We start from the raw sequence: 129,126 nt of genomic DNA, 5'->3' as shown, positions 1-129,126 counted from the left end.
TTAACGACCTATATATAGTTCTGTTAATTCAAAGGAGATAATTTAACGTTAATTGCTTTAAGAGCTGGCGGTTTGTCAAGTGGCTCTCTGTGCTTTGTTGATGGTAAGGTTTTTGCTTCTTGTAAATACATTTGGTGTGGATATTTGGATATCTACGATTTCTAACGCAGTCAATGATTTCTTGGGTGTGCGAGTCATTATATGATATTGGAAATTGGACGGCATTGGTCTTTTTCATGTGGTATGCGTCACAACGTCAACAGGAAGTGAACGAGTCGTCCACTACCAGATATCTACGGTATCTTCATCAAGGGCGAGTGTTGAAATAAAATGAGCGTTAAAGATGCGGCAAGTATTTCGTAAGCGAGTAATTCCAAAAAGCCTCTGTAGATATTTCTTTCATTAAAATTTGCTTCGTATTATATTTAACTGATAAACTTGTTCTGTAAAAGGGTTTAATTCAATTGTGCATTGTTATAGTACGTCTAACTTACTGTTGTAACTACTTAACTTATGATATTCTGAATAAATTAAAATTGGTCGTTTCGTCTCAACTATTTTAATTATAATTAAAATTTTATACCGGGCGGGATAGAAATGGGTTAATATTTTTAACAAATAACTCTAAATTGCGGAGATATATCTTTAAGGGTTATCTCGAGAAATTAATACCACTAGGGACAATTCTTCCGAGGAGAGGTATATTTTGGCTTGCCAACTTGTTTTTTCTTTCTGTAGTGTTGATCATTAGAAGATTCGTACTTTTTATAGAAGAAGTTATATAAGAGCTGACTTGAATTTTAGGCGATTTTCTTACTTGGTAGTCTTATTCGTTTTGAGCATGGGTTTATTTGTTTTAAGCCCTAATTTAGTATCTTTGTTACTAGGGTGGGATGGTCTTGGTTTAATTTCTTATTGTTTAGTAATTTTTTATCCCAATATTAAGGCTTATAACTCTGGTAAAATCACTGTTTTAATGAATCGTATTGGGGATGTGGGTATTTTATTAGGTATTTCTTTTTTGGCTTCAAACGGGAGATGGAATTTTATTTGGTTTCCCCCCAGGGGACCTAGGTGGTAATTTAAATATAGTTGGGGCTTTAATTATTTTAGGAGCGATAACTAGGAGAGCACAGTTACCTTTCTCTTGTTGGCTGCCTGCCGCTATAGCTGCCCCCACCCCTGTTTCTGCTTTAGTGCATTCTTCTACTTTAGTGACTGCAGGTGTATTTTTACTTCTTCGCTCTGAGGGTCTTTTAGGTTTAGAGTTAAGGTTGGTTTTAATAGTGATTTCTTTATTAACCCTTATTATGGGGAGTATAGGTGCTTGTGTAGAAATAGATTTTAGGAAAGTCATTGCTTTGTCTACTTTGAGTCAATTAGGGTTGATAGTGTTTACACTTTCTTTAGGCCTTTGAGAAATAGCCTATTTTCATCTTTTGACTCACGCTATTTTTAAGGCCTTATTATTTTGATGTGCTGGTTTTGTTATTCATAGTATATTTGGCTATCAGGATATCCGTGGTTTGGGGGGGCTAATACAGAGTTCTCCTTTTGTGGGCCTGGGGCTCCTAGTAAGTTTTTTAAGATTGTGTGGGATCCCTTTTTCTTGCGGGTTTTACTCCAAAGATTTAATTATTGAGCTATATCTTATAGAGTCTAAAAATTTCTTTATTGCTTTTGGCTTTTTTTTTGGTGTTTTTATGACGATAATTTATAGATTTCGTCTAGTTTACTATTTATGTATAAGAGACTATCAGGGGGGATGTTTACTAACTTATAAGGAGGATAGTACTATAAATTTTTCTATTGGAGGTATAAGACTTTTAGGGGTAATTTTTGGGGGGATAGTTCAATGGCTTACTTTGGATTATGTTTCTGGTGTTTATTTATCTTTTTGGGGGAAGGTCTTTACTCTTACTTGTGTTCTTTTGGTGCTATTTTTAGTAGTCTTAAATGTATCCTATAGAAGTTTTTTAGTAAAATTTGTTAATGTGGTAATAAATTTTTTATTGGGGATATGATTTTTAAACTGGGTTAGTTCTTACCCTGGAATGCTTTTAGGGGATAAAATTGGCAGGGTGGTGGTTCTAGGGGACTTAGGTTGAAATGAATTAATAGGGGGTGTAGGTGTTTATAAAGTTTTAGGTGAAATAAGAGTAAAAATGCAAAGTTATCAGTATAATTTTTTAGGGTATACTTTTAAATGAGTTCTAGTCGATGGCTAGGAGCGTATGTAACATAATTACTCATAAGTATACAACTAGCTCTATTTCTTCACTAACTAATATTGCGTCATCCGTAGCCTACGTAATATTTGACGTCATATTTGATGTAATATTTGACGTCATCGAATCTCAAATGTCTATTATGCCGTTGTTCAATTAGCTCTACTTCTGATAAACCGACGGCCATTATTTTTGTAAACCAAACCGGTTTGAACAACCAAGGCGTAGTAGGTAAATTCAACTACAATATACTTTCAAGTGCTGTTAATGCAATTAATAAATTAATTAATGATTATAAAGCGATAATTGCTTAATATTTACTTAACTATCTGCGATATCACCAGTAAGCCAGGTTTCAGTTCTGGCTACTATTTTGGTAATTGTTGAAATGCGACGAGTTAATTCTGTAAAGTTATATTTGTGAAGACTACAGGTGTTGGTGAAAAAAACTGAGACATTGTTCGTCAGAACATGAGAGCTAAGCCTTAAAGAGCCATCGGTAATTGAGGCATTTGAATTTTGGGGGACTGAAGGAATGAAGGGTACAGCAAAGGGGTTTAACATACGGGAGACAGTTTGTACGAAACTAATAGGGAAAGTATTGTCAGTAATAGTTACATCATTATAATTAATAAAAACAGCGCTATGAATATCACTGGCAGCCGAATTCTTGGCAATCATTTTGGAACAGTTTACATTTTCACTTGACACAGAAATAGCAGTGCCGGGCCGGGAGTAGTGGCTCACTCCTGTAATCCCAGGCGTCCGGGAGGCAGAGTTTGTGGATGGTCGTGTGAGGACGACTACCAATTCCCCAACGGGTGGTCGGAATACTTCCGCCACGGGTGTCCCCACCCCTGTCCCCACGTATCCCCCCGTTGGCGTGGCCGTTACACATATCTCGACCTGTTTAATCAGATGGTGTTTCGCCGGGCTCGCGGTCTTCTCAGACTCAATCAGCCTTTCTTCCTTGAATAAAAAAAAAATAGCAGTGCCGTGAGAAAGGTGGCTGTTTTGTGGAAACTGTGCGGAAGGTGAAAAATGGTGTGAAATAAGAGATCAGTAAGAAGAGCAGTTTTGTCCAAGAGGGAGAAGATTAGGATAAATATTGTTTCAGTTCGGTGTGGGAGTACGATAGGACTGCGGATGGTATTGAGAAGGTACAGTGGGTTGAAAACGGGTGGATTAATGGCTGCGGTGAGGAGTGTCTAGGAGTAAAATGCGGAGTCTGCGCATCCTTGTGTTGCCTCGAGTGTGTATTTCGAACATCATTATAGGTTGTTGAGTTTCATGCGGTCATAGAGACTACCCTATAGTTGCGGATGCAAAGAGTATTATCTCCATTAAGAATAAGAAGCTGAAGTTCCGCGACTGCAGCTTGGTAAAGAGATTAAGGCCGCTATTATAAAGCCAATCAACAACCACGCCACGACCCGTAGCATCATCAGTAGTTGTAAGATCTTCTGTTACATTAAGAAGAAGGGTATTATATTTCCGCAATTCCTCCTGACGTCTGTCTTCAAATAAATCAACCTTTGCATTCGCCTTTTCCATATACGCAGATTCACGCTTTTGAAGTATAGGATCCAACTTAGCAAACACGTTATTAGCAATAGTAGATGCGTCTACTTTGGCATTATTAACGCTGTTGGAGTAATGGTTCCAGTTTACCAATGACCTCTGAAACATTAGTGGCCGTTTACTAGTCTCTGTAGTAAGTAGCGTCGAACGGTTCTCTAAGTTTGTCTAATGAGTTATTTCGAGCTTGGCAAATTTAGATTCAAGACTTGATACAGTATTGTTAATTAGCATAGTAAGTTTGGATTTAGTGGACTGCATGATACTCTCTGAAGTGTCCAGTCTAGTGGAGACAGCATTATTACTTTGGTGTAGAGTTTTAGTTTCATCTTTCAGGAGTGTTAGCTCAGATTGAAGTTTACAAGTAAAAGGAGTATTGTCATCTATATCTTCGAAGTTAAGATTACCGCAAAGAGGAGTATTTTCGAAGAGCTCCCACACATGACTAATCTCGCAACTGACCCAATCAACCGGGGAATCGAGAATATTGCATCTGGTATTGGCCGTAACTAGGCTTTTGGCGGCCGAATTGCTTCCGTCTTTCGTTATTACAAACGGAGTTCTTTCAAGGCATAAATCTACATGTAGGTTTTCGCTGGGACTGTCCAAAGGGAACTACGATATTCTAAACAGTAAATTAAATGTATTAGACGAAAGTGTCGTCTGCTAGGATGTCGTTTTATTTTTCTTGTCGCGACGGCATAATCGGCATTTGAGATTCGATGACGTCAAATATTACATCAATAATAATTATAATAAATTTCTTTATTAGTAGAAATTATGTTTAATTCAGAGAAAACGGCATGGTATTAGAAGATAAAACTTATTTTATACAAGACGTTTCGAGCCGAGGCTCTTCTTCAGTCGTTTGTTAGTTTTCTCTGAATTAAACATAATTTCTACTAATATTCACCATGGTAAATAATAAGTTTAATAAATTTCTTTATTGCTCTGACATTTTCACATTTCCTTTACTTGAAGATTAGGCACAATTTAATTCAGCAATGAGAAAAATACAACAGTATATACGCATAGCTTGAAATGTGGTGGTTCGATTCAGCACTTATTATTATTATATTTTTTACGAGGTCTTCAGAAATACATCGATCAGCGAGTCTCTCCAAAATAGTAGGGATAGGTTTTCGGATAATGGATCTCGGCGAGAACAAGAGCTTGAAGCTGGTATCGCACTAAGGAAACCCAATTTTTGTTGTTGGATTGTAGTACCAGATCGTCTAATGATTTTAAGGAGTCGTAAGAAATTCGAGGGAGTCTGTTGTCGGGCATTTCGAGGATGTAGCATAGATAGTTAATTACGCGTTTCCAGAGGTTGAGTTTGAGACTAACTATTCCGCATTCAAGACGCATTGTATAACCTGGTACGTAATAAGTTAATAAGGGAGTCCGCCTAATGAAGGCCAGAAGTAGCTTGTCGAGACAATCGGGGATTCCAATAGCCCATACTTCGGAACCATAGAGGAGAACCGGCAGTACCATGGCTGGAAGAAGTGTTTTTCTAGTATTCATTGACGTTATTTAATTCCGGATCATAGTATACTTGTCAGGTTTACCAAGGCATTCATCGCTTTGTTCATCATCTGAGTCGACGTGTATGAGAAAGAACCCGATGAATTGAAATTCACGCCGAGGTAGCAGTAGGTTTTAACAATTTTAACTTTATAACTAATCTCTCTCCAGTAGAAAGACTCATTTCGAGTTTTATTTCCATTGTTTCTAAATACCATGATTTTAGATTTATTGAGGTTGAGCGCGAGTTTCTTAGTGTCAAGGAATGACTGGACTAAATTCGTTTTCTTCTGAAACGAAGCGACGCTATCTCCGAGAATGGCGATATCATCGGCGTATAGTAGTACGTGAAGCGGAACTTCATTTGTTAGATGTATAGCCGGGAGATTTGATTTTTCCAAGGTCGAAGTGAGGCCATTAATGTAGAGGTTAAATAGAATCGAACTTAGACTGTCACCGTGCATGACACCTTTCTTAAAATCGATTGAGTGGTCGTAAGTAACTCCATTTATCCTTACTTTCATTTTAGCGGCGCTATAAATCGACTTCAGAGTATTTATAAATCTAACGGATATCCCCATATCGAGCAAGGTTCCCGAAAGAAGAGAGTGGTTCACGCTGAAGAAGGCTTTAGAGACGTCGATGAACTCTCCGTTAGCCTGAGCCGAAGCTCAGTTTCCAGCCCCTACCTAACCGAAGTCGGAGGTGGAGATAGGACCATTTGATCAGAGCTAACATCTCCCAGTACGCCACCGACCTTATGGGTTAAAAGAGCCGGACCCCGACTCCCCGCTAAAGCCACCAGTTATTGCACACTTTGACCCATTTAGGGCCCGTGTCCCACAATCAGAGGTGGGCAAATATTGGGAACAACTTCTAAAAATGAATGTTCAGAATTTTCTCACTTGGCTGATCAATTGAGCCAGAGCTCACGCCAGATAAATTAACTTTCCTTCTTTTCAACTGAGCAAGCAGTTCACGCTGATCACTGATGGCTCAGTCAGTGATTGCTCGCTGTGCGGTGAGCGCAATCGGCTTATCGACGCGTTAGCCTGCTCAATTTTGAGCGCCGCGTCCTCTAGCACCAGGATAGTCTGTTTCCCGGAATTCGCTCAAAGCACGATGATAAACATTTAAAAAATTAAATTTCGTAGTCGATTTGTTTTATTTAAAAACGCATAAAATAAGCGAATCGACCTGAAAATATTACTTTTCTTTAAATTTTGTCACCGCGCTGTGAGCGGATTCCGGGAAACAAGACCATCCTGTCGCTCAGCGGGATGAGCAATTCCAATGTGAGCAACTACTGCCTCTCTCGGCGCGATGTCGCTCAGCCCGCCGTCAGCGCTTTCTAGTGAACGAACTATTTTGAAACACCGGAGTCTGGAGCGCGACGGGGAAACTTTCGTAAGTTTTATTCTAAATTGGGAGGTTTCATTCTTCAGAACCGCATTTGACACGTAGTCTTCTTAAAAGTCGCTAGATGACTGGGACCTAGCTAATTATTATTATTATAATTTTGTATAAACATATTAACTCCATGAACACGTTAGGTAAGCTTAGATAAATTAATTTACATTTAAATTAATTAGTAAATAAATAGATGTTCTTACTCTAAAAATTATCTTTCAAATCTTTAATTGATGAATGAGAAATGTTGAGAATTCTCTACGAAAATGTTGTTTTCTAACTCGAAAAACACACTCGATAGAAACGTATTTAATAAAATATCAAATTAAAATAAAAACTCAGTCCAAAAACTCAAATTATTCGAGGGCCGTATGTGATATTGGACGAGAGGTGGCAAATAAAGGGGTTTTGAAACAGCGCGAAAAATAGTGGATTTTCCGGACAATTTTCAAAGAATTTTTACGCTCGAGTCTTGAGGTCGAAGTCTATTTCGATGTTCATAAATCGAATAATTATAGTTTATAAGTATAATACCTTTGTTAAATTTGGTAAAAGTTGTTCTTTAATGTTACTGGAGGTATTAGGTGAATTCCTTTCGCTGTTTCGTTGAATTTTATTGGAATAATATTTTATTCCGTTGTGGCCTGAGGATAGGTTTTTTCAATTCATTTATTAATTAATTAGCCGTTACGCAACAACTGCTCTTCACAATCCGTTGCATCAATGTATACTAAGAACCCATATTAGACGATTTGGCGGCGATATAATTTTCGTTTTGATGTAAAAGATACTTTTAATCAATACTTTTCTGTAGTTTAAGATATTGTATACTCCGATTTTCGTTCTTATTGACCGTGTCTTTACTCTTAAATGGAAATGAAAACACAGGAGTCTGGAGCGCGACGGGGAAACTTTCGTGAGTTTTATTCTAAATTGGGAGGTTTCATTCTTCAGAACCGCATTTGACATGTAGTCTTCTTAAACAGGAATTGTGTTTTGAAAGGACTGATCGAAAGAAAAACCCTACACTTAAATATTAATTTTATAAGTTAAAATACAAAATTAAAAGAGTTTAGCTTGAAATAGCGCGAAACTAGACAATGGCCACTGTAGTCTTCCCCCTTAAGTAAGAACAAAAGCAAGCAATCTCGTTCAATTTATGAACAATGTCTGAAAAAAACCAAAAAGGCAAAACGTGTTGGAATATGTCTTAATTAGTTGGGAACAAATAAAAAGATGAGATTAAAATGACAGAAGAGCCACGTGTTCCGTAAGTTGGTTTCTAAAATTCAGAAGATTGTTCTTCAGAACCGCAATCGACCTTGACAAGAGTGTTCGTGTTCATTGAGACACCCTGGTTGTTATCCCCAATTGGCCGATATCCCAACTCTTCTAATTTGACGACTGACGGAACACCCACAAGCTCCAGGAAGTCATAAACGGGCTCTTCTTTGATGGCCCTGATATCGACTGAGAGGTCTTCATTGCCAATGATAACTTCCCTCTTAACGAGTCGGGTCACGGTTGAGTCGGGGACTTCGGGTTGTACGACATGGGCGGAGTCGGGGTTGTCGGTGTAAGATTGAATTTGTTTATTTGTGACGCGTCGAAGTTGCAACAAGCAAGACCTCACTCCCCATTTACTACAAAGGCGCTCAATCAGCCGTGGTCGTGACGAACTTCGGTGTCTCGTATCTCGTTCGTGACTGGTCGAAGAGTGACTTTGGTTTTCGAGAAGACCATGAATTCGAAGGTGAGTTCGAAGGGTTCTTTTCGAGGCAAAGTTCTGTTCGCGAACTGGGAACTTGTGTGACCTTACCCTTTGTGCGTGAGCTCTTTTATGAAAATTCAAATTAGTTTTTCGTGCGGATGCGTAATTACATTGGTCACATTGGAAGGGTTTTTCGCCCGTGTGAGTTCTTTTGTGGGATGTCAATTGGCTTTTTCGTGCAGATGCGTAATTACACTGGTCACATAGAAAGGGTTTTTCGCCCGTGTGAGTTCTTTTGTGGGATGCCAATTGGCTTTTGTGTGCAGATGCGTAATTACATTGGTCACATTTAAAGGGTTTTTCGCCCGTGTGAGTTCTTTTGTGGGATGTCAATTGGCTTTTTCGTGCAGATGCGTAATTACACTGGTCACATAGAAAGGGTTTTTCGCCCGTGTGAGTTCTTTTGTGGGATGTCAATTGGCTTTTTCGTGCAGATGCGTAATTACACTGGTCACATTTAAAGGGTTTTTCGCCCGTGTGAGTTCTTTTGTGGATAATCAAAACGGTTTTTTGTGCAGATGCGTAATTACATTGATCACATTGAAAAGAGTTTTCGCCCGTGTGAGTTCTTTTGTGGGATGTCAATTGGCTTTTTTGTGCAGATGCGTAATTACACTGGTCACATTTAAAGGGTTTTTCGCCCGTGTGAGTTCTTTTGTGGATAATCAAATCGGCTGTTCTGGCAGATGCGTAATTACACTGGTCACATAGAAAGGGTTTTTCGCCCGTGTGAGTTCTTTTGTGGGATGTCAATTGGCTTTTTTGTGCAGATGCGTAATTACACTGGTCACATAGAAAGGGTTTTTCGCCCGTGTGAGTTCTTTTGTGGGATGTCAATTGGCTTTTTCGTGCAGATGCGTAATTACATTGGTCACATTGAAAGGGTTTTTCGCCCGTGTGAGTTCTTTTGTGGGAAGTTAAAAGGGTATTATGTGCAGATGCGTAATTACATTGGTTACATTGAAAGGGTTTTTCCCCCGTGTGAGTTCTTTTGTGGGAAATCAAATGGTTTTTTAGTGCAGATGCGTAATTACATTGGTCACATTGAAAGGGTTTTTCGCCCGTGTGAGTTCTTTTGTGGATAATCAAACTGATCTTTTGTGAAAATGTTTTACTACATTGGTCACATTGAAAGGGTTTCTCGCCTGTGTGAGTTCTTTTGTGGATAATCAAACTGATCTTTTGTGAAAATGTTTTACTACATTGGTCACATTGAAAGGGTTTCTCGCCCGTGTGAGTTCTTTTGTGTATAATCAAATTTATCTTTTGTGAAAATGTTTTACTACATTGGCCACATTGAAAGGGTTTTTCGCCCGTGTGAGTTCTTTTGTGTATAATCAAATTCATCTTTTGTGAAAATGTTTTACTACATTGGTCACATTGAAAGGGTTTTTTCCCCGTGTGAGTTATTTTGTGGGAAATCAAATGGGTTTTTTGTGTAGATGCGTAATTAGATTGGTCACATTGAAAGGGTTTTTCGCTCGTGAGAGTTCTTTTGTGGATAGTCAAATATGCCTTTTGGTTCGTGGGAAAGAGGCACTTGCGTTTCTTCCCTACTCGACTGCTCATTTGGCCAGTTTCAAGCTTTAACTTTTGCGCGAAGTCTCTTTTGGTTGATGAATCTGTCTCGCTGGGAGGATTTGCAGCGTGGCTTTCAAGGCCTGAACAAAATCAAATTCCAAGATGGATTCGGCGACCACCCCTCCTGAAAGTGACGAATGAAATTAAATATTGTTGACTAACATCGGAGGAACCAAGGAAATACCTCGGAAATTTAAGGGCAAATAACGGAAACAAATAGGCTAAATAAAGGAAATAACTAAGCTTTCTCCATAGAGAAAGAGAAACTTGTTAACACTTTTGGTACGCAACGTCTGGTTTGGTCTAAAGTTATTGTACAATATCTAGATAAAAAGTAAGTTTATACGCTGAAAAATTTAAAAACAACACTATCGCTCTTTGGACTACATTTATTCACACGTCGGAAACAAGTTAGCCCGTTAGGATTCACGTTTCATGCGCTACTATAGTGCCTTCCACTCTATGCGAGTTGTTTACTTTATGGCTTTCTCATTCAATTTCAAATTGAGAAAGGCACCAGTCGTTACATTTTTATAACATTAAACGCATTTTAGAATGACTTAATAATTGCCTTGGGGTTAGCATTTTTGCAAAATTAGCTCGCAGTTTATTAAAAAAACAATGAAACTGGACAAGATCACACGGTATAATTTTTTTATTTGGAGACGTTTCGAGCCGTGGCCCTTTATCAATCAAATTGTTTAAGCCTATTAATATAATATAATATTATATAAATTTATTATATTAATAGGCTTAAACAAGTGGATTGATAAAGGGCCACGGCTCGAAACGTCTCCAAATAATAAATTTATACCGTGTGATCTTCTCCAGTTTCATATTTTTTTTAATATACTACACCATGGTAATTAATAAGTTCAATAGCTCGCAGTTGGTGTAATTTTTGGATAATTATCACAGTGTGTTGTATTGGGTGAAGACTCTTTAAACCAGGCCTTGGTTAGGAAATAATATAATACGATTTTAAATCCTTATAACTGTTTATGCGGAGTTTGTAATAATTTCAAACAATAAGTTTCAAATCGGTGGTATTTTGATTTTAATTTTTAACGTTAATTTAATCGTTATCTTAATTTGAGCAATGCAATAGTACCAATTAAAATATTCGTCCTCAGGTACTCGGTTTTACCCAATATTGAGAATCGGACATAATATTCGGAAAACAAGCATTTCGTCGTCGGGTACTCGGTTGTTGATTATTCTGGAATGTTGAAAATACGTTTTTAATGAATATTATTTATGGTTTTATGCCAAAACAACGCAAAGTAAAACTTAACCTCTAAGACTAGTATTAAACTGACTAACTATGTAACACTATAAATGTTTTGTAGTATGTTTACTGTTATTAGACATATTATATTGATAAAAAGTTAAAAACATTAAAAACCCTTAAAAATTAATTAATGTATCAATTTTTTTATTTTTAAGATTTGCGGAAAATTTTCTGGAATTATTTTTCGGAAAATTAACAACACTATTTAATAGCAAGTTTTAACGTTTTCGCCGTAGTTACGGCCATAGATTAATTCCGTTTCATCGGTACTCTACTGCATCGTAATAAATATCTTTCCAACTTTCAGAATTCTGGCACATTGACTGGTGTCAAAAAACTAAACAAGTTATTTCGGGGTGTGAAAATAAGTTACTTTGTATTTTATGGTTCAGTTCCTGTTAATAGTGGTTTAGGTGCACCAGTTTTATCGGAAATGTGTTGAATTTTTAAAGAAACGATTTTCTCGTGACCGAGGTTTAGCTCAATATATTCAAATGATTTGAATCAAATCTAATAATGGTTATATACATCCTCATAATAGAACAAAATTAATTGAAAGTATTACGCCTACCTTTATTAATGTAATATGGAATATTTTATAGTAGTAGAGGTATTTATTTTATGAATTACGACTAACTTTAATAGTGGAGTAACTTGAATATTTTCACAGCCGTCAGGTCACCGAAATTGGTTTTTTCAAAGAAACTTGTGGAATAAAGTAGGACTCGCGACAATCATAACAAAAATAAAGATTTAACTAAACCACATTTTTTAAAAGATGATGCTAGCGCTAACAAACAATCAGAATTAGCGTAAAATAACAAAATAAATCCATACGTAATGTATTTATTTCCAAAAATATTTTAACTATAACATAAGATTTTATATTTGTAGGGTAATAGTTTTAACATGGGCCAAATAATGATAAATCCAGGACATGACTCTATGAGAAAAACCCGTCCAATAGCGCTAACACCCGACCACTATCGCCCCCTATTAGTAAAAGCGCGCGATCGCTCTACCAGTTATTGTTTTATCTGGTATGGTACTATCAACTAATAATTTTGATAACTTATCGTATTATATAAGTTGATTTTATTATAAATTGATCTATACAGATTCAGACTAAGTTACCACATCTTTTCATTTGCGATAAAATGCATCACGACTGGTGGCGTATCGAATCTGTTATCCAACAATTAGTAGCATTTGCGACAGCTTTCTCTTTGAGAATTTCCCGGTAAATATCTTCTCGGGTTCCAGAACACACATGAAAAGAATCAACTTTCTCCAAAAACTGTGATAAGTCTTCGTGACTTATTACTTTAGTGGGAATTAAAGGGATAAGAGGGTGCTCTGTTACTGGCTGGTTCAATACTCGTAAGGAAAAGCTAAATTCCGTCCTGACTAATTCCTATTGATATTAAAGCCCCTCCGGTCTGATAGTTCATCTTGAACATGTTAAGTCCCCCCTCAAAATTTACCACCGGGAAACTTAAAAGATGAAAACAGTTCTTTAAATGATGGTTGCTTCGACGTTAAAACAGTTTCAACGTGCGAAACTATTTCTATTTCATCTGTATTTTGAAGAGAAATTCTCCATAAAACATCTTTTGGTTCATGACTTTTGGATAAAACCGCAGAACTACAATCAACATTTGATGAACTATCTTGGCTGTTATACTCGAGGGGTCGGACACTTGCCATTATTTTGTACGGGATTTCGGGATTTCGTAGAGATTTTGGCGATTTTATCATTACTTTTTGAAGTGATTTTGGAATTTCAATTACATAGAGAGAGTTAAAAGATTTTGCGATTTTAGATAAAGGGTACGGGATTTTGGTAAATGTCCGACCCCTCGGTTATACTCGTCATTACATAAGTATGTTTGCACGTAATCATGTTTATGTAGGTGTTGTAATTCAGGTTGGATATGCGTTTGAGAAGATTTTGTACTATTTACTTTCAGAGGAATCGCTTCCTCACCATGCAACATATTGTCAATTTCCGCCGGTGGGTTATGGAGATACACTTGTTTTTTAGTCAAATCTGGTATTGTTACAGAATTGATATGAACTGATGGTTTTAGAATGGACAATGGTTTTGGTGGTTGATTGATAATTGACACAACTAAAGGAAATTAACATTAAAGACCAGTAACAATTTAAATATCGCTAGAAAAACCAGGGTTCGAATTTATAAAACCCACCCAAAAAAACCCACGGGTTATTTTGGGTTGGACCCACCTTAAAAAACCCACAATAAAGCCCACTTAAAAAAACCCACCTTAAATAGTTTCAAAAATGACGAAAAAAGTTTAAATTTATTGTTTAATAATTAAACTATATTAAACTATATTAAACTATATTAAAGAATTTAAAAAATTAAACTTTAATTCTTTAAATTCTATAATAATACAAAAATATTGCTTTTTTATAAAACGTATTTACACAAAATACATTACCAGTGTTTTGGTAAACACTAATCTAACAGTAGCAAGTTAACAGTGTTAACTAAACAGTAAGTTTTAAACTTCTGCAACTTTCAATAAATATTTAGCAGAACATGGAGCAGACGATACTTTACGTCTACGAAAGATAAGAATAAGAGCGATAAATAAGTAGTGCTAAATTGAAAATAAAAAATAAAAATGAAGTAAATCATCGATTTAGGGTATCATTTTAGGTAAAAAACCCTAAAAAACCCAATAAAACCCAAAAACACCCAATAAAACCCAAAAAAACCGAATAAAACCCAAAAAAGCCCAATGGGCTGGGTGTTTTTAAAAAATTCCAAAACTATCAGCCCACCATTGAATATTTAAAAATTATGAGAAAATGGTTCGACATGCCACCGCAGTACAATAGTAGAGCATTTGTTGCTACACTAGAGACCATTCAAAATTTTGAAGAAGCTGCACTACCTCACTTGCCAAGATCAGGGATACTTCAAAAATTGAAGCCTCTGTTACATCCTAAAATGATAAACTGTCCTGTATTAGTTTGTGATTGTGGAGATCACCAACACACCGAAATATTGGCTAGAAATATTGTAAATCGGTTAGTTCCCCCTCTTTTGGACAATTTGATGCGCAACATCTCCCAAAAATTTTAAAAGGTTAAGCAACTCGAATACAAACCAATTAGTTGGAAAGTCTTGAAACTTTAAATATAATTTATATTAGGTGAAATTTAATATATAACATAAGGAGATTTCGTATTTAACCCAACAAGGAGATTTAATATTTATTTATTTATTTATGACAAAAATAATTGCTCAATAAGACTCAGGTGGGCTTTTGTTTGAGCATCGCTACAGAAAGACGCAAAACAAAAAAATAAATAAAATATATAACACAACTAGGAGATTTAATATATAACATAACTAGGAGATTTAATGTAATATAAAAGTTATTAAATTTTATTTTAAAGTTTAAATTACTTGGTCGAATTAATTCCAAAGTTCCAGCCGCACGACGTCTTATTTGAGGGGTAAAATCTTTGGGTTTCGGAAATGACTTTCCCCTCGCCTCTTTTCAGGGACACAAAGGTATCGGTTGTACTCCGCCAGGATGAAAAATAGTTATCTATAAAATACGTGAATATTAAACTTTGGTTTTCGATAATTTGGTTAATTTAGTTCCTAAATAAAGTAGGATAGAAAGTCTAATAGTGCCTTCAGGTTTTACCTTCCACCATACTTGACATCCTTTTTAAAGAGCTATCGATCACGAGTTTTTTCCACCAATAGAAAAGCACTTTATTCGACATATTTTCCCGGGAAATGTAGTGCATTCCGGGGAATTTTGGGATAAATGGTTTCGGTCCTCATTTTCGACGTCTCGAATCGTCCGTTTCTGTTATAGAAACGCTAGCCTAGTATTTTACTTCGTGCTCGGTTCGTTTGGACCTCGTTTAAAGATTTTAATTAAGTGATTAGTTTAATACAGTGAATAAAAATGCCACGTAAGCAACCTTTGCCGCCGATTGCAGTTTTAAACGCCGCGAGAGTTCAATATACATAGTGTAATTTTGATTTGAGGGATCAATTTGAAAGGAGAGCAAAGGCTTCAGTCAGTAAACAAACCCAAACCGAAATCTTAGGTGTTATGTTTCCATCCTCTGTTGTATTTTAAGCATAGTTTATCTAGTATTTGCTAAAGACTTCCATCCATCAACAACGACTCGCAAATAGCTTTATAGGTTACATCCAGTTCGAAAAAATCATCATCATAATTCTTCAACAATGCTTCAATACTTAACCCTTGGCTAGTCATTTTTTATTAACCAATTAAAATGTTCCTTTCTGGTTATAGAATTGAATTTCAACTAATTAAAAACCACGAAAAAAGTCAAATTTTAATGACATTTAAAATTCTTACCTTTTTAAGTTTTAAATCCGTTTAAATATTCGTTTTCTTGTAATATACTCCGCATGACCAAAATTTGTGGCTAGCAGCAGCCTAGCGCGATATCACGTCATATTAGGCTTACTAAAAGCACTAATTTAAGTTACATGTGTATCTATTTTAAAAAGTCGTATTATTGTTTTCAAAATGTCGTATTTTAGATAAATTATCAAATTATCGCGAGCGAAAGTTTAATATCCGCGTATTTTAAAGCGAACTATTTTTACCGCGGCGGAGTACATCGATACACTTAATGTTCCTGAAAAGTGGCGAGGGGGAAGGCATCACCAAAACCCAGAATTTTTTACCCCTCAAATAAGATGTCGCTGGTTGAGGTTATAGTATTAGACTTTATCTCAATATTTACTTTTGTTACTAGCAGATATAGCTCAGTTACATTTATAAATAGACGCAAGGGCTGAAAAACCACTTCTAGATCCGCCTAGGCCAATGGTAGAAGAAAATTTCAATAGTGGTATTGTTAACGTGGCTCTTTCCCTACATTCCTTGAACAACAGATTGACATAAATTTACATATAAGTAATAATTTGGTATACGTGTTAATTCCGAACCTATTGCTACTAGCAATGCCAAAACATTAGACAACGTTGCCCTGTCTGTTGTAAATAATCAAGAACGATGGAATGGGCTTTCGAAAATGATTCTAAACGAAATGGTAGCTCAACATATTCAATTTTCTCTCCTTTTTGAGTCATTTGGACAATACCAATAAAATTCTGGTGGCCATACACCACTCTCTTTTTCCGGACTAAAAATGAAATTGAAAATTATATTTCAGTGATCTCGCCTTTATAAATTAAAAATGAATAACCCTGAAACATAATTACCAACAGTATGTCTACTCCTTTAAAATAAACTTAATGAATATTACTGATTACCTTTTCTCTAGCTTTCAGATGTAAAACTTCCCACAACCATGAAACTTATTTCTTTATTATTGTCAGCTGACCCACGGCCAACTTCCATCGCGCTTTAGCGGCCCCGTCAATCGCCTCGCATCTAATGTTAGTTTGCGTGTATGAATAATCCCGATAGGGGCGCTAAATACGACCAAAAACCTACTATCACCAAAGGCGGGGAATACAAGCGAAATCGCGGGAAAATGTTTTTTCTTCGGTTTTCCAATTTCCTATTTAGAAAAAAACAAGGTATAGTAAGTTAAACTATCTTTTCGCAATATATTTATGTATAATTCATAATTTAAAAAAAATATTACCTTATAAAAGTAGAAGGAAAGTGAGGTCGACACATCGATCCCAGGATCGAGGATCGAGGATCCAGGATTTTAAGGGTGAAATGGGGGTAAAATCGTCGAAAAGTCAATGTATTTAGGGTATTTCTCGCGACGATTTGAGAAATTCCAATGTTTAAAAAACTAGCGCTTCTCTCGGCGCGATTTCACTCAGCCCGCCGTCAGCGCTTTCTAGTGAACGAATTATCCCGCCGCTAGAGGACGTGGCGCTTCAAATTGAGCAGGCTAGCGCGTCGATCAACCGATTTCGCTCAACACACCGGGAACGATCAGTGACTGAGAGAACTTCACGGCGCTCGGCCTGAGCTGGTTCAGTTTAAGAGAGAGAAAATAGCATCGCCAGTATTGAGCACTAGCTTACTTGATCGCTCAAATTAAAAGGGTCTGAGCGTTCATTTCAGAAATCGCTCACAATTTATGCCCACCTCTGATTAAATTCAATATCAAATAAGAATAAAAACTCTGTCCAAAAACTTTAATTATTCGAGGGCCGAATGTGATATTGGACGAGAGGTGGCAAATAAAGGGGGTTGAAAAAGGAGCGAAAATAATGCATTTTCCGGACAATTTCCAATGAATTTTTACTCTTGAGTCTTGAGGTCGAAGTTTACTTCGATGTTCATAAATCGAGTTAATTATTGTTTATAAGTTTAATACCTTTGTTAAATTTGGTAAAAGTTGTTCTTTAATGTTAGTGGAGTGATTAGGTGGATAAATAATAAATTAATATAATTCCTTTCGCTGTTCCGTTGGATTTTATTGCAATAATATTTTATTCCTTTGTGGCTTGACGATAGGTTTTTTCAAAGCATTTATTAATTAATTAGCCGTTACGCAACAACTGCTGTTAACAATCCTTTGGATCAATGTAAACTAAGAACCCATATTACACAATTTGGTGGCGATATAATTATCGTTTTGATGTAAAAGATACTTTTAATCAATACTTTTCTGTAGTTTAAAATATTTAATTTAATATATTTTCGTTCTTATTGACTGTGTCTTTACTCTTCAGTGGAAATGAAAACAGAGGAGTCTGGAGCGCGACGGGGGAAACTTTTATTCTAAATGGGGAAGTTTCATTCTTCAGAACGGCATTTTACATGTAGTCTTCTTAAACCGGAATTCAGTTCTAAAAGGACTGATCGGAAGAAAAACCCTTTCATTTTGTTCAAAATAAAACTGAATACTTAAGTAAGAAAAAAGCAAACAATCTCGTTCAATTTATGAACAATGTCTGAAAAAATCAAAAAACGCAAAACGTCTTGGAATATGTCCTAATTAGTTAGGGACAAATATAATGACAGAAAAGCCACGTGTTCCGTAAGTTGGCTTCTAAAATTCAGGTGATTGTTCTTCTGAACAGCATTCGACCTTGACAAGAGTGTTGGTGTTCATTGAGTCACCCTGGTTGTTATACCCAATTGGCCGATATCCCAACTCTTCTAATTTGACGACTGACGGAACACCCAACAGCTCCATGATGTCATACAGGGGCTCTTCTTTGATGGCCCTGATATCGACTGAGAGGTTTTCATGGCCAATGATCACTTCCCTCTTAACGGGTTGGGTCGCGGTTGAGTCGGGAACTTCGGGTTGTACGACGTGGGCGGAGTCGGGGTTGTCGGTGTAAGATTCAATTTGTTTATTTGTGACGCGTCATAGTTGCACCAAGCAAGACCTCACTCCCCATTGACGACAAAGGCTCTCAATCAGCCGTGGTCGTGACGACCTTCGGTGTCCCAGATCTCGTTCGTGACTGGTCGAAGAGTCACTTTGGTTTGCGAGATGACCATGAATTCGAAGGTGCGTTCGAAGGGTTCTTTTCGAGGCGATGTTCTGGTCGCGAATTGGGCACTTGTGCGACCTTACCCTTTGAGCGTGACGGGATATTTCGTGGTGAGTTCTTTTGTGGTAACTCAAATAAGTTTTTCGTGAAGATGCGTAATTACATTGGTCACATTGGAAGGGTATTTCGCCGGTGTGAGTTCTTTTATGGGAAATCAAATGGTGTTTTCGCGCAAATGCGAAATTACATTGGTCACATTTAAAGGGTTTTTCGCCCGTGTGAGTTCTTTTGTGGATAATCAAATGGGTTTTTTGTGCAGATGCGTAATTACATTGGTCACATTTAAAAGGTTTTTCGCCAGTGTGAGTTCTTTTGTGGGAAATCAAATGGGTTTTTTGTGCAGATGCGTAATTACATTGGTCACATTTAAAGGGTTTTTCACCCGTGTGAGTTCTTTTATGGAAAATCAAAACGTTTTTTCGCGCAAATGCGAAATTACATTGATCACATTGAAAGGGTTTTTCGCCCGTGTGAGTTCTTTTATGGGAAATCAAATGGTGTTTTCGCGCAAATGCGAAATTACATTGGTCACATTTAAAGGGTTTTTCGCCCGTGTGAGTTCTTTTGTGGATAATCAAATGGGTTTTTTGTGCAGATGCGTAATTACATTGGTCACATTTAAAAGGTTTTTCGCCAGTGTGAGTTCTTTTGTGGGAAATCAAATGGGTTTTTTGTGCAGATGCGTAATTACATTGGTCACATTTAAAGGGTTTTTCACCCGTGTGAGTTCTTTTATGGAAAATCAAAACGTTTTTTCGCGCAAATGCGAAATTACATTGATCACATTGAAAGGGTTTTTCGCCCGTGTGAGTTCTTTTATGGGAAATCAAATGGTGTTTTCGCGCAAATGCGAAATTACATTGGTCACATTTAAAGGGTTTTTCGCCCGTGTGAGTTCTTTTGTGGATAATCAAATGGGTTTTTTGTGCAGATGCGTAATTACATTGGTCACATTTAAAAGGTTTTTCGCCAGTGTGAGTTCTTTTGTGGGAAATCAAATGGGTTTTTTGTGCAGATGCGTAATTACATTGGTCACATTTAAAGGGTTTTTCACCCGTGTGAGTTCTTTTATGGAAAATCAAAACGTTTTTTCGCGCAAATGCGAAATTACATTGATCACATTGAAAGGGTTTTTCGCCCGTGTGAGTTCTTTTATGGGAAATCAAATGGTGTTTTCGCGCAAATGCGTAATTACATTGGTCACATTTAAAGGGTTTTTCGCCCGTGTGAGTTCTTTTATGGGAAATCAAATGGTGTTTTCGCGCAAATGCGAAATTACATTGGTCACATTTAAAGGGTTTTTCGCCCGAGTGAGTTCTTCTGTGGATAATCAAATGGATCTTTTGTGAAAATGCTTTTCTACATTGGTCACATTGAAAGGGTTTTTCACTCGTGTGAGTTCCTTTATGGAAAATCAGAACGTTTTTTCGCGCAGATGCGAAATTACATTGGTCACATTGAAAGGGTTTTTCGCCAGTGTGAGTTCTTTTATGGGAAATCAAATGGTCTTTTCGCGCAAATGAGAAATTACATTGGTCACATTTAAAGGGTTTTTCGCCCGTGTGAGTTCTTTTATGGGAAATCAAATGGTGTTTTCGCGCAAATGCGAAATTACATTGGTCACATTTAAAGGGTTTTTCGCCCGAGTGAGTTCTTCTGTGGATAATCAAATGGATCTTTTGTGAAAATGCTTTTCTACATTGGTCACATTGAAAGGGTTTTTCGCTCGTGTGAGTTCTTTTGTGGACAATCAAATATCCCTTTTGGTTCGTGGAAAAGATGCACTCAGTGCACTTATGTTTCTTCCCTTCTCGGCTGCTCATTTGGCCAGTTTCAAGCTTTAACTTTTTAAGTCTCTTTTGGTTGATGAATCTGTCTCGCTGCTTCGACTGGGAGGATTTTTAGTGTGGCTTTCAAGGCCTAAACAAAATCAAATTCCAAGATGGATTCGGCGGCCACCCCTCCTGAAAGTGACGAGTGAAATTAAATATTTTTGATTAACATCGGAGGAACCAGGGAAATGGCTCGGAAATTTAAGGGCAAATAACGGAAACAATAGAGGTTAAATAAAAGAAAACATAATAACTAAGCTTTCTCCATAGAGTGGAAGGCTATCAGATAAACTTGTTAACACTTTTTGTACGCAACGTCTGGTTTTCAAGGCGCGAAATAAACAAGTTGGTCTAAATTTATAGTACAATATCTGCTTAAAAAATAAGTTTATTAAAATTTATAAACAACACTATATTTAATTACGCCTCGAAAACAATTTGGCCCGTTAGGATTAATGTTTCATGCGCTTCCCATTAAGGGCCTTCCACTCTACGCGAGTTGCTTACTTTATGGCTTGCACCAGTTGTCAGATTTTGATAACATTAAACGCATTTTATATAAGTGCCTTGGGGTCAGCATTTTGGCAAAATTAGCTCGCAGTTTGTGTAATTTTTGGATAATTATCACAGTGCGTAGGATTGGGTGAAGACTCTTTAAACCAGGCCTTCGTTAGGAAATTATTTAAATAAGATTTAAGATGCCTATTAACTGTTTATGCGAAGTTTGTAATAATTTCAAACAATAAAAGTTTAAAATCGGTGGTATTTTCATTTTACTTTTTAACGTTAAATTAATCATCTTAATTTGAGCAATGCAATAGTACCAATTAAAATATTCGTCCTCAGGTACTTGGTTGCACCCAATATTGAGAATATTCGGAAAATAAGCATTTCGTCGGCGGGTACTCGGTTGTAGATTAAGCTGAAATGTAGAAAATACGTTTTTAAGGATAATTATTAGTTGTAATTTTCTTTCCGTAGTTTTATTTAAATTTAAAAGTAGTGTTGTAAGTCGGAAAGTTTTCCAGAAAATGACCGAGGCCTTTATCCGGAAATTTAACCGTATTTTTCCGAAAAAAATAAAAAAAAGTTTTCATTCCGTGATTAGTCTAATATTGTTTGCAAATTTAAAGCGGCATTTTCGCCTAATTTTTTCTAATCTATAAGTAAAACTTAACCTCTAGACTAGCATTAAACTGATTAACTATGTAACACTATAAATGTTTGTTGTATGTTTACTTTTATTAGACATTTTATATCGATAAAAAGTTAAAAACATTAAAAACCCTTAAAAAGTAATTTATGTATCAATTTTTTATTTTTACGATTTGCAGGAAAATTTTCTGGAAATTTTTCTGGTAAATTAACAACACTATTGAAAAGCAAATTATAACGTTTTACGCCGTAGTTACGCCCATAGATTAATTCCGTTTCATCGGTACTCTACTGCAGCGTAAAAAATATCTTTCCAACTTTCATCATTCTGGCACAATGACTGACCAGCGTCAATCTGCCAGAACGAAAATTCTAAAAGTACATTTTTGACTACAGTAGGGAACGCGACGAAAGAATAGGAATGTTGGTCTATACTACAGAAATACGAATTTAACAGTTTTATCCCATTTCTTATCGATTGATATAATTGCGCAAATACGACACGGCAGAACTAGTTGTAATTGACCGTAATAATGCTTCGTTAAAATATCTATCGATTGATATAACATATAGACGTGTACGTCATAAACAACCTTTATTATTAATTTTTAAACATTATCGTATTTCGAGTTTAAGGGCGTTATTTACCGTTCTCTAATGTTTACGTTCCGGCCGAATAGCGCAAATACGACATGGCAGAACTAATTGTAATTAACCTAAATAATGCAACGTTAAATTATCTATTGATTAATATAACATATAGACGTGTACGTCCTAAACAACGTTTATTATTAATTTCTAAACATTACCTTATTTCGACTTTAATGCGTTTTTTCTCGTTCTCTAATGTTAACGTTCCGGTCGAATTGCGGAAATATGACACGGCAAAACTAATTGTAATTAACCGTAATAATACTACGTTAAATTATCTATCGATTGATATAACATATAGACGTGTACGTCCTAAAACACTTTAATTATTAGTTTCTAAACATTACGGTATTTCGAGTTTAAGGGCGTTATTTACCGTTCTCTAATGTTAAGGTTCCGGTCGAATTGCGGAAATATGACACGGCAGAACTAATTGTAATTAACCTTAATAATACTACGTTAAATTATCTATCGATTGATATAACATATAGACGTGTACGTCCTAAACAACTTTTATTATTAATTTCTAAACATTACCGTATTTCGAGTTTAAGGGCGTTATTTACCGTTCTCTAATGTTAAGGTTCCGGTCGAATTTTAGGTCATTTCCCGACGGACATCTGCCAAAAAGATATTGCGGAAATACGTAACGTTGTATCCCAAACATTAAATGATATTATTAATGTAATTGAAACTATATCGGATTCGATTAATGAGTCCACAAATCAGAATTTAATTGTAGAAAGTAACGAAGTCGTTTAGAGTCGACCTAGTACGAATATTCAAAATCCCCTTTTTGACAACGAATTTCTTACTAGGAAAACTGGCCGCGTTAGAAAACCTATAATCGATCCGAATTATAATTATTCTCCCTTGGTTAAATCAAAAAAGTTGTATTGCATTTGCAAGCAACCGAATGATGGGACGCGATATTTTCAATGTTGCCAATGTAAAGACTGGTTTCATTTTAAATGTGTATTTCTTAGCGAAAGTCCAAATCCCCTCTCGCGAGTTAAAAGTGATAAAAATTTAAAATGTCCCTTATGCGTTAAAAACGTCATGCGAAGAGGAATTGAGAACGTCTATCAAAATTGTTGGTTTTCGTCCCTCTTTCAATGCTTAATAGAAACAACAGCTTTTACCAATAGTTCAAGTATTCTAGATGTATTAAATCAATGCGTTGACGTGATTAATTGTAGTTCCGAAAGTCCCGTTTCATCCTCCGAAGTTAAGGTTTTTTTAGATTATATTCAAGTTGTTTCGGAAAACAAATTAATGTCAGGTAGAACAGAAGACCCAGTCGAGTTCTTTAATTTAATTATTTCAAAATTTTGGCCCCTCTTTAGTATCGATAATCTCGAAGCCGTCCACTGTTGTCACGTATGCGACAATAAACAATTTTTATTATTTGAGGCAATTTACAAAATTAATCCTAATTTAAAAACTTTTATTGATTACTCGGATGGTTTGGAAGTAAGAAAAATTCGATCTTGTCCTAATTGTAGACGCGTAACAAGACACCATGTGTCTACCCCTCCTAACAACCCAGTTTTGATATTTAGTGTACAGAGGAGAAACGACAGGGGGGAACATACGAAAGAGGAATGCGAATTACCGGGAATTTTAAAATTCTATGGTTTAAAGTACAATTTAAAAAGTTGTGTAGTTCACGCCGGAGACGATTCTACGAGTAGCCATTATAGAGCGTACGCCAAACTAGATTCTTCAAATTGGGGTTGCTACGATGACACCGTAAAATACACTGTTAATAATCCTCCTATTTCTCGAAATTGGGTTCTTGCATTTTTCGAACGAGAAGTCGTTGCGGAAACAGATTCCGAAATTTCTGCGCACGCGTCTAACAGCGATGATTATACACGGCCGCTTCAAGAGGGGAGAAATAATTTGGGTAGTTTAGCTTCAGATACCGAATGCGTAGTTAATTTGGGTGGTTTAATTTCAAATCCAGAAGGAGTAGTTAGTTTGGGTGCTTTAACTTTGCTTCTAGAAGGGGAAAATAGTTTGTATGATGTAAGTTATGACTCAGAAGGATAAGATAGTTCGTGTGTATTATCTTCTACGCCAATTCCCGATTCTTACAGCTCTTTCACTGCTCCACTTTCACCCAAAACTTGCTCTTTCACTTCTCCACTTTCACCAGAAACTTATAAACTCATCCTGGGGCGCGACGAATATAGTGAAAGCGAATTAAACGAGGTGCGACCAGAAGTTGTGAATTTTCAATTATCCGAGGGGGTGTGGGATAAATTGTCCAATTCGGAGGCTTACAAAACAGAGATAGACGATATTCTCGAGAACTACAGTCCTATTTGTCATTGGTGCGTATTATATAAGCACTACCACAAAAATTCACCCGCGGATTTAAAATTTTCTTGTAACATGTACTGTAGGCTTAAAAAGTGTAGCATGAAATGTAGAATTGAGATTTTTAATGATTTACGGGGTAGCATTTTGCATGAAGGGAAACCTCATCACGAAGCTGGGACAATTGGTTCTCCTCAACTCCGTGGCGAAAGAAGACGGTTAGTTAAAAAATAGTTTTCGACTAATTTAGCTTTAAGACCTAAACAAAAACTGCATGATTTTAATGAAAACTGTACGGATAAAGATTTTGCATTGGGTAATTTAAGGAAAAGCGTAGTTAATCCCAACGTGTTAAAACAGGCAAGGTACGAAGCTTTGTGCGGATTGCGTTTGGACAAAGATGTCATTTCCAGCTTGAGTAAAATGACCGACGATCCTATCCTGAAGCGATACGTTCAGCACATTGCGATCAAGCCTTCTTGATTTAAGGAACACTGTAAAAGGGATATTTTCTTTATCGACGCGACTGGGTCTGTAGCGTATAAATTAGACGGTAAGGCTTTTATGTATTACGCGCTCGTTAAGCGACACCCCATCTTAGGAAAACCAACTTCCACGCCAGTTCCGGTCGCCGAACTCGTGACTAACGACCAACACGAAATCACAATCTCCAACTTTCTCGCTAGTTTTATGAAAGCGCAAAATTGCGCGCCTAATGAAGTTATAACCCCAGCGGTAATTTCGTGCGATAGAAGTCTAGTTTTAATTAATTCTGTACTAAAGGAATTTAACAGGGAAAATCTTAGCGACTATTTGCTCAGGGCTAATAGGATATTAACGGGGGTGGCAACTGGGGAGGATTTGAATAAAACCATAATTCATTGTGGTACGTGTCACACGATGAAGGACGTCAGCGTGAAGGCGACAAAATTTTACAAGGACAAACGTTCCTTCGGACTTTACCTATTTAGTGTGCTACTTAATAGCTCATTTTTAGCTGAATTTAAAGACAGGTTGTATAGTTTAGCTGTTTTATTACTATCAGAAAAACGAAACGCGTTTTACGAAGAACATCTTGCGAAAATGTCGGTTTTAGTGAACGTATTAGGTGACGCGACTGGATCCCAAGTTCCGCGTAATCATCTTTTGATAGCCGATTACGTAGACAGCGATTTAATTGTAGTATCTGAAGAGGTTTTAGCTGAAGCTAGTGACACCGTTAAGCCGCGTTATCCGAAAAACGAAGAGGAGTTTTGGTTGCCGGGAGGAAGAAACAAATTTTTTAAAGTTATATGCGACAAAATTGTAGAAACGGTACGCGCTGACATCCAGAAACACGTGACAGCTAATGACATGGTCGATAATCCTAGTTACGGTATCAGATTTTTCGAATATATGCAAAAAAATTATTTTCCTACTTTTGTTTTATGGACCAGGGTTTTAACGGGGAATTTAAGTAGACACTTTCCGGGAGAGGTTCCGTCGTCATATAATCCTCGAAATGATTTTTTAAAAGGGCAAGTTAATTACATAGACCAAGAAGCAACCACCCAGGGGCACATCGAGGGCTACAACAAAGTTTTAAAAAGTCAGGCACTGTGTTACAATCGGTTACGCGTAGACGCGCTTGTTTCAAAATTAAACGAATTTAATCATAATTTATACTTAGAATATCTTAAACTCTCTAGGAAAGTAATTCCAAATCAAAACAGAAAGAGACCATTCGAACAACTAGAGGAAAAATTTAAGCATACGCCACAGCACGAACGGGGGGAATCAGACATCGTTGTGAAGAATTTAAGGGGATATCAAAGTAAGCCGGTAAAACCATAGGGCGACATTTTGCAAAGGAGTGTGAGAAAGGGTTCTAAAAGAATAAATGATAATAGTTTAACAACTCCTTTAAAAAAATTGGCTAAAATCATTCTAAAGAAAACTGTATTTACGGAGGAACAAATTTCCGAATCCGAAAAGGAAATTTTCACAGAAAATTTTTAATCCGGAAAGGAATTACCCGAAAGGGTAAATGACTTTCCTGATTCAGAAATAACGGAAAAGAAAATTTGCGAATCGGGAGAGGAGATTTCCGAATCCGAAAAAAATTCCTCTACGCTGGTGGTACATGAAAACACGGAACATATGGATTTAGATTCTGACTTAGACAACAACACCGACGACGAAAGAATCAATATTTAAAAACTAATTTTTACACTACCATAGCGAAGTTTATAGACGATTTAAACACACTTTCAGAAAATCAATTAAACTTTTATTTAAAGTATTTTTTAAAGAAGATTAACAAATTGAAGACGAGAGATGTAACGTTTATTCCTGTTATGGTTAAAAAAATCATTTCTTTCTGGCCACAGTGAAATTGATCGAAAAAGATGTATACAAAATTACAGTTTACGACTACTTAATCGACGAAGAAAGAGCTCCTTATAAAGGAAAACATCGAAATGAGGTAGATCAATTGGTTCGTTATTTCACTCGCGTTCAAAAACATTTCAAACTCACGCCAGCCACGTGGATAACGGTGTCGAACATTAACTTCTCCTGTCAACCTTTTTTCTACAACTACGGACCTGCTATTTGCCTATACGCTAAATGCCTATCAGAAAATTTATCGGGCAAAATTAACAAAACTAGTAACGATATTTCGAAATTTCGCGCTAACTTTCAATCAGAAATAGAAAATATAAAAATGAAATAATTTTGATCAATTTCAATGGTTTGAGGGACCAGTTTTTTCTGTGCTTTCGCTTGGAAAAAGTCACCTTCGCGTGAAAGTTTGACAACGATCTCTCGTTTCGGCTTTTCGACCCCCCAAACTGACCTAGATCTCAGGTGGTCTAAAAATGGAAACGCGAGTTCTTTGTCAGACTGGCACGAGAAAAGGACGGCTTCGTCGCGAAAGCACCCCGAAATCACTTGTTTTCAAGCGTAACGACTAACGACGGAACCTTTCCAATAAATGGGTGGTAGGTGTTGCATACTGAAAATCACACATAATATTATAGAGGGGTATAGATTTCTTGGCTAATCGACCGACATATGTCTCCGGCACCATCTATAGAGGCGACATGCTTCTCAATTAAACTCACAGAGGTGACATGCTTCTCAACAAAACCCACAGAGGCGACATGCTTCTCAACAAAACCCACAGAGGCGACATGCTTCTCAACAAAACCCACAGAGGCGACATGCTTCTCAACAAAACCCACAGAGGCAACATGCTTCTCAATTAAACTCACAGAGGCGACATGCTTCTCAATTAAACCCACAGAGGCGACATGCTTCTCAACAAAACCCACAGAGGCGACATGCTTCTCAACAAATGTCACGGATGTGACAGGCTTCTAGGAAACATCTTTAGAATTCATGGGTTGGGAGGGGATATGTTATATTCTGTCTAAAAAAAACAGAACCTAACATATCTGTAGAAATATTGATTAAAATTCAATGGCAATCAATATATTTTTCTCAACATTTCTACAGGCCACAAAAACCAAGCCTTTACGTGGCGTGCACCATCAGTAACTTTTAATATCAAAGAAAATTATAGTGTTACGATAAAACGTATTATTATAATTTAACTCGATATAAAAGCGAAACTAATTGGTTTAAAGTTAGTTTAACGTGAAACATTCCTTTATTTTAAAATACATTATTTCACTTTTTAATTGAGTCTTCACTAAAAGAACTCGTAATCGAGATCTAATTTTCACGTTAGCTCTGCGGTAGAACGCTCACCTGTCGTGCAAAAGGGCTCGGGTTCGAATCACGGCCGATTAAAAAATTATACTACACCCAATGACAAAAAGAGGGCGCTTTTGAAAAAACCTTTTCCCTGATTCTAAGAAACTGGGTACGCAGTGATTACCCTTTGCCCCGAAAATGCGCAGGCCTGACAGACGGACTGACAGACAGACACGGTGGTTGTATAACCCCTCCTAGGGTACAAAGTCCCCTCGGAGAGGTAAAAAGCAATCAAAGTGAGCCTTCTATTTAAAAATAAAACAATTCATTGCTTAAAAATAATTTAATTTCAGAATTCCTTGGTGAAAAAAGAACAGGACACATAGGCAAGATAGGAATATTCCGAATGAAGAAAACCAAATAAATAATTGCATGTAACATAAAAATATATTTATAAAAATGCAATAAAAAATTCTATTCAATTGTTATGAAACTAAGATTTAGTTCTACAATTTAACGTAGTATTATTAAAGTTAATTACAATTAGTTCTGCCGTGTCATATTTCCGCAATTCGACCTGAACGTTAACATTAGAGAACGAGAAAAAACGCATTAAAGTCGAAATGCGGTAATGTTTAGAAATTAATAATAAACGTTGTTTAGGACGAACACGTCTATATGTTATATCAATCGATAGATAATTTAACGTAGTATTAGTAAGGTTAATTACAATTAGTTCTGCCGTGTCATATTTCCGCAATTCGACCGGAACGTTAACATTAGAGAACGGTAAATAACGCCCTTAAAGTCGAAATACGGTAATGTTTAGAAATTAATTATTAAAGTGTTTTAGGACGTACACGTCTAAATATTATATCAATCGATAGATAATTTAACGTAGTATTACTAAGTTTAATTACAATTAATTCTGCCGTGTCATATTTCCGCAATTCGACCGGAACGTTAACATTAGAGAACGAGAAAAAACGCATTAAAGTCGATATGCGGTAATGTTTAGAAATTAATTATAAACGTTGTTTAGAACGAACACGTCTATATGTTATATCAATCGATAGATAATTTAACGTAGTATTATTAACGTTAATTACAATTAGTTTTGCCGTGTCATATTTCCGCAATTCGGCCGGAACATCAATATTAGAGAACGGTAAATAACGCCCTTAAACTCGAAATACGGTAATGTTTAGAAATTAATAATTAAAGTGTTTTAGGACGTACACGTCTATATGTTATATCAATCGATAGATAATTTAACCAAGTATTAGTTAGGTTAATTACAATTAGTTTTGCCGTGTCATATTTCCGCAATTCGACCGGAACCTTAACATTAGAGAACGAGAAAAAACGCATTAAAGTTGAAATGCGGTAATGTTTAGAAATTAATAATAAACGTTGTTTAGGACGAACACGTCTATATGTTATATTAATCGATAGATAATTTAACGTAGTATTAGTAAGGTTAATTACAATTAGTTCTGCCGTGTCATATTTCCGCAATTCGACCGGAACGTTAACATTAGAGAACGAGAAAAAACGCATTAAAGTCGAAATGCAATAATGTTTAGAAATTAATAATAAACGTTGTTTAGGACGAACACGTCTATATGTTATATCAATCGATAGATAATTTAACGTAGTATTATTACCGTTAATTACAATTAGTTTTGCCGTGTCATATTTCCGCAATTCGGCCGGAACATCAATATTAGAGAACGGTAAATAATGCCCTTAAACTCGAAATACGGTAATGTTTAGAAATTAATAATTAAAGTGTTTTAGGACGTACACGTATATATGTTATATCAATCGATAGATAATTTAACGAAGTATTAGTTAGGTTAAGTACAATTAGTTTTGCCGTGTCATATTTCCGCAATTCGACCGGAACCTTAACATTAGAGAACGAGAAAAAACGCATTAAAGTCGAAATGCGGTAATGTTTAGAAATTAATAATAAACGTTGTTTAGGACGAACACGTCTATATGTTATATTAATCGATAGATAATTTAACGTAGTATTAGTAAGGTTAATTACAATTAGTTCTGCCGTGTCATATTTCCGCAATTCGACCGGAACGTTAACATTAGAGAACGAGAAAAAACGCATTAAAGTCGAAATGCAATAATGTTTAGAAATTAATAATAAACGTTGTTTAGGACGAACACGTCTATATGTTATATCAATCGATAGATAATTTAACGTAGTATTATTACCGTTAATTACAATTAGTTTTGCCGTGTCATATTTCCGCAATTCGGCCGGAACATCAATATTAGAGAACGGTAAATAATGCCCTTAAACTCGAAATACGGTAATGTTTAGAAATTAATAATTAAAGTGTTTTTGGACGTACACGTCTATATGTTATATCAATCGATAGATAATTTAACGAAGTATTAGTTAGGTTAAGTACAATTAGTTTTGCCGTGTCATATTTCCGCAATTCGACCGGAACCTTAACATTAGAGAACGAGAAAAAACGCATTAAAGTCGAAATGCGGTAATGTTTAGAAATTAATAATAAACGTTGTTTAGGACGAACACGTCTATATGTTATATTAATCGATAGATAATTTAACGTAGTATTAGTAAGGTTAATTACAATTAGTTCCGCCGTGTCATATTTCCGCATTTCGACCGGAACGTTAACATTAGAGAACGAGAAAAAACGCATTAAAGTCGAAATGCGGTAATGTTTAGAAATTAATAATAAACGTTGTTTAGGACGAACACGTCTATATGTTATATCAATCGATAGATAATTTAACGTAGTATTATTAACGTTAATTACAATTAGTTTTGATGTGTCATATTTCCGCAATTCGGCCGGAACATCAATATTAGAGAACGGTAAATAATGCCCTTAAACTCGAAATACGGTAATGTTTAGAAATTAATAATTAAAGTGTTTTAGGACGTACACGTCTATATGTTATATCAATCGATAGATAATTTAACGAAGTATTAGTTAGGTTAATTACAATTAGTTTTGCCGTGTCATATTTCCGCAATTCGACCGGAACCTTAACATTAGAGAACGAGAAAAAACGCATTAAAGTCGAAATGCGGTAATGTTTAGAAATTAATAATAAACGTTGTTTAGGACGAACATGTCTATATGTTATATTAATCGATAGATAATTTAACGTAGTATTAGTAAGGTTAATTACAATTAGTTCCGCCGTGTCATATTTCCGCATTTCGACCGGAACGTTAACATTAGAGAACGAGAAAAAACGCATTAAAGTCGAAATGCGGTAATGTTTAGAAATTAATAATAAACGTTGTTTAGGACGAACACGTCTATATGTTATATCAATCGATAGATAATTTAACGAAGTATTAGGTAGGTTAATTACAATTAGTTCTGCCGTGTCATAGTTCCGCAATTTGACTGGAACGTTAACATTAGAGAACGAGAAAAAACGCATTAAAGTCGAAATGCGGTAATGTTTAGAAATTAATAATAAACGTTGTTTAGGACGTACACGTCTAAATATTATATCAATCGATAGACAATTTAACGTAGTATTATTAAGGTTAATGACAACTAGTTCTGCCGTGTCGTATTTGCGCAATTATATCTATCGATAAGAAATGGGATAAAACAGTTAAATTGGTATTTCTGTAGTATAGACCAACATTCTTATTCTTTCGTCGCGTTCCTACTGTAGTCACAAATGTACTTTTAGAATTTTCGTTCTGGCAGATTGACGCTGGTTTAAAATATTCAAGCTACCCCACAAGTAAAATTACTCGTAAAGAGTCGTAATTCATAAAAGAAATTCCTCGGCTTTTATAAAATATTCCATATTCCATTAATAAAGGTAGGCGTAATACTTTCAATTAATTTTGTTTTATTATGAGGATGTATATAACCATTATTAAATTTGATTCAAATCATTTGAATTTATTGAGCTAAACCTCGGTCACGAAAAGATCGTTTTATAAAAATTCAACCCTTTTCCTATTAAACCGATGAACCTAAACCACTATGGAACCTATTTTCTTTATTCACATTAACTGAACCATAAAATACCAAGTAATTAACTTTCACACCCCGAAATTAATTGTTTAGTTTTTTGACACCAGTCAATGTGCTAGAATTCTGAAAGTTGGAAAGATAATTTTTTACGGTGCAGTAGGGTACCGATGAAAGGGAATTATTCTATGGGCGTACCTACGGCTTGAAACGTTAAAACTTGCTTTTCAATAGTGTTGTTAATTTTTCGCAAATCGTTAAAATAAAAAATTGTTACATACATTACTTTTTAAGGGTTTTTAATAGTTTTAACGTTTTATCGATATAAAATGTCTATTAACTGTAAACATACTACAAAACATTTATAGTGTTACATTGTTAATCAGTTTAATACTAATCTAGCAAACAATATTAGACTAATCATGGAATTAAAACTTTTTCATTGTTTTCGGAAAAACACGGAAAATTTCCGGGGAAAAGGACTCGGTAATTTTTCGGAAAACTTTCCGACTTACAACACTACTTTGAAATGTAATTTAAATTACGGAACAAAATCTACAACTATGCGTTGTTTTGACACGAGTCCCCCTAATTAATATTCATTAAAAACGTATTTTCTACATTTCAGAATAATCTACAACCGAGTACCCGACGACGAAATGCTTGTTTTCCGAATTATGTCCGATTCTCAATATTGGGTGGAACCGGGTAACTGAGGACGAATATTTTAATTGGTACTATTGCATTGCTCAAATTAAGATAATGATTAAATTAACGTTAAAAAGAAAAATCAAAGTACCACAGATTTAAAACTTTTAACGTTTGAAATTATTACAAACTTCGCATAAACAGATAAAAGGCATCTAAAATCTTATTTAAATAATTTCCTAACCAAGGCCTGGTTTAAAGAGTCTTCACCCAATCCTACGCAATGTTATAATTATCCAAAAATTACACCAACTGCGAGCTAATTTTGCCAAAATTCTGACCCCAAGGCACTTATATAAAATGCGTTTAATGTTATCAAAATGTGACAACTGGTGCAAGCCATAAAGTAAGCAACTCGCGTAGAGTGGAAGGCCCTTAATGGGAAGCGCATGGAACATTAATCCTAACGGGCCAACTTGATTTCGAGGCGTGATTAAATATGGTCCGAAGAGCGATGGTGTAGTTTTTAATTTTTTTAGAGTATAAACCTACTTTTTATCCAGATATTGACCAACTTTAGACCAACTTGTTTATTTCACGCCTTGAAAACCAGACGTTGCGTACAAAAAGTGTTAACAAGTTTCTCTGATAGCCTTCCACTCCATGTGAGTGGGTTACTCTATGGAGAAAGCATGGTTATTTCTCATATTATGTTTTCCTTTATTTAGCCTATTTTGTTTCCGTTATTTGCCCTTAAATTTCCGAGGTATTTCCCTGGTTCCTCCGATGTTAGTCAACAATATTTAATTTCATTCGTCCCTTTCAGGAGGGGTGGCCGCCGAATCCATCTTGGAATTTGATTTTGTTCAGGCCTTGAAAGCCACGCTACAAATCCTCCCAGTCGTAGCAGCGAGACAGATTCATCAACCAAAAGAGACTTCGCGAAAAAGTTAAAGCTTGAAACTGGCCAAATGAGCAGTCGAGACGGGAAGAAACACAAGTGCACTGAGTGCATTATACCACGAAAAAAGGGATATTTGATTATCCACAAAAGAACTCACACGGGTGAAAAACCATTTCAATGTGACCAATGTAATTATGCATCTGCACATAAAACCCTTTTAACTTCTCACAAAAGAACTCACACGGGTGAAAAACCCTTTCAATGTGACCAATGTAATTATGCATCTGCACAAAAAAGTCATTTGATTTCACACAATAGAACTCACACGGGGGAAAAACCCTATAAATGTGACCAATGTAATTACGCATCTGCACACAAAACCGTTTTGATTATCCACAAAAGAACTCACACGGGCGAAAAACCCTTTCAATGTGACCAATGTAATTACGCATCTGCACAAAAAAACCATTTGATCTCCCACAAAAGAACTCACACGGGGGAAAAACCCTATAAATGTGACCAATGTAATTACGCATCTGCACAAAAAACCGTTTTGATTATCCACAAAAGAACTCACACGGGCGAAAAACCCTTTCAATGTGACCAATGTAATTACGCATCTGCACAAAAAACCCATTTGATCTCCCACAAAAGAACTCACACTGGGGAAAAACCCTTTCAATGTAACCAATGTAGTTACGCATCTGCACGAAAAATAAATTTGATTTCCCACAAAAGAACTCACACGGGGGAAAAACCCTATAAATGTGACCAATGTAATTACGCATCTGCACATAAAACCGTTTTGATTATCCACAAAAGAACTCACACGGGCGAAAAACCCTTTCAATGTGACCAATGTAATTACGCATCTGCACAAAAAACCCATTTGATCTCCCACAAAAGAACTCACACTGGGGAAAAACCCTTTCAATGTGACCAATGTAATTACGCATCTGCACAAAAAACCCATTTGATTTTCCACAAAAGAACTCACACGGGCGAAAAACCCTTTCAATGTAACCAATGTAATTACGCATCTGCACGAAATACTCAATTGAGTGACCACAAAAGCACTCACACGGGCGAAAAACCCTCTCAATGTGACCAATGTAGTAAAACATTTTCACGAAAGGTAAATTTGATTATCCACAAAAGAACTCACACGGGCGAGAAACCCTTTCAATGTGACCAATGTAGTAAAAAATTTTCACAAAAGATCCATTTGAATTTCCACCAAATAACTCACATGGGCGAAAAACCCTTTAAATGTGACCGATGTGATTACGCATCTGTACGAAAAAACCATTTGATTTACCATAAAAGAACTCACTTGGACGAGAAACCCTTTAAATGTGACCAATGTAATTACGCATCTGCACGAAAAACTAATTTGAGTTTCCACAAAAGAGCTCACCACGAAATATCCCGTCACGCACAAAGGGTAAGGTCACATAAGTGCCCAATTTGCGACCAGAACTTCGCCTCGAAAAGAACCCTTCGAACTCACCTTCGAATTCATGGTCTTCTCGTTAGCCAAAGTGGCTCTTCGACCAGTCGTAAACGAGATCTGGGACACCGAAGGTCGTCACGACCACCGCTGATTGAGAGCCTTTGTCGTCAATGGGGAGTGAGGTCTTGCTTGGTGCAACTACGACGCGTCACAAATAAGCAAATTCAATCTTACACCGACAACCCCGATTCCGCCCACAACGTACAACCTGAAGTTCCCGACTCAACCGCGACCCAACCCGTTAAGAGGGAATTGATCCTTGGCAATGAAAACCTCTCAGTCGATGTTAGGGCCATCAAAGAAGAGCCCCTGTATGACTTCATGGAGCTGGTGGGTGTTCCGTCAGTCGTCAAATTAGAAGAGTTGGGATATCGGCCAATTGGGAATAACAACCAGAGTGTCCCAATGAACACGATCACTCTTGTCAAGGTCGAATGCGGTTCTGAAGAACAATCTTCTGAATCTTAGAAGCCAACTTACGGAACACGTGGCTTTTCTGTCATTTTAATCTCATCTTTTAATTTGTTCCCAACTATTTCAGACATATTTCAAGACGTTTTGCCTTTTTTGATTTTGTTCATAAATTGAACGAGATTGCTTGCTTTTTTCAGTTTTATTTTGAACAAAATGAAAGGATTTTTCTTCCGATTAGTCCTTTTCCTGTTTAAGAAGACTACATGTCAAATGCGGTTCTGAGGAATGAAACCTCACAATTTAGAATAGAACTCACGAAAGTTTCCCCAGACTCCTGTGTTTTCATTTACATTGAAGAGTAAATACAGTCATTAAGAACGAAAATCGTAGTATTCAATATTTTAAACTACTGAAAATTATTGATTAAAAGTATCTTTTACATCAAAACGATAATTAAATCGCAACCAAATTGTCTAATATGGGTTCTTAGTTTACATTGATCCAAAGGATTGTAAACAGCAGTTTTTGCGTAACGGCTAATTAATTAACAAATGCTTTGAAAAAAACCTATCCTCAGGCCACAACGGAATAAAGTATTATTCCAATAAAATCCAACGAAACCGCGAAAGGAATCCACCTAATCACTCCACTAACATTAAATAATAACTTTTACCAAATTTAACAACTTATAAACAATAATGAACTCGATTTATGAACATCGAAATAGACATCGACCTCATGACTCAAAGCATTTTCTTAAAGAATTCTCAACATTACTCGGATTTCATTCATCAATTAAAGATTTGACAGATAATTTTTTAAGTAACATCTTTTATTAATTTACTGATTAATTTATCGAAGCTTTCCAAATGTGTTCACGGAGTTAAGCTGTTTATACAAAATTACAATAATAATAATCAGCTAAGCCCCGGTCATCAAGCGACTTTTATTGCCATTTATTCAGGTGGTCGGGTTACAATGCGTAGGAGGGTGGTTGCAAGCCCTTCATGCCACGCGAACCAACAGCTCCCTACACTCACAAGTACCGTTAACCTCTACAACTCTTTCAAGAAAGGGGAAACCAACCAACTCCAGTGGAGAGAGAACTTGCAAACTCTACTCAGAAGAAGTGGTTACGAGTTTTCAGCCAGTGCCACAAGTTGGAATAGAACCCGACTCCTCTTGCCGCGAGGTGAAAGGGCTCACCAATCCGCCCTAGTCCCGACACCCCAGGCAAGGAATGAAAAGATGTTTGGTAGGTTTAAGCTAAGGACGTTAGAGAACCTATATAAGTGATTTCTCGCTCGGCCAACCATTAATTGATACTTACACCTGACGTCACCGGAAAGCTTCGCAAATCTCTCCGATTCGTCTACGTCTTGTTCGGAAACTAAGCTGAAAGGTTTAAAGCCTTCTGTGGAAAACTAAGACAGTACTTACGTTGTATAATTATATCAAAAAGTTGCTAGCTTCGAATAAGCAGAGGTTGGCAAAAATTATGAGTGAATTCTGAAATGAACGCTCAGACCTTTTTATTTTGAGTGATTAAGTAAGCGAGTGCTTAACACCGGCGATGCTATTTTCTCTCTCTTAAACTGAAAAAGTTCACGGTGTTGGCTAATCGACATGCTACACTGCTCAATTTCAAGTGCTTTGTCCTCCAGCGGCGGGATAATTCGTTCACTAGAAAGGCCTGAAGGCGGGCTAAGTGAGATCGCGCCAAAAGAAGCGGTAGTTTTTAGTTTCACATCGAATATATATTCGAAGTGACACTATTGCTATGGACGGAATTTCTTTAAGTGTTGTATGTTTGTTTGTCGTCGGCTCGGCGTCGTGGTAAGCGACGACATGGTAGATGGAGCTACACATCAAGCAGTTAGCTTGGCGGGAAGTTTGAATTAAACAATGTCGTCGGCGTTGTCGTTAAGTGTTGTATGTTTGTTTGTTGTCGTGTCGGGAAGTTTAAATTAGACAACATCGAGCAGTTAGAATGGCGGGAAGTTTGAATTTAACAATGTCGTCGGCGTTGTGGAAAGCGACGACATGGTAGATGGAACTGCACATCGAGCAGTTAGTTTAGTGTCGGGAAATTTGGTAGTTTGAATTAGACAATTTCTTTCGATATGTTGGAATATGATTATAATTAGCTTGGCGGGAAGTTCGATTTAGATAATTTTTTTTGATATGTTATAATAGGAATATTTAACTATTTAACCTTTGATACTTTTCGTGGATGTGAAACTAATATTTCGGCTGGGTCGACTTGTTTAACGTAGTTTAACCAGCTGAGCGACGAGATAGTCTTTTTTCTGCAATTCGCTCAGAGCGCGCGGAGAAAAAATTATATAAATAATATTTTCTTGTCGACTTTTTTTCATCTATGCACTTTTTTTATGAAATTAATAAAAAATAAACTTTTTGGGCGAATTCCGGGAAACAAGATTAATGTGAAAAAAACTACCGCTTCTCTCGGCGCGATCCCACTCAGCCAGCCGTCAGGGCTTTCTAGTGAACGAACTAACACGATGTGGTACGTTTCACTCATTCACACGAAGCATCTATGTTGGAAGAACATGTTCTCTAAAAACGTGGCCATAAACCAAAACATTATTTAGTTTTACTCAAATAAAAAATGTCCCGCCCAATTTTGTAGAATCCCAATCTATTTCATATTTTTTTCCATTTTTGTAATTTTTTCGTTTTTAGTCTTTTTGTTTGTCCTACGTATGTTCATCTACGTTCGGTTTATTTTTAATGTATTTGACCTTTTGTTTATAAGAGCGACATTTTATTTTTTAGTTGTCTAGCAGACTTTCGCGGAATTCCGTTTAAGTAGGGTAATATTTTTTGATTTTCCATTTTTTATATTATTTTTCACTAGGTTTTCATTAAACATCTGAAAAACTAATTGATCAGGGTAGTCAATATTTAAAAACTGTTATCTTAACATATTTTTATCACCCGTAGGATTATTTTTAAAGGGCTTTAGTATTCCAATTTTTATATTTTTTGGTGGGACGATTGAAAATTTAGAAACATTTTGGCGTGGGTATCTTTTGGGTACAATGTATATAGTTAATGATTTTATTATCATGTTACAATAAAATGTCAAGAAATGTTACTCTTTTCTTTTTCACCTTCTTATGTAAATTGTGTACATTTTCGTATTTTATTCACTATTTTTAACAAATCATCAACTTCTAACACTTTACTTTAAATTTGAAACACGTCATCCATAAAAAGTCTCAATAACTTACGGTATGGTTTTGCGCTTGTGGCAGCCTACTTCCAGGGGCTAGTAGGTCACACTTTGAAGCTCTCAGGCGCTCTTTTAACTCATCGTAGGAAAGTGGGGAAAAAACAGGCATACTTCTCAACTCACCACCTACAACTTCTTAAATGTTTTGCATAACCTTTTGAAACCCAAATATGTCAGCATTTTGACGCTATTTACTAAATGGGTGAGTCATCAAAAAGGTTTCAATTGGCAAATTTGTGTACAAAAAGAACTTTAAATTTAACTGAAGAACATCCAATGCCGAGTAAGTGAACTGGAGGTATTTTACATTTAGCACATCGCGTGGAAGGCCTCTGGAAATGACCACCATTTTGAAAAGCATCGGTTTGAGAGTACATCATGGAAGTTAGGCAATCCTATTGAATCTTCTATTAACCCTGAAAGTTTCTTTTAGTCAGTATCGTAGCCTGGATTTTGGTTCGAGGGGGCACAAAATTGAAAAAAAAAAACCGATAAGGGCGCGTGTTCTTTTATGAGACTATCAAAGCATCTGGCTCATGGATTACCTTGCAACCACCGTAGGTAAGCTTTAGAAATCTCAACTAATCAGACCTAATAAAAGCTAACTTCTTAAAATGATGACGTATTTAAAATAAATGGAAATTATCATTATTTGACTTTAGAGGAGATGTATCCATTTTCACGTAATAAATAAATCTGCTGAAATGTCAAAGAACGATCTCTACTAAGAGCCAGCGTGGCTAAAAACCCAAAGCCGCTATATTCGGTAGACAACTCACCGGACTTACACTCTTGATCACGCGCTACTCCTTACTTAAAACCATTTAAAATCCACAATAAAAATATGAGTTACAGTCGCCAAAATACCATCATAAGTTCGGTTGTAATATGATTATTGCAAGAAGTATTTAATTTTCTAAATGCAACAAAATAGTTTTTAAAATAAAATGCTAAATACTTTTTCAAAATAATATTTAAAATAAAATGCTAAAAACTTTTTCAAAATACTATTTGATATAAAATACTAAATACTTTTTCATAATAGAATTTAAAATATAATACTCAATACTGAAAGTGTATTTCAAATAGTAAATATTATACATTTAAACTACTACCCAACACTGGCCACCGTAAGTGAGCTTTAAAAATCTCAACTATTCAGACCTAATACATTAGGTAGGACGCACTGATATCTATCATACCATCTAGGTACGAATCTAAAGTCCAAAATTTGCTTTAATACTTAAAACCACTATAGGTTTTCGGAGATAAACTTGAGATAAGGACCCCAACACGGCCTTACCAGGATACTTGGGTCCCGTGTAATTTGGAACCGCTCCCCCATTTACATACGGCCTGCTCACAAGTTGAATTGATGCAAGCTCGTAGCCAGAACACTTCTCTTGAGGGGGCAGTTTCGCTTTCCGTAAGGGGGCATATTTTCCCGAAATTAAAAAAACGGGGCTGCGAAGACTGAAATAAGTGTTGATTATTTTACTTAACCCCGAACTTAGAAATACTGATTACGTAATTGAGTGCAGATTTAGCACTACAAAAATCTGTACTCTAATATTGCTCTACTTGGTGTACAGAGCACATAGAATTTGTGATTAAGTATTTAGGGTGTTTCGTCATGGCGTGTGACCGTACATTGAAAATTCACAATATTCGATTTTTTTCAACTTACCAATTCTTTAAATGGAAACAAGGAACAAATACCAGCCCTCCCCCTGGGTTGATGAGCAAAAACTACCGTGTTAATTGACATTATATTATTAACAAGAAAGTATACGCCAAGAGCTGGGTTCAAGCTCACCTTACTGAATTCGTATATGAGCTAACGGATGGTCTCGGGCTCACCTTGGTCTCACCAATTATTGGCCGGGTCTCGGGCTCGAGCTCGAATTCTAAATTTCCTCGCCGATGTGAGGTCTCGAGCTCAGTAGATTTAAAACCTACAAACCACCTTGGGCTCGGACTCACTGCAGTTATAAATATACGGGCCGTTTCGGGCTCGCGCTCACTATATTTACAAATCGATGGGTGGTGTCGGTCTCGGGATCGGGATCGGGATCGGGCCCGTAACAATTACAATTCGACATGTTTCCACTTCGGAATAATGACTATTTTAAGACGATATTTAGTTTTGTTTCCAATATCCATCATGCACTGATTTAAAAAACAAATTCCATTATAATATTTCCGCACTATGTTGTTTTTCGTCTGCTAGTAATTTGAATTTTCCCGTCTTGGTCTGCCATTTTGCCAAAAAATCTAAAAGGAGCACGCAAAATCTCGATCCGTTACCGTTGATCGATTTTGGGCGACTCGGAGCACCCGGGAGCGGGAAAATGGAACACGAAAAACTTGATCGGGGCATATCTGATCACGCAAATGGAACATAAAATGTTGATCAGAGCGATCAAATAGAATACGCTATAAAGCACACGCGAGTGACGTGTTATCTTCCCCGTCGTAGTCAGGGCGCTTTCGGTCACTTAGCTCGCATGTTTAACCGAAAGCGATTTTGTGGTCTTAAAAAATAGGTACAAATACGGGGAATTGGAAAATGCTTGTTTTCGAATTGACAGATGGCGACTACGTGTTTAAAAATAAGCGCCATTTTGTCTATTTTGTGTTTTCAGCTTCTGGCTTCTTTATGGTTGAAGATACGTCGTTTCTTCAATAAGATTAATTATTTCTTGTTCAAATATGTATAAAATAATGTGTAAGACTATGGGGTAAACGAAACGCCACCTGGTGAAAAATTAGGAAAACAAATTTGAAATGAGCCGTATTGAAGCTTTTTCGTCTCTGTAGTATCAAATCTTATATAAGGCAAACTCTAGACGAACACGTGAGACGTGGTACATCCATAATTTTCCTTCGCCCATTGTAAAATATCATTAGTTTTTTTTTCTTCTGATGCTTTCTTTCTTTCAAAAGAAGTCCTGAATATGGCGGGGCCACGTGGTCTCTGGGAATCGCGTCCTTTTTGGATTAATCAAGAGCCGTGCCCCTGGGAATCCCGGGACGAATCTCTACCAATAAAGCTATTTCTGGGATCTTCACAAAGATCCGGCATCGTCAAAAGGATGAATCACCACGCAATCTTTCACTTTCAAAGTTGGTTGGGCAAATACGCCAGCTGTCCACCATAAATTAAACACTTTTCACCCATTTCGGATGAGCGTAAATTCAAAAATAGTAGTACAACAAGATGGGTAACGCTGTAACGTAAAGCCGCGTTCACAAAGACGTTAAAAATGGTAAATAGCTGAAGTTGAAAGCGTAAGAATCAAATAAATCCATAGAAAATTTTACGTATCACGGTGATAAGGTATATAGTAGTTTGTAAATTGTTTGCGAAGAAGGGCATCCGTGAAAAAAGAATAAACGTTAATAATTGTTAAAATAATTTATTTTTAAAAAATTGAAGAGACGTTTCGAGCCGCGGCTCGTCGTTCAGTCTGAAGAAATATAATTCGATATAGATATATAGAGTAATCATATCGAACAGGGTATACAAAGAAAGAGGAGAGGGTAGTACAACGTCATTATGCTATCATGTGACAGTGAATGTACCAATACAGGGTAAGTGGTTTTTTTATTTACTGGCCCGGGCGGCTAACCAGCGATCGACGGTCAGATCGGGGCCAACTCAAATTGGGGGCCAAAGTGGAAAAATTAATTGTCTACTTCTCGTGTATGTCGACGACATCATATTTTGGCGAGAAATGACACTGTTATGATGAAGACAATGCGACTGCTAATCTCGACATTCAATATGAAAGATTTGGGAAAAATCAGAACATTCCTAGAAATTGATGTAACTGAAGATCAAAACGGATTACAGTGTTCCGGGGTGGTAAATACCACCTGACATTTATTGTGGCAAATTGTGGCAAAAAGTGTCATGGCAAATAATGATTTTTAGTGACAAATTGACATATACTGGCAAATAATAGAAAAAGTAAAAATACTAATAAATTTTTCATATGAAATACCATAAAAACATTTTTAGGCTATTTTTGTAATTATAGTATGCGGGGTTGCCAATAATTGGGCTATTTTGTATATTTTTCGCATAAATATATAAAATGTTTGGCAGATGATTGAAACATTTAAAAAAAATTAAACCTTTTATTTTGTTCATTGCTAAAAGTTCTAGCAAATAAAGTGTTCTAAGAGTAAAAAAAATATTTTTTTTCCCCTATTTGTCATTAAATGCCATTATTTGTCACTACATGCCATTATTTGTCAAATTTGCCATTATTTGTCACTATTTACCAGTGACATGGCCTATATTCGAAAAAAGTGACATTTTAGGAACACTGCAGATGACGCAAACACGATATATCGAAAATTACAACAACAACTGGATTATATCCCTTATAAAAGATGTTATGAACCATTAAAACATCGTGCGATCATCACAACACCGACCCAAGAAGAAGAAAAACCAGATGTACCTTACCGAAATTTGGTAGGAGCATAATTATATATAGCACGACACACACGTCCAGACATTTTGTACGCCGTCACAACGTTAGCGAAATATTGCAACAACTAGAATGAAGAAAAAATGGAATCAGCTTATCCACTTATGAAATTATGTCATTACAACAAAAGACAAAGTGTTGAAGATGGAACGAACTGATTTAATGGCCATAAAGACCTACTGTTACGCATCATTCGCATCAGATAAAGAAACACGACAATCCATTTCGGGATATATCATTACCTGCGGGAAGATTCCTATCGCTTGGAAGTCAACAAAACAATCGTTAACAGCGCAATCGACGATGGAAGCGGAACTCATAGCAGCTGTGGAAGTGACTAAAGATATCATATTGATCCGAAGAATCCTGGTTGAGTGTCACAGCATATTACCAACAACCACCGGACATAACATCACACTTCACATGGACAACAAGGCAGCCATACAGTGCATCCAAAATCACATGGACAATGCTAGAACTAGATATTTAGATTTAAGAGATACATTCCTTCGAGAAAAATTCGCGGAAGGACTGTTTAGATTAGAATTTGTATCATCGGCATATAACTTGGCAGATATGTTCACGAAAGCTTTGCCAAAATTTGTGCTGAGTAGATTATCGACCTATGTATGATAATTATTAGAAATGGACCGACTGAATAACGTTCATCCTGATTTACTAGGAAAAGTTAGTAAACCCTGAATAACGTGGAAACTGAATAACGTGCATCCTGATTTAGGTGGAAAAGTTAGTAAAACCTAAATAACGTGGAAACTGAATAACGTGGAAACTGAATAGCGTGGAAACTGAATAGCGTGGAAACTGAATAGCGTGGAAACTGAATAGCGTGGAAACTGAATAGCGTGGAAACTGAATAGCGTGGAAACTGAATAGCGTGGAAACTGAATAACGTGGAAACTGAATAACGTGCATCCTGATTTACGTGGAAAAGTTAGTAAAACCTGAATAACGTGGAAACTGAATAGCGTGGAAACTGAATAACGTGGAAACTGAATAACGTGGAAACTGAATAACGTGGAAACTGAATACCGTGGAAACTGAATACCGTGGAAACTGAATAACGTGGAAACTGAATAACGTGGAAACTGAAAAGCGTGGAATCTGAATAGCGTGGAAACTCAATAGCGGGGAAAAGATTCCTTTTGGCGTTGCTAGAAGCCGCCACTAACTGAATTTCGAACGCGTCGTTCTCCATATAAACAAGTTGGTCGAATCGTACCCATAATTTCACTCACTGATTTCTTCAGTGTAACATTAAATATTTCTTCCTCTTTTTTTCTCGACTTTTTTAGAGGCTGTTATTTTCTAAGATGATGTTCGCGGTGGTGGTGATCACTTCACGCCGCTACTGACGGCTAACGTGCCGCGAATCGGAGATATCTCATCAACGGTGTATAAAGAAATTTCAATTGATCACCTCTATATTATTTGTAATTCCACGACAGATTGACTTGTTCACCCTACCATCATGAAATTTATTGAAAACTTGTATTTCACTTGTCCTAACGAAGCCGAATTTGGAGTTATTGGAGCGTATCTCATGTCTGTAACTCTTTTTCTCAGAAATTACCCCACCTATGCGGTTGACTTTCAAATAGTCGTAAGCCGGTCACTAGCAGACAAAAACTTAAGTCGTGGCTCGACTGGAACGGCTGCCCTACGTATAACTTGTGCTTACCGGACTGTCTCGAGCGATGCGCTAAGGGTCCTTGCTGGTAGACAACCGTTAGACCTGGTTGTGCGTCAGGAAGCTGCTGTGTTAAGGGTCCTTCTGTTTCAGAGAAGACAGCAAGAACTGCGAGGTGGAGTTACAAGGTGGTAACTACATCTACCCAGGTTACCCGTGGGAGGACCACCCAGCGGTCAGGGGTACTATAAACATCAAAGAGCAACTACCCAATGGTAATAGGGTAGAGGTGTTTACTGACGGTTTGTTGTCCAGTAGGGTTGCCGGAGTGGCTTTTGTTGCGTATAGGTCTATAACGTGGTCAGTTGCATTAATGAAAAGATGGATGCGTTTTCTCTGGAGCACTTAGCAATACATGAAAGTATTTGTTGGTTAAGGACGCAAGGTCAACGTCCAGGTGATGTTGCAACGGTTTTGACGGATTGTCTTTTTGCTATTAACGCAATAAGTGATCATAAAAACAATCATGGCTTATGCCATAAAATCCGTAAGATGTTGAAACGGATGGTGACGCAGGTCACGTTTACTTGGATAAAGTCACACACTGGGTATGTAGGGAAGGAGAGGGCTTACTTTCTTGCACATACTTCATTGTGTACGTCTTTTAGGAAGTGACTCCTAACTTCGTATACAGATCGGCGGCTCGGCCAGGACAAATGATGATAAACCCCTGTAATGCTTAGGCAGTGCACGGGGTGTATAAATACAATAGTCTGATGCCGGCGGCAGCGGGCCCTTAATGGGTCAGAGTGTGCGATAACTGGTGGCTTTATCGGGAAGTCAGTGTCCGGCTTTTGTAACCCCTAAGGGCGGTGGTGCACTAGGAGATGTTAGCTCCGTTCAAATGGTCCTATCTCATAATCCCACTTCGGTCAGGAAGGGGCTGGTAACTGGGCTTCGGCTCAGGCTAATGGAGAGGGTCCAGGCAAACTGGCCGCCTCAAAGGATTGGGTAGCCTGCTGTGGGGCAGCGAGTCTCCGTATGAGGCGCAGTTTTCCTGTTTCCCGGCCGTTTGGGGCAACAACGGGTGTCCGTTGCCAACTGTGCCGGGTAACGTGGGCCTCTGTGTACCTGTCGTTCCCCTTTAGGAGCTCTTTCTGAAGGGTATGGCTCTCTACATACGTGGGTAGGGTGTTGGCTGAAGTTGCTATCGCATTCCCACTGCTGGGTGCGAAGTGAGGGGTTAGTCGTCCCATTGTTGCACCTTCTGCTGGGTTGAGCGGCTTGCGTCGAAGGTGAGATCGTCAGCGGTAGGGTTCTCTACCTGCCTTGGCTGTTCTGTCACCTGTCCGGCTGTTGACGCTGGCGTAAAGTATTATGATGATATACCTCTGGCGGCTGTGGTTAGACGGAACGGCTAGCGGCGGCTGCGGTGGTTTGGAGCACCGGTATATAAATTCTGACCACATGGCTGCGGCTGGACGGGAACGGCTGGGTGGAACGGCTGGGTGGAACGGCTGGCCCTAAATGGGTTAAAGTGTGCAATAACTGGTGGCTTTACCGGGGAGTCGGGGTCCGGCTCTTGTAACCCATAAGGGCGGTGGCGCACTGGGATATGTTAGCTCTGATCAAATGGTCCTATCTCCACCTCCGACTTCGGTCAGGTTTGGGCTGGATACTGAGCTTCGGCTCAGCCTAACGGAGAGGGTCCGTGCAAACTGGCCGCCTCGGCGGATTGGGTAGCCTGCTGTGGGGCGGCGGTCCTGTTTCCCGGCCTTTTGGAATCACACCGGGTTCTCCGGTGCCAGATGGGCCGGGTTACTTGGGCTGCTGTGTGCTCGTCGTTCCCCTTTAGAAGCTCTCCCCAGAGGGTTTGACTCTTTACTTCCGTAGGTAGGGTGTCGGTTGGAGTTGCTATAGCATCCACTCTTAATCCCACTGCGGTGTTCGAAGTGGGAATTGATCCACCCATTGCTGCACCTTCTGCTCGGTTGAGTGGCTCGCGTCAAAGGTGCGACCATCAGTTGTAGGGTACTAATACCCATGCTGGATTTGTCACCTGTCCGGGCTAGGTGGACACTGGCGTAGGGCACTATGATGATAGGCCTCCGGTGGTATGGTCTCTGTTACTAGGTACACCGGTCTTTAAATTCTGACACACTGGATGGAACGGCTAGCTGCGGCTGCGGCGGTTTGGAGCACCGGTATATTATTCTGACCACATGGCTGCGGCTGCGGTTGGACGGGAACGGCTGATTGCGGCTGCGGTTGGACGGAACGGCTGGCGGTGGCTTGGAGCATCGGTATATAAATTCTGACCAAATGGCTGCAGCTGGACAGAACGGCTGGCTACGGCTGCGGCTGGACGGAAAGGCTGGCTACGGCTGCGGCTGGACGGAACGGCTGGCTACGGCTGCGGCTGGACGGAACGGCTGGCTACGGCTGCGGCTGGACGGAACGGCTGGCTACGGCTTCAGTGGGCTGCGTCTGTGGCTGGACGGAACGGCTAGCTACGGCTGCGGCTGGACGGAACGGCTGGCTACGGCTGTGGCTAGACGATGGTTCGCTCCATACCTGTCATTTAATTACCTTATCGGGGATGGTTGTTGCAGTGGAAGATTAAGGTCACTCTAGCCCTCAGCTGTGCGAGGATGGGTTCTAGGGCAGACCCATGGTGTCGCCTTTTGTTGGGCCATGATGAGGGCGTTTGTTTGCTATATGTGAGCCAGTTTTTATAGCTGTCTCACTGGCCGAACGTTCATTTCGCAACGTGCACTTTTGTCCCAGCCTGGTAAGTCTTGTAAGCCGCCGTAGTGCCTAGCGGAACGGCAGGGTACAAATAAAAATACATTATTCTATGTGGCTGGACGGAACGGCTGGCTACGAATTCGGAGGGCTGGCGACTGGACGGAACGGCTGGCTACGGCTTCGGCGGGCTGCGACTGGACGGAACGGCTGGCTACGGTTTCGGCGGGCTGGCGACTGGACGGAACGGCTGGCTACGGATAGGGCTCGGGGTTTTCTGATCATTTCGATCGAAAAATTCAGTGAACTATAAATAATCGGACAATTTACAGATAATTTTCCGAATAAATCTCTCGCACGTTTCCCCGATGACATTTTAGTTCAAATAAATTTCATATTGTTTAGCTGATTAAGTTTTTATGTATATAAACCTAACTGGTTTTTTAAACATAATAAGTTTATCATTGCCTATGTTTTCGAAAATATATTTTACACGAAAAACCACGAAGAGCTTTAGCTATTTAATTTTTTAACTGTTATTTTATTTTTTAGAAATAGCCAAACAGATTATAGGTTCGTAATAGAAAGAAATTGAACATATTTCCGAGAAAAAAAAACATCGTATTTTTTAACAAATTTTACCGTCATTAATTAATCAAAAATATTTTTCAAATCAAATAGAAAGAATGCTAATTTAAACGAACAACAAAACATATGTAATTATCCAAATTCTGTATTACTCGACTAAATTTATTTCAAATATATCGTATAAGTCGGGTAATAATGCTAGATCTAAATTCAATATTCTTCGGCTCCAAGCAAATAACATATACTTAAATACGTCATAACTTAGATTTTGAATTCCCATTAGAAAAGCTAGAAATGAAATAAGATGTATGTACTTTGACACATTCCCCTTAAATATTGGGTTACGAAAACGAAGTCTTTGGAGACATAAGAACTTTCTAAAGTTTTAAATACTGAACACCCACCAAATTAATAAAGCAGGTGTCGCGCTAAAGTGGCTGAACTTGTCTTGAAGATCTGCAGACCAGAAAATTAGAGACCCTATCATAGCCTAGGGCCTGGAGTCAAAGATAAATGTCTCGAGAGGGTGGGCATCCGTACTTGTACCGGTTGAAGAAACCGGGTGGTTCTTGTACCGTTTGAAGAAACCGGGTGGTACTTGTACCGTTTGAAGAAACCGGGTGGTACTTGTACCGTTTGAAGAAACCGGGTGGTACTTGTACCGTTTGAAGAAACCGGGTGGTACTTGTACCGTTTGAAGAAACCGGGTGGTACTTGTACCGTTTGAAGAAACCGGGTGGTACTTGTACCGTTTGAAGAAACCGGGTGGTACTTGTACCGTTTGAAGAAACCGGGTGGTACTTGTACCGTTTGAAGAAACCGGGTGGTACTTGTACCGTTTGAAGAAACCGGGTGGTACTTGTACCGTTTGAAGAAACCGGGTGGTACTTGTACCGTTTGAAGAAACCGGGTGGTACTTGTACCGTTTGAAGAAACCGGGTGGTACTTGTACCGTTTGAAGAAACCGGGTGGTACTTGTACCGTTTGAAGAAACCGGGTGGTACTTGTACCGTTTGAAGAAACCGGGTGGTACTTGTACCGTTGGAAGAAACCGGGTTGCGGTAGCTTTATCTATATCTTGTACCGAAGCTTCCGCCATCGTAACGCGCAGTTAACTGCCGAAAACTAAATAATTCTAACGTTTGACAAATGTAGTTAAATTGTTCGAATTTCGGATTTTCGAAAGGTTATAAGAAACAAAAGTTCAAAAGTCCTTTTTTCGGACAATTGCTAATTTACGTAATTTGTGTACGATTGCCGTTTCCCTTCATAGAAAAGTAGCTATATTATCTTAATAAAGAACTTGACCGAAAATCATAAAACAGTTAATTTAATTTACGAAATAAAATAAGTTTACACATTAGTTTTCATTTGGTTGAAAAATTAACTGTAAAAAAAGAGTGACATTAATAACTTTTAATTACGAGTATAGAATTCCTTAGATAAACAAAAGTATTAAACGATAAATAAACGGTGATAAAATTAATCAAAATATGAAGTGGTTAATTTATTCGCATAAAATTAATCGAATAATACGAAGAACAGCTCTATTCAAATAATAATTTATCGGATAAACTGTAAAATTTTATTTATGGATAAAAGTTTACCAATCCCCGAGCCCTAGCTACGGATTCGGCGGGCTGCGGCTGCGGCTGGACGGAACGGCTGGCTACGGCTGTGGCTTCGACTCAGAGCCTGCAGGTACTAACTGGAATTCAGCCACTTCATCTCACGGTTAGCCAAGAATCAGCCCTATTTAGGAGCTTCGACCTCTGCATTCCCAGCCTGCATTGCAACGACAGAGTTTCTACTGAAAATCTCTATACACACAAGACTATAGCACCTATTCACCCTGCCTGTCACCCTCACTTTCCACATAGTGAACGCCTACCATATGGAAAGGGTCTAGAAATTTTTACTGACGGTTCCAAAACCCCATAAGCAGTGGGCTTCGCTTTTGTGCTATTCCATGATGGCACTGAACTTTTATTTAAACAATTTGTTTTACCGACGTACGCTACAATATTCCAAGCTGAACTGTACGCTATCCAAAAGGCGGTACAATGGACATATGACGAAAACATAGACGATAACATTACAATATTCACTGATAGTTTATCATCGATTATGGCTTTAAAAAACCATTCCAACACTGACCCGATCGTATCTTACTTACAACGAACACTGTTAAGCAACCACACATTGAAATCTTCTGGACAAAGGCTCACTGTGGTACAACGGGCAATGAGAGGGCGGACATCTTGGCAAAAGGAGCTGGCTCATCTTCAACATCAATATCGTTAAACATTGGCCGAACTCGTCAGGCCATCAAATCGGAACTGCGGCAACATTCAATGATGGCAAGGCAAACATCATGGACATAATCTGAAAAAGGCCGCCACACTCACACATTCGTGCCGAAGGTTTCCTTGGAAACCAAAGGTGTTGATTATTACACCGTACAAATTTTATCTGGTCATGGAAAATTTCCCCATTATTTGTTTAAACTTGTCCATCTTGATCACGGTGGTTGTGGTTGCGGTGCTGGGGTAGCTGATGCGAACCATTATATTTGGGCCTGCCCGTTCACGGAGGGTTTCGTGGATCGCGCAAAATACATAGGCCGTGCACACGAACTTTGGAATGACAATGATTCTTATAAACAAATTTCGGCACTCATGCGACTCCTATTGGAGCACTTCGGCACTTTTCGGCTTTAATTTAAAAAAAAAGTAATTACTTAGGACTTTTTATTCATTTCAATTTTTGTTTAAGAAAAGAAAAAAAAACCCTTACCTAACTTTACTCACTTGTACGCGTTTATTTTCAATTACGGCCTCTTGCATCATCTATAAAAAAAACCTTAACCAATTTTAGTCATTTGTAAGCGTTTATTAAAATTTGGCTACTTTCGTTTATGTACACTAAAAAAACCACACAAATTACTTAACTTTACCCAATTGTACGCGTTTATTTTCAATTACGGCTTCTTGCATCTTCTGTAACCAAAAAAAACCCTTAACCAATTTTAGTCATTTGTACGCGTTTTATTTAAAATTGGCTTCTTTCGGTTGTAAAAAAAACTTACCTAACTTTACTCACTTGTACGCGATTAATTTCAATTACGGCCTCTTGCATCATCTATAAAAAAAACCTTAACCAATTTTAGTCATTTGTAAGCGTTTATTAAAATTTGGCTACTTTCGTTTATGTACACTAAAAAAAACACACACATTACTTAACTTTACTCAATTGTACGCGTTTAATTTCAATTACGGCCTCTTTCATCATCTGTTAAAAAAAACAAAACTTACCTTTACTCACTTGTATGCGTTTAAGAGGCTCTTTCCATGAGCGCACCCAGAGCGACCTTTCGGTGTCGACGCATCTGAACGGTCATGGAAACGGGTTAGTGCGATAAAAGTGGTCGACTTTCTTGGCACGACAAAGAGGTGTTCCGGGGAGAAAATATCGCTCCTTTTTGTTTCTTGGAAACGGTCATCGCATCGTTCTCACTACATTTTGGGTGTTTCTCTCCTTATTCCTTCTATACTCGGTGTGCCTCTTAGCCAATTTCCGAATTGAAAAACAACTGGTAAATCTAGTGCTTCTAATTTCTATCTGAACATATCAATACGTTATCTTTTTCTCACATGATCAGGTACAATCTGAATTATATATCCAAACTGCTTCACTAATTTCACCGTCAAATTTACATTTATATGAACGTATAAATTTGTGGCGTAAGCGTAAGTCAAATTAGTTTGGGTGAAAGTCGAGTTTGACTTAATCCACCGCATTGGGCTAGAAAGAAGATATTAGGATAAAGTGCCAGTTAGTAGCGCTACAAATGGAGCGATCTACTCATCAGTGGGGGTTCGATTCGACAATGGAAACAGGCGGCGATATCGCGTCGCGTAATTTTCATGACCGTTCAGATGCGTCGACACCGAAAGGTCGCTCTGGGTGCGCTCATGGAAAGAGCCTCTAATTTTAAATACGGCCTCTTTCCACATTGCTAAAAAAATATATTAAAGTAAACCTATAGGTTTACTGTAATTGAAGAAAAAAAAGGCGGCCATAGCAAAAGGTGTGACGTCATGCTGCCATCTTGCCAAGTCTCTATTGAAAATTAAAAATCGACGGTACTTTATTTCGTACAGTATTAAAATCGGTTCAAGACCGACTATAGTTTCTGGTTGTTTAGGCCTAGTGCCGCTGATTTAAAAAAATTTGATTTGTAGGAAATTACTCGTAAATTACTTACTTCGTAGAAGAAGTGCTTCTTCGTCCCTTCAATTCTTTCACCAATTATAAACGCCGCTGAGCCGATATTTTTTTTTGAGATACACACACATCGGTGTCGACCCTAAGCGTTAGACACCAGCACACACAGAATAACTGATTAATCAGGGTGAGATATGTGTAACGGCCACGCCAACGGGGGGATACGTGGGGACAGGGGTGGGGACACCCGTGGCGGAAGTATTCCGACCACCCGTTGGGGGATTGGTGGTCGTCCTCACACAAACTCTGCCTCCCAGACGCTTGGGATTACAGGAGTGAGCCACTTTTCCCGGCGCTGAGCCGATCTAACTGACCGTAGACGGGAATTTGGACCCAAGAAAAATTAAAAAAGTTGGCAAGCCTAAATTTACCTCTCCTCGGAAGAATTGTCCCTAGTGGTATTAATTTCTCGAGATGACCCTTAAAGATATATCTCCGCAATTCAGAGTTATTTACATGAAGGGCTTAAAATTGAACACCTGATGGTGTAAGGTGGAACCATAATTTGGACGTTGAGACGTTTACCGTAACCCTCAGCACTCAGTCCGTCCCAAACGTCGAAGATTCTTCACGTACAATCACAATTCGCAAAAGAAAATTATAGTACACCCAATGACAAAAAGAGGGCGCTTTTGGAAAAACCTTTTTTCCTGATTCTAAGAAACTACGTACGCTGCGATTACACTTTGCTCCGAAAATGCGAACGCGTTCGCAGCCCAGACAGACAGACACAGACACACAGACAAGGTGATTGTAATACCCCTCCTAGAGCACTATGTCCCCTCGAGGAGGTAAAAAAAGATTTTAGTTTTGAAACGAAAGGGAAACAACGGTCAGCTTCAAGACATTTTTTTTGACATCCACACATCGGTGTAACGAGCGAAGTACAAGTTGGGAGGGACGAAGTTAAAACAAAGAATTAACGCCATGTAGTGAGGAACGGAGGAACTAAGTAGCACTGGTCAAAGCTAGTGTATTTTATGACTTATCGTCCAAGGTTCGTAATTCGTGCATGCTCTAAGAGGTTGGCTGATGGTGTTAAATCACATATCATTTCAACATATATAATTTTTGTTATTTACTAATTTAAATAATTACCCTTTACGCGTTTGTATATTCGAAATTAAGCGCGCGAATTCACATAAAATATAAGACGCGAGCTGCAAAAAAAAAGAATAACGCGCGCCATGTAAACCGCGAACGATTTTTATTTTGAAGAGTCAGTTGCATTTTTATTGTGAAGGAGAGTAGAATGTTATTTAATTTTCGATCGTTTATTGTAGAAATTAATCGCGGCTACTAATTGTACGAACCCTTCCCGGTTGTTTCACCCTTTTTTTAGATAAATTCAGTTTTATATTTAATTTCGCGTTCTCGCTGTAACAGATGGAGCCGGTTTTCAAAACGTAAATCCGCGGGTTTCGGTATGGTGGGTAGAGACAGCGCCCCCCCCCCCTCATTTTGACGTCATTGGGTTCCAGCCAAGATGTTCCGCGTAAAGTCAAAACACGAAATGAGCCCCACTCCGTGTTTTCTCTCTTCCCGTCTTCCGTGAGTCGCGGCGGCCATGGGATAACTGGCCCATGCCGCGGCTACGTTACCAAGATATAAAGTGGCAAGGCTTATCTTTGGTAAGTACAAAATCAATATTTTTTTTATACATTGCTCTATATTTGGAATAAAATATTTTTGTTCTAGTTCTCCAAAATGCCAGGTTACACATGTGCAGTTTCCGGATTTATAAACAACGTCCAGAAAACCAAAGCAAGGACATATCATAAGATTCCTGTGGAAAGCGATCTATGAGGCTATGACAGATATGGTTAGAAAAATAAAGTCGGAGCTGAACAAGATTAACCTTAAAATGCGAGAATTTGTTCCTACCATTTTAAAGTAGATGATTTTATTTCAGATTTAAAATCCGAACTGTTAAATTTAAAACCAAAAATGTTCAAAAAAAAATTCAATTCCAGCTCTAATGCTAGGAAAATATAATCTGTGATAAAAACCCAAATATTTTGACATCAATCAAATCAAATTGCTTACAAATTAGAGACATTTATGTCAAAATTACACGAGTGCCATTTCCAAAGTACGCTAAAAACTTCTAAGAATAGTGAAAATTTGCCTTTTGAAGAAACAAATTGAGTGACAAACCAAAGATACCTTCTCCATTAAGTTTAAAAGTAAAATCAAGATTAATGATAAACGAGTCTCGCAGTCTCCAAAAAGTATTTCACCATCTACCTACGATTTAATACCATAGACTGAAAAAAAGAGCCAGAAAGGGTGACAATAAATAGTATTTTATGTGGTCGATCTCGAGTCGAGCATTCATTAAACCTCTAGCATTCGAAAGTACAGGGATTGTCACACTTTTGGTAATCATGTCACTTTTGATATAATATGTTACCACAAGTACGTATAATATATTTATTATAAGTAATAATATAATTTTTATATTATATTGTATTGTATTATATTGTATTATATATTATATTATTGAGCGGAGCGAGCGTAGCTCTCTTAGCAGCGAGTTCAATGGGAAAGTTTTGTCCGTCCGTCCGTTAGTCCGTTAGTAAGTTTCAAAGGAGGGGTGGGGGACGCAAGATAAAGAGGCAAGGTATGAGCCACGGGTTGCGAGAGAGAGAGAAAGCGAGAGGGTAGGGGGGTGCTAGACGGGGATAGGAACGGTCGTCCGTTAGAAAGAGGAATGGTATGAGCCACGGGTTGCGAGAGAGAGAGAGAGAGAGAGAGGGGGGGTAGAGGGCTCGGCGGGGATAAGAGCGAGTTGTACGGGAACGTTTTGTAGAGAAGTGGAGGGAGATGGGGACAGTACCTGCTGAGGGGAATCCCTTCGAGGGTTTTTTTATTGAGAGATAGGGAAACTGGCAATGGTACTATAGGCTGGGAGGACTGCTATAGGCAAAGTCATTGACATTATCTATATTTCCACCGATACTCGTGAGTATTGAAACGAGTTGCCACTTTTTGTGCTTGTTAATTTTCCAACATACTCAGGTCCGTCGTTATACAACAATCTGATACCGATCCCACCAGAGTGGGATGTGCCCCAATCATCAGGGTTTTTCAATGTAGAGGTACACGTGGGGATCGGCACCGGAAGTCCCCGCTTCCTTCCCCCTTCCGGCAGGTGGCGCGGGGGGTCGACATTTTCCTCGGGGTAAGTCACCGAAGGTCATTGACCTCCGCAGAGTGGCGCGCGCTGATTGGCTGGCGAGGTAACTACTCGGCGCGGGGAGCACGTGGTTACTACGCGTGTACTGCGCGCTGATTGGCTGGCGCGGCGCGTGTACTGCGCGCTAATTGGCTGACTCGAAATTATTCAAAATGGCGCCGATTGGTTGGCGTTTTGGCGCGAAAAGGGGTCAGTACTCCTTTAAAGGAATTCCCAGGTTGGCTATACTCGGGCATTGTTAAAGTGGTGACAGGTTTGATTGATTACGAGCAGGTGTTTATCGAGGAATGCGCCGTTGCTAGGTTACCCAGTACGCTGTTAGAGGAAACTCCAGATTTGTATTCGGAACGATTTCGTTGTATATGTAAATTTCGAAGAAAAAATGGCTACGGTAAATAGCTACGATATTCCTTTAAAATTTCTTTCGGAAAAAAAAACGATTAATGAGTTTCGTTAATTGGAAGGTACCAGGTGTACATAAATCAGACTTGGCCGCGCAAGGGTTTTATTCGTTACCAGACAGCGTTTCGGTCAAGTGCGCCTTCTGTCCGCTAGTCATAACCGACTGGAAAAGCGTAGCACTCATTCGACACTTGGAAAAGATACCGCTTTGCCCTTTCATGAAAGGAGAATCTGTAGGAAACGAAACGAATCTCGAGTAGGGATGACGGTAGCTTACTTGGTAGGACGAACAACTTTGTAAATAGCAAATTAAAATAGTCACGAGTTCGAATCCCCTCCAAATAAGAGACCGTCATTCTTTTTATAAAAATGGACGACTTTTACGTAACTCTACCGAGTAACGCCTCTAGCGACCTCTATCCGGCGAATACTCAGTCAAACTTTAAAGTAAACTTGGGTCGTTCTATAACACTACCGGACAAATTTGTTGTTGGCGTGTCGGAAGTAATTTTGCCTCCCAACTGGGAAAATATCACGGATAAAACTAATAATTTTCAATTAAAAACGGTGGCGGTTGACTATTATAAAAAACGACCTTACATTTATAAAATCTCATTAAAAGTCGCTAAATTGGAAGCCGAAAAAGACACTGCCGGATTTGTCATCAAATATAGTCTGGTTAAAAAAGTTGTACGCGCTATTAACGAAGGAATAAGGGAAAATGGACTGGACGCCTACATTTCGTTCAAAATCTGGGAAAAACCCGATGGACTTTATTGGATTTACGATCCGACAATACATAATCCGGCTGACCCGACCAAGAAAAAGAAGACCAATTTCGAGTTATTTATTCCTGACGGACCTTTGAAAGAACTGTTATGTTTCGAGAGCAAGGATGACACGGGATATCAATCGGGGGTATATCAGCCGTCAAAACCGGTAACCCCCTATACGAGGAGCATAATTTTAAATCATCTAAATTATATTGAAATCAAAGAAAATCATCTACGCGATATGACTTTTACACGCAACGTAGAAGTTGACTGTAATATTCCGATTGGAACTTATTTAAGTATTCAAGCAATATTAGACGCCATGTCAAACACTATCCCTGATCACGTGAGAAACCTTGTTCATTTCGGTATAAACCCCAATGGCACAATCCATGTAGGAGCTGATCACGGGGCTGTGACTATTTTCTTCAAATCCAGTAAGAAAGGCTTAGGCGAATTATTAGGATTTACGGATTTCGATTTTGACCTGGTTGGTCACGACAGTACTTATCCGGCCGATTTATCTAGAGGCGCGAGTACGCTTTATCTATATTCGAATTTAATATATCCCCATATTACCGGAGATACTTTCGCTCCTCTCATGAAAATTATACCGTTAGCGAGCAATGATCAGTCTAGTAATAAGTCTATTATATACGACAAAATAGACTATTACCCGGTTAAAGCAAGAGAGCTAGAGTTGATCGAGATAGACTTAAAAACTGATTTTGGAGAAAATTTGATTTTTACGCGGGGAAGGCGGTCGTTCTTCTTTCAAGAAAGATGTCAGAGAGTGACAGTTATTTCCGTTACTATAAGTCTCAATATGGGGGGCGAGTGTTTGCCGGCCCTGTTTACCAGAGAGGGCGTGGTTTGGGTGGAATATTTAAGAAATTAATGAGATATATTACACCGATGGTAATACCTTTACGCAGCGAAGCGCTAGGTCTCGGAAAGCGTATGTTCGGTGATTTGTAATCCGGTGTAGATCCGCAATTGGCTATCCGCAACAATTTACGATTAGCCGGAAGCAATTTGTTACATAAAGCCGCTGACAGAATGAGTAAGCCCCAGTCAGGCAGTGGAACTCGTAAGAGACGCGCGCCTCCTAGACAACGGAAAAAGAAAACGAAAAAATCAAGGACGAAAGACGATTTTTTGGGATAAGAAACAATGGCGCTTCGAGAAGGCATGCTAAGTTCGTTAGACTTGTTCGAACGACCCGTGTTAAATACCAACATATTAGCTACAACCGAAATACGATATCTGCCCACGAATAACATAAGTGACAATGGCCCTCTCGAATTTTTTATTCCGGCATCTGATGACTTATACATTGATTTATCCAAAACTATGCTCAAACTAACAAGTTGGCAAGCCAAAATATACCTCTCCTCGGAAGAATTGTCCCTAGTGGTATTAATTTCTCGAGATAACCCTTAAAGATATATCTCCGCAATTTAGAGTTATTTGTTAAAAATATTAACCCATTTCTATCCCGCCCGGTATAAAATTTTAATTATAATTAAAATAATTGAGACGAAACGACCAATTTTAATTTATTCAGAATATCATAAGTTAAGTAGTTACAACAGTAAGTTAGACGTACTATAACAATGCACAATTGAATTAAACCCTTTTACAGAACAAGTTTATCAGTTAAATATAATACGAAGCAAATTTTAATGAAAGAAATATCTACAGAGGCTTTTTGGAATTACTCGCTTACGAAATACTTGCCGCATCTTTAACGCTCATTTTATTTCAACACTCGCCCTTGATGAAGATACCGTGGATATCTGGTAGTGGACGACTCGTTCACTTCCTGTTGACGTTGTGACGCATACCACATGAAAAAGACCAATGCCGTCCAATTTCCAATATCATATAATGACTCGCACACCCAAGAAATCGTAGATATCCAAATATCCACACTAAATGTATTTACAAGAAGCAAAAACCTTACCATAAACAAAGCACAGAGAGCCACTTGACTAACCGCCAGCTTTTAAAGCAATTAACGTTAAATTATCTCCTTTGAATTAACAGAACTATATATAGGTCGTTAAGAAAGTGGACCACCCACAGGGTCTACCCTTTAACCCTCTAATCTCGGCTGACTGCGCTAAAACAAGATTTAACCTTTAAAAAATACCAGATTAGGCCTTCATAAATTCATTAATAAAAAAAGACTTTATTACCTATTATGCTTACGATGCCTGTCTTAATCTAAGCAGCTATCGGTGGTTCTGTGGTAGAGCGCTCGACTGCCAAGCCGAATGGTCTGGGTTCGAAACCTGGGTGGCGCATTTGTTTTTAATCAATAGAGAAACGCTAAATTAGAATTTCTTCGATGCAATAATTTCAATTTCAATTCTATTTCAATTAAACCAAAATTTCGTACTCTATTAAATACGCTTCCGATAAAGCTGAAGGTCTAATTTTCAATAAGGCGTAACAAGTGTCGGTGGTTCTGTGGTAGAACGTCCGCCTGTCAATCAGGAGGTCTCGGGTTCAAATCCCGCCCGATGCGATCGCAAATTGATACTAAGACGAATACCGTGTACAACTGGTGGAAACCCTGCCATTGAACGTTGAGAGGTAGCATTACACTCAGCACTCGGTCCGTCCCAAAGTCATTAAGAAGAAGTTGGAGAGAAAACGCCCATATAAACACAACAGACTCAACATGCACATCCATCAGAACACAAACACAACAAATTCAACACTCACAACCTACGCATAAACATTACAAAAACCGTAATACACCAAACCGTCACGACGGTGAGCGAAAAAACACCATCCAAACCAAACCGCAAATGCATCCGTTAACGCTCACCGTCCCACGGTGGTTTTGCCAACCCTTTGAGAAACTGCGTACGCAGTGATTACACTTTGCACCGAAAATGCGAACGCGTTCGCAGTCCTGACAGACAGACACACCCACAGAGCCACCCACAGACAGACACGGTCGTTGTATAACCCCTCCTAGGGGACTTTGTCCCCTCGGAGAGGTAAAAATGAAACTCGTGCATTTCGACGGTACAGACGTACCAGCCACTGAAGTGAAAGTCGGGGTCACGAATAATCTTATTGGAACTCTTTTTTCGCAAATCGACGCGTATTTGGGCGACACGTCGGTACAATCTACAAATAATCTTTCGGCGTATAACGCGTACTTGGCGAAATTGCTGAATTTTGGTGAAGACGCTAAGAAAACGCAACTGGAGAATGGAATGTATTATATGAACTTGGCCTGTAACCCGCAAGACATGTGGGAACCTGCTTTTAACAATGATCGTAACGGAATGCTGAAGAGATGCGCTCGAACGAAAGAATCGACCACGTTTGAGTTAATGGGCCATTTACCCCTCGATATTTGTCACATGAATAAGTTTATTGTCAATCAACTACCCGTAAGATTCCGCTTAGTAAGAAGCCCTCGTTTAACTTGTATAATAGCTTTAAAGCAGGGAAAAGATTATAAGCTAATTTTAGAACAGGCGTATTTATACGTTACTAAAGTCAAGGTGGCTCCGCAGATAAGTTTAGCCCACGCTAGGATGCTAGAAAGCGGAATACCAGCGATTTATCCCATTACGCAAACAATTATGAAAAGTTTTTCTATCGCTCAGGGTCTGAAAAACATAAATCGCGATAACGTTATACTCGGGAAAATACCAAAAAGGGCAGTTGTAGTTTTTGTCAAAGAAGAAGCTTTCAACGGGTCATTGACCACAAATAGCTTGAAATTTGAGCATTTAAATATCACCGACTTATCTTTGTCAGTCGAACCGGATAGATACCCTCCTGACGGCTTTCAAATGGATTATGCAAATTCAAATTACTGTTTACCTTTTCAGTCTTTATTCGAGTCAATGGGCATAGCTTCCGAAGATAGGGGTAATTATCTAAATTTTGCGAATTTTAAGGAGGGGTACACGATCTATACTTTTGATATGTCGCCGGACCAGAATGCTTCGGCTGATCATACGAGTATTCCTCGACAGGGGTCTCTACGTTTATATGTTCAATTGAAAGACCCCCTACCGACTAATGTCGTGTGTATAATGTACTTTGAATTTGATAACGAGATTTTAATTACCCGGGACAGAAAGGTGATATATAGTATCGAATAAAATGAGCCACCCTGTTTTCTATTCGATTAGTTCGACGCGAGCTTTTGTTTGAGAATGACACGCCCCCATTTTCTCTCCAACCAACTCGACATTTTTTTATCGGCGAATCTCGCGGAGCCTGAAATTTTAATTAACCGTCAAGGACATAGAAAATATGTCAATTTTAGCGTAAAAGTGTGGAAGAATCTCTGGAACTATGAACAAGAAATTGAAAGATTTTTCAATACCACTACCGAAGCTATACGTTTTCACAGCTGGTTGTCGGATAGTGTCAAGTTGGAAGGATTCTTCTGTCAGCGTGGAAGAATTATTGATATTCGCGGCTATATTCGCGGGTCTAATTCAAATTACGACGTTGTGTATTCCTCCGCCAACGGGGTCGCCCTAGATAAAGAAGCCTGGGACCGTTTGAAGATTATCCGTACGAGTCTCGACAAAGAAATAACTGACCGAAAAGACGCTTTTGAAGGAATGAAAACGTCTATTTTAGACGAATTAAAAAGTGTATTATTTACGTTAACCGAGGCGTGCCCAAACCTGCCCTGCCATAATCAATTGGCCCATCACATTAGCTGCAAACCGATCGCGTCACATTTCTGCGAAAGACTCGAAAAAAGTGTCAAGATGGCGATACCCCTTATGAACTATGACAACGTAATTAAGGCTTTTTACGTCAACTTTCCCGACTATAAACTGGGGGTAGAAAATTTATATCATAATATCATGCAAAATGAATTTGAAATTTTATCAGAGCTGATGTATTAAAAATTTCCATTAAAATGTATAAAAATGTAAACTTTAATAATGTAGCACACTTTGAACTGTCAAGACATGATTATAGAATCTATTTATTTTGACCCAGAAAATCCCGGAAGTCTGGGAGGACTAAAACGTTTATCCGAACAATTACCCTCTATTTCCAAGAAAAAATTAAAGATTGGGCGCTGACCCAAGACGCCTATACGTTGCACAAAGATAGAAAATTTAATTTTCCTAGAAATAGGACTTATGTCACGAGCTTGAACGAAGAACACCAGGCTGATTTAATCGAGTTAAACGAATTAAAAAATATTAATAAATTTAATTATATTCTTACTAATATCGATATTCTGTCCCGATATTTATTCGCTATTCCCGTGAAAACTAAGAGAGCGAGCGATATATTAGCTGCTTTCAAAAAAATCCACAAACAACGTAAGCCTTTGAAAATTAATACTGATCAAGGTTCTGAATTTTTAAATCGTAAAGTGCAACGCTATTTCAAGGACCAGGGGATTAAGCATTTCGTGTGTTACGGCGATAAAAAAAGCAGCGTATGCGAGAGAGTGAATAGGACGCTTAAAAATAAAATTTACAGATTTCTTACCAAAAGTAAAGGAAAAAAATTTATAAAAGAACTACCAAAAATTGTAAAGTCCTATAACGACAGCGTTCATCGCACGACGGGATTTAGACCTAGCGAAGTAAGCTTAGCCAATGAGCATCTTGTTTGGCAAAAATTATTTGGAAAGAAAGCGAAAAGAGAGGAACCGAAATTCAAGATTGGCGATCACGTGCGTCTGTCAAAAACCAGCAAAGTATTTCGTAGGGGATTTAAAGGATATTGGGGTAAAGAGGTTTTCACCATATCGAAGGTGATAAATAAATCCCGCCCACTCTACCATATCAAGGACAAGAATAACGAGAAAATATTGGGGTCATTTTACCCCGAAGAAATTCAAAGAGTTTTGCCATGAATACTTTTCAATTGGACGCCTTTTTAAAATGCGACCCGAGAACCAAACCTTTTTTTCTGGGCACATTTTCCAAAGATACTTTACCTCGAGATTGTCCGAAAAAAAGCCCTTTTGTTTGGTGGCCAATGTACAAGACTTATCAATGCCGGGAAGCCATTGGATAGGAATCTTCGTCAGTGCTAAAAATAGGAAAGGACAACGCGTGGGAGATTTTTTTTGTTCTTTCGGTCAACATTTTGATGTCTACGGTTTTAAATTGGATCATTTAGCTCAGAAATGGTTTTATAATAAAAATATAATTCAAGATATGAACCAAGAAACTTGCGGTTTGCACGTTGCTTCGTTTCTGTTAAATAGGTCTGCTGGATTAAGCTTTAAGAAAATTTTAAAAATGTATAATAATGAAATATATATGAACGAAGTAATTTCGCTATTGGCATTGTGTGTGCATTTATTTAATCACGAAAACAGATTTTGTAATCAATAGTGTTTAATAAACATGGTTTTACAAAAAACATTAATTTTCCCATTCATTAATTTCCCAATCATTAATTTCACGATCTTTAGAATACTCCCGGCGTCTTTCTTTGCGACCTTGGCGGGTTGGCAATTCCTTTCTTGTCAAGAGCGGTCCTACGAAAGGCAAGGAAACAGGTTCGGTCGTATTACGAAGGGTGGATTCCGAAGGCTTATAGCTGCTGTCTTTGAAAGTTGGCGTGCTATATTCATCGAGACTCGTTTCGCTTCGAGATTTACGTAGCTCAGCTCGAGCGGGCGAAGTGAAAACGTTGCTAGCGCCGTTCCTCCATTTCCCCTTTTGGTAGCCTGGAGTACTCGCAAAGTCAGGCTTGAATGGAATATTTCGTGACGTCACGAGATGCGGTGGGGCTGCAATTAAAGTTTTATGGGCGTAATCGGGCGATTGACTTTCGTCCAACCCCGAAATGCCGGAGACACTCTGCCATGGTGTAGAAATTCCAGGATTTATCGGTGATGCTGGGAGGGGCCTGTTAATAGCCATTTCCAGTTGGTGGAGAGGTTGCTGTACGGCTCTTTGCACCTGTTGTACGGGCGGCCCGGCGAATAGTTGATGGAGCTGATTTGGCGTTTGGGGAGGCGAAAAAACACTTGGCGAGGCGAGCGGCGGGTTACCGAATGAAACGTTAGGTACAGCGGGAGGCTGGTAGATCGCACCGTGTGCTAACTGTATCGGCGCTAACGTACTCGAAGAAGGAGGTAAAGGGGGCGGTTTTATTTGAACGGCTGGAGGGCCGTCGTAGTCTTTAATTCTGAGATACCGCGCCAACATTGCCAGATATTCTCGTAGTTTTTCTTCTTCACTACCGTCTCGAACGGGTTTGTTAAGAATACTATTCATGTGTTCTTGTATTAAATTTAGCAATTTTTCGGTATCGGATAAATAGCTATCCGCGGGTAGCAAGACAAATTTCTTCATCGCGCCAGATTAATTATACGACCCAAGATTGGCGGGATGAGCGAATCGAGAATCGCTCCCCAAAAACCACCCGTTTGCGAGACTAGAATTCTTCGTCGATAACGATCACTGAGATCTCTTTGACCTAGTTTTCTAATAGATTTTTTATATCGTTGTAATTGCCGTCGTTTATGCTCGCCAACGGGTAAAGCTCCGCGGCAAATATTATGACAGATATTCGCGATTGAGCCAACCTGATCTCGCGTGGCGTTCTTCAGTAAAAATCGTCTTTGATTTGGGGAAGCCTTTTTCAATAAAGTTTGATACGGGCGGCTTTCTATAATTGACCTGGGCAAAGGCATTTTACAGAATGACGTAAAATTCGAATAAACACTTTGTTATATATTCTGATTATTACAATAATATACATTTTCCTCTACCAAAAATGATAAATACATAAAATAAAAAAATTTAATTTTCGGTAAATACTAACATTGGTCCTTCTTCCATGAGGCATTGCGTTCTAACTTTTAGAAATTCGGGAGTTTTTTGTTGCAGGTCAACAACCACGTTAGAATAGGGCGTATCCGACGTTACGTAATTATAAACGTTGCTCAGAAAATTAGGGTTATGCGGAAAAATCTGACGACTTAAATGTTTTATTTGTGATGGATCACGGGGGCTTCGGAACAGGACTATAAATGAGGCGTTAAGCGAAATGTCGCGCGAAAATCTGCCCTGACCAAAGACGTTCTGGCATAAGAATACAATACTCAGATTCAGATGATGCGAACACACGCGAAAAAGTTCAGATACCAGCGCGTTGTCTAAGCACTCGCTCGAAAAGTCGTCTAGCACCAAGAGGTTGTTTTGTCTTTTGTCAAACAAATCTTCGGGTTTTTCACTAAAGAGTCCTTTACGGAATTCAATTTCGGGGGCGAGGGTTTTTAATTCGTCAAATTGATCGTTCCAAAGATTGTAGCAATATAAAATTTTTTGGGGTGGATTGTCGAACATTAAATTTTTATTTTTCAAGAGATTAAACGTCCAGTGACTTTTTCCCGACTTACTGGGGCCAGCCAAAAGAAAGGTACAGGGGGTTTGAAATTTTAGGCGTGTGAGAGACATGAATATCCGTAGGGAATAGAAGTACCGTCTTTGAAAAATATACGTTTCGTCGACGTAAATCCCACTAGTTTTTCGGCTTGTCTGAGATACAAGTGCCCGGTTTTTTGTCTTTTCACGTTAAAGGGAATCTCGACTCGGTATTTTAATTCGCGGTTCTCGAGCGCCAACTGCTTTATCGTGTCAAAGTTTAAGATGGTCTGATTTTTTTTAGTAAGAGTGACGCCTTTTATCTTGGTTAAAATTTTGCCCGATTCGAACAAGATAGAGTAACCCTTGGGGGCTATCGTGGTAAAAGCTTTAATGGGGTCATTAGGATATTCATCCGTAAGTCCACCCAAGCTGCTTGATAAAGTTAAATCTAATTTCTTATCGTGTATCAGAATACAACTGTCCGTATCGCCATAGGCCAAATTAGGCCCGATTTTAGCCATTAGATTGTATAATTTAATACGCCCATAAGAGGCGACGAAAATGCCCACAGTTGGGGAACCTTTACGATAAGCCGGGACGTGGTCTTCGTGATCTTTGGTCGTCACGAGAGCCATTCCGTTTTCTAGGAGTTTTAAATCGGTCAGCTCTTTCGTTTTATCAGTTAAAATTTTAACCAATTCGGCGTAGGAATTTATAAAAGAACTATTATTTTGACGTAATTGAATTAGGTGACGCCCCCAAAGCTGGTTAAGGGAAAGCTTGCCAAGCGCTTTGAGAGCCGGGTTAGAGCTAACCTCTTCTAGGCCTATTTTTATCCCGTCCTGTTCCCAAAAGTCGTTTAAATATTTTTGTTTTTCTTCTAAGGAGTCAACGTTTTTAGGAAAACCAGCGTATTGGGTTTTCATTTTGTAAAAATCTCTGACATAATCGTCAAAAAGGGGGCAGTCAGAGTCGAAAGTTTCGCGATAATGCTGCACTTCGTGAATTTGTAAAAATTTATAATTATATTGAAGGGATAAATAAAACTCGGGGGTAGTATACGTATCCGTAATCGCGCGTTCCGCCTCGGTATGACGACAGTCGGCTAGATTATAGAGGGCGCACGTTCTGCATAGCGTAAACATTAATTTACCGCCAATCAGGGAGCCCAAGACGGGGAGATATAGATCTTGGGGTCGGAGAAGAGTCGCTTTAATAAGCCCGAAATAGAAATCGGGTTCGTAATTAAAGTTGCTAGTTAAGATTTCGGGGAGCCCTTTGGGGTAGCGGTAATTTTTGGACATGGAGACCGACGGGTACATACTGTTAAAATCGTAAAATTTAATCGGCCTCTCGGGGGTGGATTCTATATACAGTAAAAAGTTTTCAACGCGGCCGCCCCTCAGAGCGCTTCGCGAATTGATCGGGTCAGAGAAAGCCAGCTCGTCGCAAAAAGAATTTATTTCGGGGTTTTCTTTTAAAAACGTGTCCCATTCACATTCCCATATGGTAATTAAACGCGCGTTGGGGTAATTTTGATATTAGATTCTTTAAGTTCGTAATTGTACCCATTATGGTCAGTGTGATTGGGACACCCGTGCCAGAAACACCCGAAAAATTCCCCAATTATTAAAGGGTCAGCGCTGTAAATGTCGGGGTGGTAAGGAGCTAAATACTTTTCTCCCTCCAACGATCGCGCCGTTTGAAACTTTACGTGCATTTTTTGCTCCAAGTAAGCCGCCCATCTGAGAGCTTTAACGGAATGCTTACCCCTGTACCCTGCTGGCGGGATAATAGCTATGGTATTTGGTTTCAGATACCGGCTCAAAAATAAATCAGTTAAAGCTCCGGGTAGAGTCACGCTTTTTCCCGCCAAAATGTCGAAATTGACCTTTTCTCTAAAAAGATTTCTGAACCGGTCAAAACCCCTCTGTAACAGCTTGACGTCATCAATGGCGTACTTTGTCAACACTTCTTTTAAATCAAAAACGGTACATTTTTGGGCGTCGTACCAAGTTTCGAAATTTGCCAATTGGTCGGGGGTGAATTTATCTACTTCGAAAAAGGATTTTTCCGGTACGACGCCGATATAGTCTAAGGTGTCTTTTTTTAAGAAAGAATACGGGAAAAATCCCTTGCTTTCGCTTAAATTAAGGTTTTGGAGAAGCTTCTGAGAGGGGCTGGAAAATAAGAAAAGCTATCTATAAATCTTATATTGTATTTGGAAAGAAACATCGCGAGAAGTTTGCAGCCTTTAAAGATAACTTCGGGGATTATTGGCCGGGTCAGAACTCCTTTTAATACGAGTAAACTATCAAATCCAGACCCAAAATTCGAAATGCACGTAATGTTTTTAAAAACTGGTTCGACCTTTGAATATTTGGTCTTACCCTTTTTTGCAACGACCTGACTCTCCAATAAGTAATCTAAAAACGTCTCGACGCAATTAAAGCCGGTAAAGATACGGTAATCGTACGTTTCAGAGTACGGACTGTCTTGCATAGCGGTAATTAGCAGAACGGGTTTAATCTCGTCATTGTCGACTAAAGTTTCAAAATCAAAGTAAAGGATTCTGGTGGAATTTTCCGGTAACGTGATAGGTTGATCAAAACACGCATTTTTCGGGTGCTCAATTTTGCAGTAGTTACATTTCAAATCGCATACGTGGTCCCCTTCAAACTCTTTACCGCAAGTTAGGCAACGTTTGAGTTTGTCGCACGTCCCTAATTCTATATGCTTTTGGAAGCACGTATTCCCCCCAAAATATCTAAAGCAGTTGGCGCAACGTTGACTAGCTTCGGTATGGGAAACATTCGTGTCGAGACACCGCTTACAGCTAACGCCCCCCTCGCAATTGTGCTGCTTTTTTACTTTGTTATTCGTAAAAACTTTCAAACAAAATGGACAGTACCCTTTTCCCCCGAACATGGCGGCGTAAGACCTCACTACGTGAACGTGGTTTCCTAATTTAAGGAGAAAGATTTGTTTGGGTTGAAAGTGGCCTAAATAAATGGGGTCAAAATTGGAATCGGAATCGAGTAGGATAATTTGATAATCGGGCAAGACATTTTGGAATTTAGGAATGTCTTTTATTTCAACAGGACCTGGGGGAACTTTTGATAATCTGTGTAATGCTAAGGCCGCTTTTTTTTGTTTTGGATGCTTGACATTACGAATATAATCTAGATCATTCATATTAAAATTTTTGGATTGGCCTTTATTTTTTAATTCTTGGTAGTCGGCGAGACACTGTCCTACCGCAACCGCCCTCGCAAAGCACAGATTATCAGAATTGCGAATTGGAATAAAGGTATTGCCCTGTTCAATGTAATTTTCTAAGCACTTTATAGTCCTGTTACGAATACTTTTTTGACTACCACTCATATTGGTGTCTTGCAGAAGAATTATGTCGAATTTTAAGGGGGCTTCAAAGTATAAATTCTTATGGGACTGGGCTACCTGCTCGATACCGCTTAAAATTCTATCGGCCGTCAACTCGTTTAGGTTCATAAATTGGAAATTAATGGGCTCTTCGAGTTCGTCCGAACTGACCCTGATTTTCATCGCTAATTTCGTTTAATAGGGATTGGAAAATTTCGTTTAATTGGGTTTCTATTCGCGCGTGGTTGAGATCGTCCAAGTTTTTGAACTCGCACTTGAATTCTAAAGTTTTACATTTGTATTTTTTGGAAGTCCGAGAGATAATTTTAGTAACCGAATAATAGTTCTCAGGTCGAAACCTGGTGCTTAAATCGAGAGGGGCTTCTTGAGTCATTGTAATTTACGAATTTCGTCGTAGCGTAGAGTCACTTCCCTCAATAACCGCAGGACGTCGTGAATGTCTCTTCTGCCGTATAGGGTCAGCGATTTTGCAAATGAGGAACCAGAATTTTTGGTCAAGCAAGTGTGACCGGTGGCCTGGCTATGGCGAATTTCTAATTTATCACCCTCAATTAGGTAAACGGCGTCTAGGTCCTTGACGTCTTCTAAGGCTGCTTTAAGCTGGGGTCCTGATTCTAGTTTAACGCATATACCCGGTTTAGTCGGTTGCGGAAGACTGGATGCTACGTGCGTGGCGTAACGCCTTATATCTATATATATTTTTTGGTCAAAGGTCGTTATTTTAACGCCCAAATCTCTGAGCTCGGAGAATTCTAATACAATATCGTGCCAAGTGGTATTCTTTGTTAATTTTTCTTGGTCTTGGTTAGCCCCTTTCCCAGCGAATAATTGTCGAGGTTTATTTTTTTTAATTACTTCGCCGACTTTTAATTTTCTAGCGTATACTTCGGGCAACTTCACTGGTGCTGTTGGGGGAGTGTCATAATCGAGCTTAATGTCGTCTCGGGCTGCCTAAGACATATAGAGATTAAAAAACTAATATCGCTTAAAAAAATTTCAAAAACATAATTACCATCTTGCTGATTGGTCGTCGGGGAGAGTGAGGGCGGTGTTCGTCGCATCTGCGAAATTGACCGTTGCGCGGTTTCTTTTATACTCGCAAGGTAAGGGGTGGGGGGAGGATCAAAATAATCGCGTGACAGGTGTATTCAATTTGTCAAAATGATTAATTACTTAACGAAAGCGGAATGAACCGGTTCTACCATGACTATGCGAAAGGATTGTTCACTAACGCATTTCCAGCGAATGCGCGACCCAATTTAATTCGATGACATAATTAATATGTGATTCTCTCGGTATTGTCGCTAAAGGTATTTTATTTGTTGACACTCTAACAGCGAGCGGGGTAACCTAGCAACGGCGCATTCCTCGATAAACACCTGCTCGTAATCAATCAAACCTGTCACCACTTTAACAATGCCCGAGTATAGCCAACCTGGGAATTCCTTTAAAGGAGTACTGACCCCTTTTCGCGCCAAAACGCCAACCAATCGGCGCCATTTTGAATAATTTCGAGTCAGCCAATTAGCGCGCAGTACACGCGCCGCGCCAGCCAATCAGCGCGCAGTACACGCGTAGTAACCACGTGCTCCCCGCGCCGCGTAGTTACCTCGCCAGCCAATCAGCGCGCGCCACTCTGCGGAGGTCAATGACCTTCGGTGACTTACCCCGAGGAAAATGTCGACCCCCCCGCGCCACCTGCCGGAAGGGGGAAGGAAGCGAGGACTTCCGGTGCCGACCCCCACGTGTACCTCTACATTGAAAAACCCTGATGATTGGGGCACATCCTACTCACCAGTCACCGTTTCGTTTAAAAAGGGGGTGGCCGAGGGGCTAACCACTCCCTGAAAATCTGTACACCGATTACATAAATATAAAAATGAGTACAGCCTTTGGTAGTGTTAAATCTGTATTAACTTACGTAATCATTTTAGTGCAGTCAAAGCTACAGGCTTGTACACCGATTACGCCAAGTGATCAGTCCCTTGGGGGCGGCCACTTGTACTCGTAAGCAATTCCCACTGCAACTTGCTTACGCAATCAGCATTCATCGTTCCCAGAGCTTAACACTTGAGCAAGCAGTTGTTGATCTCGGACCCAACGAATTCGCTCTTGGCATGGCATACGTTGCCGTTTCGCGCGTAAAAACATTGGACGGCATAATTTTCGATCACGGGTTTAACGTAGAACGACTTTTGAAAGTCAATAGTAAGACCGGGCTAGCTTTAAAAAAAAAGAACTGGAGAGGCTGAAACTACTATGATATGTATGTCATAAATTAAAAGTTATTACCTTAATTTCTTTAAATGTGTGTTCAATATTTGAATTATTTATATTGTCGCTAGCTCGTTCCGCTCAGGTTTTTGTCAAAAATACCCTTTGGGGTTTTGTGACGCCCTAGTATAATATTATGTTATGTTATTTTATTTTATTCTAATTTAGGATATGATATGATGATATTGTTTTGTGATGTTATGTTATGTTATATTTTATATATATTATATTTGTATTATACGTTAATAAAATATATAATAATATATATTTCCAAAGTTAGTATAATCAAGAATGTATTTATTTATACTCAGGGAGAACGAATATCTCGAGACTATCGACGGACACGTTGAAGCCCTAACCCCGTCACGCTAAGGGGGGGGGGGATAGAGTCTTTCTTATTTTTTGCGTCCTCGCAGCATACCGGGGGCCCCAACGGGTGGAATTGGAGAAACGCTAAAAATAATCTCGACATATTCATTTTCCCTGAGTATACATTCTTGATATAATATACTGAATCAGTGGCGTAGCGTACACGGGGTTTGCCGGACAGCTTTCCCTGGGCCCCCGACCTTTTGGGGGGCCCCTCGCGATCGCGAACAAGAAGAGGTGGGAATCACTGCAGGTGGCAAAAAAATAGGGTTAAAATAATTATTTCAACTATTCCATAATTTCATCTAAATTAAAGGTTATATTTAAAAAATAAATGGCTTCAGCGGCCTATGAATTTCAAAGCAGTAGGTTTAGCAATAGGCCTTTCTATAAAGTAACATTGGCCTTCTTGTTTAGATGTATCGGGCGCGTCACTCGTGACGTAGAAATGACGTTTCACTATGAAAATTCGAGGAGTCACCCTTTTTACAAAGATCTAACTTTCAAAACTGAACTGAACTCCTACGTATATCGTGACGAAGGCGATACATTAAAACAAGTTCGGCAAGCGTAATGACTTTATAGAAAGGCCTATTGAGTTGGGAATATTAATCTAGAGATCCAATCAAATCTGCTCACCGCGAAACCAGTTTTGTAAATTACGAATGTGTTGTCTGCCCTAAATTGACGAGAAAACTTTATAATTCGACTCGTGGCGCCATCTGCTTTTTAATGTAGGGATCTTAAATCTCTCGGCCGACAAACGCGATAGATGGCCACACGGGTAAAATGATAAAATTTTCTCGTCATTTTAGAGCAGACGGCAGTCACGAGACTCACGACACATTCGTATTTTTCAAAACTTGTTTCGCGAAGTACCGAAATCTAAAGTCAAATTTCCATCGCCACTGCTCCAACTGTCCACCTAGACTCCTAGTGAAATGAAAATTTCAACGAGGTTAATTGCACCCGAGGCCGGGAGTAGTGGCGTACTCCTGTAATCCCAAGTGTCTGGGAGGCAGAGTTTGTGGATGGCTGTTTGAGTACGACCACCTATCCTCCAACGGGTGGACGGAATACTTCCACCACGGGTGTCCCACTTCTATCCCAGGTATCCCCCCTGTTGGCGTGGCCCACTGTCCCTATCTTTCCCACTGTCCCTATCTAGTGGTGTGATGGGGTCACTGGAGCCTGTGGGGGGCTCCATACCCGGCTCTCAAGGTCATGTGATCGGGGCGCTGGGTCACTGGAACCTCATGGGTGTTCCACACTCGTCATTCTGTGACCTACTAAGGAGGGTAGTTTGCAGTGGAAGAGGAAGCCACTCTAGTCCTCAGCTGTGCGAGGGTGGGTCTCGGGCAGCCCATGGTGTCGCCTTTTGTTGGGCCGTGATGAGGGCGTTTGTTTGCTATATGTGAGGCGGTCAAAATGGCTGTCTCACTGGCCGAACATTGTTTCGCAAAGCGCATTTTTGTCCGGGGCTGGTTGTTTTAGGTGGCCGCTGTAGTGCTTAAGGCGGAGCAGCGGGGTACAAATACATATACTTATGTTGGCGTGGCCTTTACACATATCTCACAGTTCTCACCCAGTGGCGTAGCCAGGAAAATTGGGCCCCAATGTAAGATAAGAAAATGGGCCCCTGTGACATGTAAATTTTTGCGCGTTCCAATGTACGCGATTGGGTGCGTTGGCCTATTTTCGTCACTGGCTTCCAATATCGTGATAATGACATCACGGTAATCTATATAAATAAAATCTGATGTTTGTATGTATATATATATATATGTATATATATTGGTTTGTTACCTTCTATGCACGACCAAGATAATTGTCCGATTCGCACGAAATTTGGCCTGTGGCATTGTGGCCCCTGACGTCAGGTTATAGGGGCGTCTTGAGATTGCTAACCTTCGTAGTTTTTGACCACGGGACCAATAACCGGTGACCGCAAGACCGAAACCCCTGACCTCACGCTGTCAGGAGACGCGGGTATTAAGAGAGACGGGAGTTTACCTCTCTGGCTCTAATTGCCTCACTTAGCTGCTGAATGACACGACCTTCGACCCTTTACGCTCGCGTTCGTTGTCTTTTCGCAGCCCACCCCTTCCCCTCTCTATCCGTGTCACGCAGACACCTTTGTCCGGGCCGTATTCATTCCACGCATACCCATAATACCAACCGATATGCCATAATTAGGCTTGGTGATTTTATAAAGATTTTTTAAACTAAACGTCGTTTAAAAATAGTTTTTCTTATCTTATATTTGGTAATTTTAACAATTTTACGTTTAATTAACCGATGAATAACAGGGCGTATTTTTATAGTTGTCATCAAATCTCGAAGGTAAATATTGAATATTTACTCTTTGTTAAATTACCCTGCAATCATCGATATATAAGAGTAAAACACAAGGAGAATACATACTAAGGTCGATGTAAATCATTCTTGCAAAAACAGTTTTCCTTTCCCCACCCCCGAACTCAATCTTTTATAGAATGGTCTATTTCCAATCAATCTTAGCTTCGCAATGACAATTAATAAAGCACAAGGGCAGGCACTTAAAACTGCGGGAAACCCATGCTTTATGTGGCGAGCTCAAGAGTTGGAGCTGCAAATAGTCTGTACATACTTACTCGGAGAAACTAAAAATATTGTGTACAAAAACGCTTTATCATAATTACATCTTAAACTAATCAAAGAAATCAAATATATGTTAATATTACAAGATATGATATTCTGCACGTTTGCAATTTAAAAAATTGCTATTTACTATTTAAAAGTAATTTAATTTGCATATTTAAAGTAAAGTGCATTTTGTTCCCGTTTTCTAAACCCCAATTTACTCAACTAGCTGAGAAGCCCGGCCGGCCCCCCAATTTACTAAACTAGCTGAAAGCCCGGTCGGCGGCCGGGCTTCTCAGCTAGTACTCTCTATAAAAATATACATGTATATGGCGTTCTTTCGTGAGACAGTCGACTAAGTAAAGGTTTGTGGGCTGCATTGGCGTATTTACGCCACTGATCTTACCCCTGATTAATCGCATAGCGGTTAGCGGACTGTATTGTCCTTTTTTTCCCATCTACTATTAAAATAAATTGCGCTGGAGAGCTCAAGATGCTGTGAATCTTGAATGCCAATAAGGTTATTTTTTTAAATAATTTCTAAATATTAGCTTATTTAGCCTCAAATCCTCAATTCAATCATTATCACAGGTACTGTACTGTTAGTAAACTTTTAAACTTATACTATATTATTGATGTTATTTAAGTAGGCTATATTTGAAACTCTAAATTTATAAAATATTCTATACATTTAATTTTTATGAGTAGTGACCCATTCAAAGCTGGATATTATAACAGTAGAAAGCTAAAACCATAGAAATCAATGCGATATTCTGCTTTTCCTGCACAAGTAGTTTTCAAAAATTGTTTCTTATTGCACTCAGGGGGTAGAAACGTACGCGAAATGCGTTGTCTCATGCGATTCCCTAGTGGGAGATGTGGGGGTGGAAGTTTAGTCTGAAAAGTTTCAGCGTGTTCGTCTGCTTCGGTATCTGGGCCTCGGGCTAAAGATGGATCACGCTTATTGTCCAAAGAAACAAACTAAATCTAAAAAGCCGAATGGTTAGTATTACAATTTTAATTATCATCGATGTAGTCAAAAATTGTTTGTTTTGAATATAATTTCAGGGGTAAACTTTAAAAAACGCTTCAAAATTAATATTTTTGCCCAGTGAAGAGATTGATCTCCTGATTTACCTTTTGTAAAAATTAGTGTTAAATGCTTAATTTCAAATGTTTTTCTACATTTTTATTCTTTTTAAACAGCTTTGCTTAGAAAAAATTAAGGCAAATCCAATAAAATTATGACAAATGAAGCATTCCATTACTTTTCCATATTTACAATTGAAGGCAACGTATTAATAAACTTCGCTACAATTTCAATTTAACCCAACTTATGATTAAAGATGACTTGTGATAGTTCTTACAACTCTTGAATTGGCAAGATTTTCACATATTTAATTTACACATTGGTAAAATAAAATAAACCTTAGTTTAATATTATATCTGGGTAATGTAACTTAAAACAAATACCTTTGAAATCCAATCAGTAAAATAAAGAAAATTTACGCTTCAAATCAAACTTGGTCGAACCCCTCGGGCCTCGTCCTCCAGTCGCGATTTTTTTTGTTTAGACTGCCAGCAGCCAGCACCGACCGCGGATACGAGATTTAAAACTGAACCGAACTGAATTTTTCAGACTTTTTACCCCACGCTATAGCATTGCCCCCCGCAACTAGGGAATCACATGGTTAGACGGGAGCCCATGGCTACGTTCAGCAGCAGTCAACGGAAAAAAACCCGATGGATTTGATATTTTCCACCGATGAGCTTTTTCGTCATAATGACGTCGTAAGTTGCTGAACGCTTTTATTCAGTCATCGGTGTTTTTTAAAATGCCGTAGCTTTTATAGTAGTTTTACGTCAGAAATGACGTCAGTCATCGGAAAAACCGACTCTTCCAGCCGATGACTTCGGTGAGTAACCGATGACTATCGTGACGTCAAAACCGGAAACGCGACAAAGCGTACAGTAGGAAACCGATGTCACCGATTAGTAATCAGTGAATCCGATGAGCTCTGCTGAACGTACCCCATAGGAATCTCACCGCATTTCCAATCTAGGGTACGTAGTTTAGATTATCTTTGTTGCACTTCAGACCAGACTTGTAAATAGCGGCAGTCCACGCGTCAAAAACCCCTGAAAAAAATCACGGGACTCCTAAAAAAATGTCTTTAGAAGGGGGTAAAGAGTCCACGGGACTCCCTGAAATTATATCGTTAGCTGTGTAAAAAGAGGAAAAATTTCGAGAATTAAATAAAATGTAGAATTATTTTTCTCTTTGAGAAATCTGTATAGTGCATACTGACCGCCACTATTTAAGCTCTCCGAATATTAGTCGGACTCTCCACGGAGCTAGAGCTCCCCTGGGGCCCTGACCCCTATCTGTGAGGCCTATACACTCTTTTTTTGGGAATTTTTCTGGGCGCGTTCATGTTGAGTTTACCCCCCTTAACCCCCATTCTCCATATCCTGGGACCAAAGACCCAAGCCTAGACCCCCCCACCGGTGGTTCCAGGTAATGGCCGACTAGTGGGCGGCCAAAAAGAGGGGTTGCAAAGACCGCGAAATAAAGTGTATAGAAATTGACAATGACCAATGAAAAATTTGGAAAACTTAGGCCTACCACGGAAAAACCTCTTTTAACTTAAACAGGTGTGGCCCGTGCCATTGAATACCAAAATTTAGTTTTATTAAAATTAATAAAGGTAGAAAAAAAATTAAGTCCGATGGATTTGAAATGAAGACTTTAATAGTTAAATTAGTTGTGAAAATATTTACGAGCATTTTAATTTACCCGATCACGTGCGAATATATATAAATATATATGCCGTTAGATTTCTGACTGTCTCGTTTATAATTACAATAAAAATTTTATAGGCTTAGCCTGGTTCGGTGACATTTATTTTCGAATATAAAATGGAGAAATAAAGAGAGATTAACGAACATATAAATTTAAACGAGGGGGGCGAAAAAAGGGGGAAGAGTCCTGGACTCGTCGAAAAAATGGATCGGTGGAGGGGTCCGGGTCCAGTGGACTCTCTTAAAAATATACACTATTTACAAGTCTGAAGTTCAGACTTCAGTCATTGTTTTTATGTTTTATAAGATATCTTCAAACTTAAAGTAAAGTGGGATACACGAATTTCATAAGTGTACAAATTATAGTTCGTGGCTAGAACAGCTGCCTTAATTAAATTAGGTATATTCATAGGTTTGATCTTGAAAAAATTACTAAAGCTTTAGGTAAAGTAGGGTACATTAAAATGTAAAATATGTCCGAACGAAACTCACTTGCTCAGGTGAAGTCGAGGGTAAGAATTGATTTTTGAAAACTACATTTTGTATCTTTCGTGCGGCAACATATATAATTATTAAAGGGATATACAAGAGATGTTGCATGGGCTTTGCGTCATAATTTTATGAATTGGTAAATTTGTAGTCATAATTTTAACCAAATTACATGTACCTAAAATCTGAACCTTTTAGATTTTAGTAATAGTCTGAACTTGTTTAAGTTGACCTTTATGGGTGCGATTTAAAAACACGTAGGGTGGGGGCCCCTTTTTCGCGTTTAACCCTGGGCCCCACGTCAATTCGCTACGCCACTGTACTGAATATTTGGAGAGGCATACTATACAGCTTCTGGAAAACTTGGTTGTAGAAAGATGAAATATTCAGCAAACGTAATGAACTCTAACAACCAAAAATAAAACCATTGCAATTTTCAATAAATCCATATTTTAAAGAACCTTTTGGAGTTCTATTTTAAACTCTTGGATTCAATAAAAAGTCCGGGACTACAAGTGGAATCCCTAGGTTCCAAGAAGAACCTATTCGTGTTCACGTCGAAACCCCAAGGTTCCATGATAACCCTATAGGTTCCAACGTGAACCCCTTTGCGTTCCGGACAAAACCCATAAGGTTCCATAAAACAAATTGGTTTTATAAAGAACCCTTAAGTTCCAGGAAAACCCCTATGGTTCCAAGAGTAGCCCCGAGGTTCTAAGAAGAACCACTTCTGTCAAGAAATACCCTAACGGTTCTACAAAGAACCTTTGGGTTTTGAAAGACACCCTTTAAGAACCCTTTTTTCTAAGAGTGTATCAAATTACCACGGATTGATCTACCACGGTTCGGAGGGGATTACCTCGAATGGTTTTCTTTTCGTGATTTATTCATGGTAACCGTTCACCACAATACGTCGTTGTCTGGCTCACAGAAGATGCATTATTTGAAAAACGCTCTCCATGGTGATGCGGTGCTTCTTATTCAATCTCTTACGTTAACTGATGTTCATTATTTGGAAGCATGGGATATTCTGTCAAGGCGCTATCATAACACAAGAGAAATTGTCGATGCCCACATTAAGCGGCTGAGTAGTTTACCCCCCTATTCCTAGCCAAGCGCGGGGGGCGCAGCGTGCTTTCCCCCACGCGTCCCCAGCTGCGTGACGGGGGGGAATGAAGCGGGGAATCGCGATTCCGCCCCCCTCGGGCGCGTGTCACGCGCGCGTGACCTGAATAATTAATGAGATTAACAGGTGTTAATTAGTTGACCTGTCAATCAACTAGAGTAGGTAAGCAAGTGTTTTAAAAAGGGTGAATATTAATGAGCGTGGTATTGTTTAACTAGGTGGATTACCGTTATGGGTCATTGACCTGTTAGATAGTAACATGTGTTTAGGATCATCAAGTAGTTATGTTATATGTTTGAATATTAATTTTTGGCGGGAAAGTGTAAGCGTCGATCAACAAGTGGTTAAACTCTTTAGGTTTATTAATATACACTTATGTTTGACATGATTTTGGCGGGGAAACGGGTATAGTTTGTACTCTATAGGTCTATTACATGTTTGTATCTTTATAATTAACCGTTAGGGGTATTTGACCTGGTTGCTATATGGTTGTTAAAGTTTTGGCGGGAATTTAACATGTGTTTCGGTTAGAAAAGCGCGGGAAATTGTAAGCGTCGATCAATAAGTAGTTACACTCTGTAGGTTTATTATATGTTTGAATATTAATTTATGGCGGGGAAACGGGTAAAGTTTGTACCTTTATAATTACACGTTAGAGCTAATTGACCTGGTTGCTAGATGGTTAACAACTCATTAGCATTTTTGGCGGGGATTTAACATGCGTTTATGATGATGTAAGTGCGAAAAGGATCAATGAACAAGTGGAGGGGGGTAAAGTTTGTATTTACTAGTATAAACGTTTACATGGTTTAATTACCTGACAACGGTTAGGAAGCGTCTTTGGGATTATGGCCCTGAACAAGTGATCTCTTTTAGTGGATGTTATATGGTTGAGCTTTTAGCATTTTGGCGAGAAAATTATTTAACATGTTCTGAAGACGGTTAGGAAGCGTCTTAAGTAATCTTAAGAAGTAAATATTAATGAGTTTTATAAGCTGTGTTTTAACGTTAGGAAGCGCGGTAAAAATGATTCATATTTACGCTAACAACACATAACGGGGTAAAGCTTTTAGGCTGGTTTCGAGTGGTCTTAGTCATTTTTGACTTGAAAATTCTTTAACATGTGAAATGATTAGGGTGAAAATGTATCGACCAATTAACAAGCGGTGTCTTGGTTGAACTCTTAGAAAGAAATTGAGAGTTAAAGGTATAATAAAAGGTTACATCATAATAAGCTGTGTTGTAATAACCCTTAGGAAGCGTGGTAAAAATGATTCACTTTTAATGACTGAACATATCGGGATAAAGCTTGTATCGTGTTATAACCTGTCATTCGTGGTCATCTTTATAGTGTCCCACCAGGGGTGTCTCATTGGGTAACAAGTTGTCCCTATATGGTTCGTTAATGATTATAGCCGCGTCACGTGACACGCACCATCTTATTTACGGTAATTGAAATGGGTCTTCCATAAAGATTGCTGGTGAAAGTTTAACATTTGTCAATGCTTCACCACTAGACTGGTATCTTTGGATTCGGGTAGAAGTTTCAAATATAAGTCACCCCTAATACGGGCACCTTTTTAACGGTTTTTAGGTTATTAATCTTTATGCACATAAAAAGTATAGACTCTTAAACGCGCCTTCCCGAAGCGCGGTAAAAATGATTCATATTTACGCTAACAACACATAACGGGGTAAAGCTTTTAGGCTGGTTTCGAGTGGTCTCTCTTTTAGCGGTTGTTAGTCATTTTGGGCTGGAAAAATTCATGTGTTTTGGCCGCCATCTTTAATGATTCATATTTAAACGGGTTCTGTGTATTGAAAAGGGTGGCTATCTTTGTTATTTTTTAGGAAATTTGCCATATTTACTTTATATAAAGCTTGTGTTTAACAAGTTGTTGCTAACAATTTTTTATATATATTAACCTAAAACGTCGAATTTAAAGTCGGTAGTGCCTTGGGCCTAGCTGATAAATATTATGACAATGCATCATGTATTAATTTCATATTACCGTTAATGAGGACACGCGATAAACATTGTGCATTACGTGGTAAAGTTTTATTGTTAAGCCTTTTATCCATAAATAAAATTTTACAGTTTATCCGATAAATTATTATTTGAATAGAGCTGTTCTTCGTATTATTCGATTAATTTTATGCGAATAAATTAACCACTTCATATTTTGATTAATTTTATCACCGTTTATTTATCGTTTAATACTTTTGTTTATCTAAGGAATTCTATACTCGTAATTAAAAGTTATTAATGTCACTCTTTTTTTACAGTTAATTTTTCAACCAAATGAAAACTAATGTGTAAACTTATTTTATTTCGTAAATTAAATTAACTGTTTTATGATTTTCGGTCAAGTTCTTTATTAAGATAATATAGCTACTTTTCTATGAAGGGAAACGGCAATCGTACACAAATTATGTAAATTAGCAATTGTCCGAAAAAAGGACTTTTGAACTTTTGTTTCTTATAACCTTTCGAAAATCCGAAATTCGAACAATTTAACTACATTTGTCAAACGCTAGAATTATTTAGTTTTCGGCAGTTAACTGCGCGTTACGATGGCGGAAGCTTCGGTACAAGATATAGATAAAGCTACCGCAACCCGGTTTCTTCCAACGGTACAAGTACCACCCGGTTTCTTCAAACGGTACAAGTACCACCCGGTTTCTTCAAACGGTACAAGTACCACCCGGTTTCTTCAAACGGTACAAGTACCACCCGGTTTCTTCAAACGGTACAAGTACCACCCGGTTTCTTCAAACGGTACAAGTACCACCCGGTTTCTTCAAACGGTACAAGTATTATGACAATGCATCATGTATTAATTTCATATTACCGTTAATGAGGACACGCGATAAACATTGTGCATTACGTGGTAAAGTTTTATTGTTAAGCCTGGCCATCGTAAATAATAAGCCTAAAATTTATGAAATGTAAACTGTGTATTCAAGGTTATATTGGGGTGAAGAAATGAGGGAGTTTTTTATTGGATATTTCAAGTTTTAAACATAGTCAATACGTTAATAACGGGGTAAAGATAGTATATCCTGTCATCCGTTAGGAAGCGTGTTTGGGGTCATCTCACGTAAACATGTGTTGAAAAGGGTGAATTACATAATGCCAAAAGACATTTCAATAACTCGCGTGTCGGCGTGTGTAACAAGTTTTCCCTATATGGTTCGATCAAAAAGCCGCGTCACGTGATCATCTGATTTATGGTTAATGAAAGGGGTCTTCCATAAATAAAATCATTATAATCATGCAATGCATTTTTTAGGTATAAACGTCGCTATCTATGGATATTTTCATTCGGATACATGATTACCTGATATGAAAACTGTACAAGTTTCAATATTTGGTTAAGTTGCCCCAAACAGGGGAAACCATTTTCGTGTAAAGTTAATCTAACAATGCCTCACGTACATAAATCGTTTAAATTGTTTTATATTACCGTACCTTCGGTCTGGTCTAATATGAAAAAATAGCAATCGCTCACGAAAGATAATCTGTCTAGGGATAATAATAGGAAATTAAAAACCATCATTTTTAATATTACCACTTCTATAATGAGCTAAGGTGGTGCCTTGGGGTCCAGTTGCGTTGGGGACATGTTAGATATTTTTTAAGTGTAGAAAAATTAATTACTTCTGAGGGTGGCGCGGTAATAATTATCAAATACTTGTAAAAGTATATTTACATCGTCTTTGTAGACTTCTTTACAGTACATAACGGGGTAAATTGTCAAGCGTGGCCATCTTTGCTATTTTTAGGAAATGTAAACGCCATATTTCCTTTAGATCACGTACAATGTTGTTTTGACGCTTATAAACAAGTTGTTCCCAACGGTTTTTTATATTAACACGTACCTAAAAAGTCGCTAGATGACTTGGGTATAAGTTGATTAATATTATGACATTGTTCGGCATCGGCATTTTAAGTTCAATGTTAAATTCGTTAACCTCGCAGTTTGAAACAAGTTGTCCCTATATTAAGAATAAGCTTGGTCTTATTAACAACGTCTGCAGCTCTGGCCTTATAAATCATATAATAAACTAAGTATTTACTCTTAGGATTAGCCAATACTTTAAGGGCGCTGGGTCAAGACTTTTGTTATTATCTGGATATGTTACTATTGAAACATTAACGATTCTTTATAAATCCGTGTAAATATAATGACTGTATAAGTTCGTGTATACAAATTATATATAATGCATTTATAAGTTTCTGTATACAAGTTATAGTATTTTTAACATGCAATGCTAGGCTGGTATCGAATATAAACCGTTACTTAAACAAGTCGCCCCTATATGAACTTTTAAACGGTTATTCGTGTTAAATGTGTACATTGCATAAAACATTTACAACAACATATAACCAGTCGAACATGTCTGCGATTCTTTATAATTTTGCGTTAGTTTATCAATAATATCGTTTATATAAATTATAGAATTAAGAACTATACTTGTATTGAGCCGTTATAAATGTCGTAAAAATCTTTAATATTGAATAAACGTAAAAAAGATCCTCTAATCTATCGTATACTACATGTATATTATTCCGTGTTTACCAAGCGGCACGAGGAATGTTTACGTAGCGGTTTAATAGACTTTAACATGTACGGTCCGTTAATTTTCGTAAGTGGTAGCGAAATTATGGGAGGGGCCACTACGTGAAAGAACGCTCATTCAATTTGTGAACCTTTAATAGTTTCATTAAATGGGTAGCAGATATGGGCTTATAGTAATATTTACAGATTCTATTTAGATTTTAGAGTGGCATTGCCATTTCTCACCACCAGGGGTAAATTGAACTCTTATAAACGTTCGTTGTTTATTAAAGGACATTATAGTATTGCCATTTCTCACCACTAGGGGTAAATTGAACTCTTATAAACGTAACAAATAACGAACGTTACTTTATTCGTTGACCGAGCGTATTAAAGAGCATTATAGTTTCACCACCAGGGGTAAATTAAGAACTTAATGGCAGCACACACTACCCTGATTGTAACGACTGCATTATTAATGTAAGCAATGTTTAAATACTTGACCAACGAATGTTCCTGTATGTTAGTTTAATGTTGATATTTCGGTTAATATTGCAGTAAAAAGCTAAGCCTACCAAATACGTTGTCGTCAAAACTCGGACCAAAGCTATAACTTGTTTTTCTGTTATAATCTCCCGCGTATTAATTTGGTAATAATAATGGTTAAACGTATTTTATAGCGTCATATGAAATAACGGGCGGAAATAACTTACTAGCAGGTGTTTTCGGTAACGAGTGTGGCGGCTGAAAGGGTAATTTTGGACTCTTTGGTACCGTTTGAGAGGCGGTATTATTATTAATAAGTTTAAATAAAGTTTAACATATTGGAAGAAATGCCTTTCTTCGAAGAGTACCCTTTAATAACGCTCGTCTGTTTAACTATATATTTGGTTTTTTTTCTTGTGCCAGGTGTTTTGAAAACCATAACCACTAGATAGCGGTTTTTAAGTTACCGCTAGGTGACGCTAGTTACAATTTACCGCTAGGTAACGACAGTGGCCGCTACGTGACGCCGGTTACATTTTACGCGAGCTAAATTTTTAACCAGCTTTAAATACGTAAAAATGCACTTTGAAAGAAAAAGAATAGAGAGTTTCAACTCAAATTTTTCGGCAACCTTTTTAAATGTAAACGAGTTGGCAAACGCCGGCTTTTTTTACGTTGGGAATAAAAATATTGTCATGTGTTTCTGTTGTGATGGTTTGGTTAACGATTGGAAAGAGGGGAATGTACCTTTACTAATTCACATCCAACGGTTCCCGAATTGCAAATTTGTTCAGGATGAAACTACGGATAACATTCCCGTGCTACACGAAACGAACGATTTTTGGAATTTAGGACCTATGTGATCTGAATTTCTAAGATTACAGTCGTTTAAGGATTTCCCGATTGATTACATAGACGTGAGAGATTTAGCACAAGCGGGTCTCTTCTACACGTATAACAAAGATTGTGTCAAATGCTTCTGTTGTGCTGGAGAGCTATTGAGAGGTAAATTTAGGCTTGCCAACTTTTTTAATTTTTCTTGTGTCCAAATTCCCGTCTACGGTCAGTTAGATCGGCTCAGCGCCGGGAAAAGTGGCTCACTCCTGTAATCCCAAGCGTCTGGGAGGCAGAGTTTGTGTGAGGACGACCACCAATCCCCCAACGGGTGGTCGGAATACTTCCGCCACGGGTGTCCCCACCCCTGTCCCCACGTATCCCCCCGTTGGCGTGGCCGTTACACATATCTCACCCTGATTAATCAGTTATTCTGTGTGTGCTGGTGTCTAACGCTTAGGGTCGACACCGATGTGTGTGTATCTCAAAAAAAAATATCGGCTCAGCGGCGTTTATAATTGGTGAAAGAATTGAAGGGACGAAGAAGCACTTCTTCTACGAAGTAAGTAATTTACGAGTAATTTCCTACAAATCAAATTTTTTTAAATCAACGGCACTAGGCCTAAACAACCAGAAACTATAGTCGGTCTTGAACCGATTTTAATACTGTACGAAATAAAGTACCGTCGATTTTTAATTTTCAATAGAGACTTGGCAAGATGGCAGCATGACGTCACACCTTTTGCTATGGCCGCCATGCTGGTATCCTTTTTTTTCTTCAATTACAGTAAACCTATAGGTTTACTTTAATATATTTTTTTAGCAATGTGGAAAGAGGCCGTATTTAAAATTAGAGGCTCTTTCCATGAGCGCACCCAGAGCGACCTTTCGGTGTCGACGCATCTGAACGGTCATGAAAATTACGCGACGCGATATCGCCGCCTGTTTCCATTGTCGAATCGAACCCCCACTGATGAGTAGATCGCTCCATTTGTAGCGCTACTAACTGGCACTTTATCCTAATATCTTCTTTCTAGCCCAATGCGGTGGATTAAGTCAAACTCGACTTTCACCCAAACTAATTTGACTTACGCTTACGCCACAAATTTATACGTTCATATAAATGTAAATTTGACGGTGAAATTAGTGAAGCAGTTTGGATATATAATTCAGATTGTACCTGATCATGTGAGAAAAAGATAACGTATTGATATGTTCAGATAGAAATTAGAAGCACTAGATTTACCAGTTGTTTTTCAATTCGGAAATTGGCTAAGAGGCACACCGAGTATAGAAGGAATAAGGAGAGAAACACCCAAAATGTAGTGAGAACGATGCGATGACCGTTTCCAAGAAACAAAAAGGAGCGATATTTTCTCCCCGGAACACCTCTTTGTCGTGCCAAGAAGGTCGACCACTTTTATCGCACTAACCCGTTTCCATGACCGTTCAGATGCGTCGACACCGAAAGGTCGCTCTGGGTGCGCTCATGGAAAGAGCCTCTTAAACGCATACAAGTGAGTAAAGGTAAGTTTTGTTTTTTTTAACAGATGATGAAAGAGGCCGTAATTGAAATTAAACGCGTACAATTGAGTAAAGTTAAGTAATGTGTGTGTTTTTTTTAGTGTACATAAACGAAAGTAGCCAAATTTTAATAAACGCTTACAAATGACTAAAATTGGTTAAGGTTTTTTTTATAGATGATGCAAGAGGCCGTAATTGAAATTAATCGCGTACAAGTGAGTTAAGTTAGGTAAGGGTTTTTTTTCTTTTCTTAAACAAAAATTGAAATGAATAAAAAGTCCTAAGTAATTACTTTTTTTTTAAATTAAAGCCGAAAAGTGTCGAAGTGCTCCAATAGGAGTCGCATGAGTGCCGAAATTTGTTTATAAGAATCATTGTCATTCCAAAGTTCGTGTGCACGGCCTATGTATTTTGCGCGATCCACGAAACCCTCCGTGAACGGGCAGGCCCAAATATAATGGTTCGCATCAGCTACCCCAGCACCGCAACCACAACCACCGTGATCAAGATGGACAAGTTTAAACAAATAATGGGGAAATTTTCCATGACCAGATAAAATTTGTACGGTGTAATAATCAACACCTTTGGTTTCCAAGGAAACCTTCGGCACGAATGTGTGAGTGTGGCGGCCTTTTTCAGATTATGTCCATGATGTTTGCCTTGCCATCATTGAATGTTGCCGCAGTTCCGATTTGATGGCCTGACGAGTTCGGCCAATGTTTAACGATATTGATGTTGAAGATGAGCCAGCTCCTTTTGCCAAGATGTCCGCCCTCTCATTGCCCGTTGTACCACAGTGAGCCTTTGTCCAGAAGATTTCAATGTGTGGTTGCTTAACAGTGTTCGTTGTAAGTAAGATACGATCGGGTCAGTGTTGGAATGGTTTTTTAAAGCCATAATCGACGATAAACTATCAGTGAATATTGTAATGTTATCGTCTATGTTTTCGTCATATGTCCATTGTACCGCCTTTTGGATAGCGTACAGTTCAGCTTGGAATATTGTAGCGTACGTCGGTAAAACAAATTGTTTAAATAAAAGTTCAGTGCCATCATGGAATAGCACAAAAGCGAAGCCCACTGCTTATGGGGTTTTGGAACCGTCAGTAAAAATTTCTAGACCCTTTCCATATGGTAGGCGTTCACTATGTGGAAAGTGAGGGTGACAGGCAGGGTGAATAGGTGCTATAGTCTTGTGTGTATAGAGATTTTCAGTAGAAACTCTGTCGTTGCAATGCAGGCTGGGAATGCAGAGGTCGAAGCTCCTAAATAGGGCTGATTCTTGGCTAACCGTGAGATGAAGTGGCTGAATTCCAGTTAGTACCTGCAGGCTCTGAGTCGAAGCCACAGCCGTAGCCAGCCGTTCCGTCCAGCCGCAGCCGCAGCCCGCCGAATCCGTAGCTAGGGCTCGGGGATTGGTAAACTTTTATCCATAAATAAAATTTTACAGTTTATCCGATAAATTATTATTTGAATAGAGCTGTTCTTCGTATTATTCGATTAATTTTATGCGAATAAATTAACCACTTCATATTTTGATTAATTTTATCACCGTTTATTTATCGTTTAATACTTTTGTTTATCTAAGGAATTCTATACTCGTAATTAAAAGTTATTAATGTCACTCTTTTTTTACAGTTAATTTTTCAACCAAATGAAAACTAATGTGTAAACTTATTTTATTTCGTAAATTAAATTAACTGTTTTATGATTTTCGGTCAAGTTCTTTATTAAGATAATATAGCTACTTTTCTATGAAGGGAAACGGCAATCGTACACAAATTATGTAAATTAGCAATTGTCCGAAAAAAGGACTTTTGAACTTTTGTTTCTTATAACCTTTCGAAAATCCGAAATTCGAACAATTTAACTACATTTGTCAAACGCTAGAATTATTTAGTTTTCGGCAGTTAACTGCGCGTTACGATGGCGGAAGCTTCGGTACAAGATATAGATAAAGCTACCGCAACCCGGTTTCTTCCAACGGTACAAGTACCACCCGGTTTCTTCAAACGGTACAAGAACCACCCGGTTTCTTCAAACGGTACAAGAACCACCCGGTTTCTTCAAACGGTACAAGAACCACCCGGTTTCTTCAAACGGTACAAGTACCACCCGGTTTCTTCAAACGGTACAAGTACCACCCGGTTTCTTCAAACGGTACAAGTACCACCCGGTTTCTTCAAACGGTACAAGTACCACCCGGTTTCTTCAAACGGTACAAGTACCACCCGGTTTCTTCAAACGGTACAAGTACCACCCGGTTTCTTCAAACGGTACAAGTACCACCCGGTTTCTTCAAACGGTACAAGTACCACCCGGTTTCTTCAAACGGTACAAGTACCACCCGGTTTCTTCAAACGGTACAAGTACCACCCGGTTTCTTCAAACGGTACAAGTACCACCCGGTTTCTTCAAACGGTACAAGTACCACCCGGTTTCTTCAAACGGTACAAGTACCACCCGGTTTCTTCAAACGGTACAAGTACCACCCGGTTTCTTCAAACGGTACAAGTACCACCCGGTTTCTTCAAACGGTACAAGTACCACCCGGTTTCTTCAAACGGTACAAGTACCACCCGGTTTCTTCAAACGGTACAAGTACCACCCGGTTTCTTCAAACGGTACAAGTACCACCCGGTTTCTTCAAACGGTACAAGTACCACCCGGTTTCTTCAAACGGTACAAGTACCACCCGGTTTCTTCAAACGGTACAAGTACCACCCGGTTTCTTCAAACGGTACAAGTACCACCCGGTTTCTTCAAACGGTACAAGTACCACCCGGTTTCTTCAAACGGTACAAGTACCACCCGCTTTCTTCAAACGGTACAAGTACCACCCGGTTTCTTCAAACGGTACAAGTACCACCCGGTTTCTTCAAACGGTACAAGTACCACCCGGTTTCTTCAAACGGTACAAGTACCACCCGGTTTCTTCAAACGGTACAAGTACCACCCGGTTTCTTCAAACGGTACAAGTACCACCCGGTTTCTTCAAACGGTACAAGTACCACCCGGTTTCTTCAAACGGTACAAGTACCACCCGGTTTCTTCAAACGGTACAAGTACCACCCGGTTTCTTCAAACGGTACAAGTACCACCCGGTTTCTTCAAACGGTACAAGTACCACCCGGTTTCTTCAAACGGTACAAGTACCACCCGGTTTCTTCAAACGGTACAAGTACCACCCGGTTTCTTCAAACGGTACAAGTACCACCCGGTTTCTTCAAACGGTACAAGTACCACCCGGTTTCTTCAAACGGTACAAGTACCACCCGGTTTCTTCAAACGGTACAAGTACCACCCGGTTTTTTCAAACGGTACAAGTACCACCCGGTTTTTTCAAACGGTACAAGTACCACCCGGTTTTTTCAAACGGTACAAGTACCACCCGGTTTTTTCAAACGGTACAAGTACCACCCGGTTTTTTCAAACGGTACAAGTACCACCCGGTTTTTTCAAACGGTACAAGTACCACCCGGTTTTTTCAAACGGTACAAGTACCACCCGGTTTTTTCAAACGGTACAAGTACCACCCGGTTTTTTCAAACGGTACAAGTACCACCCGGTTTTTTCAAACGGTACAAGTACCACCCGGTTTTTTCAAACGGTACAAGTACCACCCGGTTTTTTCAAACGGTACAAGTACCACCCGGTTTTTTCAAACGGTACAAGTACCACCCGGTTTTTTCAAACGGTACAAGTACCACCCGGTTTTTTCAAACGGTACAAGTACCACCCGGTTTTTTCAAACGGTACAAGTACCACCCGGTTTTTTCAAACGGTACAAGAACCACCCGGTTTTTTCAAACGGTACAAGAACCACCCGGTTTTTTCAAACGGTACAAGAACCACCCGGTTTTTTCAAACGGTACAAGAACCACCCGGTTTTTTCAAACGGTACAAGAACCACCCGGTTTTTTCAAACGGTACAAGAACCACCCGGTTTTTTCAAACGGTACAAGAACCACCCGGTTTTTTCAAACGGTACAAGAACCACCCGGTTTTTTCAAACGGTACAAGAACCACCCGGTTTTTTCAAACGGTACAAGAACCACCCGGTTTTTTCAAACGGTACAAGAACCACCCGGTTTTTTCAAACGGTACAAGAACCACCCGGTTTTTTCAAACGGTACAAGAACCACCCGGTTTTTTCAAACGGTACAAGAACCACCCGGTTTTTTCAAACGGTACAAGAACCACCCGGTTTTTTCAAACGGTACAAGAACCACCCGGTTTTTTCAAACGGTACAAGAACCACCCGGTTTTTTCAAACGGTACAAGAACCACCCGGTTTTTTCAAACGGTACAAGAACCACCCGGTTTTTTCAAACGGTACAAGAACCACCCGGTTTTTTCAAACGGTACAAGAACCACCCGGTTTTTTCAAACGGTACAAGAACCACCCGGTTTTTTCAAACGGTACAAGAACCACCCGGTTTTTTCAAACGGTACAAGTACCACCCGGTTTCTTCAAACGGTACAAGTACCACCCGGTTTCTTCAAACGGTACAAGTACCACCCGGTTTCTTCAAACGGTACAAGTACCACCCGGTTTCTTCAAACGGTACAAGTACCACCCGGTTTCTTCAAACGGTACAAGTACCACCCGGTTTCTTCAAACGGTACAAGTACCACCCGGTTTCTTCAAACGGTACAAGTACCACCCGGTTTCTTCAAACGGTACAAGTACCACCCGGTTTCTTCAAACGGTACAAGTACCACCCGGTTTCTTCAAACGGTACAAGTACCACCCGGTTTCTTCAAACGGTACAAGTACCACCCGGTTTCTTCAAACGGTACAAGTACCACCCGGTTTCTTCAAACGGTACAAGTACCACCCGGTTTCTTCAAACGGTACAAGTACCACCCGGTTTCTTCAAACGGTACAAGTACCACCCGGTTTCTTCAAACGGTACAAGTACCACCCGGTTTCTTCAAACGGTACAAGTACCACCCGGTTTCTTCAAACGGTACAAGTACCACCCGGTTTCTTCAAACGGTACAAGTACCACCCGGTTTCTTCAAACGGTACAAGTACCACCCGGTTTCTTCAAACGGTACAAGTACCACCCGGTTTCTTCAAACGGTACAAGTACCACCCGGTTTCTTCAAACGGTACAAGTACCACCCGGTTTCTTCAAACGGTACAAGTACCACCCGGTTTCTTCAAACGGTACAAGTACCACCCGGTTTCTTCAAACGGTACAAGTACCACCCGGTTTCTTCAAACGGTACAAGTACCACCCGGTTTCTTCAAACGGTACAAGTACCACCCGGTTTCTTCAAACGGTACAAGTACCACCCGGTTTCTTCAAACGGTACAAGTACCACCCGGTTTCTTCAAACGGTACAAGTACCACCCGGTTTCTTCAAACGGTACAAGTACCACCCGGTTTCTTCAAACGGTACAAGTACCACCCGGTTTCTTCAAACGGTACAAGTACCACCCGGTTTCTTCAAACGGTACAAGTACCACCCGGTTTTTTCAAACGGTACAAGTACCACCCGGTTTTTTCAAACGGTACAAGTACCACCCGGTTTTTTCAAACGGTACAAGTACCACCCGGTTTTTTCAAACGGTACAAGTACCACCCGGTTTTTTCAAACGGTACAAGTACCACCCGGTTTTTTCAAACGGTACAAGTACCACCCGGTTTTTTCAAACGGTACAAGTACCACCCGGTTTTTTCAAACGGTACAAGTACCACCCGGTTTTTTCAAACGGTACAAGTACCACCCGGTTTTTTCAAACGGTACAAGTACCACCCGGTTTTTTCAAACGGTACAAGTACCACCCGGTTTTTTCAAACGGTACAAGTACCACCCGGTTTTTTCAAACGGTACAAGTACCACCCGGTTTTTTCAAACGGTACAAGTACCACCCGGTTTTTTCAAACGGTACAAGTACCACCCGGTTTTTTCAAACGGTACAAGAACCACCCGGTTTTTTCAAACGGTACAAGAACCACCCGGTTTTTTCAAACGGTACAAGAACCACCCGGTTTTTTCAAACGGTACAAGAACCACCCGGTTTTTTCAAACGGTACAAGAACCACCCGGTTTTTTCAAACGGTACAAGAACCACCCGGTTTTTTCAAACGGTACAAGAACCACCCGGTTTTTTCAAACGGTACAAGAACCACCCGGTTTTTTCAAACGGTACAAGAACCACCCGGTTTTTTCAAACGGTACAAGAACCACCCGGTTTTTTCAAACGGTACAAGAACCACCCGGTTTTTTCAAACGGTACAAGAACCACCCGGTTTTTTCAAACGGTACAAGAACCACCCGGTTTTTTCAAACGGTACAAGAACCACCCGGTTTTTTCAAACGGTACAAGAACCACCCGGTTTTTTCAAACGGTACAAGAACCACCCGGTTTCTTCAAACGGTACAAGAACCACCCGGTTTCTTCAAACGGTACAAGAACCACCCGGTTTCTTCAAACGGTACAAGAACCACCCGGTTTCTTCAAACGGTACAAGAACCACCCGGTTTCTTCAAACGGTACAAGAACCACCCGGTTTCTTCAAACGGTACAAGAACCACCCGGTTTCTTCAAACGGTACAAGAACCACCCGGTTTCTTCAAACGGTACAAGAACCACCCGGTTTCTTCAAACGGTACAAGAACCACCCGGTTTCTTCAAACGGTACAAGAACCACCCGGTTTCTTCAAACGGTACAAGAACCACCCGGTTTCTTCAAACGGTACAAGAACCACCCGGTTTCTTCAAACGGTACAAGAACCACCCGGTTTCTTCAAACGGTACAAGAACCACCCGGTTTCTTCAAACGGTACAAGAACCACCCGGTTTCTTCAAACGGTACAAGAACCACCCGGTTTCTTCAAACGGTACAAGAACCACCCGGTTTCTTCAAACGGTACAAGAACCACCCGGTTTCTTCAAACGGTACAAGAACCACCCGGTTTCTTCAAACGGTACAAGAACCACCCGGTTTCTTCAAACGGTACAAGAACCACCCGGTTTCTTCAAACGGTACAAGAACCACCCGGTTTCTTCAAACGGTACAAGAACCACCCGGTTTCTTCAAACGGTACAAGAACCACCCGGTTTCTTCAAACGGTACAAGAACCACCCGGTTTCTTCAAACGGTACAAGAACCACCCGGTTTCTTCAAACGGTACAAGAACCACCCGGTTTCTTCAAACGGTACAAGAACCACCCGGTTTCTTCAAACGGTACAAGAACCACCCGGTTTCTTCAAACGGTACAAGAACCACCCGGTTTCTTCAAACGGTACAAGAACCACCCGGTTTCTTCAAACGGTACAAGAACCACCCGGTTTCTTCAAACGGTACAAGAACCACCCGGTTTCTTCAAACGGTACAAGAACCACCCGGTTTCTTCAAACGGTACAAGAACCACCCGGTTTCTTCAAACGGTACAAGAACCACCCGGTTTCTTCAAACGGTACAAGAACCACCCGGTTTCTTCAAACGGTACAAGAACCACCCGGTTTCTTCAAACGGTACAAGAACCACCCGGTTTCTTCAAACGGTACAAGAACCACCCGGTTTCTTCAAACGGTACAAGAACCACCCGGTTTCTTCAAACGGTACAAGAACCACCCGGTTTCTTCAAACGGTACAAGAACCACCCGGTTTCTTCAAACGGTACAAGAACCACCCGGTTTCTTCAAACGGTACAAGAACCACCCGGTTTCTTCAAACGGTACAAGAACCACCCGGTTTCTTCAAACGGTACAAGAACCACCCGGTTTCTTCAAACGGTACAAGAACCACCCGGTTTCTTCAAACGGTACAAGAACCACCCGGTTTCTTCAAACGGTACAAGAACCACCCGGTTTCTTCAAACGGTACAAGAACCACCCGGTTTCTTCAAACGGTACAAGAACCACCCGGTTTCTTCAAACGGTACAAGAACCACCCGGTTTCTTCAAACGGTACAAGAACCACCCGGTTTCTTCAAACGGTACAAGAACCACCCGGTTTCTTCAAACGGTACAAGAACCACCCGGTTTCTTCAAACGGTACAAGAACCACCCGGTTTCTTCAAACGGTACAAGAACCACCCGGTTTCTTCAAACGGTACAAGAACCACCCGGTTTCTTCAAACGGTACAAGAACCACCCGGTTTCTTCAAACGGTACAAGAACCACCCGGTTTCTTCAAACGGTACAAGAACCACCCGGTTTCTTCAAACGGTACAAGAACCACCCGGTTTCTTCAAACGGTACAAGAACCACCCGGTTTCTTCAAACGGTACAAGAACCACCCGGTTTCTTCAAACGGTACAAGAACCACCCGGTTTCTTCAAACGGTACAAGAACCACCCGGTTTCTTCAAACGGTACAAGAACCACCCGGTTTCTTCAAACGGTACAAGAACCACCCGGTTTCTTCAAACGGTACAAGAACCACCCGGTTTCTTCAAACGGTACAAGAACCACCCGGTTTCTTCAAACGGTACAAGAACCAACCGGTTTCTTCAAACGGTACAAGAACCACCCGGTTTCTTCAAACGGTACAAGAACCACCCGGTTTCTTCAAACGGTACAAGAACCACCCGGTTTCTTCAAACGGTACAAGAACCACCCGGTTTCTTCAAACGGTACAAGAACCACCCGGTTTCTTCAAACGGTACAAGAACCACCCGGTTTCTTCAAACGGTACAAGAACCACCCGGTTTCTTCAAACGGTACAAGAACCACCCGGTTTCTTCAAACGGTACAAGAACCACCCGGTTTCTTCAAACGGTACAAGAACCACCCGGTTTCTTCAAACGGTACAAGAACCACCCGGTTTCTTCAAACGGTACAAGAACCACCCGGTTTCTTCAAACGGTACAAGAACCACCCGGTTTCTTCAAACGGTACAAGAACCACCCGGTTTCTTCAAACGGTACAAGAACCACCCGGTTTCTTCAAACGGTACAAGAACCACCCGGTTTCTTCAAACGGTACAAGAACCACCCGGTTTCTTCAAACGGTACAAGAACCACCCGGTTTCTTCAAACGGTACAAGAACCACCCGGTTTCTTCAAACGGTACAAGAACCACCCGGTTTCTTCAAACGGTACAAGAACCACCCGGTTTCTTCAAACGGTACAAGAACCACCCGGTTTCTTCAAACGGTACAAGAACCACCCGGTTTCTTCAAACGGTACAAGAACCACCCGGTTTCTTCAAACGGTACAAGAACCACCCGGTTTCTTCAAACGGTACAAGAACCACCCGGTTTCTTCAAACGGTACAAGAACCACCCGGTTTCTTCAAACGGTACAAGAACCACCCGGTTTCTTCAAACGGTACAAGAACCACCCGGTTTCTTCAAACGGTACAAGAACCACCCGGTTTCTTCAAACGGTACAAGAACCACCCGGTTTCTTCAAACGGTACAAGAACCACCCGGTTTCTTCAAACGGTACAAGAACCACCCGGTTTCTTCAAACGGTACAAGAACCACCCGGTTTCTTCAAACGGTACAAGAACCACCCGGTTTCTTCAAACGGTACAAGAACCACCCGGTTTCTTCAAACGGTACAAGAACCACCCGGTTTCTTCAAACGGTACAAGAACCACCCGGTTTCTTCAAACGGTACAAGAACCACCCGGTTTCTTCAAACGGTACAGGAACCACCCGGTTTCTTCAAACGGTACAGGAACCACCCGGTTTCTTCAAACGGTACAAGAACCACCCGGTTTCTTCAAACGGTACAAGAACCACCCGGTTTCTTCAAACGGTACAAGAACCACCCGGTTTCTTCAAACGGTACAAGAACCACCCGGTTTCTTCAAACGGTACAAGAACCACCCGGTTTCTTCAAACGGTACAAGAACCACCCGGTTTCTTCAAACGGTACAAGAACCACCCGGTTTCTTCAAACGGTACAAGAACCACCCGGTTTCTTCAAACGGTACAAGAACCACCCGGTTTCTTCAAACGGTACAAGAACCACCCGGTTTCTTCAAACGGTACAAGAACCACCCGGTTTCTTCAAACGGTACAAGAACCACCCGGTTTCTTCAAACGGTACAAGAACCACCCGGTTTCTTCAAACGGTACAAGAACCACCCGGTTTCTTCAAACGGTACAAGAACCACCCGGTTTCTTCAAACGGTACAAGAACCACCCGGTTTCTTCAAACGGTACAAGAACCACCCGGTTTCTTCAAACGGTACAAGAACCACCCGGTTTCTTCAAACGGTACAAGAACCACCCGGTTTCTTCAAACGGTACAAGAACCACCCGGTTTCTTCAAACGGTACAAGAACCACCCGGTTTCTTCAAACGGTACAAGAACCACCCGGTTTCTTCAAACGGTACAAGAACCACCCGGTTTCTTCAAACGGTACAAGAACCACCCGGTTTCTTCAAACGGTACAAGAACCACCCGGTTTCTTCAAACGGTACAAGAACCACCCGGTTTCTTCAAACGGTACAAGAACCACCCGGTTTCTTCAACAGTACAAGTACGGATGCCCACCCTCTCGAGACATTTATCTTTGACTCCAGGCCCTAGGCTATGATAGGGTCTCTAATTTTCTGGTCTGCAGATCTTCAAGACCAGTTCAGCCACTTTAGCGCGACACCTGCTTTATTAATTTGGTGGGTGTTCAGTATTTAAAACTTTAGAAAGTTCTTATGTCTCCAAAGACTTCGTTTTCGTAACCCAATATTTAAGGGGAATGTATCAAAGTACATTCATCTTATTTCATTTCTAGCTTTTCTAATGGGAATTCAAAATCTAAGTTATGACGTATTTAAGTCTATGTTATTTGCTTGGAGCCGAAGAATATTGAATTTAGATCTAGCATTATTACCCGACTTATACGATATATTTGAAATAAATTTAGTCGAGTAATACAGAATTTGGATAATCACATATGTTTTGTTGTTCGTTTAAATTAGCATTCTTTCTATTTGATTTGAAAAATATTTTTGATTAATTAATGACGGTAAAATTTGTTAAAAAATACGATGTTTTTTTTCTCGGAAATATGTTCAATTTCTTTCTATTACGAACCTATAATCTGTTTGGCTATTTCTAAAAAATAAAATAACAGTTAAAAAATTAAATAGCTAAAGCTCTTCGTGGTTTTTCGTGTAAAATATATTTTCGAAAACATAGGCAATGATAAACTTATTATGTTTAAAAAACCAGTTAGGTTTATATACATAAAAACTCAATCAGCTAAACAATATGAAATTTATTTGAACTAAAATGTCATCGGGGAAACGTGCGAGAGATTTATTCGGAAAATTATCTGTAAATTGTCCGATTATTTATAGTTCACTAAATTTTTCGATCGAAATGATCAGAAAACCCCGAGCCCTATCCGTAACCAGCCGTTCCGTCCAGTCGCCAGCCCGCCGAAGCCGTAGCCAGCCGTTCCGTCCAGTCGCAGCCCGCCGAAGCCGTAGCCAGCCGTTCCGTCCAGTCGCCAGCCCTCCGAATTCGTAGCCAGCCGTTCCGTCCAGCCACATAGAATAATGTATTTTTATTTGTACCCTGCCGTTCCGCTAGGCACTACGGCGGCTTACAAGACTTACCAGGCTGGGACAAAAGTGCACGTTGCGAAATGAACGTTCGGCCAGTGAGACAGCTATAAAAACTGGCTCACATATAGCAAACAAACGCCCTCATCATGGCCCAACAAAAGGCGACACCATGGGTCTGCCCTAGAACCCATCCTCGCACAGCTGAGGGCTAGAGTGACCTTAATCTTCCACTGCAACTACCATCCCCGATAAGGTAATTAAATGACAGGTATGGAGCGAACCATCGTCTAGCCACAGCCGTAGCCAGCCGTTCCGTTCAGCCACAGACGCAGCCCACTGAAGCCGTAGCCAGCCGTTCCGTCCAGCCGCAGCCGTAGCCAACCGTTCCGTCCAGCCGCAGCCGTAGCCAGCCTTTCCGTCCAGCCGCAGCCGTAGCCAGCCTTTCCGTCCAGCCGCAGCCGTAGCCAGCCGTTCCGTCCAACCGCAGCCGTAGCCAGCCGTTCCGTCCAGCCGCAGCCGTAGCCAACCGTTCCGTCCAGTCGGAACCGCCGCCAACCGTTCCCGTCCAGCAGCGACGCTAAAACTTCCGACTTTGAACTTTTCTCAAATTCCTAATCAGATTTATAAAAAAAAATATTTGGGAGGGAGAACGAGTCCGACTCCCAGTCTAATAATCCGCTTCTACAACGAGCTCTGACGCCGCCAGCCGCAGCCGCCGCTAGCCGTTCCCGTCCAGCTGCGACGCTACCGCTTCCGACCTCAAACTTTAATCAAATTCCTGATCAGATTTATAAAAAAAATAGTCTTTGTGAGGGAGAACGAGTCCGACTAGGTGTCTAATAAGCCGCTTCTACAACGAGTTCTGACGCCGGCAGCCATTCCCGTCCAGCCGCAACCGCAGCCCGCCGTTCTGTCCAGCTGCAGCCAGTGGCGGCGCTAGGGGGTAGGCCAGGTAGGCCAGTGCCTACCTTAAAATTTTGATGGGCCCCAAAATCACCCTACAAGGGGCCCCAAATTGATCTAGAAAGGGTCTCAAAATTGTCCCAAGAGATAAAATTATTTATAAATAACAATGAAACAATTGTCGATAATGTATTTACTATTTAGAAATTTTTGAGGTATCTCCTAGTAAATAAAACCAGTTCTGTTATATTTGGACTCGTTTTACTGTTGTTAGAACTTTTTTGTACGTCAGGTACATCACTACTTTATTTTATTGAAGCATTTCGTTGAGAAAAGGGGGGTCCCGGGTCGGGGGCCCATTTATTTGGTTTGCCTACCCTCGCGAAAATTCCTGGCGCCGCCACTGGCTGCAGCCATTTGGTCAGAATTTATATACCGATGCTCCAAGCCACCGCCAGCCATTCCGTCCAACCGCAGCCGCAATCAGCCGTTCCCGTCCAACCGCAGCCGCAGCCATGTGGTCAGAATAATATACCGGTGCTCCAAACCGCCGCAGCCGCAGCTAGCCGTTCCATCCAGTGTGTCAGAATTTTAAGACCGGTGTACCTAGTAACAGAGACCATACCACCGGAGGCCTATCATCATAGTGCCCTACGCCAGTGTCCACCTAGCCCGGACAGGTGACAAATCCAGCATGGGTAGTAGTACCCTACAACTGATGGTCGCACCTTTGACGCGAGCCACTCAACCGAGCAGAAGGTGCAGCAATGGGTGGATCAATTCCCACTTCGAACACAGCAGTGGGATTAAGAGTGGATGCTATAGCAACTCCAACCGACACCCTACCTACGGAAGTAAAGAGTCAAACCCTCTGGGGAGAGCTTCTAAAGGGGAACGACGAGCACACAGCAGCCCAAGTAACCCGGCACATCTGGCACCGGAGAACCCGGTGTGATTCCAAAAGGCCGGGAAACAGGACCGCCGCCCCACAGCAGGCTACCCAATCCGCCGAGGCGGCCAGTTTGCACGGACCCTCTCCGTTAGGCTGAGCCGAAGCTCAGTATCCAGCCCAAACCTGACCGAAGGCGGAGGTGGAGATAGGACCATTTGATCAGAGCTAACATATCCCAGTGCGCCACCGCCCTTATGGGTTACAAGAGCCGGACCCCGACTCCCCGGTAAAGCCACCAGTTATTGCACACTTTAACCCATTTAGGGCCAGCCGTTCCACCCAGCCGTTCCCGTCCAGCCGCAGCCATGTGGTCAGAATTTATATACCGGTGCTCCAAACCACCGCAGCCGCCGCTAGCCTTTCCGTCGAGCCGCAGCCGCCGCTAGCCGTTCCGTCTAACCACAGCCGCCAGAGGTATATCATCATAATACTTTACGCCAGCGTCAACAGCCGGACAGGTGACAGAACAGCCAAGGCAGGTAGAGAACCCTACCGCTGACGATCTCACCTTCGACGCAAGCCGCTCAACCCAGCAGAAGGTGCAACAATGGGACGACCAACCCCTCACTTCGCACCCAGCAGTGGGAATGCGATAGCAACTTCAGCCAACACCCTACCCACGTATGTAGAGAGCCATACCCTTCAGAAAGAGCTCCTAAAGGGGAACGACAGGTACACAGAGGCCCACGTTACCCGGCACAGTTGGCAACGGACACCCGTTGTTGCCCCAAAAGGCCGGGAAACAGGACCACTGCGCCTCATACGGAGACCCGCTGCCCAACAGCAGGCTACCCAATCCTTTGAGGCGGCCAGTTTGCCTGGACCCTCTCCATTAGCCTGAGCCGAAGCCCAGTTACCAGCCCCTTCCTGACCGAAGTGGGATTATGAGATAGGACCATTTGAACGGAGCTAACATCTCCTAGTGCACCACCGCCCTTATGGGTTACAAAAGCCGGACCCTGACTTCCCGATAAAGCCACCAGTTATCGCACACTCTGATCCATTAAGGGCCCGCTGCCGCCGGCATCAGACTATTGTATTTATACACCCCGTGCACTGCCTAAGCATTACAGGGGTTTATCATCATTTGTCCTGGCCGAGCCGCCGATCTGTATACGAAGTTAGGAGTCACTTCCTAAAAGACGTACACAATGAAGTATGTGCAAGAAAGTAAGCCCTCTCCTTCCCTACATACCCAGTGTGTGACTTTATCCAAGTAAACGTGACCTGCGTCACCATCCGTTTCAACATCTTACGGATTTTATGGCATAAGCCATGATTGTTTTTATGATCACTTATTGCGTTAATAGCAAAAAGACAATCCGTCAAAACCGTTGCAACATCACCTGGACGTTGACCTTACGTCCTTAACCAACAAATACTTTCATGTATTGCTAAGTGCTCCAGAGAAAACGCATCCATCTTTTCATTAATGCAACTGACCACGTTATAGACCTATACGCAACAAAAGCCACTCCGGCAACCCTACTGGACAACAAACCGTCAGTAAACACCTCTACCCTATTACCATTGGGTAGTTGCTCTTTGATGTTTATAGTACCCCTGACCGCTGGGTGGTCCTCCCACGGGTAACCTGGGTAGATGTAGTTACCACCTTGTAACTCCACCTCGCAGTTCTTGCTGTCTTCTCTGAAACAGAAGGACCCTTAACACAGCAGCTTCCTGACGCACAACCAGGTCTAACGGTTGTCTACCAGCAAGGACCCTTAGCGCATCGCTCGAGACAGTCCGGTAAGCACAAGTTATACGTAGGGCAGCCGTTCCAGTCGAGCCACGACTTAAGTTTTTGTCTGCTAGTGACCGGCTTACGACTATTTGAAAGTCAACCGCATAGGTGGGGTAATTTCTGAGAAAAAGAGTTACAGACATGAGATACGCTCCAATAACTCCAAATTCGGCTTCGTTAGGACAAGTGAAATACAAGTTTTCAATAAATTTCATGATGGTAGGGTGAACAAGTCAATCTGTCGTGGAATTACAAATAATATAGAGGTGATCAATTGAAATTTCTTTATACACCGTTGATGAGATATCTCCGATTCGCGGCACGTTAGCCGTCAGTAGCGGCGTGAAGTGATCACCACCACCGCGAACATCATCTTAGAAAATAACAGCCTCTAAAAAAGTCGAGAAAAAAAGAGGAAGAAATATTTAATGTTACACTGAAGAAATCAGTGAGTTAAATTATGGGTACGATTCGACCAACTTGTTTATATGGAGAACGACGTGTTCGAAATTCAGTTAGTGGCGGCTTCTAGCAACGCCAAAAGGAATCTTTTCCCCGCTATTGAGTTTCCACGCTATTCAGATTCCACGCTTTTCAGATTCCACGCTTTTCAGTTTCCACGTTATTCAGTTTCCACGTTATTCAGTTTCCACGTTATTCAGTTTCCACGCTATTCAGTTTCCACGTTATTCAGGTTTTACTAACTTTTCCACGTAAATCAGGATGCACGTTATTCAGTTTCCACGTTATTCAGTTTCCACGCTATTCAGTTTCCACGCTATTCAGTTTCCACGCTATTCAGTTTCCACGCTATTCAGTTTCCACGCTATTCAGTTTCCACGCTATTCAGTTTCCACGCTATTCAGTTTCCACGCTATTCAGTTTCCACGCTATTCAGTTTCCACGCTATTCAGTTTCCACGCTATTCAGTTTCCACGCTATTCAGTTTCCACGCTATTCAGTTTCCACGCTATTCAGTTTCCACGCTATTCAGTTTCCACGCTATTCAGTTTCCACGCTATTCAGTTTCCACGCTATTCAGTTTCCACGCTATTCAGTTTCCACGCTATTCAGTTTCCACGCTATTCAGTTTCCACGCTATTCAGTTTCCACGCTATTCAGTTTCCACGCTATTCAGTTTCCACGCTATTCAGTTTCCACGCTATTCAGTTTCCACGCTATTCAGTTTCCACGTTATTCAGTTTCCACGTTATTTAGGTTTTACTAACTTTTCCACGTAAATCAGGATGCACGTTATTCAGTTTCCACGTTATTCAGGGTTTACTAACTTTTCCTAGTAAATCAGGATGCACGTTATTCAGTCGGTCCATTTCTAATAATTATCATACATAGGTCGATAATCTACTCAGCACAAATTTTGGCAAAGCTTTCGTGAACATATCTGCCAAGTTATATGCCGATGATACAAATTCTAATCTAAACAGTCCTTCCGCGAATTTTTCTCGAAGGAATTTATCTCTTAAATCTAAATATCTAGTTCTAGCATTGTCCATGTGATTTTGGATGCACTGTATGGCTGCCTTGTTGTCCATGTGAAGTGTGATGTTATGTCCGGTGGTTGTTGGTAATATGCTGTGACACTCAACCAGGATTCTTCGGATCAATATGATATCTTTAGTCACTTCCACAGCTGCTATGAGTTCCGCTTCCATCGTCGATTGCGCTGTTAACGATTGTTTTGTTGACTTCCAAGCAGAGTTGGGCACTTTCGCTTCACGGACTGCCTTTGAAGAAACAATTTACCTTCACTAGACTTTTTTCGCGAAGTAATCGAATTCCTACAAAAAAGTCGAGTAGCCTTCACAAGTTGAAAGTTTTAAAACAATAAAACGTATCTAGTTTATTCGTTCGAACATTTCAAAGTTAAAAATATCATCCCTCAAAAAAATTAAGTTGTGAATCAAACATTTTCCTGAACACCATTCGGTTTTATAGATGGTAGTAAAAAATGTTTCATACTAATTTTTAACCGAAATGGTCTGAAATATCTTCAATCGTTAAAAAATTACGCAAAGGTGCTTCGAAAACCGTCGAACGAAGAAATTTTTAGTGAATGAGTTATGTGAAAGCTTCGAAGTATAAAGCTTTAGTTCTTTCTATAGCAACATTCATTCTTCAAACTAAAATTCGTACTATCATTATACTTATTTGATTCTAGCGACATCGCAATAGTGTGAAAAATGTATGCAAGTATTAACGTGATTAAAATTCGTGAGGCCATAAATAATTTTTTTTAAACTATTTACACATGTTTTAAGCGCAAAAATTATAAGGTTTAAAACTAAAGATCCAGGAACTTGCTTAAAGACGAGTGCCTGAGAGGATTGTAGAAAGGAAAGTCTAACTTTTAAGGACCCTTTTGAAGCTCAAGCCGAAGACCCTGGATGTCAATTAAAGCGCCACTGCCTGGTGCGGCAATGTTTTTTAAAGTTACCGTATTTAAAGAGACTATGAGTGGACATATTTTTATAAATAAATATAATTTGTTATTTATCGTCATTATATTTGGCGTGGTATATAAATAAATAAAGTTTCAAATAGCACAACCAGGTCATTTTTTCAGTCTTGTAACGTTTAAATTTTCAATAGAATCGAAATAAATTCACGAAACTTCCTAAAAATCTCTATATTTTTCGTCGGTAAGATTTTAATGAGACATTACAGGACTTGATGGAAAACGTAATAAACATGGTTCGTTTACAATTGACCCCTTATGATTTTATCGTATTAGATGGGTGACATTTTTGAGCTGCTGGAGTGACAAATCTGATAGTCCTCGGGTTTCATTGACGTTTCTGATGTACACATTAATTAAGAATAACCCGTACTGTCACGCCAGCTTTATTATTTTTAATGCATTGAACACGATAGCTATAGGTTTCTCGTTACTTGCTCTACATTGATACTGATATTTTGTAAATTCAAATAAGTTTATCCATTATCGCAGGCAGTTGCGGAACTAATGTCCTTAGCCCACCCCTGAAACTGGTTTTGTGGACCATTGTGATTTCTTGAAATCTATTGAACGGCCGCTTATGGTTCAGTGGGACCGTTGCTGACATCATTGAGCCGATGCTTACTAAAGTGCTGACAGCTGCCATGTTTATGTTAATTGGAATACAATGAATATTAGTTCAGTGCATTGTTAACTGGCAGTTTCAAAGACAACAAACAATTATGAGCCGTTTTTAGTGTTTAGCCACATAAATGATTTATGTTGTGATTGGTGAGACAAACCATCGTTAAATAACTAGCATCAAGTGAAAACGGAAGCATTTTACTCAGGCATTATGCTACTTATAGTTTCCTCTCGGGTTTATTAATAACTTTCGTAAATTAGCTAAAGCGAATAGATAAACACTTTCAATTACAGAAAAGCAACTGGCACAAGATTTATAGTTAACAACAGAAGTCGAGTATAGGCAGTGGCGTAATCCAACAAATATTTTACTAAATTTTTCTTTTCAATTGTGTTCCCCCTCCATAGCCAAATTCTGGCTACGCCTCCACCAGTAGGTAACTTACACCCTGATAGAAGGTGGATCTACTGCTAATTAATACTTCTATTTGACCTAAGATTCTAGGGTGGATGAAATCAGTGGCGTAGCCAGGGGAGGGCACAGGGGGCACGTGCCTCACCGAAACCTATGGTTCTATATACAATTTTTTTTATGTTTTGTTTTACTTTTTTCAATGTGCGCCCCTCCCGAAACCAAATCCTGGCTAGGAACCTGGAATAAATCGATTCTCTAGCAATAACCTTTGGTTAATTTATGTATTAATTTGGATTTGGTTTTTAAATGTTCGATTATCGACACTACCAGGAGCCATCGAATGGCACCTGTCAGCTGGGCATTTAAGCCTCAGGGCACACCAAAGCGCTATTCAATACACTACACAAACCCGAGTCACTAGTGGCGAATGACGATTCTGACGAAGCAAACAAAATTTAAATTTTAAAATTATCTTGACGTTTGTAAATTCGCGACCGAAATAGTTTTAGATAGCGCTGCGGTGCTAAAGTTTTCTAGCCACTTCTTGTGTGTAGCGTCTTCTAGAATCGAAAATTCACAAATCCGGGAGTAGATGGTGTTTTGCGCGTATTGTAATAATAAAGACAGTAACTCCAAAGGGAAATGGCGTCCGCTGTGTCGTCCGCTGTGTCGTTCGCAGTTAGCCTTCCCGCGTACTGTGACTGTGACGTCCGGATTCCGTTGATCAACAAAATAACCGGCTCTATGGATTGCTTATTCTACAAACGTGACGTCAAAACCGGAAGTGGACAAAATCGTTCTGTAACGAAGGTGCATTCAACGGTTCAACCGTTGCTGTTACTGAACGCGGCCACTGTAGAGTGGAAGAAACCATTTTGGGAGGGGTGATTACGTACTATCTTTTTTTGAAATTGTATTCTTATTATTGTATTATTATATTATTTTGTTCATGAGGGTGACAAGAAAGAAGAAAATATATTAATTTTAATAATAAATAAAGGGTGCATTACCTTTAAGGCTTTCTTTGTTTTTAAGCGGAAATTTTGTATTTGATAGAATAATTTGATAAAAAAATTAATTTGGATCCAATTTTTAAACGTCGCCCTATTTGGTCAAATTATTTAGTGATTTTCGAAATTCGATCCGACAGATTGTTCCCAAAAACCGACGTATTTGGTATTTGCCAAATTCCTAAAAGAAGCACTATTCGCACAAACTTAAGCGTGGCTCGAGAGTACAGAGGAAAATTTTGGACGGGGCATCAAGGGGTTGTTGAGGCCATGGGCCAATAAATGATAAATACAGGACAAAGAATTTAGACCCCAGGAATGGAAAGAAAAACCATTAATGTCTCGGTTTCGAGTTGACGGGAGAGCTTCCGGCTAGGCGAATCAATAGAACCGGAAATAAGCCTGTCAACCTAGGTTTGCCTTTGGAGGCTAGGGACAAGCAAATTATACTAGGTGGAGCTGCAGGTTCCATTCCTGGGGTCTAAATTCTTTGTACAGGACATGACTTTTCTCCCAAAACGCGGACACTAGCTCTAATACCCAAAGTATCGCCATCTGGTGGAAAGAAAAAGCGTAATAGCCGAACTACGTCATATCTTGGAGTAGATAAACATGGAGGGGAAAATTCCGTATCTCTAACGTTGAGTGTCGTCCCCCATCATTACTACCAAAGGACTACCATAATTCCTAGCAGTTGTGGTAGGGTCCTACGTTTCGGCGACACCTATATTCGAAAAAACGTATACTTATCGTCTGCTCGTATACAAACTCGACTACAATAACAGTTTACTGCTTGAATTCAATTTTATGAATTATTATAGTTTTAATTTCCTCTCCATGTTTATCTACTCCAAGGTCATATCAGGGGCTTATTTTTAAAGACCACCTGAGAAGAAATTCCGGGGGGGGAGCGAAGAATTTTCGGCGGGCAGGGAAAAAATTTAACGGTTTTATTGTTCCTATTAAACGCGCGCGTGGGATTATAGGCTAGAGAAATAGGCCATTAAATGATAGAAAATAATTGAAGTAAGTACTAATTTAACTTAAATATAAATTGTTGTTCATATAAAGCTATATTGAATACCCTTTTTTAGAATGTTTCGCCAATACACTTTTGAAACTCTTGATAAAAGGTATCATAATTCACGTTCTTAACTGTAAAGCCACGTTTAAACTTTGATAACCAGGTAACCCACTCTTTACATTGGACGGGCTTCTGCTTAGGCTTAGGAAAAGCAACAAAATCTACTCCAAGCATATGCGGTTTATGTAAGTAGCGATTATCACTATTACATTTCGGGAAAATGCAGTGCTTTTTTTAAACCATTTTAAAGCGCGAACAAGTCTTTGAAATTATTAAATAAACTAAGTCAAAACACGCTCCCGTCAAATTCAGTTTACTTTCGTCGTTTTTTTTCAAATGTCGAATTTTAAGATATTAGCGTGCAAAAATCCGATTTATCTAACGCTAGATGGCGCTCATGAAACCGGCGTAATTTGCCCCTAAAATGTATTTTTATCCCCCTTTCCTTCCCCTCCACAAGTTTCCCGGGAAGCCGCTTGTTCATTCGGCTGGCCGGCTGATTTAGTTCGTGGGAAGGTACAGCAGTCATGTCCTGGATTTATCATTTATTGGCCCATGTTGAGGCAGATTTTCGAGTGACAATGGGAAATTATTTTTTTGTAGAAAAAAAAGGAACATTTTCCGGAAAAAGGGTATCGGTAATTTTCCGGAAAATTTTCCGACTTACAACATTGATACTGTTTGACGAGAATATGGTTGGGGTTTTAATTCTTAATTTTAAAACAAATACCTGAACTAATACAAAATATTAGGTGTCCGCATAAAATAGGGTATTTACATTGTAATAATGTTTTTTAATTATTATAATTTACAAAAGACAATTCGGTAATGAAGCCTTGGTCTCACGTTTCCCGAAGCCATTCAAAAAGAACTCACGTGACTTGTTTCAGGTCTGACGTTTTCCTTATTTTTAAAGTTTTACCGTTGGGTGGCACTACCAGCTCATTTGTTTATCTTATTGTCCGTGTAGTTATAAGAGAGTCATGTCTTGCTTTTATTGGCTCATGCCTTAAGGGAGTATGAAGAGAATCGAAACCGTGATGACTGGGTTTTAAATTAACTTGCGAAAAATCTAAAATTGTCAAGTTAAGATTGGTGGCATAAAGGCTAAATTCGTTAATCCACCAAAAACACGGCACTTTGTAATATACTTACTTTAAGAAAAATGTCGTCACGGCGCAAATGGATTTGGACCTACATGTACCAGGGTGCACTGGGCTCCATGGGCCTACTTTCCCTTGTGGCCAATCCACCTCTGTCCAATTGCCATTTTATCGATAGGTAGATTAATATTGCGCTTTTCTCCTGTTTATCTAAGAATCCAGTTAAAACAAGACGTACGACGGTCGGAATACACACAATCCTTCTAATGTGTTAAGTTTGTTTGAGCTATTCACAGCAACCTGCAACGCCGGTATCGCAACCAAAATATATCCACGGTCACACATATAAACATATTTACACTTATTTGTTACTACTAGTCATACTTTGAAAGCATCGAAAATTTCTTCGATCAGTGTCACTTTTATTTTTTACTTCTGATCACACTTATTTGTTACTACTAGTCAGCCGTTGAGTGTCACACTTATTTCTTCTAGTAACTTATTAGTTACTTCTGATCACACTTATTTTTTCTAGTAACTTATTAGTTACTTCTGATCACATTTATTAGTTACTTTTGATCACACTTATTTGTTACTTCTGGTCATACGCCGAAGACTAGGCCGATCAGTGTCATACTTAATTGTTACTTCTGCTCATACGTTGAAAGCGCGGCCCACTCTGAACGGCCTTGAAAAACGCCAGAGGGAAACGGGCGCGTAGACCTCTATAAACACGCGGATTTACAATGTTGGAAATTGCGGGGGTCCGTATACGCTGCCCAAAAAACCTTAGTTAGAATTAAATTTAAGGAACGTATTTGCGGAGTATAATATTTACACTTATTTGTTACTTCTAGTCATACCTTGAAAGCATCGAAGATTCCTTCGATCAGTGTCACTTTTATTTTTTACTTCTGATCACACTTATTTGTTACTACTAGTCAGCCGTTGAGTGTCACACTTATTTCTTCTAGTGACTTATTAGTTACTTCTGATCACACTTATTTGTTACTTCTGATCACACTTATTTGTTACTTCTGAGCACACTTATTTGTTACTTCTGAGCACACTTATTTGTTACTTCTGGTCATACGCCGAAGACTAGGCCGATCAGTGTCATACTTAATTGTTACTTCTGCTCATATGTTGAAAGCGCCTTGAAAAACGCCAGAGGGAAACGGGCGCGTAGACCTCTATAAACACGCGGATTTACAATGTTGGAAATTGCGGGGGTCCGTATACGCTGCCCAAAAAACCTTACTTAGAATTAGATTTAAGGAACGTATTTGCAATTCTAGGTTAAGTGTAAACCACAGCTATTCAAAAATATAACTTTCATGAAAATCGGACTTAAATTAAGCAACGTTATGTCGACTTTCAGGCGGAAATATAAAACCACGAACATTGGGGTCCGGTAAATAACCCCGAAAACTATACTTAAATTTAATATTTACTGATATAACCGAAGTTGTATTTCAAGTGAATCCTAACCTATCCAATAATATTTTTTTTAACGTTATCGGACTTAATTTTTAAGAAAATATCTACCACATAAAGGAAATCACCGAAAATAGTAAATTGGGCAAATGCCCAACTTCTTGGGCTCCGATTTGAAAACTTTATGAAAGGCTATCAATGCCGATGTTTGTATATTCGAACGAGATATCATTGACTCTTCTAGCCCTAACCTTTGAAGAGGTATGCGTGACACGGCGGCATCGGCAACGGCTACACTGTACGTGAGACTAATACACACAAATCCTTAGGATTGTGTGTAAAAAGGAGTGTACGGCAAAACAGCGAGAGTGGTCTTGGAGATAAGCGGGCCTTTTAAATTTCATTTGAAAGGGGGAGAAACGTGTGCAATTTCCCAGGAGATCACGCTTACCCGGGAGAGGGGACCTTGTTGAGGTTAACGGTAATAGTTAGTGTAGGGAGCTGTTGGCTCGCGTGGCATGTAGGGCTTTCCACCACCCTCCTACGCGTTGTAACCCGGCCACCTGAATTAATGGCTTCAAAAGTCGCTTGATGACTTAGGCCTAGCCTTGGGTATTAGCCTAGCTGATTATTAGACCTGTGCAATCTCCCATAAGATTACGCTTGCCCGGGAGAGGGGACCTGTGTAATTGTTTTGAAAATTCAGTGTCAAAAACGGTTGGGTTCGCTTCGTTAACTTTAGTTTTCTTTTCGACACTCGAAGCGACAGAATCCGTTTTTTCTAACACAAACTCCCGAACTAGCAAGTATGTTCTAAATTTATAACAATGGTGACAACGTTAATAGGTAAGTCCGGTGACGATTCCTTTGTTAATACTCTCGTAACAAATAACTTTTTTTTTCTAAAAAAGGACTATACGTCTACGCCACTGCTAGAAACAATGATGAGCTTGGCTGAAGCTACGACTGCTTGAACTCTAATTCAGCTTTTTTGAAAGATTAATTTTTTTCTCAGTACGGAGGATACTTTTTGCAGTTGAAGTTTAATCTTTATTGTCCAGTGAAAAACTTCAATGGAAAGTTGACTAGAAAACTGTATTAAAAATAATGAAATTTTATCAACACCTTTCGTTTATTTAAAAAATAGTACTGAAAAGTAAATAAACATATTTTCTTATCAATATCAACCTTCAACAATTTATCGCCCGAGTAACCTTCACTCTAGATAGCAAAATTATTTCAAATGTTTACTTGTAATCGTCATAATATCTTTTTTTTAGCCTATCAGCATATGTATATCTTCTTGCGAAGAAACGCTTTTGTAAAACTCCGTAAAAACCTTCAAACGAAGACCATGTTCATTGGAAGAATATAAAACACTTTCGCGTAGTAAAGACGAAGTTTCGTTCACTGAGTTATAGTTTTCTTCGCGCAAGGAAGGTTTCCGTGGTTTCGAAAGGTAGAGTCCTATTCTTCTTTCAGAATAAGAAGGTTTCATATGGCGGAATTGTAAACTTCACTGGGCGAAGGAAATATTCGAATAGAAAAATATTCGTAAAATGCCCACCTCTGCTTCCAAGCGATAGGAATCTTCCCGCAGGTAATGATATATCCCGAAATGGATTGTCGTGTTTCTTTATCTGATGCGAATGATGCGTAACAGTAGGTCTTTATGGCCATTAAATCAGTTCGTTCCATCTTCAACACTTTGTCTTTTGTTGTAATGACATAATTTCATAAGTGGATAAGCTGATTCCATTTTTTCTTCATTCTAGTTGTTGCAATATTTCGCTAACGTTGTGACGGCGTACAAAATGTCTGGACGTGTGTGTCGTGCTATATATAATTATGCTCCTACCAAATTTCGGTAAGGTACATCTGGTTTTTCTTCTTCTTGGGTCGGTGTTGTGATGATCGCACGATGTTTTAATGGTTCATAACATCTTTTATAAGGGATATAATCCAGTTGTTGTTGTAATTTTCGATATATCGTGTTTGCGTCATCTCAATCCGTTTTGATGTCGAGATTAGCAGTCGCATTGTCTTCATCATAACAGTGTCATTTCTCGCCAAAATATGATGTCGTCGACATACACGAGAAGTAGACAATTAATTTTTCCACTTTGGCCCCCAATTTGAGTTGGCCCCGATCTGACCGGCGATCGCTGGTTAGCCGCCCGGGCCAGTAAATAAAAAAACCACTTACCCTGTATTGGTACATTCACTGTCACATGATAGCATAATGACGTTGTACTACCCTCTTTCTTTGTATACCCTGTTCGATATGATTACTCTATATATCTATATCGAATTATATTTCTTCAGACTGAACGACGAGCCGCGGCTCGAAACGTCTCTTCAATTTTTTAAAAATAAATTATTTTAACAATTATTAACGTGTATTCTTTTTTCACGGATGCCCTTCTTCGCAAACAATTTACAAACTACTATATACCTTATCACCGTGATACGTAAAATTTTCTATGGATTTATTTGATTCTTACGCTTTCAACTTCAGCTATTTACCATTTTTAACGTCTTTGTGAACGCGGCTTTACGTTACAGCGTTACCCATCTTGTTGTACTACTATTTTTGAATTTACGCTCATCCGAAATGGGTGAAAAGTGTTTAATTTATGGTGGACAGCTGGCGTATTTGCCAAACCAACTTTGAAAGTGAAAGATTGCGTGGTGATTCATCCTTTTGACGATGCCGGATCTTTGTGAAGATCCCAGAAATAGCTTTATTGGTAGATATTCGTCCTGGGATTCCCAGCGGCACGGCTCTTGATTAATCCAAAAAGGATGCAATTCCCAGAGACCACGTGACCCCGCCATATTCAGGGCTTCTTTTGAAAGAAAGAAAGCATCAGAAGAAAAAAAAAACTAATGATATTTTACAATGGGCGAAGGAAAATTATGGATGTACCACGTTTCACGTGTTCGTCTAGAGTTTGCCTTATATAAGATTTGAGACTACAGAGACGAAAAAGCTTCAATACGGCTCATTTCAAATTTGTTTTCCTAATTTTTCACCAGGTGGCGTTTCGTTTACCCCATAGTCTTATACATCATTTTATATATATTTGAACAAGAAATAATTTATCATATTGGAGAAACAAGCTATTTTCATCCAATAGACAAAATGGCGCTTATTTTTATACCGGTAGTCGTCATCTGTCAATTGGAAAACAAGCATTTTCCAATTCCCCGTATTTGTACCTATTTTTTAAGACCACAAAATCGCTTTCGGTTAAACATGCGAGCTAAGTGACCGAAAGCGCCCTGACTACGATGGGGAAGATAACACGTCACTCGGGTGTGCTTTATAGCGTATTCTATTTGATCGCTCTGATCAACATTTTATGTTCCATTTGCGTGATCAGATATGCCCCGATCAAGTTTTTCGTGTTCCATTTTCCCACTCCCGGGTGCTCCGAGTCGCCCAAAATCGATCAACGGATCGAGATTTTGCGTGTTCCTTTTAGATTTTTTGGCAAAATGGCAGACCAAGACGGGAAAATTCAAATTACTAGCAGACGAAAAACAACATAGTGCGGAAATATTATAATGGAATTTGTTTTTTAAATCAGTGCATGACGGATATTGGAAACAAAACTAAATATCGTCTTAAAATAGTCATTATTCCGAAGTGGAAACATGTCGAATTGTAATTGTTACGGGCCCGATCCCGATCCCGATCCCGAGACCAACACCACCCATCGATTTGTAAATATAGTGAGCGCGAGCCCGAAACGGCCCGTATATTTATAACTGCAGTGGGTCCGAGCCCAAGGTGGTTTGTTAGGTTTTAAATCTACTGAGCTCGAGACCTCACATCGGCGAGGAAATTTAGAATTCGAGCTCGAGCCCGAGACCCGGCCAATAATTGGTGAGACCAAGGTGAGCCCGAGACCATCCGTTAGCTCATATACGAATTCAGTAAGGTGAGCTTGAACCCAGCTCTTGGCGTATACTTTCTTGTTAATAATATAATGTCAATTAACACGGTAGTTTTTGCTCATCAACCCAGGGGGAGGGCTTGTATTTGTTCCTTGTTTCCATTTAAAGAATTGGTAAGTTGAAAAAAATCGGATATTGTGAATTTTCAATGTACGGTCACACGCCATGACGAAACACCCTAAATACTTAATCGCAAATTCCATGTGCTCTGTACACCAACTAGAGCAATATTAGAGTACAGATTTTTGTAGTGCTAAATCGGCACTCAATTACGTAATCCGTTTAGTACAGTCAAAGCTATTTTCATCCATTTCTAAGTTCGGGGTTAAGTAAAATAATCAACACTTATTTCAGTCTTCGCAGCCCCGTTTTTTTAATTTCGGGAAAATATGCCCCCTTACGGAAAGCGAAACTGCCCCCTCAAGAGAAGTGTTCTGGCTACGAGCTTGCATCAATTCAACTTGTGAGGAGGCCATATGTAAATGGGGGAGCGGTTCCAAATTACACGGGATCCAAGTATCCTGGTAAGGCCGTGTTGGGGCCCTTATCTCAAGTTTATCTCCAAAAACCTATAGTGGTTTTAACTATTAAAGCAAATTTTGGACTCTAGTGTCGTACCTAGATGGTATGATAGATATCAGTGCGTCCTACCTAATGTATTAGGTCTGAATAGTTGAGATTTTTAAAGCTCACTTACGGTGGCCAGTGTTGGGTAGTAGTTTAAATGTATAATATTTACTATTTGAAATACACTTTCAGTATTGAGTATTATATTTTAAATTCTATTATGAAAAAGTATTTAGTATTTTATATCAAATAGTATTTTGAAAAAGTATTTAGCATTTTATTTTAAATATTATTTTGAAAAAGTATTTAGCATTTTATTTTAAAAACTATTTTGTTGCATTTAGAAAATTAAATACTTCTTGCAATAATCATATTACAACCGAACTTATGATGGTATTTTGGCGACTGTAACTCATATTTTTATTGTGGATTTTAAATGGTTTTAAGTAAGGAGTAGCGCGTGATCAAGAGTGTAAGTCCGGTGAGTTGTCTACCGAATATAGCGGCTTTGGGTTTTTAGCCACGCTGGCTCTTAGTAGAGATCGTTCTTTGTCATTTCAGCAGATTTATTTATTACGTGAAAATGGATACATCTCCTCTAAAGTCAAATAATGATAATTTCCATTTATTTTAAATACGTCATCATTTTAAGAAGTTAGCTTTTATTAGGTCTGATTAGTTGAGATTTCTAAAGCTTACCTACGGTGGTTGCAAGGTAATCCATGAGCCAGATGCTTTGATAGTCTCATAAAAGAACACGCGCCCTTATCGTTTTTTTTTTTTTTCAATTTTGTGCCCCCTCGAACCAAAATCCAGGCTACGATACTGACTAGAAGAAACTTTCAGGGTTAATAGAAGATTCAATAGGATTGCCTAACTTCCATGATGTACTCTCAAACCGATGCTTTTCAAAATGGTGGTCATTTCCAGAGGCCTTCCACGCGATGTGCTAAATGTAAAATACCTCCAGTTCACTTACTCGGCATTGGATGTTCTTCAGTTAAATTTAAAGTTCTTTTTGTACACAAATTTGCCAATTGAAACCTTTTTGATGACTCACCCATTTAGTAAATAGCGTCACAATGCTGACATATTTGGGTTTCAAAAGGTTATGCAAAACATTTAAGAAGTTGTAGGTGGTGAGTTGAGAAGTATGCCTGTTTTTTCCCCACTTTCCTACGATGAGTTAAAAGAGCGCCTGAGAGCTTCAAAGTGTGACCTACTAGCCCCTGGAAGTAGGCTGCCACAAGCGCAAAACCATACCGTAAGTTATTGAGACTTTTTATGGATGACGTGTTTCAAATTTAAAGTAAAGTGTTAGAAGTTGATGATTTGTTAAAAATAGTTAATAAAATACGAAAATGTACACAATTTACATAAGAAGGTGAAAAAGAAAAGAGTTTAACATTTCTTGATATTTTATTGTAACATGATAATAAAATCATTAACTATATACATTGTACCCAAAAGATACCCACACCAAAATGTTTCTAAATTTTCAATCGCCCCACCAAAAAAAATAAAAATTGGAATACTAAAGCCCTTTAAAAATAATCCTACGAGTGATAAAAATATGTTAAGATAACAGTTTGAAAATATTGTTTACCCTGAGCAATTAGTTTTTCAGATGTTTAATGAAAACCTAGTGAAAAATAATATCAAAAATGGAAAATCAAAAAATATTACCCTACTTAAACGGAATTCCGTGAAAGTCTGCTAGACAACTAAAAAATACAATGTCGCTCTTATAAACAAAAGGACGGCGACATCACCGGGGCCGTGCGCGTCGTTTGCTCCGAGGACTCTTTCGCGCCCAACGACGCTGCTACTTTAGAATTACTCAAAAGCAAACATCCCTCTGGTGACAATCACCGTATTTATTCTTACGAGCCTGAGGACCGGTCTACTCTCCCTCGTTTTAACGTTTTGGAATCCAATGTCCGCACCGCCGTGTTATCGTTCCCTTCTGGCTCGGCCGGCGGCTTGGACTGTTTGAGGCCCCAGCACCTCAAGGACTTGATTGGATCAGGCGCAGGTGCTGCTGGGGATTGTCTGGTCAAATCTCTCACCAACCTTTGTAACCATATGCTCGCGGGTCATGTTCCTTCCGCTATCTGCGCTGTTTTATATGGCGCTTCCCTGTGCGCCCTCAGGAAGAAAGACGGTGGCCTTCGGCCAATAGCCGTGGGAAGTACCATTCGTCATCTTGTTGCGAAACCCGCTTGCTCACACATTATGCCAACCCTTGGACCCCTTCTTCGTCCAACGCAGTTGGGTTTCGGCACACGCGGTGGGGCAGAAGCCGCAGCTCACGCTGCTCGCCTTTATGTCGCCCATCCCCATCAAGATCTCAAGGTCATGCTCAAAATAGATTTCCTTAATGCCTTTAACATGATCCGCGCGACCGTCTCCTTGAATACGTTTACAAGGAACTTCCTGATCTGTACCTGTTCTTGCGACAATGCTACAAGGAGCCGTCTCATCTCGTCTATGGGGAATCCCTTATATCCTCTGAGCGCGGCGTTCAACAGGGGGACCTATTAGGCCCAGCTCTCTTCTGTCTCATTGTTCAAAAGGTGGCATCCCGGATGGTTTCAGAGCTCAATATTTGGTATTTGGACGATTCGTCGCTGGGCGACAAGCCTGAGGTTGTCCTTCAAGATCTACTCCTCTTGCAGGAACTCTCCGCAGACATCGGCTTAGAACTCAATCCAGCAAAGTGCGAGCTCCTCATTCTAAATCCGGGAGATTTCGATGACAGCTATTTGAAATCTATGTTCGACGTGGCAGCCCCTGGGATCAAAATTGTTGAAAGATCTAACTACGTCCTTCTGGGCGCACCTCTCTCAGACGAAGCTATATCTGACTGCCTAACTAGTAAAATCAAAGCTCTAAAGATCATGTCTGGGAACCTTGAACAAGTTTCTGCGCATCATGGCTTTTTCCTATTGAAAAATTCCTTGGCTATTCCGAAGCTCTCTTACCTTCTACGTAGCGGCCCGGTATGGCGTGACGAAGAGGGTCTTACCTCATTCGATGATACTCTACGTGGGGCGCTTCAAGATGTAACCAACACGCTAATGGACGAGGGTCCATGGGTACAATCATCACTTCCCGTGGCCAAGGGTGGTCTCGGAATCCGCCATGCCTCCAAACTGGCTCTTTTTCTATCGTCGGTTTCTAGCGTAGCTAGCCTGGTCGGCGCTATTCTACCCGACTACATACCCGTCTCCGAAGATCCGGTATTTCGAGAAGCCTCACATCAATGGGAACTTCGCACGGAGGCGCCAATACCGTCCCCGGACCATTGGAAACATCAGCACACGTGGGACGCCCCGATCATTGACAAATCTCTATCGCTTTTGTCAGAAGGCGCTTCCACCGATCGTGAAAAAGCCCGGCTTATATCGGTAATTACCAAAGAGTCTGGTGCATGGCTAAACGCCCTTCCATCGCCGTCCTTGGGCACCCATTTAGACGATGACTCTTTTCGTATTGCCATCGGCCTTCGGTTAGGCGCCCGCATCTGTGTTCCGCACTCTTGCAACTGCGGAATCATGGTTGATTCCTGGGGCACCCACGGACTGAGTTGCAAGAAAAGCTCCGGCCGGCTCTCCCGACACGGTGCCGTCAACGACATCCTGCGACGCGCCTTAGTATCTGCAGGTGTACCGTCTGTTCTCGAGCCACCTGGGTTGTCCCGCGATGACGGAAAACGCCCAGACGGAATGTCCCTTGTTCCATGGTCCGGCGGAAAATCGTTGGTGTGGGATTTCACCTGCACAGACCCTCTAGCGCCTTCGTATTTGTCCTCATCTTCATCAGCCCCTCTCTGGGCTGCTACCCAGGCTGAAAGGAAGAAGCGCGAAAAGTACTCGGGCCTAGAGAATCGTTTCGTGTTTAAGGCTGTGGCTATTGAGACTCTCGGGTCGTTCGGGCGCGAAAGTTTGTCCTTGGTCCATGCCATAGGCCGAAGGATTCGGCAAGTAACGGGAGAACCGCGTTCGCCAGAATATCTGCTGCAACGCATCGCGATCGCGGTCCAACGAGGGAATGCAGCTTCGGTGCTGAACACTTTTCCGCCAGGTTCTTCCTTAGAGGAATGCCTATTCTTCTTATAAATAGTTGTAAATATTTGTTCATAGTTGTATATTCTTATGTAAATAAAACACGTATTATTGAAAAAAAAAATTAAAAATAAACCAAACGTAGATGAACCAAATAAAACGGATGTGCTTTATGAAATATAATTGCAAATGAAAATAAACATACGTAGGACAAACAAAAAGACTAAAAACGAAAAAATTACTCGTAATGCATACAAAAATGGAAAAAAAATATGAAATAGATTGGGATTCTACAAAATTGGGCGGGACATTTTTTATTTGAGTAAAACTAAATAATGTTTTGGTTTATGGCTACGTGGCAATTAACACTAGCCCACGTTTTTAGAGAACATGTTCTTCCAACATAGATGCTTCGTGTGAATGAGTGAAACGTACCACAGCGTGTTAGTTCGTTCACTAGAAAGCCCTGACGGCTCGTTGAGTGGGATCGCGCCGAGAGAAGCGGTAGTTTTTTTCACATTAATCTTGTTTCCCGGAATTCGCTCAAAAAGTTTAATTTTTTATTAATTTCATAAAAAAGTGCATAGATTAAAAAAAGTCGACAAGAAAATATTATTTATATAATTTTTTCTCCCCGCGCTCTGAGCGAATTGCAGAAAAAAAGACTATCCCGTCGCTCAGCGGGTTAAACTATGTTAAACAAGTCGACCCAGCCAAAATATTAGTTTCACATACATGAAAAGTATCAAAGGTTAAATAGTTAAATATTCCTATTATAACATATCAAAAGAAATTATCTAATTCGAACTTCCCGCCAATCTAATTATAATCCTATTCCAACATATCGAAAGAAATTGTCTAATTCAAACTACCAAACTTCCCGACACTAAACTAACTGCTCGATGTGCAGTTCCATCTACCATGTCGTCGCTTTCCACAACGCCGACGACATTGTTAAATTCAAACTTCCCGCCATTCTAACTGCTCGATGTTGTCTAATTAAAACTTCCAAACTTCCCGACACGATAACAAACAAACATATTGAAAATATTTTTAATACGCATGATGTAAAAAATGAAACTAAAGAGAAAATAGATTTTAAAAATGTAATATCCTTACCTTATATACAAGCGGTTAGCGAAAGAACAAAAGGTCAACTAAAAAAACTTGGTGTAAACCTAATTAACAAGACAAGCAGTACGCTCAAAAATATACTAGTAAAAAATAGACCTAAAGAAAATATTGGTAACAGTTCTGGCATCGTGTATAAGATCCCGTGCGAATGTGAAAAAACTATATTGGACAAACGAAACGGACGTTTAAAATTAGAAAAAAAGAACATGAGAAATGTATCAAGGAGGGGAATGAATACAACGGCATAGCAAAACATGTTTGGGAAACAGTAGGGCATGACATAAAATGGGAAGATTCTAAAATTTTATGCAAAGAAAAAACTGGTATAAACGCCTGTTCAAAGAAGGTGCATACATAAAAAAATGGGGGACGTTAAATCTTGACAAAGGCGCTAACGCGGATATTAAAAAGAGGGGTAACATCCTATAAAAAAAAAATATATATATATATATATATATAAAAATAAATAAAAAATTATAAAAAATATAAAAAAAATAATAAAAAAAGGGGGAATGATTTGCAAAATCACGCAGCCGCGAAAAAACGAGCTTTCTTTAAATGTTGACACAATAGATTGTAATCAGTTGATAAAGAGCCTCGAGCTCGAAAGCTCCTGTTAAGAAAAAAAATTTATTAAAATTTTGAAATAACAAACTCCATGAGTATTCGTCTTTTAACAAAATTTTATTTCATATCAAACATACAACGCGGACGACATTGTTTAATTCAAACTCCCCGCCAAGCTAACTGCTTGATGTGTAGCTCCATCTACCATGTCGTCGCTTTCCACGACGTTGACGCCGACGACAAACAAACATACAACACTTAAAGAAATTCCGTCCATAGCAATAGTGAAACTAAAAACTACCGCTTCTTTTGGCGCGATCTCACTTAGCCCGCCTCCGTCCATAGCAATAGTGAAACTAAAAACTACCGCTTCTTTTGGCGCGATCTCACTTAGCCCGCCTTCAGGCTTTTCTAGTGAACGAATTATCTCGCCGCTGGAGGACAAAGCACTTGAAATTGAGCAGTGTAGCGTGTCGATTAGCCAACGCACCGTGAACTGGTTCAGTTTAAGGGAGAGAAAATAGCATCGCCGGTGTTGAGCACTCGCTTGCTTAATCACTCAAAATAAAAAGGTCTGAGCGTTCATTTCAGAATTCACTCATAATTTTTGCTTATTCGAAGCTAGCAACTTTTCGATATAATTATACAACGTAAGTACTGCCTTAGTTTTCCACAGAAGGCTTTAAACCTTTCAGCTTAGTTTCCGAACAAGACGTAGACGAATCGGAGAGATTTGCGAAGCTTTCCGGTGACGTCAGGTGTAAGTATCAATTAATGGTTGGCCAAGCGAGAAATCACTTATATAGGTTCTCTAACGTCCTTAGCTTAAACCTACCAAACATCTTTTCATTCCTTGCCTGGGGTGTCGGGACTAGAGTGGGCTGGCGGATTGGTGAGCCCTTTCACCTCGCGGAAAGAGGAGTCGGGTTCGATTCCAACTTGTGGCACTGGCTGAAAACTCGTAACCACTTCTTCTGAGTAGAGTTTGCAAGTTCTCTCTCCACTGGAGTTGGTCGGTTTCCCCTTTCTTGAAAGAGTTGTAGAGGTTAACGGTACTTGTGAGTGTAGGGAGCTGTTGGTTCGCGTGGCATGAAGGGCTTGCAACCACCCTCCTACGCATTGTAACCCGACCACCTGAATAAATGGCAATAAAAGTCGCTTGATGACCGGGGCTTAGCTGATTATTATTATTGTAATTTTGTATAAACAGCTTAACTCCATGAACACATTTGGAAAGCTTCGATAAATTAATCAGTAAATAAATAAAAGATGTTACTTAAAAAAATATCTTTCAAATCTTTAATTGATGAATGAAATCCGAGTAATGTTGAGAATTCTTTAAGAAAATGCTTCGAGTGTTGAGGTCGATGTCTATTTCGATGTTCATAAATCGAGTTAATTATTGTTTATAAGTTGTTAAATTTGGTAAAAGTTATTATTTAATGTTAGTGGAGTGATTAGGTGGATTCCTTTCACTGTTTCGTTGGATTTTATTGGAATAATATTTTATTCCTTCGTGGACTGAGAATAGGTTTTTTCCAAGCATTTATTAATTAAATAGCCGTTACGCAAAAACTGCTGTTTACAATCCTTTGGATCAATGTAAACTAAGAACCCATATTAGACAATTTGGTTGCGATTAAATTATCGTTTTGATGTAAAAGATACTTTTAATCAATAATTTTCAGTAGTTTAAAATATTGAATACTACGATTTTCGTTCTTAATGACTGTATTTACTCTTCAATGTAAATGAAAACACAGGAGTCAGGGGAAACTTTCATGAGTTCTATTCAAAATTGCGAGGTTTCATTCCTCAGAACCGCATTTGACATGTAGTCTTCTTAAACAGGAATTGAGTTCTAAAAGGACTAATCGGAAGAAAAATCCTTTCATTTTGTTCAAAATAAAACTGAAAAAAGCAAGCAATCTCGTTCAATTTATGAAAAAAATCAAAAAAGGCAAAACGTCTTGGAATATGTCTGAAATAGTTGCGAACAAATTAAAAGATGAGATTAAAATGACAGAAAAGCCACGTGTTCCGTAAGTTGGCTTCTAAAATTCAGAAGATTGTTCCTCAGAACCGCATTCGACCTTGACAAGAGTGTTCGTGTTCATTGAGACACTCTGGTTGTTATTCCCAATTGGCCGATATCCCAAATCTTCTAATTTGACGACTGACGGAACACCCACAAGCTCGAGGAAGTCATAAAGGGGCTCTTCTTTGATGGCCCTGATATCGACTGAGAGGTTTTCATGGCCAAGGATCGCTTTCCTCTTAACGGGTTGGGTCGCGGTTGAGTCGGGAACTTCGGGTTGTACGACGTAGGTGGAGTCGGGGTTGTCGGTGTAAGATTGAATTTGTTTATTTGTGACGCGTCGAAGTTGCACCAAGCAAGACCTCACTCCCCATTGACGACAAAGGCTCTCAATCAGCGGTGGTCGTGACGACCTTCGGTGTCCCAGATCTCGTTTACGACTGGTCGAAGAGCCACTTTGGCTAACGAGAAGACCATGAATTCGAAGGTGAGTTCGAAGGGTTCTTTTCGAGCCGAAGTTCTGGTCGCAAATTGGGCACTTATGTGACCTTACCCTTGGTGCGTGACGGGATATTTCGTGGTGAGCTCTTTTGTGGAAACTCAAATTAGTTTTTCGTGCAGATGCGTAATTACATTGGTCACATTTAAAGGGTTTTTCGCCCGTGTGAGTTCTTTTGTGTATAATGAAATTGCTCTTTTGTGAATATGTTTTACTACATTGCTCACATTGAAAGGGTTTCTCGCCCGTGTGAGTTCTTTTGTGGTCACTCAATTGAGTATTTCGTGCAGATGCGTAATTACATTGGTTACATTGAAAGGGTTTTTCGCCCGTGTGAGTTCTTTTGTGGAAAATCAAATGGGTTTTTTGTGCAGATGCGTAATTACATTGGTCACATTGAAAGGGTTTTTCCCCAGTGTGAGTTCTTTTGTGGGAGATCAAATGGGTTTTTTGTGCAGATGCGTAATTACATTGGTCACATTGAAAGGGTTTTTCGCCCGTGTGAGTTCTTTTGTGGATAATCAAATTGATCTTTTGTGAAAATGTTTTACTACATAGGTCACATTTAAAGGGTTTTTCGCCCGTGTGAGTTCTGTTGTAGAAAATCAAATCGTGTTTTCGTGCAGATGCGTATTTACATTGATCACATTGAAAAGGTTTTTCCCCCGTGTGAGTTCTTTTGTGGGAAATCAAATTACTTTTTTGTGCAGATGCATAATTACATTGGTCACATTGAAAGGGTTTTTCGCCCGTGTGAGTTCTTTTGTGAAGAGTTAAAAGGGTTTTATGTGCAGATGCATAATTACATTGATCACATTGAAAGGGTTTTTCACCCGTGTGAGTTCTTTTATGGGAAATCAAATTAATCGTTTGGTTCGTTGGAAAGAGGCACTTGCGTTTCTTCCCTTCTCGGCTGCTCATTTGGCCAGTTTCAAGCTTTAACTTTTGAGCGAAGTCTCTTTTGGTTGATGAATCTGCCTCACTGCTACGACTGGGAGGATTTGCAGCGTGGCTTTCAAGGCCTGAACATAACCGAATTCCAAGATCGATTCGGCGACCACCCTCCTGAAAGTGAAGAATGAAATTAAATATTATTGACTAACATTAGAGGAACCAGGGAAATTTAAGCGCAAATAACGGAAACAAAATAGCCTAAGAAAGGAAACCATATGATAAATAACTAAGCTTTCTCCATAGAGTAACAAACTCACGTAGAGTGGAAGGCTATCAGAGAAACTTGTTAACACTTTTTGTACGTCTGGTTTTCAAGGCGTGAAATAAACAAGTTGGTCTCAAGTTATTGAACAATATTTGGATAACAAGTAAGTTTATACACTAAAAAATGTAAAAACAACAGCAGCGCTCTTCGCATTATATTTAATCACGACTCGAAAACAAGTTGGCCCGTTAGGATTCACGTTTCATGCGCTACCATAGTGCCTACCACTCTACGCGAGTGGTTTACTTTATGGCTTTCTCATTCAATTCCAAATTGAGAACAAGTTGGCAAGCCAAAATATACCTCTCCTCGGAAGAATTGTCCCTAGTGGTATTAATTTCTCGAGATAACCCTTAAAGATATATCTCCGCAATTTAGAGTTATTTGTTAAAAATATTAACCCATTTCTATCCCGCCCGGTATAAAATTTTAATTATAATTAAAATAATTGAGACGAAACGACCAATTTTAATTTATTCAGAATATCATAAGTTAAGTAGTTACAACAGTAAGTTAGACGTACTATAACAATGCACAATTGAATTAAACCCTTTTACAGAACAAGTTTATCAGTTAAATATAATACGAAGCAAATTTTAATGAAAGAAATATCTACAGAGGCTTTTTGGAATTACTCGCTTACGAAATACTTGCCGCATCTTTAACGCTCATTTTATTTCAACACTCGCCCTTGATGAAGATACCGTAGATATCTGGTAGTGGACGACTCGTTCACTTCCTGTTGACGTTGTGACGCATACCACATGAAAAAGACCAATGCCGTCCAATTTCCAATATCATATAATGACTCGCACACCCAAGAAATCATTGACTGCGTTAGAAATCGTAGATATCCAAATATCCACACCAAATGTATTTACAAGAAGCAAAAACCTTACCATCAACAAAGCACAGAGAGCCACTTGACTAACCGCCAGCTCTTAAAGCAGTTAACGTTAAATAATCTCCTTTGAATTAACAGAACTATATATAGGTCGTTAAGAAAGTGGACCACCCACAGGGTCTACCCTTTAACCCTCTAATCTCGGCTGACTGCGCTAAAACAAGATTTAACCTTTAAAAAATACCAGATTAGGCCTACATAAATTCATTAATAAAAAAAGACTTTATTACCTATTATGCTTACGATGCCTGTCTTAATTTCAGTGAATCTAAGCAGCTATCGGTGGTTCTGTGGTAGAGCGCTCGACTGCCAAGCCGAATGGTCTGGGTTCGAAACCTGGGTGGCGCATTTGTTTTTAATCAATAGAGAAACGCTAAATTAGAATTTTTTCGATGCAATAATTTCAATTTCAATTCTATTTCAATTAAACCAAAATTTCGTACTCTATTAAATACGCTTCCGATAAAGCTGAAGGTCTAATTTTCAATAAGGCGTAACAAGTGTCGGTGGTTCTGTGGTAGAACGTCCGCCTGTCAATCAGGAGGTCTCGGGTTCAAATCCCGCCCGATGCGATCGCAAATTGATACTAAGACGAATACCGTGTACAACTGGTGGAAACCCTGCCATTGGACGTTGAGAGGTAGCATTACACTCAGCACTCGGTCCGTCCCAAAGTCATTAAGAAGAAGTTGGAGAGAAAACGCCCATATAAACACAACAGACTCAACATGCACAACCATCAGAACACAAACACAACAAATTCAACACTCACAACCTACGCATAAACATTACAAAAACGTAATACACCAAACCGTCACGACGGTGAGCGAAAAAACACCATCCAAACCAAACCGCAAATGCATCCGTTAACGCTCACCGTCACACGGTGGTTTTGCCAACCCTTTGAGAAACTGCGTACGCAGTGATTACACTTTGCACCGAAAATGCGAACGCGTTCGCAGGCCTGACAGACCCACAGACCCACAGACAGACCCACCCACAGACAGACACGGTCGTTGTATAACCCCTCCTAGGGGACTTTGTCCCCTCGGAGAGGTAAAAACACCAGTTGTTTCATTTTTATAACATTAAACGCATTTTAGAATGGCTTAATAAGAGCCTTGGAGCCAGTATTTTTGCAAAATTAGGTCGCAATTTGTGTAATTTTTGGATAATTATCACAGTGCCTTGGTTAGGAAATTATTTAAATTCGATTTTAGATGCTTTTTAACTGTTTATGCGGAGTTTGTAATAATTTCAAACAATAAAAGTTTAAAATCGGTGGTATTTTGATTTTATTTTTTAACGTTAATTTAATCGTTATCTTAATTTGAGAAATGCAATAGTACGGATTTAAATATTCGTCCTCAGGTACTCGGTTCCACCCAATATTGAGAATCGGACATAATATTCAGAAAACAAGCATTTCGTTGTCGGGTACACGGTTGTAGATTAGGCTTAAATGTAGAAAATACGTTTTTAATTAATATTATTCGTGGGTAATCGTGTCAAAACAACGCACAGTTGTAGATTTTATTCCGTAATTTTATTTAAATTTAAAAGTAGTGTTGTAAGTCAGAAAGTTTTCCATGATACGTCTAATATTATTTGCAATTTCAAATAAAGCGGCATTTTCGCCTAATTTATTCGAATCTATAAGTAAAACTTAACCTCTAGACTAGTATTAAACTGATTAACAATGTAACACGATAAATGTTTTGTAGTATGTTTACTGTTATTAGACATTTTATATCGATAAGAAGTATTTTAGGTATAAAATTTTTATTTTTACGATTTGCGGAAAATTTTCTGGAAATTAACAACACTATAAATAAAACTTATGATTGTCCATGGTGCGTATGATATGAAATAAAATTTGTAAAAAGACGAATACTCATGGAGTTGTTATTTCAAAAAATTTAAAAAAAACTTGAAATAACAACTCCATGAGTATTCGTCTTTTTACAAATTGTATTTCATATAATTAACAACACTATTTAAAAGCCATTTTTAACGTTCTACGCCGTAGTTACGCCCATAGAGTAATTCCGTTTCATCGGTACTCTACTGCACCGTAAAAATATCTTTCCAACTTTCAGAATTCTGGCACAATGACTTGTGTCAAAAACTAAACAAGTTATTTCGGGGTGTGAAAATCAGTTCTGTTGCATTTTATAGTTCAGTTCATCCAAGGCCAACTTTGATCACGCGCTGTTCGCGTTACTACGGCCAACACATTCGTCGAAATTCCGCGAGCAAGGATTTTCCCCCTATAAACTGTACTATAATGTGTAGGAGTTCAGCGCCACGCTCGGTGGTTATATTGTCCCCAATGTAAAAACTATACTAAAAATAATAATCCGCTAGGGGCGCTGACGTCATACACATCTTTTGCTCATAGGTTAACACAGAAACGTCAACGAATGAGATGGCCGCTGTAGCGCGAGAGTTGCGCGAGAAATCAAAGTTGGCCGTGGTTCATCTGAAGAAAGAAAATAGGTTCCATAGTGGTTTAGGTGCAGGTGCACCGGTTTTATCGGAAACGTGTTGAATTTTTAAAGACCGAGGTTTAGCTCAATATATCCAATGATTGGAATCAAATCTAATAATGGCTATATGCATCCTCATAATAGAACAAAAAAAATTAAAAGTATTATGCCTACCTTTATTAATGTAATATGGAATATTTTACCGTAGTAGAGGTATTTCTTTTTGTTTATTACGAGTAATTTTATTTGTGGAGTAACTTGAATATTTTTACAGCCGTCAGGTCGCCGAAATTGGTTTTTGCAAAGAAACTTGTGGTGTGGAATGATGTAGGACTCGCGACAATCTTTAAAAAAAATAAAGATTTATCTAAATCACTTTTTTTAAAATAGATGGCGCTAGAGCCAACATACAATCAGAATTAGCGTAAAATAACAAAATACATACATAAAATTAACGAATTTATTTCCAAAAATATTTTAAATATATCATAAGATTTAATACGAGATTTTTAAAATTACATAAATAATTAATTTACTGGTTTATTATCGGAGATTGTATATATTTGTAGGATAATAGTTTTAATAATGGTAAAATTAAACGATATACCACGCTTTCCCCATTCACGGACTTTTATTTTTTTGAAAATTTTAATCAACTGTATTATAACTAATCAATATAAAAGAATAAGCTTGTGAACTGTCCACGACTAGTGTTCAGCGATTTGGCATCTAGGTACAAGCTACAAGATACTAGATAAATAGATACTTGTACCTTAGGTAGAAGTATCTAGTGTATCTATTGCGTCGACAGTCAATAGATACTTTTATCTTGTACTATTATTAATATCTAAACGTACTTCATTGTTTACCTTTAGATACATTTTGTACATTTATATTCACGTATTAGATGTTACCTGAAATACCTATTAACTTCAAATATAGTACCTAGTTAAAGAAGGAGTTTTACCTAGAGATAAAATAATTATACCTGAAGGTAAAATATTTGTACCTAGATATGTGTACAATTTAGATACTTTTTCTAAATCAATAACTTTCAAAACAAAGCTGATACAGAACGTGAAGCCCAAGACGTTAATTTCAGGGTGTTTATAAACTGAATTTAACTCTAATTACAGGAATTGAAGGAAAGTATTTAGAAAATAAATGAAGATGAGTTTTTTTTTAAATATATTCGAAACAAATGACAAGATTATTCTTTATTGACCTTTTGCGTATTTAGTTCATTACAATATACATAGGTTAGGTAATAAGAAGCAATTGAATACCATTAAGGTGACATATTTCTGTTATATTTTAACATTAACATTGTTTCAAACATAACATCGTCTAGTTTATTGCGCCTTGGAGTAAGAATTTGACCTCCAGAACTAAAAGCTCGTTCTACGGCGGCTGACGATGGCAATATAGTGTTATACTTGAGGAACACTTCCTTGATTACCGGATATTGATGTAATATGGCTAGATCTCTTTTTCTGTGTTCTAAATAAGAAAGAACCTGCATGGTTATTATATTGCAAGTAGACTCATTGGAAGTCATTTCTTCGCTGTTGTTTAAGAAAGAAAAAAATGAGTCTACTTCATCTGACACAGCTGTCGTTTCTACTTTGTCCGTAGTAGCCCTGCAATCTCCCGATGTAGAGATCATCCCTGATAATTTAATCGCTTCTGACACCAACATATTTTTTACTTGTTCTAACTTATCTCCATGGTCACTTATAGACAACCATTGTAGTTTGAACTTCGGTAAAGATACGGTCGCTAAAATGTAAGGCTTACTCTGCGGGTTATCTAATGACATTATTTCTGAAAACCTGATATCTAAGCCGGCAATGACAGATTTTTGCAATGCCGAACATTTTCTTATATCGCTAAGAGTGGATAACGAAACTTTTATCTGATACAAAGTAGGAAGGACTAATCCCAGGTAGCAATGTTCTTCCCCCTGGAGTATATCTAAGGCAATTGCAATCGGACCCATAACGGCTAGGTATTCCGTTAGAAATTCGAAGTCCGCCGCTTTTAACTGAGGTTCACTAAGAATGTTGGAAATAGCAGACATATGTTCTTTAGAGTTAAGAATTTCCGTCAGACAATCAAAAAACGAATTCCACCTAGT

At 39.4% G+C, this 129,126-nt stretch overlaps 3 protein-coding genes across 5 annotated transcripts; 1 reads left to right on the top strand and 2 right to left on the bottom strand.

Moving 5' to 3' along the window:
* Positions 1 to 7,763: 7,763 nt before the first annotated feature.
* On the bottom strand, positions 7,764 to 127,213 carry LOC149925502 (uncharacterized). 3 transcript variants are annotated; one of them, XM_090159716.1, is made up of 4 exons: positions 127,164 to 127,213; positions 19,945 to 20,881; positions 13,670 to 13,673; positions 7,764 to 9,880 (listed from the first exon to the last, which is right to left on the bottom strand). In XM_090159716.1, the coding sequence occupies exons 2-4, from the start codon at positions 20,738 to 20,740 to the stop codon at positions 8,026 to 8,028; spliced, it is 2,655 nt and encodes an 884-aa protein (XP_090015842.1). In that variant the 5' UTR covers positions 20,741 to 20,881; positions 127,164 to 127,213; the 3' UTR covers positions 7,764 to 8,025. The 3 variants fall into 3 exon arrangements, with proteins under 3 accessions (XP_090015842.1, XP_090015843.1, XP_090015844.1); XM_090159717.1 differs by lacking the exons at positions 13,670 to 13,673; positions 19,945 to 20,881; positions 127,164 to 127,213 and adding an exon at positions 11,958 to 12,086 and having other exon boundaries at positions 7,764 to 10,219; XM_090159718.1 differs by lacking the exons at positions 13,670 to 13,673; positions 19,945 to 20,881; positions 127,164 to 127,213 and adding an exon at positions 11,958 to 12,086 and having other exon boundaries at positions 7,764 to 10,175.
* LOC149925501 (uncharacterized) lies at positions 18,132 to 127,870 on the bottom strand. Its single transcript, XM_090161766.1, has 3 exons — positions 127,859 to 127,870; positions 121,876 to 123,442; positions 18,132 to 18,305 (listed from the first exon to the last, which is right to left on the bottom strand). Exons 1-2 carry the CDS (start codon positions 127,868 to 127,870, stop codon positions 121,895 to 121,897), a joined length of 1,560 nt encoding a protein of 519 aa, XP_090017892.1. The 3' UTR covers positions 18,132 to 18,305; positions 121,876 to 121,894.
* On the top strand, positions 33,272 to 36,186 carry LOC149925503 (uncharacterized). Its single transcript, XM_090159720.1, has 2 exons — positions 33,272 to 33,317; positions 34,061 to 36,186. Exon 2 carries the CDS (start codon positions 34,203 to 34,205, stop codon positions 36,114 to 36,116), a length of 1,914 nt encoding a protein of 637 aa, XP_090015846.1. The 5' UTR covers positions 33,272 to 33,317; positions 34,061 to 34,202; the 3' UTR covers positions 36,117 to 36,186.
* Positions 127,871 to 129,126: the final 1,256 nt, after the last annotated feature.

The sequence above is a fragment of the Leiobunum rupestre genome, chromosome 10 (assembly GCF_980474605.1).
Source record: "Leiobunum rupestre chromosome 10, qqLeiRupe1.1.hap1, whole genome shotgun sequence".
NCBI lineage: Eukaryota > Metazoa > Arthropoda > Arachnida > Opiliones > Sclerosomatidae > Leiobunum > Leiobunum rupestre.
The sequence above is the reverse complement of the archived record's forward strand: the minus strand, read 5'-3'. Positions and strand labels throughout refer to the sequence as shown.

Excerpts from the sequence above, each read along its gene's own strand:
- LOC149925502 (XM_090159716.1), bottom strand. The coding sequence starts at position 20,740 with ATGAGCAGCCGAGAAGGGAAGAAACATAAGTGCACTGAGTGCATCTTT.
- LOC149925503 (XM_090159720.1), top strand. The coding sequence starts at position 34,203 with ATGAGCAGTCGAGACGGGAAGAAACACAAGTGCACTGAGTGCATTATA.